The 144,179-nt window shown below is 46.3% G+C and overlaps 3 protein-coding genes across 3 annotated transcripts; 2 read left to right on the top strand and 1 right to left on the bottom strand.

Moving 5' to 3' along the window:
- Positions 1–37,202: 37,202 nt before the first annotated feature.
- On the bottom strand, positions 37,203–47,026 carry LOC119659991 (protein takeout-like). The gene is made up of 4 exons (XM_038068362.1): positions 46,799–47,026; positions 38,037–38,126; positions 37,831–37,981; positions 37,203–37,731 (listed from the first exon to the last, which is right to left on the bottom strand). Exons 1-4 carry the CDS (start codon positions 46,866–46,868, stop codon positions 37,296–37,298), a joined length of 747 nt encoding a protein of 248 aa, XP_037924290.1. The 5' UTR covers positions 46,869–47,026; the 3' UTR covers positions 37,203–37,295.
- A 12,582-nt stretch (positions 47,027–59,608) lies between these two features.
- On the top strand, positions 59,609–66,388 carry LOC119659117. The gene is made up of 2 exons (XM_038067041.1): positions 59,609–60,040; positions 66,368–66,388. The coding sequence occupies exons 1-2, from the start codon at positions 59,609–59,611 to the stop codon at positions 66,386–66,388; spliced, it is 453 nt and encodes a 150-aa protein (XP_037922969.1).
- Positions 66,389–76,690: 10,302 nt separating this feature from the next.
- LOC119659307 (protein takeout) lies at positions 76,691–128,109 on the top strand. Its single transcript, XM_038067320.1, has 4 exons — positions 76,691–77,032; positions 97,210–97,302; positions 127,205–127,358; positions 127,415–128,109. The coding sequence occupies exons 1-4, from the start codon at positions 76,969–76,971 to the stop codon at positions 127,866–127,868; spliced, it is 765 nt and encodes a 254-aa protein (XP_037923248.1). The 5' UTR covers positions 76,691–76,968; the 3' UTR covers positions 127,869–128,109.
- The last annotated feature ends 16,070 nt before the right edge of the window (positions 128,110–144,179 follow it).

Here is a 144,179-nt window from a genome sequence, read left to right as displayed (position 1 = left end):
TGAGTCAACTGGTATCCGCCGTCAAATCACGATATAAATTCGACTGTCACCAGAGAAATTTGAACCGCGACCTTCCGTACGACAGCCTCGTGCTCTAACCACTGAGCTATCCGGACAATTGATTAATTGGTTCGGCTTTTTCCGGAGGAAGAGGACCACCATGGGGAACGCGGTAGGAGGCCTGGTAGCGAAGCCCTTCTTCTTTTTTTTCAGCCTTTGTTCCGTTCACAAATGTCTGATCTGGATGGAATCTCGAGGCTTTTAAATCTCCATCCAGCGTATCGTGCCACCGTTATTTCGGACGGCTTTTTTGATCGTTTCCCATTCACTTTGATGATCAGACCAATCTTGGCAAGTGAACTCTCGTCAGCGCGAATTGCGTCACCATTGAAGACGCACCTCTCGCAGTTTGTCCACGATCGGTGCAACCCCATATCGATCACGGATATCCTCATTTCGGATGTGATCAAAACGTGTCACACCACTAGTCCAACACAACATCTTCGTTCATTGTCTTTTATAGTCGGCCAACGCTCAGAACCATAGAGAGCGACAGGGCCGACGACAATGCGGTTAATTTTAGATTTGAAACGTTGGTTGATACGTCGATCACAAAAAACACCAGTTGTGGAATGCCACTGCATCCAGGTTGCGCTAATGCGTGAAACAATTTCATAGTGCAGTTCTCCATTGGGTGATAGCGTTGACCCGGGATATTTAAATCGCTCAGTTCTGGGCAGGTCACTGCCGCTGACAGTGATTGTGCCTGTTTCATGGGGATCGGTTGTCAAAAATGCAGTTTTGTTGCGATTCAATCTGAGACCGTATTGCGTGAGGCGATCATTCCATTTTTGGAAACCTTAGTTGATAGCAGTAATAGCTGTGGAGCTCAAAAACGTCTGCGAGCACGAGCTGTATGGAAACCACCAGGAGGATTACTGACTTACGTAGCTTTAGCACTAATTTTTCTTCCCTCTGAATCAAGCTCATGATCAACAGATCCAGTGTTAGATAATAAGATAGTGGATATTGACGAGGTTCAGGTTAAGGTGTCTGATTTGAAGTTCACTATCGCCACTTCAATGAATTTAATGGTCGACTTACAAGCTATCTCGCAGGATATGAAAGAGTTTGGGAAGATTTGCGATTGGCAAAGTGTGTTAGAGTGTTGTCATAATCTGAGGACCGCTACTGGCCAGCAGGTAATCGAAGTTAGCCAGAACCTGAAAGCCGCCTATAGGATAAGCCGAAATAGATGTTCCGCTCCGGTGATTTCGCTTAGCGTCAAGTAGGGGGTAAAGCTGGGGATCATGTAGCTTTCAGCTGTACTTAGCGAAGGTGCAGTGGTATCCAGTGGTACCGAGATGTTGTAGTCAGCAAGCATCAGCAAGCTTGGATAGCCACTCTAGTGCTGAACATCACGGACCTGGAATATCATCACGTAGAGGGTTAAATTAATACCGTTGTAGAGCAACAGCAAACGGCAATGCTCAAGCAAGAGGTTCCAGAGAGGAGTTATTGGAGTATATCAGAAGGCTATCAAAGGAGGTTGCAGGGTTCAAAAGGCCCGATAGTGTTTTTGAAGTTTATCCAGCGTCATCCTGGGAGAAGGATGATCTTACAAACATTGAATTTCTCATTAGCATACAGCACTCATTGCCGCCCCGGATCATAGGAAGGTCAACTTTGATTTAGAATCGCTAGTTCCGTTCCGGGGAGTGTTTATAGGACCTGGGAAGAAAAAATTTACCTCGATTTTCCGAGAATGAAATTATTCAAAGCTTACGTACGTTATCATCATCACCGAAGGCGCAACAACCGGTAACCGGTCCAGTATCCGGTCTAAACATCCATGTTTTGCGTCGAAATCCGCCAATTTGATATCCCTATAAGCTCTCTGGCTCTGACCTACACCGCTCCATCTGAGGCAGGATCCGACACATCTTCTTTTTCTACCGTACATATTGCCGAAGATTTTCCGGGCTAGATCATCCTAATCCATACCGATTTTGTAATCCACCCACTGCAACCTATTCAGCCGGATTTCAACAACAACCTGACGGAATGGTCCATCCTCATGTAACGGACCAACAATTCTTCGGAGGATTCTTCTCTCGAACGTGGCCAAGTGTTAGCAATTTTTCTGCCTAAGAACCCAGGTCTCCGGGGAATACATAAGGACTGGCGAGATCATTGTCTTGTATAATAAGACTCTGTTGGCTGCCAACAACCGCGTATGGATTTCATCGGCATAGCTGTTATCGGTTGTGATTTTTTCAAACCTAGATAGGAGAAATTTTCAACGGTCTCAAAGTTGTAGTCTCCTATCTTTATTGCCCTCGTTTGACCAGTGCGATCTGATGTTGTTGGTTCATTGGTTTTTGCTGCAGACGTTACCAAAATACACTTCGTCTTGCCTTCGTTAATGTGCAGCCCAAGATTTCGCGTCGCCCGGATGAAAGTACTTTATACATCGCGGGTTGTTCCTCCCATAATGGCGATATCGTCAGTATAGGTCAATAGTTGGGTGCAGTTAGCATCGCGAATCACTTATTCCAGGGCCAGGCTAAGTAGGGTGCACTATAGGCCATTTCCTTCTCTTAGACCATTGTTGATGTCGAATGGTGTCGAGAATGGTCCTGGTGCTTTTATCTGGCCTCGCCCATTGGTGAGGGTCAGCTTAATCAGTGTTATCAATTTCGTCGGAATACCGAATTTTCTCATGACCGGCTATCCTATCAAAGGCGTCCTTGAAGTCGATGAAGAGATGGTGCAACTCACGGCCATATACCAATAGGTTTTCCATCGCTTGCCGCACAGAGAAAATCTCATCTGCTGCTGACTTGCCTCAAGTAAAACCTCTTTAGTATGGACCAATGATGTCCTGGGCGGATGCAGTTTTCCGACCTAGTAAGATAGCGGAAACCATCCTATAGATGATACTCATATACATGATACCTCTGTAATTGCTGCACTGCGTGATATCTCCCTTTTTATTTATGAGACAGATAATGCCGCGTTCGCAGTCGTTACCACTTACTCGCTGTCCCATACCTTATGCATAAGTTGGTGAACCGCTTGGTGCTGTTGGTCGCCTCCATACTTAAACAGTCCGGATGTGATTCCATCTGCTCCTGGCGACTCATGGTTTTTAATCCGATGAGTTGCACGGACATTTTTTCCTGTGCCTCTTGGTGGCAGTATATATCCATCGTATTCATTTGGCGGGACCTCCAACTCGCCGATATTCTAGTTGTTGAGTAGTTCATCAAAACACTCAACCTATCATTCCAATCTACCCATTCTGTCGGAAATCAGATTGCCCTCTTTGTCTCGGCAGGATGAGCATCGAGGTGTATAAGGCTTCGTCCTGCTGACTTTACGATAAAACTTGCGAGCCTGGTGCGGTTGCTCCCTGTACTCCCGAGTTCACAGACCAGTAGGTTCTTTTGGGCTTCCTTTTTCCTTCTGTGAAATCGCTTCTCCACTTTACGGAGTTCGTAATATGCCTCCGTGCGTGTTCTTTAAGAGTTCGCCGGTATGCGGCATTCTTCCGTTTCGCTGCTAGCTTGTATTCATAGTCAAGCCAGTCATTCCGCCTTTTCTTGCTACTGGAGCCAGGTCTCTTTGTAACCGTATCAATGACGATGCTGTCCAGGTGGTTGTGAAGACCATTTGTTGATGCTTCATTTCCAGGACATCTGCTAGCTGCAGTTAAGGGCTTTGATTGTCAGAGGGCGGTGTTGTAACTCGAGCCTAATGCGCTATGCCAACAAGATAGTGATCAGAGTTTATGTTGCCCCCTCCCCCTTTACGTTCTGACATTCATCTAGGCTGGGAGGTGGAGGAGTTTGATCAACACGTAGTCAATTTCGTTGCAAATGGTCTCGTCTGGTGACGTCGATGTATGTTTGTGTATCACTTTCGGGGCAAATTAGGTACTTCCAACAACCATTTCGTGTGATACTGCTAACTGATCCGATAGTTCGCAATTTGTTATCATTGGCATTCTTATGTAAGCTATGGGAGCCGACATATCGCCTGAATGCGGGCTCTGTCCCCTCCCCTGTTACAATCTTCAAGTACGATGTGATAACTGGGACAGGCTTCGAGGGTCCGCTCAACTCAACAGTATAAAATATGGTATAGTGGCTCTTCTCCAGGAAACCGGTCCGTGTCCAAAGTTTCTTTTACAATGCTGTTACATCGGCCTTATGTTGGGACAAGGTATCGGCTAGCTGCTGTGCAACATTCCCTTTGTACAGGGACCGCACGTTCCACGCGAGAAAACCGTGTTCATTGCCATCCAGTCCGATGCTCCTTTCGTGGTTTCGTAATGTCGGTATTCCGTGTTGGGTTGTCAGCCCTACCCAACTCTCAACCTGGAGGACCGATTTACACAACTGACCGATTGGCCTGTTTTTCGGCGCGGAAGACTAGTCTTTATCCTTTTCCGTCTGCAGTTTTTCATTAAGAAAGAACTCCCAGCGATCAGCACGTGGAGATGGAGAGAGGGTTTGGTAGTAGAGCTGTTGGTGTTGGTTCAGCAGGCGTTTCCCCGGTTTTATGCTCCATTGTGGGTACCAATCCTCGTTCCGCCCTGGGACCTATGCTACCCTTTGATTGCCCTTTACAGAATAATGGTAATAATAATACATATTGCGGTATTTTCACTCAAAATATGAAGCGTACCTATAAAATCATCACATCACATAACAACTGAAATTTTCCGGCAAAGCTTACAGCCGACGCTAGTGTTATCCCTAACAGCGTCAATTTCCATATTAGCCTAGAAAACATTCACGTATTGTGACTTCACCACTCCACGAGAAGAATAAAGTAGCCATTACGGTGCAAAAAACACCAAAGGGAGTACAAGCAAATTGTGGGAAAGCTGTTCGACAATTACGTAAACAGAATAAACACTGCAACTTTTCCTTCAGGCCATTTGCAGGTATTTATCACTGCACAGTTTATAGCCATTCTTCCCACATGCCTAGTGGAATGTTCTAAACTCGAACCGGATGTTACCAACCCTTAGAATGGAAGATACATCCACTTCACTGTACTGACTGATGAAGTGGAAGTCTGGCAAAGAAACAAAAATATCGGAGATATTTCAAAAAGGATTCTTAAGGAAAGGAATTATGGTTGCAGTGACGCGTTATCAGTTCGCCCCTATCCAGAGGGGAATTCTCGACCCTCATCTTGGTTTTCATAAGCAAGACTCACTTAGAAGATAAAAACGTATCTTACAGAATATACCCAGGATCAAATTCCAACCCCTCGGATCTGAAAACCGATCCTGAGCAACCCCAACTCATCCATAAGCAAATGCAAAATCGTCCGTTTCAAAAGCCATAACCACACTATATGTCTGCACCCGCAAAACCCCGCGTCAATTTGCTCTTTTTTCCTTACAAGAGGAAAACTGAAAGTATTACGATCCGGTGGTTGGAATTGATTCTATTTAGCAGTTAAGATACGGATAGGGATAATGTCGGCCCTTGCCTCGGCAATTATTGGAAGTGAAGCGGTGTTCATGCACTACACTGGCGAACGTTGGTATTCACGTTATTTATGAATATCAAGATGAAGACACCCCACTATCGGGGGCTAATACGTTCATGGTAATTAAACGCAAATTTAAAGTTACCCTTATCTTTGCAGACCATTTGTGCACTGTCGGTTTTTGCGGTATCGGAAACTCGAGAATTGCGGAAAATTGTGGAATTGATAGTTGCGAGCTAGTTGCAAATTGTATCTCGTTTCCTGGAGTGGATAATTCGAACAGAATCTACTACCTTCGGAGTAATTTTCATTGCGAAACGGGTTTTTGTAACACTCGATAAACGGTTCTTTTTCCAGGGGTTTTTGTTTTTCGGATTTAGCTCTAGCCAGGATATTTCTTCTTCTTTGTTCACTAGAGAGATACAATCTTAGCGTATTATAATTTTGTCAATAATAGTGGGATCTCTACTAAACTTTCCACGTGTCGCCACATCACTCCGTCCTTAACGGAAACCATGCGGATTCAAGGATGAAATTCCGCGACGTCGCTACAACCCAGTGCACTTAGCGAAACGGATGCGTTGTGCTGCCGGTACCACCTGTTGCCCCGTCTCGATAAGGAGAATCACTTGCGCACTTGCGAATGCTTCTCTTCAGGACTTTGAAGGGGCCCTCGTATGGGACCTGCAGCGGTCCTCGAGCAGTGTCCACTCTGATGAGGACCTGTGAGTACGTCCCGTGATCCCTGGAGCGACCCTTGGAATTCAAGGGTCGCTTGAGTGGATTCGGTCGCGATTCCGGAACTGCGTCCCTAAGCAGGTGCAGCCCACCAGTGTCGCTTAAACTTGACTCGGTGTCGAACACAGGGTCGGTGAGTAACATTAAATTCTCCCGTACACCATTTCCTCCAAATGAAAGAGTTTGGTCGACCGAAGGAATACACCTACTTCTTTCCTTACATGCTTTATAACCTTGCACTTCTGACACACCATGCACTGTCTAGCCCAAGAACTGATGTCCTTGTTCATAAAGGGCCAGAAGTATTATACTTTCCTGTTACTAGCCGGTTCGTTGTCCGGATACCAAGGTGCACGTGATCATGGATAGCGTGAAATGCCTCCTTGCAAAAAGCAGCCAGAATGAATGGCCTTTGTCTCTTTTCCGAGTTTTCACAAGTGAAAGTTTGATTCACCCGCTGCTGAAGAGGAACGCCTACCGCTGTATCTGAGGCATTGTCCAACACGGCTAGAGGTGCATCTGCTTGAGGAAATACCAAAACCAGCTGTTATTTGACGGCTTCATATGCCTGGACGACCTCTGTAGACCACGCAATGACGCGAGAGTCTTCCGTTTTTGGGCCAGACAGGTAAGCATTGAGGTGATCGGCTCTGGGCAAGAAACGACGACAGAAGTTTGACATGCCCAGAAACCTTCGCAGATCTTCCACGGCTTTGGTGAACGTGAAGCTTGAAATGGCGTGTGGCTTGTCTGCGTCTGGATGGATTCCATTAGGGGTAATAGAATGGCTCCTGGAACAGGTTGCGCCACACTGAAGGGTGCTCCTGGGGATGGCGGCGCTGCAGTCGACACTGTCGGAAATTCAGTTATGAACCCAATAACGACGGCCTGTGCAGCCTTCACGCTCAAGAAGGCATCGAGACGTAGCAAACCTTCTATGTATTGTTGGACGGTGGAAACTGCAGAGCTCCAGAAGCAGCATCGCAGACTCCGCCAGACCAACTGCGCGGCACATTCAACGCTTACCTAAAAGAGGGCATTTCCCCTTCTCGTTGGAAAGTGGCGAGACCTGCGCTGATCAGCAAAGGGAAAGGCAGCCCTAACCCCTCACAGCGTGGGTAACCCAGGGATCCATCCATATATATGAGGAGTTGTCTCTCAAACTCAACATAAAATGACGCCACTTGCTATACGTAGAGGGTTTCACAGATTACACCTTCTCACCAAATTGCATGACAATTGGTTCAGACGTTTTCGAATAAATGGGATGTGACACACAGATAGATAGACCGATCTGTGCGGAGTTGCCCATTGTCCCATCGTGCGGATAAGGGAATGCTCGGCGGATGCACATGTACACATTTGGAGATGTGCGTGCATGCGCCTGTTTATGCGTAGGTCTGGTAGGTGGGAGAAAAACACCCACCGGTGGACAAAACTGGGTATGGGAAGGACACCCAGAACCAGAAACCAATGTGGAAGAAGAAAGGAGAGAAAAATTTACGGTGCAGGGACTCGGAACCCCAGCACCAGCGATTTTTGGGAGTGGCAAGCAGGCTCCCAGCCGTCGATATCCCTTGACTGCGGTGCCTCGATGGTGAATAACTTGGCCGTCGTTGCATCGAATACTACAAGTAGCCTAGCGAAAAAGGTATTAGAAAAGAGTACATCATTCCCAAGAATGCCTGTTCAAAAAGAACGGAAAGACGCCTCACAAACTGGTCATTAATTAGCCCATAGTAGGGTGGCTACATCTGGTCGGGACATGTTGTTCGACTTAATATTTGATCCATTTAGGAGAAGCTCGACAATCCTGCGATCTCATCCGAAATCAACGTCGATAAAGGAAGAAAATCAGGGAAGCAAAAATCATTGTTTGCCTCATCAAGGACAAACACAATTTGCGCAAGGCCATGAAAGACATGGTATGAGCTATTCGTGTACTGTATAATAGTGCCGAGGACGAAATCAAGCGTCACCCAGCTAACACAAGAGACCCTCCCTTAAAATCCAAAGGGCGGTAAGCTTGCAAAGAGGAGTAGAGAACGCGCGAGGGATTCTTTCGGATCCTTGCATGACGCGAAAGGGCAAAAAGGTCTCTCACCGGCAAAGAGAAAGACAAACAAGTGTGTGCAACGCCGGCTCCAATCGACCCAAGGGAAGTAAAGTCCAAAGAAGGAACCAAGGAAGCATGGACCCCCACCCGCCAAGATTACGGCCCGAATTGATTATCATCTCGAAAAAAGGTGATATGACTTATGGCGATAACCTCACGAAGGTCCAATCTGATCCTGACCTGATGGAAAGGTCAGCCAAATCAGACGCTCCCAAAAAGGAGATTTGATTCAGGAGCTGGCTGAAAATTTCATCAGGAAGGCGGAGAAGTTCTTAGGAGAAGAAGCACTAGTACGGGTCAGAAAGCAGGAGACTGTGATACAATTTAAGGACATTTATGAAGTCACGAGCAAATGAGGATATCTGCGACGCCTTAGAAAAGCGGTTCGGAGCACTTAGCTTACAAGATTGCGCAATCAGAGGACTGAGGCAGGCATACGAAGGCACGCAAACAGCAACTATAAGCTTACCAGCTGAAAAAATAGGTTGGGTTGGGTGACTATGACTGGTCAAAAAAATTCAGAAAATGTGGGGGAGAACGCCATATGTTCAAGGAGTGTTGATACAAATCAACCTCAAGCACTATGAGGCAGCGCAAGACCTTCTCTCGTAGACCATCTATGAGAAAGGAATCGAAGCTGCCATAATCAGCGAGCCTTATCGCAATAATAAGAGCGGTTCCTGAACTACAGATGTAACTAGCAAGGCGGCGATATGGGCGTGTGGAAATTAAGTCGTTCAAGAAGTGATGGAATTTCCAGAAATTGGATTTATCAGGGCTGGCATCTACATATATAGTTGCTATGCTACACAAAGCGCGAGGATACCAGCATTCGAAGGAATGGTAGGTATGCTGACTTCGGATGCAAGAAATCGAAACCCCAAGATCATATCGGGTGATTTCAGGGGTGTTAGGGCCGCCGCATTACAAACACCAAGAACCGTATTCTGCTCGAAGGATTCGGACAGCTAGGCTTGGTACGGCAAATACGGAAAACATTTCCACTTTTCGTGGGACAATAGTCGATTTGACATATGTGAATGCCATTTGGCGAGGAGGATGACATGGTTTGTCAGTGAGCATTATACTCATAGCGACGATCAGGTAATTTTCTTCCAGATCAAATATGGGCCATGCGGCGATATGCGCTCCCGCGAAGCTGGAAGTTATGGCTGGTCCGTGGAAGGGTTTGAAGAGTATGCGTTCAGCGTGCGATGCCACTATGCCGTGGCGACGAGTCTTCGCAAATAGGCAGTCAAACTATTGTTGGACTCAAGAGGTTGCGGAGTTGCAGGATGCATTTTTCGAGCTAGAAAGATCTGCCACCGATCTAGAGAAAGACCGGACTTCGACGAGAAACGCCAAGTATTTGTGAACCTTCGAGGTAGGCTTAAGCAGGCTATACTTCATGGAACTTTGCGCAGAAGCAGACCAAAGGGCCTGAAGAACAGCGTACAGGGTGGTTATGAAGAAGATGGGAGAACACCACAACTGTCCTGCCGCATCTTCTGCTCGATATTGTGATGGTGCTCTTCCCCCGGATAGAAGGGAGCTCAGAAACTACAAGCAAGCATTGGACATCTACACTATACTTGCAGTAACTGAGAAGGAACTTGTGCAAACTGGCCGAGAATTGGTGATAATAAAGCTCCGCTGTACCCAATAGAGTTCTTAAACTCGCTACTAAGACCAGACCCGACTGGTTAATCAGCGTATTTGAAACCTGCATGGTAGAAGGAGTTTTCCCCGATCCGTGGAAGAGGTACAAACTAGTTTTTCTCCCGAAGCCGAATAAGCACCCAGGACATTCACCATCATACCGCCCGATTTGCCTCATCAATACGGTAGGAAAGACGCTCGAAGACGAGGCCATCTACAATAGACTGCTCCTTGTCACTGAATATAAGGATGCACGATTAACGCCGTACACGTTGTTTCGAAGCTGGCTTGAGACGCGATGTCGTCTAATAAATGCTGTGCTGTAGTGACGTTGGATGTCAAAAATGTGTTCAATTCCGCTAGCTGGGAGTGGATAAAAAGTTCACTGGCTAAAATGGGTGTCCCTAGTTATTTGACTAAGCTCCTCGAAAGGAATGAGGAATCCAAGCAGTACACCGTCACACCGTGGAATGTGATATACAATGAGGTCCTTGTTCTTCCCGTGCTAGAAGAGGCCACCGTAATCGGTTTCGCAGATGATCTAGCCGAAACAACCAAAAGACGTTGAACGAAACCATTAGTGGTATAAAAGCGTGGCTAGAGATGGTTTAACTTGACCCTGCGGAAGAAAAGACGCAGACGGTCTTGATTACCAATCGTAGGAAGAGGAACACGGATAATATTCGTGTTGATGGTGACATTATCACTTCGAAACGGGTTATCAAACATGGAGGCGATGACTGATGCTAAAATGAATCTGATCGGACACCTGAACTATGCCGTGAGAAAACGGCAACGATCAGCGTGTCATTAACGCGTATGATTCCTAACATTGGAGGTCCAAGATATTAGTCGCAGATTACTTGTAAGCGGAGTGGTTTATTCCACACTATTATACGCGGCACCAGTTTGGGAGGAAGCACTAACGTTGAGAGTAATCGGAAGAGGGTAAACATGATTTACAACTTAGTGGGTTTAAGGGCGTGCAACACATTCAGAAAAATATCAGACGAGGCAGCGTGTGTTTTTGGAGGAATGATCCCGATGGGAAAAGAAGAACGAATCCACCTGAAAAGGACACAGAATACCAAAAGGCGGCAAGTCGAGAGTCGTTGGCAAAGTGGCAGCAACGGTGGGATGACTTGCAGAGTGGTCGCTGGACCCACATTTCGTCTCCCGTATTGAGGAGTGGATCAATCGACGGTACGGCGAGATCAGCTACCATCTAACCCAATTCTTCCATGTGACATGGTGGTTATAGGAAGCATCTGTACTAATTCAGGCTGCATGATTCTCGCTTTTGTCCTGAATGTGAAGAACCTGGAGCACGTTATGTTCCACTGTCCACGATTTTACTGAGAGATGAGGAGCCTGGAAGACTCTCTGGAAATCAACATAAGTCCGCAGAACATCACCATCATCATCAACGGCCTTAATAAGGAACTCCAGATATCCCGGGTTTGCGCCGAGGTCCACCAATTCAATATCCCTAAAAGCCGTCTGGCGTTCTGACCTACGCCATCGCTCCATCTTAGGCAGGGTCTGCCTCGTCTTCTTTTTCTACCATAAATATTGCCCTTACAGACTTTCCGGGTGGGATCATTCTCATCCATACGGATTAAGTGACCCGCCCACCGTAACTTATTGAGCCGGATTTTATCCACAACCGGACAGTCATGGTATCGCTCATAGATTTTGTCTTTATATGGGCTACGGAATCGTCCATCCTCATGTAGGGGGCCAAAAATTCTTCGAAGGATTCTTCTCTGAAACGTGGCCAAGAGTTCGCAACTCCTCTTGCTAAGAAGCCGAGCCTCCGAGGAATACATGAGGACTGGCAAGATCATTGTCTGGTTGGTTTTCGATGCTGACGTTGCCACCATATACTTTGTCTTGCCTTCATTGATATGCAGCCCAAGATCTCGCGCCGCCTGCTCGATCTGGATGAAGGCAGTTTGTACGTCTCGGGTGGTTCTTCCCATGATGTCGATATCGTCAGCATAGGCCAGTAGTTTGGTGGACTTAAAGAGGATCGTACCTCTTGCATTTACCTCAGCATCACGGATCACTTTCTCAAGAGCCAGGTTAAAGAGGACGCATGATAGGGCATTCCCTTGTCGTAGACCGTTGTTGATGTCGAATGGTCTTCAGAGTGATCCTGCTACTTTTATCTGGCCTCGCACATTGGTCAGGGTCAGCCTGGTCAGTCTTATTAATTACGTCCGTAATTACGTTCTCTCATGGCCGTGTACAGTTTTACCCTGGCTATGCTATCATAGGCGGCTTTCAAGTCGATGAATAGATGGTGCGGCTGTTGTCCATATTCCAACAGTTTTCCATCGCTTGCCGCAGAAAGAAAATCTGATCTGTTGCTGATTTGGCTGGAGTGAAGCCTCTTTGGAATGGGCCAATGATATTCTGGGCGTATGGAGCCATCCGGCCTAGCAAGATAGTAGAGAATATCTTATAGATGGTACTCAGCAACGTGATACCTCTATAATTGCTGCACTGTGTGATATCTCCCTTTTTATGTATGAGACAGATAATGCCTTGTTGACAATCGTCAGGCATTGATTCGCTGTCCCAAACCTTGAGCACAAGTTGATAAACCACTTCGTGTAACTGGTCGCCTCCATCTTTAACCGACGAATTGCACGGACTGTTTCTCCTAAACTTATTGGTGGCAGTATTTGTCCGTCGTCTTCAGTTGGCGGGACCTCCAACTCGCCGATGTTCTGGTTGTTCAGTAGCTCATCAAAGTACTCAACCCATCGCTCTAATATGCCCATTCTGTCGGAAATCAGATTTCCCTCTTTGTCTCGGCAGGATGGGCAAGGTTTCATCCTGCTGACTTGTTGATAAAACTTCCGCGCCTGGTGCCGTTGCTCCCTGTACTTTTCGAGTTCACAGACTTCTTGGTTCTCCCAGGCTTCCTTTTTCCGTCTGTGAAGTCGCTTCTCCGCTCGTCGGAATTCGTGGTAAGTCTCTGCCCGTGGCCGCGTTCCTTGCGAATGCAAAATTACTCGGTATACAGCATTCTTCCGTTCCGTTACTAACTTACATTCATCGTCAAACCAGCGGTTCCGGCTTTTTTTACGGCTGGGGCCAAGTACCTTTGTGGTCGTATCAATGATAACGTTCTTCAGGTGGTTGTGAAGATCGTTTGTTGATGCTTTATCTCCAGGACCTCTGTTGACTGCGGTTATTGCGGCATCCATTTCCCTCTTATTGGTGTTGCGGCGGGCTGTGTTGTGGATGGCTTCAGTATTCACTCTCACCTGATTGTCAGAGGGTAGGTGATTGTAGGTGCTGTCGTAATTCGAGCTCGGCGCACCATGTCACCGAGATAGTGGTCCGAGTCTATATTGGCCCCGTGTATGTTCTGACATTCATCAAGGGTGAGAGGTGGCGGAGTTCAATCAGTACGTGGTCAATTTGGTTGAAAATTGTGCCGTCTGGAGGGGCCCACGTGTGTTTGTGAACCGCTTTCCGCGCAAACGAAGTACTTCAACAACCATTTCGTGTGACCCTGCTAACTGGATAATCCGCAATCCGTTATCATTGGTATCCTTATGTAAGCTATGGGAGCCAACGTATCGCCTGAACACGGGCTCCTTCCCTACTTGGCTATTAAGATCACCAAGTATGATTTTGATGTCATATCTGGGACAGGCTTCGAGGGTTCGTTCTACTGCCTCGTGGAAGGTATCCTTCTCTGACCCTGCAATCTACTCTGTAGGGGCGTGAATGTAATGAGGCTTATATTTCTAAACTTGCCTCGCAAGCGCGGAGTGCATAGCCGTTCGCTTATGTTTTCAAAACCGATACTAGCAGGTTTCATTTTTTGGCTGACTAAGAAACCTACTCCGAGCATATGGTTTACGGGGTGGCCACTATAATATATGGTGTAGTGGCTCTTCTCCAGGAAACCAGTCCCTGTCCAACCCATCTTTTGTAACGCTGTTATATCAGCCCTATATTTAGACAGGGTATCGGCTAGCTGTTCAGCAGCCTTCGGTCTATACAGGGAGCGCACATTCCATGAGAAAATGCGCAAATCGTTAATCCGTTGTAGTTACCGGGTTCGTCGTTGTAAGATCCATGCTGTCCTAGGCACCTTTCGTGGCTTCGTAACAAGTTGTTTTCCGTGTAGGGTTGTCAGCCCTACCCAACCCCCAACCTGGACGACCAATTGTCCCGTTTTTAGGCGCGGGAGACTCACCTTCATCCTTCTCCGTCCACAGTTTTTCACAAAGAAAGAACTCCCAGCGATCACCACGTGGAGGTGGATATTGGGTTTGGTAGTAGAGCTGTTGGTGTTGGTACAGCAGGCGTTTTGCAGGTTTTATGCTCCATCGTGGGTACCAATCCACGTTTCGCCCTGAGACCTATACTACCCTTTGACCCCAGAACATCGTCGGGGAAATGCTGAAGTCGGAGGGAAATTGGTGTACGGTGCGCTCCGCAATCAACAGTATGCAAGGGGAACTTGGAAAAGTGGAGGACGCGAAGAACGGAAAATTTGCTCGCTTAAAGCGCAGTCCTCCCCGCGAAATAATGCTTTGCGCCGGGGCGGGGACGGAGAAAGGAGAAAGTAGGGGTGGTTTTAGTGGGTGAGAATTCCTCGCATTACTGCAACCTAGCGCGGCAGTGGCTTTGTAAGATTTCCACCCCCATCGATAAAAAGAAAAAAACACTGTTCACTCTCCCCTCTCGGCTTTGGACCGTCATAAACAGGACCCGATCAGGATTTCATACAAAGGAGGTAAGTCCTGGAAGCCGAACACCAATTTCATTTGACCCTAAACAAGGAAAATATGTACCTTATTTACATGTCATCATGTCCTCCTAAGAAAACTCACCATCACTGCATCGAAAATTAATTGAATACCAAATTGCAGCACTTGATCCAGTAAACAATGTTGATCAGAATCTCTTTTTTGGAAGCTGTCTCAAACAATTAATTCCCACTAGCACGGAATTAAACTGATCTGGGACAATCATCACGCCCGAGTCCTTCGAAATTACTTGCAACACTTTCAACTTAAATGCTAGACCCCCAAAATCACTAAAGGATGTTATTTAAAACCTCGCCTGACCTACATTACAAGGATCTCCGCACAATGCACATGTATCTTTTCTTCCTGAAATCGGAGAGCAAACAATTTATCTCGTCCCCGTGAATTCCCGTCACTACGTCCCTCCCTCTGAGTAGATAAAGCATAGAATAATGCCATACAAATTAAAGTTCACTTTGTCTAACCATTTATTTCTTGGTCCTTGTGAATGAAAATCAGAGCCCTTACTTGGTACCATTCAAGGAAAATGCTTTCACGTCATATTAATCCCGGAAAAAGCTGTTTCTGCCGTTTGGAGAAGGAACTGAGCGTTCGTTGAGCATTTTCTTTTGTCTTATCTTAATCCCATTGGTAAGTAGCCAATTTAGAGAAAAAATCTCGGAAGGAGGACGTGTCGTGCAGGACCAAAGTTTCAGGCGACTGTGGAGTGGGCATAGCTTAGGGATTTTTATAGAATATTAGATGTTTTCTTGCTACTACAGTTTTATTTTTTGCTACGGTTTCGTTTACCAATGACCATCGCATAAGCATTTCAGTTTCAGAAGGATATTACCAAGCCATCAGCGTTTTTCCTTTATATGCAGCTTTTTATTGATACGGCTGAGGATTAGTTTGCGTTACGTATGAAATATCAATCAGGCTAATGAGCAGGATAAGTTCAGTTTGTGTATGAGAACCAAGTGAAGGAGCTCAAAAGGAGTTTGAACAGTGTCCTGGAAACGTGGACGAAAGCACTGAATAGCCCTTTTAATGATGCTTCCTAAGAACACGCTTTTGACAGGGTCGAGCTGAGGACATTTTGTTCTGTTTGCGATTCATATATTCCTTCCTGGTAGCTACCTGTCGCTTCCGTGGTACCTTCGGTGAAAACACCTAAAACAATTTCATCTGCTTTCCAATCTCTCTGGAAACAGGACAACGACCAAGAATCACAGTTCCCGGCAATTGAATTTATTTCACGTAATTCAAAGAACATTTTCACTTTGAAACGAAGGACGTGCTAATGACTCTCTTCTACTCTATTTTCAGGGTTTAAAGTGAGAAACCATTTTATATGCCGATTACTGGTAAGTAGGTTATTACACGAATTACTTGAACTGTAAATGGAATGAACACAAAAGCAGGCGAACTGAAAACACCAACAGTTCACCAACATGTTCTGAGAGGTGAACTTGAAGAAATAGCATTTCCAGAGAATTCCGTCTATTATTCGAGTCATTCAAGCGGAATCGAGGTGGAACCTTTGGTACTGAGTATATTTCCCGCTTTTCGCCGCACATTGCAATGGTGGTAACTGTCGTAGCGGAAGTCAATTAAACTAAATACAACACGGTGATACTATGCCAAAGGCCGACAAAACACCATAGCCGAGAAAAATAAGAAGGAACTCTTGATTCAGCACTTTCTTCAACATCGTTCTGAAAGAGGGTTACCAAGCGCACAATTTAGAGTGCATAAGGATAACAAGGATAAATAATATACACAAGCATTTGAATCCGGAGAACACTAGTAGGCAACCCAACACTCATCACCTGCCAGCGCTAAGGACGCTGAACAGAGCTCCCGCGCCATGCACCTCTCTTCTCCGGGACCTGAGTTCCGGGGAGAAAAGGCTTTAGCCTGGACACGGAAATGTTCTTGGGCCTGCCGTCGACGTCAAGCTTAAAGCAGTGCACCCTTTCGTTTGGGGGGGGGGGGCGAGGGGGTTAACTTTCATCGAAGAATGTCAGGATGGCAGGGATGATTTTAACTTGGCCACAACGTTCCGCAACAAGCACTAAAGCCAAGTGGTGGAAAGGGCTGACCTAGTATTGAGTAATGGGTCGCGTACGATACGTGGAGTGGCTTCCCCGAGGTGCCAGGTTGCCTGCGTCCTAGGTTGTAACTTCGAGAAAACCTCCCGGTGAAGAGCGAACTGCTAATGATCGATACACGCTGGTACAGACTGTGAGTCCCCGGAGCCGTTGATGGGGTTTTGTGAGCCTAGCTCTGCCAAGGTGGTAGTTGTCGCATGTATCAGGAGCCAGTCCCTTCGAGGCCCTGGTCGGACAATGTCATTCAAAAGGTATTAGCAGACTGCGTTGCTCTGCATGGGCCTTGATCCGTCCGTGAGTTCCGAGATCAGCTAATCGTAGGTCAGTCCCCAGCGAACTGGGGTAGGGGCTTTCTTTCTGACTATTGTGGCCCGCTCCCTTGCAAACGATGCGCTGGTAAAAAACTAGAAGACAGTGGGAACAGAGAGTGAAGAGAGAAGGACGCGCCAAGGGCTGAGACACCCGACGAGATATCGGAATCCGCAGATGGAGAGGAATACTCGCAAAGTGATGCAATGGAGACGAGAACCTAGGCAGTACCACGTAGCACTATAGTTGCGGAAAGAAGCACAGTGGAAACTGCCGAAAATAACCAAATGGTTTCAAACATAAGCCCTGTGGAAGCGCTGTGACTACTCTGGCTAAAGCTGAAGGGGAAAGGCTTGTTAAGAAATGCGCGGCAGTTGTGAAGCGCATGCGATCTGCGATATTCCTCCAAAAAAACGTCAACAAAGGGGTGAACAACGGGCTGATGGAGCAGAAGGAGCTCCTGGACAGAATTTCATATTATAAGCGAACATGGAGAGTAAAAAAAAATCCGCGTTAAGTAGAAACAACCGCGCCTCCCGATGACAACACTACAAGCGCCAAACGGATCGCAGACAGCCCATTGCAGAGCGAACTGGAAAAAAAAACGAAAAGAAGAAGGAGCATCTGAAGGAGACTTCACTCAGGTTCTCTTCAGAGTTCAAAAGAACCAGGCGAAGGGGACGAGAGACAACAAAACGCCACACCCTCAGAAAACCCTTTGCTTAAAATTAAAACAAAGAGTGGTGGAGTCCTAGTCAAACTAAGCATGAAAACTACAAATAAAGTTACGTTCAATCAAGGGCCTTCTTGGAGAGAGACTTTGATTTTTAGCCTGGAATCTACGTGTTCTCTAGAAATCCGAGATCTTAACCGATTCACAGAAAAGAACAAGGTAGAAGAAGCTATCAAACGCGAATGTCCGGAGATAACCAATGTCAGGATTGGTATCACCTCACCGAACTCCCGAGGCCAAAAACTCGCTGTGGTGGAAGTTGCCGAGCAATACGCGAGAAAACTTCTAAACAGCGGGCAAATCAGAATTGGTTGGATAGTGTGTAGGATAAGAATCCGGGCCACCCCAACCAAATGTTACAGATGTTTGGATTATGGGCGCACGTCTGCAACCTGTTGGGAACCTGACAGAAGGGCAATATGCCGTAAATGCGCTTAGTCAAACCATATGACGACACATGCAACGGAAAGGAAAACTGCGTCCTATGCAATAACTGTGGCGCGTCTGATGAGAAAGTTGCGCCTACTGCGGGCTCGGGGCGGTGTCCAGTCTTCAGAGCAGAATGAGAAAAATCTAGGACGCGGTCAACATGACTCGCATCCTACGAATCAATAGCATCGCAGTTGAACCGCACACAGGTGGCTAGCACAGTTAGCGGCGGAGACCAAAGCTGATCTAGTGGTCATCATTGAGCAGTACCGAAGCAAGGACCCAGTTTCATGCCACCCCGACATATCAAGTGCCGTGGCCATATGGGTTCGGGACGCCCGCTCCTTAGGGTTCCTAGCCAAAGCCGAGGGGATGGTTTGGTCTAGTTTCGGTTTTCAGAAATAACGCTTCCTGACTGTCCATCTTCGAATGAGACGATGCCGGAGGTTACCCAGACTCCAGAGGGAAACGAATTCTCGAAATGCCGGCGAGAACAGGACTTGTAGTTTTAAATACCGGATCCACCCGACCGTACCGGCGCCCAGGCTGCGAGGGAAGCCTTCCAGACGTAGGCTTTGCGTGGGAGTCACTGACGAGGCTAGTGGACGGTTGGCGAATTCTAAAAGACTTCGCGGCAAGCGACCATAAATGTATTGCCTTCGAAGCGGTGGACACAAACTCTCGGGGTGTACCACCCCCGCGCTCGTTCTGTGCATGGAACGTCGCAATGGAGATCACCGGGAGGTTCACCAAAACTCTTGGAACAGGTGGGGCCGCAATGGACGATACGGGTGGTGGCGATGCAGCTGACCCTGTAGTAAATTCAGCTATGAACCTGATGACAATGGCCTTCGAAGCTTCCATGCCCGGGAGGGTATCGAGACGTGGCAAACTTTCTATGTATTAGTGTGCGGCCGAAATTGCAGAGTCCCGGAAGTAGTGTCACTGGCCCCGCCGCTTAACACAACGTCTAAACGACTGGGAACCATAATGACGGAGTACAGATCAACCAAAAGGATACTCCGCAACGCAATAAGCAGGAGCGAGGCTCATTGCTGGCAGGATCTGGTCGACAAGTTGATTGGGAACTCGAAAAATGGGGGCTCTGCGGAATCCCGGTTCACTTAAGGCCGAGAAGATGGACCACATTGTACGGGCACTATTCTCTGTGCACTCTGTACGGGATGGGGACTGTCCACTTTTCTCTATAAAAGAATTGGAACAGACAGTCCTCTCTATGAAAGGCAAGCAGGCACCAGGACCCGATCCTATTCCAGTAGAGGTATACAAACTGGTATTCCTGCTCTGCTCGGAGCATTCAACGTTTGCCTCAAAGAGGCCATTTCCCCTGCTCGTTTGAAGGTAACCATGAGTTTCCGTCTTTATACCGCCCACTTTATATGCTCGAGACTGCTGGGAAAGTGCTCGAAAAGCTCATCAGAAGTAAAGCGATATGCGCTATCGGAGACTTATCCACGGCAGTGCGGTTTTAGAGCAAGGAGCTGATGTCGCGGCGCATGTTGCTGGACGCACTGTCAAACAGGCGCAATGCAGGCTCGGCCTACGACGAGTAAGCGGCTGGGTTGACTACCCGTGGTTTCAACCTTCCACAGGTAAAGACCAAAGTAGTCATCTTGACTAAAAAGAGAATTCCGGCCCTGCGTCCCATATCGGCCGGCGAGTCGATAATTGAGTCAAAACGAGTGGAAAAGTACCTCGGGCTGACTCTTGACTTGAGATGAGCTTTTCTGAGGAAATCAAAGCAGCAGTGAACATGGCGAATCGACGGTAATGCCTCGGTGACGGACAGCTCGGCAACCGTGGCATCTAATTCAACAAGCAGCTTAGACAAGGAGGTATTTAAACCGAGCAAATCGCTCCCTGGAACACCAATAACAAACGCACAGAACGATGTGCCCAAGGAAGAAGAGTGGTCATCAAAAGCCGCAGTGAAACCAACCGCATCCAAGCGTAAAGAGTTAGGGGAGGCTCCCCAGTATCGAGTGCCGGATCCGTTTAGGAGAACCTCAACGATTATGAGATCTCCTCCAATATTCAAGGCGAAAAAGGACCTGATCAAAAGAACCCCGTTAATGCCAGAAAATGTGCGGAAAGAAAAAAGGGAACCTTTGGAAGTCCGAGCTGGAAAAGTCATCTTTCATTTTGCTTGGAGTGAAAATTGTTGAGCTGTCGGAATTCATCAAAGATAAAGAAAACCAAAGATTTGAAGGGGAGCCCTAAAATTACTCCTTCGAGAATGACCCAGTTAATGCCCAATCGTATACCCTCGAATGGCAACAGGAAAAAGAGGGTTCGAGAAAAGGAAGACGAACACCCCGGAAATCAGGAGGTCCCCAAAAAACAGAAAGGCGTATCACCCACTTTGAAGAAGTGGCCTAAAACCTCGGTAGATGGGAAAATAGTGCCTAAAATACTAGCGCCACTAAAGGAGCCGATGTCCCAACAGGTACACTACGGTTGTACTAAGGTTAGTCCAAACAAGCCAAAAAAGATTAAGGAAAGAATGAGGACCCGTCCCGAGGCGATCATCATTTCAAGCACGGGTAGTATGTCCTATGCAGATATACTAAGAAGAGTGAAAGCTGACCCTGATCTCAAAGACTTGGGGGGAAATGTAAGCAGGATCCGGAGGAACCAAAAAGGAGATCTCATACTGGAGCTTAAAAGGTCCGAAGAGAGCAAAGCCAAGTCAAAAATTCACTTAAGGGAAGTGCAGCCGTGCGTGCTCAAAAGCATACAGTGCAAGGACTTAGATGAAGCCACTTCTAAGGCTCTGCCTTAGCGAAGCAGTTCAAGCTGCACGATTTGCAGGAGGCATCCATTGCAACCAACGGCTGCCAGCAAAAGCAACCACCCGGCTACCCGCAGAAGCAGCGCGCAGAACAATTTTATTCAACATATTCACATTTATTAGATTTAATCTGATCATTTTCCGGTTGGTTGCCTTCATTTTTGGCGGCGGAATCCAGAAGCATGGTTCCTCCAGTTAGAGGCAAAATTTACGCTGGTGGACGTCACGACAAACGCCAATGAATTCAATCACCCGTTGCACTCATCACCGATGTACTGAGTGGGTGCTTCTACGCCCGATTGAAGGACCAGCTCATGAGGTGCCTGACAACCAGGCTAAATCAGTTGCTGACAAATTTAACGCTTGGCGACCCCATACCCAGCCATTTGCTTCTTTTTCCCGGTTAGGACAAGGTCGGTGTGGAGCTCCTAAAGTCCTTGTGGTTTCAACGACTGCTAGAAGGCACGCATCCTAGTGAATGTAGAGGACGGTTCTCTTGAGGTGTTGGCTGCGACTGCGTCTCGCGAATTCGTCGACGTGACGGAACTTCGGAGAAAATTGGCCGCGCTTACGAATAATGTGGGCACACTGACGGCGGCGGTAGATGCTTTGCTTTCGAGAGAGCATTTGCGAACTCGTTCAACGGGCGCTTCGTGTAGCCGCAAGCCGCGGTCCGTATTGAAATCCCGCATGTGCTGATAACACCGTAGGCTTGCGGATCAAACCACGAAATGTACCACTCCAAGCCCTTTAATCGCGATTTAAAAAAACTGAGTTCATTAAGGGGCACGCCGACATCTACCCGAAGTACAGCAATACGTTGCCTTACAGTATACGCCCCCTTAGTAGGTGCAATTATCGAGTAGACACAGGCGCAGAAGTCTCGGCACCAAACTCCACTTTCATCGAAACTTACAGCTACAGGAAAGTAGACGTGAGTCTTGGCTTGCGTAGAACCTTTTCTTGGTGCTTCATTCTGGCTGACATCAATGTCCCTACATTAGCCTAAGACTTCCTGTGTCACTATAGGCTGTTGGTAGATATGCAGCATAGGTCCCTGTTAGCCCCCATCACCTCTCTTCGATCATCAGGGAAAATTCGCGCACTCCTCCAAAGGAGGAGCCAGTTAAGCATGATGTCCAGCACATGAACACTACTGGTTTCCCAAAACATCAACACTATTGGTTGCCCAATCTTCTCGAAGGTGCACTGTCTACCACCCCAGAAGCCCGCTGTTGCGGAAAAAGAGTTTGAACAACTGCTTAAGGAGGGTATATGCATACCTTCCGTCAACAGTTGGTCATCTGCCTTCCATTTGGCCCCCAAGCCCATTGGCGAATTGCGACCTTGTGGATACTATAGCATTCATTCCACTCATCGAAGACTTTCCGCATTATTTGACAAACTGTCGTGTTTTCTCGACCTTGGATCTTGCCAAGGCCTATCATCAACTCCCTAGAGCTCCCGAAGACATACCATGGCGAATTTGGGGTGCTCTATATCTACTAGAAGATGTCTGCTTGTGGAGCTGCTCGATAGCGCGGAGATTTGGGCTGATTCCCTTGGCAAGGAGGTACATCGTACACGCCTTGCTCAAGTATAGAGACGGGAGACGGCTTTGGGAGTGGCGTCTGTTTATCGTGCGGGACTAATCGCCATTGCCCTCCTTGCCAAGGAGCGTGAAGCTATTTACCGCCGTAAGGGCAAAAACTTACCGCTGCCCGTGACGAACTTCAACGCACCCTGATCGAGTGGCAACTCTCTTGGCAAAATGAGTCAAGGGGCTAATGGACTGCGCAGCTTATGAACAATTTAAAACCGTGACTGACCCAAACGCACGGTGAAATTGATTACTTCCTTACCCAGCTTCTAAACGGGCATAGGGGTTTTCGAAGACGTGATCTCCTGATTATGTATTCTGCAATGGAGTGACGGACGACGGTGAACACACCTTTTTGTCTTGCGAAAGGTGGACGGCTTTCGTCGGCAGCTTTATGCAGATAAAGGGGCAAAATTGTCAGAGAGATGCTGAGGAGTGCTGGCAGAGAGGGTCGTGATGCTCATTATGTTCGGACTCTTCTTATTGCCAAGAAGATTAAACTTGTTCGGCGAAGGGACCCGATGGCGAGGGGTTTCCTGAACTAACAACTCCCCTCTCATTAATGAAACGGATTCCGACAACGTACTGGTGCGGGAGTTCCACAGTCTGTCCTTAAACGCATTCACCTACCCTACTCGCAAAAAAATAAAAAAGCTGTAAAAGCACGGAAATTAGCGAGGTTGTGGGGGGTATGCGGTAGCGATCTGGAATGGTCTCAGCATTCAGGCGTCTGTAATCCCTACTTGGTATCTATTCGCCCTTGGACTTTGGGACCATGTGCAGTGGAGCAGACCAGCAGTTATTTGATAGTCTGCAAATACCCTCCTTTAAAAATATATCAAATTCTTTCGTAGCAACAGCGAGCTTCGCGGGGGGTAGTAGCGGATGCACTTTCGAGAAGATATGGGAACCAGTAGTGCGGATGTGTTGCTGTACATTATGCTTGGCTGGTTGCTAGAGACTACTTTCGGTAGTTATCATCATCACCATCAACGGCGGAACAACCGGTATCCGTTCCAGGCCTAGGTCTAGGAACTCCAGACATCCCGGTTTTGCGCCGAGGTCCACCAATTCGATATCCCTAAAAACTGTCTGGCGTCGGTAGTTGTGCTGCTGTAATTTTGAAGAAACGCGCTAATGCAAGGGTCGGATACTTCTTCCAAAATGATAGAAAGACTGACAGTTGAGCAGGTGGTAAGTTTTCCCGAAGACCCGAGCGAGGCGTTATGGAATACCCAAGCAACGGTGTCAGCTTCTTGGTTCGACATTAGAAACGTTTCGGCCAGCGAGATAATCTGGATACCTGGATGAGAAAGGCTATGGATTGAGTTGAAGGTTTCTCGTCTGAAAGCTGGAGGCACGTATGGTCGAGTACCGAGTTCCCGGGTAACAGCATCGACCAAGCGTTGGCATGTCTGGCCAAACGGTGTCATGATGGCTGTCTTTTCAATGTCTTCCTCTGATGAATGTTAGTGCATGGAATGGCGTAGATGTTGGCTCGTGTATCGATAACGAATTCTCACCTCGTCTCCTTATAGGTAACAAAAAGGCAGCGGGTCGGATTGCCCGAGTTGGACGCCGCGCTTACTACTCGACCTTTGCGGTTACACGCGCCACCCTTACACTTCCTCGCCTTGGAACCATAAACGTGGTTGTACCAGCACATATATGCTGGTGGCTCATTGCTAAATCGCGAGTGAGATCGAGGTCTGGAACGACTTCGGCAGTGATAGCTGCTCTGTTGACGGTCGCGCAGAGAGTTTATCTCTTGCCAAATGGAGCAAACCTCGTGCTGCAAGCAAAGACTTACCTGCGCGAATTTCACTGCCCTAGACAGCTCTGGACTCGCACTAACTTACACTTAGCTTACGTTCACATCAAGCCGTGTTGCTTCTACAATAGTATTGGCGAGTTCTGCTATTCTATCAAATGCCGCGTCCTTCTGCGTCGCAAGGATTACTTGCACTGATTGTGGCAGACGTCCGATCCCCAGCGTGCACAGAAGTACGTCGTTTACTTCTGCTCTCGCGAGATCACGTAGGAAACGTGAAAACTGTAATGTCTACGGTCTCTTCCGAGAAGCTGCTGAGTACTGGCCTCTTGCGATGAGCCAAGATGCTTAACAATCTCTTCCTTGAGCTTCTTGAATGGCATGGTTCTCGGTAGTCATGTCCGTCCGCTTCGTCTGTCGATGTATCGTTGATTCCCGTACCAGGGCGACGATATTCGGGACGGTTTTCTGTGTCCTCGCTCTTTCGTATGGGCAAATGATGTTGTGGGCTACGGGGCTATCCGGCCAAGTAAGGTAGCGGAGAATATCTCATAGATAGTACTCAGGAACGTCATACCTTTATAATTGCTGCACTGAGTGATATCTCCCTAATTGTCGGCTCCATTTTTGACCAGTTCAGCTGTAGTTGCATCGGATCCTAGCGACTTATGATTTTTAAGCCGATGAATTGCACGGACTGTTTCTTCAACACTTGGTGGTGGCGGTATTTGCCGGTCGCCTTCAGTTAGCGGGACCTCCAACGATGTTCTGGTTGTTCAGTAGTTCATCAAAGTACTCAACCCATCGCTCCAATATGCCCATTCTGTCGGAAATCAGATTTCCCTCTTTGTCTCGGCAGCAGGAACATCGAGGTGTACAAGGCTTCATTCTGCTGACTAGTTGGTAAAATTTGCGCGCCTGGTGCGGTTGCTCCCTGTACTTTTCGAGCTCACAGACTCGTTGGTTCTCCCACGCTTCCTTTTTCGGTCTGTGAAGTCGCTTCTCCGCTCGATAGAGTTCGTGATAAGTCTCTGCGCCTCTGCAGTCTCCTCTGTAGGGGCATGAACGTTATTTCTAAATTTGCCTCGCAAGCGCAGAGTGCATAGCCGTTCGCTTATATTTTCAAAGTGATAACAACAGGTTTAATTTTTTGGCTGACTAGGAAACCTACTCCGAGCGCATGGTTTACTGGATGGCCACTAGAATATATGGTGGTGAGACTCTTCTCCAGGAAACCGGTCCCTGTCTAACGTATCTCTTGTAACGCTGTTACATCAGCCCTATATTGGGACAGGGTATCGGCTAGCTGCTTGGTAGCTTCATCTCTGTGCAGGGAGCGCAAGTTCCATGAGAAAATGCGCTAGTCGTTATTTCGTTGTCGTTTCCGGGTTCGTGGTTGTATTATCCGTCCAGTCCGAGGCTCCTATTCGGGCTTCGTAACTTCGGTTTTCAGTGTAGGGTTGTCAGTCCTACCCAACCCCTAACTTGAAGGACCAGCTGGTACAATTTGTCCCGTTTTTAGGCGCGGGAGACTCGCCTTCATCCTTCTCCATCTGCAGCTTTTCATTAAGAAAGAGCTCCCAACGGTCACCACGTAGAGTTGGAGATTGGGTTTGGTAGTAGAGCTGTTGGTGTTGGTTCAGCAGGCGTTTCCCAGGTTTTATGCTCCACCGTGGGTACCAATCCACGTTTTGCCCTGGGACATATACTGTCCTTTCAGGATCTACTCGCGCAAACAATCCGCGAGAAAAACATCGATGTGGCCATACTAAGTGAACCATACCGAAACCGCGGTGGTAGCGTTTGGGTCAAAGACCAAACGGGCCAAGCAGCGCTGTGGACTTGTGGAGAACAAGCCTTCCAGGAAATAATGGAGCACCCGGAGGAGGGCTTCATCAGCGCGAAGGTGAAGGGCATCCACATCTACAGCTGCTATGCTCCACCCAGCGTTACACTCGTCGAGTATGAGCGGATGCTTGCTGCTCTTGTTTCGTATGCAAGAGGACGTTGGCCGATCATAATAGAAGGCGATTTCAATGCTTGGGCTCTTGAATGGGGCAGCCGGATAACTAATGTCAGGGGACGTGTTCTCCTCGAAGCATTCGCGGAGCTGGACGTGGTACTGGCGAATGTTGGGTCTTCGTACACTTTCCGGGGAAGGGGCCTGGGGTCTATAGTGGACCTGACATACGTGAGTGCCAGTTTAGCCAGTAGAATCACTTGGCATGTCAGTGAGGACTATACTCTGCATAAAGATCAAGGGCGGATCGAGCTCGAAAAAGAGTTTTCGCAGAATGCTGGGTGGTATGCTTGGCTGCACAGTGAGAGCTTTCGAGGGGGACACGTTTTCCGCGGTGCTCAAATCCGACATATCCCTGAATGGTACGGCTGGAGAGAAAGCCACCCAGATCACTCGATGGGTGGCGGAAGCATGCGATGCTACTATGCCCAGAAGGCGATTGCTCCCCAGTAGGCAACACAACTACGGGTGGAACAACGAAATCGCAAGTTTGCGAGCCGCATGTTTTCGGGCAAGGAGGCTTTGCCAGAGGCTCAGGAGAAAACCCAGTGGCGACGGTCGAGAGGAGGCACACAAGCAATTGCGTGGCCGCCTAAAGGAAGCCATTCGGAGGAGCAAAAAGAACTGCTTCAGACAGCTGTGCGACCATGCCGACATAAACCCTTGGGGCGAGGCTTACAGAGTGGTGATGAAAAGGCTGCGGAAATCACCCCAGGTGACCTGTCCGCTCTTCCTGAAACAGATTGTTACCACCCTGTTCCTTCACCACGAAAATAGGGGAAGGCAAATTTTTGTCCAGCTAAATAACGGCATAATACCGCCTGTAACTGTGGAGGAGCTGCGGGAAATATGTGGTAGGTTCGGTGACAACAAGGCCCCAGGTTTGGATGGCATCCCCAGCCGAGCTTTGAAACTGGCAGTGAAGACTAGGCCCGAACTTTTCGCCAACACCTTCGAGGCGTGCCTAAAAGAATGAATATTCCCTGCCCAGTGAAAAAAGCAAAAGTTGGTGTTGCTTCCGAAGCCTGACAAGCCACCCGGAAACCCAGCGTCGTATCGTCCTATCTGCCTGTTGGATACAATGGGGAAGATGATGGAGAGAGTCATCTACAACAGACTCCTGCCCATCGTCGAAGCCAGCAATGGTTTGTCGGAACGCCAGTTTGGTTTCCGACGCACCCACTCTACGGTGGACGCAATTGGCATGGTGGTAAACCTGGCAAAAAGTGCACTGATTTCTGGCGGCTGCTGTGCCGTGGTGGCGTTGGATGTCAAAAACGCATTCAACTCGGCCAACTGGAATAGAATTAAACGGGCGTTGGCTGACATAGGTGTCCCCGGATACTTAGCGAATTTGGTGGAAAACTACCTCTCAGAGAGGACTCTCTGGTACGGGACGGATGAGGGCCCCAAAGAGTACATTGTTACAGCCGGAGTACCACAGGGATGGGTACTTGGTCCCCTGTTGTGGAATATCATGTATAATGGGGTGCTTGCTCTTCCCGTCCCAGAGGGTACTACGATTGTCGGCTTTACTGATGACCTAGCTGTGGTTGCTGCAGTAAAACATCCAGAAGATGTCGAAGTTTACGCAACAGAAACAGTGAGAGCGGTAAAGTCCTGGCTAGAAAAGGCCGGGCTGACCTTGGCGGACGCGGAAACGGAAGCGGTCTTAATAACGAAACGCAGGAAAAATACCACTGTAAAAGTGGAGGTCGGTGGACATACGGTCGTATCAAAGCCGGGTATCAAATACCTGGGAGTAATAATTGACACCAAATTGAGTTTTAGGGAACACCTAGAGTATGCATGCCAAAAGGCAGCCAGTGCCACCACGGCACTTGCAAAAATGTTGCCAAATATTGGTGGACCGAAACATTGCCGGAGGTTGGTGCTAGCCGGAGTGGTGCGCTCCATCCTGCTCTACTCGTCGCCTGTGTGGGCAGAGGCGCTTGCAAACTCTCAGAGACGGAAGCAGGTGAACTCGGTTTACCGGCGGATGGCTTTGAGGGTTTGCAGTGCTTTTAGAACCACATCAGATGGGGCAGTATTGGTGGTGGCAGGCATGATCCCGGTTGACATTCTGGCCAAAGAAATGAGTGTCCTGTACAATGCAAGACATATGGAGGGGCATGCACAGCGTAGAAATGCGGCAAGGTCAGAGTCGCTTGATCTCTGGCAACGCAGATGGGACGAGTCTGCGAAAGGTCGGTGGATGCACAGGCTCATTCCCAACATTAGGGTGTGGCTTGAGCAAAAACATGGGGAGACCAACTACCACATTACCCAGTTCCTCACGGGACACGGTGGTTGCTACAGGCAGTATCTGCACCGCTTTGGGTTGGATGATTTTCCGAACTGTCCCAGATGCGATGGCATACCGGAGGATCCAGAGCATGTGATGTTTCACTGCCCACGATTTGCGATGGAGAGAAGGAGCTTAAACCAGGTGCTGGGCAGGAGCGGGACCCCGGAGAGCTCCGCAATCATCCAAATGCAGGAGGAGTTGCTGAAGGAACACAGAAGGAGGAAAGCTGCAAATAGGAGAAGGATGAGTGCCTAAGAGCAAACCTACCCCGCGAAGTAATACCTCAATGCTGGTCCCGCGGGGCTGGGGCTGGAGAGACCGGGGGTGGTTTTTAGTGGGTGTGAATCCCACACGCGCCCGCTGTAGTTCCGCCGTTCGGGCGGCGGAGCTGCGGCGGACGTGTCTTTCTAAGATTTTCCACCTCCGTGTACGCACAAAAAAAAAAAAAATATACTGTCCTTTGACCACCTTTTATGGGAATGACTTTAGAGATTGAATACTTTCGGCTCAGACAATAAAGAATGGATACCCTGGGTTCCAGACCATGTTCGATTGTAGGGCAATGAGGCAGCCGACAAGATTGCCAAGATGGAAGCAGGGCAGCGCAAGCGCACCCTGAAAAGAGCAGGCCAGGTTGCTTATTGGTGGATACGAACCTATATTTATATTAATGGTCCAATAGACTCTGGGCTGCAATAGAGAACATCCGCTTAATTTGACTCTGAAACACCTTCCGGTACTGGTGGTTTAACATTGGTATGGAACTGTAATAGTTGTTGGTGAAATACTGGATTGTCCCCACGCTGACCCTGGTGACCGCCGACTCACTGGAAGTATTTCAGAGGTTTCCACATTACTGGATCTTTGCTCAAATTGGAGGAGATGCGCTGAATTTCCTTTTAAGTGGTCTTCTGACGAGGAACTATTATACATATGATAAAGTTAACGGAAGAATATGACGGTTTTAAGTGCCCTGTCATTGGCCAATGTTTAGCACAAACGCCTTGAATACCTAACCCTTAATGCATTTGTGCGGCTTTCAAACGCCGTCCATATCTGCAGCTACAAGTATCGACAAGAGCCAGATTTTGAACACCTACCAAAGGTGAACAAACGTGTCAGTGTCCTTAAAAATGATCAAAAGGACGTTGCTTGAGGGTTTTGAAACAACTAATCCCAAGGAAACTGGTTCAGAAACTATTGTATCGTTATGTCCTGTGAATGTATGGCCCAATAGTTGTACCTATTCCAAAACAATTCAACTATTTCTGAACTCTGAATAAAACTTTAGGCAAGAAGGAATGAAGATTGGAAATCACGGATTTAATGACAGCATCTGCAGTATGTCACCGCTAGGACAACTTCGATAGAGTACAGGAAATTTCTCAACTTCTATATTTTCGTATTAATTTCAACATCAAAGTTTCTCTGATAGCAACTCTGCCCTGGTAACCAACATAGAGTCTCCGTCTCCTCCTCCAGATTAAAGGAAGACATAGAAGGACCATCTTGAAGAACTGTTTATAGTGGCGTCCACATTGCCATGCCACGACTATTCCGGGGCTTCTTATTCCTGCAATTCGAAAAGCAAGTAATGGGTTTTACGACGTCAGCTTTTTGCCCGCACGTATAATAGAAAAGTCATGTCGTTGCCGCTCCTGCCTAAGAAAAGTTTCCACTCTTCCTCCGAGTATCAGGACAGTTTCGACACAATACCAAGGGGGGAAGTCTGGCCAAAGCTTAAGATCCAAATGCGAAGTCGAATATTGCACAAGTTGGTAAATCGAATTTCCTCGAGTTCCTGGATTTCACTTCCTAAATCAAAGGACTCTGCCCAATCCGCAACGTACTGCGACTATAATGGAGCTGGAGAAACTCAAATACATTTCAAGTCCTGTGAAATTTTCAAAACTATTTCCGTATCTTCTATTATTTGGTGCAGATGTTTAGTGGATTTTTCTGGTTTCTTCTCCTTTTTAGCTTCAGTCACTCTTTCTTTTTCTTGATTTTCTCGCTATTCTGGGAGCAACTTGTGTGTTGCCATAGAACGTGAGAAGACAAAGTGAAAGTCAGTTACTGCAATTGGACCCCGGAGTGGAGACTTTTTGGAACTGAATCAAGAAAAGGAAACGTTAGGGTAATATTTATTTCATTAATATTCCTTGTAGCGGCAGGAAGTAGGACAATGTCTCTAAATTAGATTTCCATGTAAAATATTTGTATTGCATTATGAATTTCTTGAGGCGAAATGGAGACAGAAAAGTTCGTTCTCGAACGGCGTCACAAAAAAAATGGCAGATTTTAAATGTTTAACTTAAAGCAGTACTGGATTTCTAAAGAAGTCAGATATGGTACCCCACTTCAATAAGACATTGGATCAATCAAAGTTTGAAATTAATGCAAATGCAAAAAGTTTGTTATTTTTGCAAACTTTGCCTCAAACACCTTCAGTCCGAGATAAACCGAAAGTGGTCCAGATCAACCATGAAAACCATGGAAAAAAGAAAGTACTAAAAATCTTGTTTACAAAGTAAGCTTTGGTACCCCAAACTCCTAAGACCACGGCTGCTGTGACAAGAGTGAGGGGAACAGAATCCATCAGGCTCAGATCTTCGGAGCCTGCCCGAAGCATTCTCAAAGGATAGCTGCTCTCCCACCCTGCAACTAGAGATCTCCTTGAAGTATCCGCATGTGGCTCTATTTAGGGCTAGACAATCGCAAAGGGAGTCCCTCAAAACGTCCCTATTCTCGCCGCAGGGGCAATGCGAATTGTAGGGTATGCCAAGCCTGGTCGCACCGTAAAGACCGCCGTAATCTTGTATATATTTACACGTGTCTTGACCGAAATTCTGACAATCAGGTTTGGTTATAAGTGAGCCAGTTTCTCTTTGAATTCGGAACTCCAATCACCGAAGGCTGCCAATTGCAGTGCCTCGACTGGCCAGTTCATCAGCTTGCTCACTCCCCTCTACATTCCTATAACCGGGAACTCAGAGAGACTGTTCAGCGCGTTTCTACACTGCTCTACTAGCCCGGATGATATCGTCGCTGAGTAGATAACCTTAATGGCCGCTTGGCTGTCGGTCAGAATAACTATGTCATGCTTGGGACCCGGATGACGCCCTAGCCACAGGCTTTCAGTATCGCCAGTACTTCCGCTTTTAAGACACTGGCGAAACTTGGGAGACCGTACGACTCGGATGCACTATGTGTATTCGATAAAGCCCCGGCAGCGACTCCACAGACCACCTTTAATTCGTCGGTCAAAAATACTGTGTCATAGCCTTGCAACACGCCGCCGGTCTTCCACTCTACCCTGGTTAGAAAGTTCACAGCAAATTTTCTCGCGAAATTCAGTTTGCGTGCGCCGTCGTCCATAGGGAATGCCCAAGTTTCTCGAGGTCCTTCGTCTGGGATGTAACTATGGCCGCATGGCTTCGCTCTCCAGCATCCGGACTTACGTACATAGTCTGGCGCCACTGGATGCTACAACATATTTAATGTGGAGATCTAGTGGGAGGAGATGCAGGAATACATTAAGACAGTCTGCCGAGCAGGACTGCAGAGCCCTGATAGCACCTGCACACGCGTTCTTTTTTAATCCTACTAAGTTTCGTTCTGCTGTATTTTTTGCTCAAAGCCTGCCACCATACAATAGAGCCGTACAACGGTGAACATCCTCGGCCTGAGACTCTATTTCTTTGCAAAAGTTCTCTTGCAGGCATAGAAGGCTATACAGGCCTTCTTAACCCGAAGTTCTATGTTCAATCTCCAATTTAGTTTTAGATCCAGGAGTACACCCAGATGCTGCACCAATCTTCATTCAGCCGCGGTAGCGGAATTCAGGTACCCTTGGCTTGGTGGTGACTAACATCGAATCCGTTTTGGTTGGATTTATTTCGAGTCCGTATTTTGGGTCCACAGACACACCATTCCCAACGCTCATTCCATGATGGTACTCATAATGCAGGGAAAGATCCCTACCACCAATATCACTAAGTCGTCGGCATACGACACCACCTTCAGCCTGCTGTTGTTTCGTCCATCACTATTAACCACAGCATCGGAGAAATGGCCTCACCCTGGGGCATGCCTCCCAGCTCCGACAGAATTATCCTGGTTGTTAGCATGTATATTATCCAATGCGCGAGATACCCCTCGAATCCTTGATGACGTTGGTACTAACATTGTTGAATGCCCCCTCTATATCCAAGAAGTTAGGGTATACTGCTTGTGCTCCAATAACCGCTCAACCGTGCCAATTACCTCGTAGAGAATGGTTTCTGTGAATTCGCTTTTGAGGTGTAGGTGTGCTGAGACTTAGAGAAAGGCATTCTCTCCATAATCGGCCTTAACTGGATATTCAGAACACCCTCAAGGGTCTTCAACACGAAAGAGGTCGGGCTGATTGGTCAAAAGTCCTCCGCGGACTCATGGCCCCACCTGCCCGCTTTTCCGAATGAAAACCATTGGTGTGCGTCTCCAAGACTGACTACGTATCCCAAAGATATACAGCTCCGGTAAATCTCGGCAAGCCACGACACAACCCTTTCCTGATTTTTCTGTAGCACGACTAGCAATATAGTTACTATCTGGACCCGTAGATTGATATGCGTGGAAACTGCTTATAGCCAAGCCGATTTTCTCCTCGGTAATTACCGATTTAATAGTTTCACACGGCTGGAGCGTCTGCATACCCTCCGGCAAAGTGCGTCTGAACCAGCGGCTTCAACATTTTATCAGAAATTGACTAACTGACTTTTTAGGAAAGCATGGGCTCCTATGTTCCTTGGACAAAATCTTACTCACTCTTGCGGATTCACTAGTGGTTTCAACGTTCTGAGAATAGTCCAAACAAGACCGGCTCTTAGCAGTCTTTATGACCGACTTGTACTTCATCAGGCAGTCCTTGTATGACTGCCACTATTTATGCCTGCAGCAAATTTTGAAGATCTCCTTAGTCAGCTTCGTACCAATATTCGCAACTTGCGCCCGGAGAGTTCGTTCTTGATAACTTGACGAAACTTCCTCAAGTCGATGCTCATGGGGTCTCTGAAAGGTTTGGGGACCTTTGCGGCGAAATCTAGACTGAAAAGTATCCAACTTTAATCTAGGAAGGATCTCTGGTCAGACACCCTCCAGTAATCTACCCTAATGATCCCATTGTCAGTTGGTGGGGTGATATCAAGGACTTCCTCCCAACCGTCACAGTTCTCCGAGCTGGGAAAATGGAAGGTTGGTGTTCAGCCCCGGTTACACACCGATAGATTTGTATTAATAACAAAATCAATGAGTAACTCACCGCATTCGTTGATTTCCGCTGCTCTCAAGCGTAAGCCTTGCATTGGTGTCGTAGCCTATCAACAGGTTGGCCTTCTTTATTGCTATTTGACGACCACCAGTAAAATGTTGCAGTTCTTCTGGCGAAGTTGTCGATCAAGCTTTCAAGATGTTCTTTGATGCGTTCCGGAATTATTTTAGCTACGAGTATTATCTTTGTGACGGCAGGAAAGCAGGCTGGTTTCTGCTTTCGATCCTGCTGCATTGACCACGTCAACACCCCACGGATCATTTTGTAACAGTGTGCAAAATTTAGATTTTTGCTGCACCTGCGATTCGATTTCAAGAAAGCTTTCGATAGCGTGAACAGGGAGTATATCTGGAGTGCGCTATGTAGGAGAGGCAGGAAGAAACTAATAGCTATAATTAGAACGGTATATGATAGCGCAAAATGTCACATGCTGCACCGTGGTTAAATCCCAGAGTATTTTGAGGTACAAAGCTTGATTGCATCCTGTCACCGATGTTATTTTTTCTTGTTATCGACATCTTTCCTCAAACACCTCAACTACACTGATAACATGATGTTTGTTCTCTTACCGCTCTCTGCAAGTCATAGACCTTACCAAATAGCTCTGGATTCGGAAAGAGAGGCGAGTAGAGCTCGACTGAAGATAAAGACCAACAAAACCAAGGTTCTCAGTCGGAAGGGTCATCGTACTCTCCCTATCTGCATTAACAGGGAGAGCAACGAAAGCATCGATCAATTTGTATACCAAAGGAAGCATGGTTTCTGCCGACAGCGGCACCGGACTAGTTATTTTCCGACGCATTAACAGCGCTAGATCCGCTTTCGCTGCCCTGCCCTGTCTCAAATCAGGAAGTGCAGTTATCTCAACACTAAGATCCAGTTGAGGTTCCTCTGTGCTAGTGTTCTCTTTATGGGAATGGAAATGGAACTCCATTGCCACTTAAAACCTCCAAGCTCTCCTCAATACCTGTCTACGTCATACCATCGGAGTACGCTGGCCTGACACTGTCTCAAACAAACAAGTTGGTCGGCGCACAGCCTTGGCACGCGTATGTGATGTTGTAGAAGGACAAAAGTGGCAGTTGATAGGTCACACATTAAGGAGGGGGGACAATTGCATTGCGGCTATGCTATGCAGTAGAATCCACTCACCCAAGATGGCCGACGAAAGAGTCACCCCAAGAGCACTTGGTGCAGAACACCAGAGTCTCAGTAGGTCGTGGAGGTAGCTGAAGCGCATTTCAGGTAACCGCGAGCGGTGGCGCGTACGTGTGGTTGTTGCGCTATACCCCAATAAGAGGTGAAAAACAACCATATATATTCTGGTGGAGTTGATTGGTCGTGATCCAGGTAAGCCCAAGAAATATACATGTTCTCTGACCCACACTGTTCCTCGCGAGGATGCATGCTCCCGATCAGCGTCTCCTGTGCTGTGAAATAAATTATAGTATTTGCTTTCCAAGGCTCCTTTGCTAGTGCAATGACGATGTTTTCCTCTAGGATGAAGGCAAGCAGATCAGCCGGGGCGCACTTCGAGTGTTGCAGATTTATCTGATTTATCCTTAACATGGTCGGCTTGCGTGATAGATACTTGTCGGACCGTTGATCCTCAGTTCTTCTAGTAACTCGTTGGTGGCGTCGATTGGATCCAAATGCCTCCAGGAACTTTCCGTTTAAACGGAATAATAAAGGTTTGCTTATCGTTCCTCCTCCTTGATAACTACCCAGTCGTCCATGGGAGTCCTAGCGATTTGAAGCCAGAAGGATTGGGCGAGCTTGCCCTTATCCATGCGGATCTTCGGCAACTGAATGCGAGCGACCGGTCTCCTGACAATCCCGCCGAAGGGCATAACTTTTAATTTTACGGAGAAATCAAAGCAGGACATTGATCCTGGCAGCCTGGCTTTAACGCTGGTGAACATCGCTAGTATCCCCCTTGCGGAATTGTCATCCGGGAGCGCCACAGGTACACTCCTCCCACGCCGTTGAAGGGTTTCGTTGTTCGTGGCTTTTCAACTCGCTGTTGCTGCTTACTTTTCTCCAAAGGTTGCTTATTGTCCAAGCTGTTGCACTCTCTGCTTCGCTTGTGGTTTTGTTCGAACTCGACTTTATTACACTTGAGAGTGGCGGATTTCAACTTCTGTTCGTCCGCCGGACTTTTGCTGTTATATTCCTCAACAATCGTCTGGTATTTAGCGAGGTCCTTTTCATCCCACTCGACAGTACCGGCCTCTTTGTTCTTACGAATCCTATTGAGAATATGCATGGCCTTCTGGTGCTGGCTCTTGAGTAGGACTCCAGTGGACCTTTGCTTCTGTGTTGAATTCCGGTAACCCGCGTTCTGGTCGGTCTTCGCTTTTGCGGGGCCCCCGGCGTCGACGGTTTCGTGTTAGGAGTGCTATGCTGATACAGTGGATTCTAAGATAGAAACAACTAGTTTGGTTGCCGCTTCGCTCCGGGAGGTCCCTGCGGTTGGTTTCAGCACAGTGGGGCTACGGCTGGCACCAATTGTGCTGCTCTCGACGGGTACTGTCTTCTGACTGGATGATATGAGCTCGTCCTCTGATGATTCGCCGCGCATCACCATCTCTTCTTCTCTCGTCAGTTTATTTTGTTTTTTGATAATTGTCTTGGTCCCACGAGTAGTCCGGGAAGAAAATCTGCTGCGGCTAGCTCCTCAATCAGGGTAAGAGTTTTATTTGAAACTGAAGGTGCCCAAGGTATTCAGAGTTCGCATACTGAAGACCAAGCTCCCCATTGGCCACGCAGCCCTCGACGTATGCTGTTCAACCTTGGCTTGGGATCCTATTAGTACCTTCTTCAGTGCAGGGGAAACGACCCTCGGACTGTTGCTCATCCCCCCGCCAAATCCACGTGGCCCTAACACATGACCAACAATCAAACAGATCCTCGTCAGTTGGAGGAGTCTACTCCCAGCATGGCCCCTTATACTCTTGGCCTGTCTGAAGAATAAAAGCATCCATAATCACATCCTTGGTTCAATTATCCACAATTTCATTTGTTTAAAATTTAAACAGAATATTTACAAATAACAATAGCACTTAAACCACAACAATTTCGGGCTCTTACGGTATATATACTTTGTTAATCGGGAACTGACCATAGAACTTATTAACAAGTTTCAAACAAATGCCACTAAAGAATTTTGAATAATCCGGTTCCAGCTCAGTGAAGATATCCTTCCAGTTCTCATTCAAAAACTGATTGGTCGAATCTCCGAGCGCCTTGTCTCCATTGAATAGATTTTCAAAATGCATTTCCATTTTCTTTGGCTTCATGAATGTTTCGACGGACGTGTAATGCAAATACATCTCGCCATCCTTCATAACCTCCTCAAATTTCATATTGAATCGAAGGGACAGGCCAGTGTATTTGACTTTGAATTTTCCTTTACCCTGAACGGGTAAGACAAGGACCCGACCGGTGATTTCATAGTCTCCTTCCATGTGCATCTCTTCCTTGTAGATGTCTAGCATAGCTTCATGATTTTTCAAATCGAATCTGAAAATGTAAGTAAACTGTTAGAATGTTCTAAGGATTCTGGACAGGATAATTGTCAAAATCACGCATATCAAATTCCAAAAAATGTCGTTTACTTACTTCAAGTCAGTCACAACAGTATTGGATATAAAATCTGGCATTACGAGATTTGTGAATTCTTGCTTCATGTTCACTGGCCCCCCACTACTTTCAAAAGTGAATTTGGGGATGTGGAACGGTTCGAGCTGCTGAAGTCCCAACTCCTTATAATCTGCCAAAATAGAATGTAAAATCAAAGTGTTCACCCAAGTGGTATCTAAACAAACCAGTTATCAACTTGGGAAGCGCATCGTTGATTGCATCCTTCAAGCAGCTGGAAATATTGTCATCAAGTTTGCATCTTTTGAAGGTTTCGGCTAAAAATAAAAAGCAATTTATAAACGAATGCAGCTTGACAAACAATAGGCCTCTAGAAAGGACGTAACACGTGGGTAAGTGTTTCTGAATTCACTACAAGCTTCAGCAGCTTTAGCTTAATTCGACTACCCTACGGCTACCCTACCCTAACTCGTTTATCTAGATCTTCAACTTGCCTAACATGCTTGAAGTACATAATCAACCAGATCCCTGATACCTCCGTCAAAAAGAGGTAATACTCCCCCTCAGTCAAGCCGTCATACGTACCACGATGATATTAGTTATCAGCTCCGCAAGGATATAATCAAGTCTTCCAACCTTGATTTGTAATATTCTGGATGGATAGAAGTATCATGATCAATTTAGATGCTGCATCGAGATAAATTCTAGAAGGAATTTGAAATTCAATGAAGAGTCAGTCAAGGATTCCGGCGCGTCAATCGGTAGACGTGAAGGGCTACAATAGACTACGCCATTTTTCATCAAACATCTCAAATACGCTGATCACATTTGCTTATTACCTCAGCGAATTGTTAATTTTTTCCTAACCGCTCCGGATTCAAAAGAGGAGGCAAACGGATCAGAGCTGCAGATAATTACCAACAAAGCCGTAGCTCACGATCAATCGGGTATTTGCACTTATCCCATTTACAGTAACTGGGAATGCATTGAACCCAAACCCGTTTGTGTGTAACAGGCGCAGTACACCAACTTCCACTTCAGAGGAAGGAATTGTGTCAGTTGAAAGAAGGTCCTTGAACTTTACTAAATGGCAAAGTGACTTTCAGGGTGGAGAACTGCAGAGTATCTTAAAAGAGATCCCTTTCTGAACACAGTTGGATACTTTTCAGTCTAAATCTCGTTGTTGAGGTATCCTGACCATTCAGGAGGATCAACTGGAGGAAGTTTGGTCAGGTTATCAAAAGTAAACCCTTTTATAACATTGGCACAACAGATGAACCGGATTGAAATGCCGAGGTTCTGAAAAAAACCCTTCGAAACTGCTTTCAGTGACCTGCAAAGTACAACAATACTCCATTGCCACCGCGGTAGCATAAAGTTGTGTCTAACCACAGGAAATGGGACAGGAAGCGCTTCAATACACCACTACAGCACAATTACTGATAGCGGTACAATGCCTGTCTAAAGAGATGCAAATCGACCATAAAGACTACCAGGAAGATTTGAACTATCGTCAGAACATCGAAAGCACCAGCGGTTCGGAGAGCTAATTGAGGTTTTCGCCAAGAAACATATTAGCCCATCTTTTCTTTAAAAGCCAGTAAGCTCATATATTGAATCTTCCGGTGAGACCTCGTAGCTGCTAGTCGATACGCACTTCCACACAGCGAGGAAGATTGAGAGCCAGAATCTTCCTTAGCAGGCATTCACCCCAAACCGTGTGAGATAGGCTATAAATAACTTCTCCACATATAAATATCTGGGCTAAGGTTTCATAAGCTATACAGATTGATCCAATCATGCTTCAGAAACAGTAAGAAATGATTGTGCCATAGCTTCTAGAGATTTACCGAATCTGCTTTTCGTTCCGATACATACCGAAGTCCTGGAGCCATGCGCGGTCGGTTTTCACACCGCAAGCGAGCAGGCGAGGCCTTGAGAGTACGATGGACTTTCAGCCAACCAGACTCCGTTCCTTCGTGTTGAAAATCCTGGAACACGTCTTGGACGTTCAGTTAAGGACGATCATGGAGAGGGCACCCTTCTGTAGCATGCTTACCTTAAAAGCGAGGTAATCAACACGGTTGAGCGGTTGCTACACTACAGGAAATATACTATGGATGCCTTCCTGGACACAGCGGAGCATTCAACAACGGGAGCATGAAACCCATCAAGGAGGCTCTAAGCAGAATAGGATTGGAAGGGTATCTTACTCATTGGATAGTATCTAGACTAACAACCATAATAATCGAATCTGATCTCTACGATGGTAATTTGAACAGAGCTGTAAGAAAAGAGACGCCCTAGGGTCTCACCATATTTCTTGTCTTCTAGTTGATGGTGATAGATGAAATTCAATGATATTCGACAAAAGCGGGGCTGAGATTTTAGCATAAAGGGCTCTAACACACTTCAAGGCCCTGATCCAATATAAATTGTTGTGAGCTACAATATGCGGACCCAACATTAGTCCAACGACGCAACAAGCGGTATCCGGTCTAGACCTGCCTTAATAAAGAATTCCAGACATTTCACTTCTGCACAGAGATCCACCAATTCGGTATCCCCGAAAACTTATAGGGACTCATAGACTTTCTGGGCTGGATCGACTGACCACCCCGATATTGTCCACAACTAGACGGTTATGGTATCGCTCATATAGTTCGCCGTAATCTAGGGTACCGAATCGTCCATTCTGTTGTAGGAGGCGAAAAAATCGTCTTCTCTCGAACGCGACCAATATTTTACAATTTTTCTTTCTAAGAACCCAGATCTCCATGGAAAACAGGAGGACTGGTGAGATCATTATCGTGTACACCAAGAGCTTTAACCCTATGTTAGGCGTTTCGAGCGTAACAGCTTTTGGAAACTGAAATAGGGTCTGTTGGCAACCAACAACTGTGCCTGGATTTCATCGTCGTAATTGCGGCAGATAATATCCCCTTGCCAGTCATCAGGCATTGATTCGCCAAAAACGGACTTCATCATCGTAGCTGTTATAGGTTTTGATTTTCGAACCTACATAGGAGAAATTATCAACGGTCTGAAAGTTGTAGTCTCCTATCTTCATGGTTCTTACTTGACCAACGCTTTTGTGCAGTCCAAGATTTCGCGCCGCCTGCTCAACCTGGATAAAAACAGACTGTACATCTCGTGCTGTTGTTCCCCAGATGTAGATATTGGGTGGACGTAAACAGGACGATGCCTTAGCATCACGGATCACTTTTTCAAGGGCCTGGTAAAAAGGGAGTACGATCGGGCATCTCCCTCTCATAGACCGTTGTTGATGTTAAATGGTCTCCTGTGATCCTGCTGCATTCATCTGCCCTCGCATATTAGTCAGCATCAGTCTAATCAGTTTTATCAGTTTCGTTTTGATACCGAATTTTCCCATGACCATGTAGAATTCTACCCTAGCTGTGCCAACTGTTCCAACAGTTTTTCCATCGATTGTCGCAGACAGAAAATCTGATCTGTTGCTGATTTTCCTGGATTGAAGCATCTTTGGTATGGGCCAATGATGTTCTGAGCATATAGCGCTATTTAACCTAGCCAGATATCGGAAAATGTCTTATAGATGGTACTCAGCAATGCAATACCTCTGATTGCTCCACTGCTTGATATCTCCCTTTTTATGTATGGGACAGATAACGCATCCTGGGGGGTCAGATAATGCATCCTGGGTATGGGTCAGAAATGCTAAAAGAAGGGGACTCTTTCGGCTCATCCGTTAATTTATTTATTTATTTATTTTTATTTATTTAATGGACAACAAACAGAGTAAACTCCAATTAATTATTTCCCTCAGATCCTATGCTTAAGAGAAGTTGTGCGTTCAAATTTCGGCAAAGCCCAGGAATGGGGGAATTGAAGTAGGCGTCGAGCTCTGGGAAGGGCACGCTGAAAATGTCTGTGTTACGCATGTTATAAGATGATGTCGTTAGCGTTGCAGTCGTCCTTCGGACCCGAGAAAAGTTTAAAAAACGTGCATAAATCACTTTTGTGAATGGGGATGATGAGAACCTCTTTTCACAAACCGGAGAAAGTGATTCTCTTCGACGCTTTTAGGGACTGGGTCCCACTTGAATAAGTGCCGAATCGGAATCTAGACGAAGGTTCTCCATCTAAGAGCTCAGGGTTTGATCGTCATGATAAAATGGCTGTTGATTTTCTTCGTTTCATTTTGTTTTGTTTTTTAAGTTTTTAGTTACTTCATAGTTGGCTGCCATGACCTTTGTTTAACAAAGCCCCTTTTTGTCGAGACAAGGCTAGTTGAACCAGGGGATCGCCTGGTCCCCAGAGTTCACCGTTCACGGCCACATCTTAAGCCCTGTGACTATTCAACCCTCGGCACGGTAATCACACCTTGGCTCTCCCCCTCAAACGCCACCTCGTCGTAATGGGAGAGCTTGCGGTAGTTTACTACTACTCTAAGAGTGTCCGAAACCACATGAAGATGGAAACGAACTCTCCAAGTGGTAAAAAGTCACAGACTTCGAACCCACCTGCGACTCTGAGAAATCAGGTCGTGGCCGAGGCACGGATTTTGGAGGCCTCATCTAATTCATGTTCCCCCACGAGAAACCTGTGGAAGACAGGCTCTTCATTTTCACAGTATCTGTGGTATTGGATCAGTCAAGAAGACCAGGATCTTCTTCAATGGAAGATCCTCGAGACCGAGGGCATATGTCCTGATATCAAAATTGTTAGAGGCAACCGTGCTGAGACAATTCTGTTCGCAGGAACTTGTTGCAGTCAACTTACGATACCAGGTTAATGGTAAGAGGGGAAACGTTATAGTTGCCTCTTTTTATTTACCCTATGATTCTTTGTGCCCTCCGCCGACGCAAGAAGTAAGGGATCTGATAGTCTATACAGAATGAAGTGGCCTTGAACTTTTAATAGGTTATGATGTGAACGCTCAGCATATTTGTTGGGGTTGTAGCACATGCAATCCTAGAGGAAAGAAGCTGTTTGATTTTATCGCTTCAGCTGGTCTGATTACAGCGAACGTAGGGTGCGCCGCTACGTTCGTGGGGCCAAGATGAAGTGAAGTAATTGACCAAACAATCTGCACTTCAGAGTTCTTAGAGTTGATTAGAAACTCGCGAGTACTAGATGAAATCTCACTCTCAGATGACCCTTACTTTGAATTTAGTCTAACTATTGCAGGCGAACAGCCTGTAATACGAGGACGGAATCCCAGGAAAACGGATTGGACGAAGTTCAATGAATTTCTTGGCGGCAAAGTTGAGCTCCCTAGGCGATTAAGGACCCCTTTGGTGATAGAAGATCTTTAAAAACTTTGAATCGCACAATTTTAGAGTGCTTTGAAGAGGCTTGTCCTACTTCATTAGGCCGATGTTCGCTTATGCATTCGTAGTGTGGTGGGTTGAGGTGGAACAGAAGAATTTTCGCTATAAACTAGCCGCACTGTGTGGGTACCATCGGTGCCATGGGCAGCTCATCCGGCGCAGCTGGGAATGCAGCCTTTGGATTTGTTTATTCAGAGCAGTGCAATGGTGGCAGCTCATAGATTAATTCGATTGGATCTATGGGAAAACAGTGGGCGTGGGGGGTCTAGTCTAGTTTTCGCAATAGTTTCCAATTCTCAGATCGCCATACATCTGTTTGGTCGAAGATATGGTGTTATCTTGAAACAGAGAGAAAACTGAGAGGAACCAGAAGAATGCGGGTCAGGATATGCTGACGTTTTCTACACCGATGGCTCAAAGACAGAAAATGGTTCTGGAGTAGGAATTTACCTCTCGTATAAAAACGAGAAGTGGGATTTTTCTTTAGGACAACACACAACGGTCTTTCAGGATGAAGTGTATGCGATCCTAAAGACTGCAAACTGTATGATTGACGAGCGGTTGAAGGTCAGTCGCATCACAATCTGTAGCGATAGTTAAGCTGCATTGAGGGCGTCGAGTAGTACTTTGATAACTTCAAAAATCGTTCAGGAATGTGAAAACCGATTGAATTATGTTTCCAGATTCAATATGGTGGATTTACTCTGGGTACCTGGTCACTGCGTTGTAGAGGGAAATGAAATCTCGGATGCCTTAGCAAAAGAGGCTTGAACTTTTCCCATGCCCGGACCGGATCCAGCAATTGGAGTGTCAGTAGCACTGGCTGATGCTGCTATCAAAAACTGGGAAAAAGCTTCCCATAATGACAGGTGACGGAGCCTTAATACTGCTAGATAGACACAAACTCTTCCTGTCAGAACCCAACAAACATACTGCAAAATTTATCCTGCCAGTTTATCGACTTTAAAGCCGCCTATGATAGCATAGCCAGGGTAAAACTGTACACGGCCATGAGAGAATTCGATATCCCGACGAAATTAATAAGACTGACTAGGCTGACCCTGACCAATGTGCGAGGCCAGATAAAAGCAGCAGGATCACTCTCAAGACCATTCGACATCAACAACGGTCTACGACAAGGGGATGCGTTATCATGCGTCCTCTTTAACCTGGCCCTCGAGAAAGTGATCCGTGATGCCGAGGTAAATGCAAGAGGTACGATCCCCTTCAAGTCCACCCAACTACTGGCCTATGCTGACGATATCGACATCATGGGAAGAACCACCCGAGATGTACAAACTGCCTTCATCCAGATCGAGCAGGCGGTGCGAGATCTTGGGCTGCACATCAATGAAGGCAAGACCAAATATATGGTGGCAACGTCAGCACCGAAGACGAATCAACCAACAACATCAAACCGCACTGGTCAAACACAAACACGAACAAGAATAAGGATAGGAGAATACAACTTTGAGACCGTTGACAATTTCTCCTATCTAGGGTCGAAAATCACAACCGATAACAACTACGATGATGAAATCCGCGCACGGTTGTTGTCAGCCAACAGAGCCTATTTCAGCTTACAAAGACTGTTCCGCTCGAAACGTCTCACCATAGGGTCAAAGCTCTTACTGTACAAGACTATGATCTTGCCAGTTCTCATCTATTCCTCGGAAACTTGGGTTCTTAGCAAGAAAAATTGCGAACTCTTGGCCGCGTTCGAGAGAAGAATCCTCTGAAGCATTTTTGGCCCCCTACATGAGGATGGACGATTGCGTAGCCTACACAATGACGAAATCTATGAGCGATACCATGACCGTCCGGTTGTGGATAAAATCCGGCTCAATAGGTTACGGTGAGCGGGTCACTTAATCCGTATGGATGAAGATGATTGAGCCCGGAAAGTCTATAAGGGGAATATCTATGCTAGAAAAAGAAGACGAGGTAGACCCTGCCTAATATGGAGCGATGGCGTGGGTCAGGACGCCAGACAGCTTTTAGGGATATCGAATTGGTGGACCTCGGCGCAAAACCGGGATGTCTGGAGTTCCTTATTAAGGCAGGCCTAGACCGGATACCGGTTGTTGCGCCGTTGATGATGAAAAGCAGGAAGACTTACCCAAGTATTGTGGGCATTCTGACTGGCCATAATTCACTAGCTGGGCATATCTTCAGAATAGCAATTATCCAAGATAATACGTGTTCATCCTGTAATGAGGAAGCGGAGTCCACGGAAGGTTTGAATGCTCAGAGGCTTTGCCTCTCCCCAATCTCAAACACACACACACACTTTGGCTTGAGGCTTTGATTACCGCATAGCTTCAGGTGCCACCCCTGGTTTCCTAGAGGATCCTCCTTACTTAGCTTCCTCACCACGACAAGGTAGGTAACCGTCGAAGGACCCTTGTTCGGAACCAATGTCAAAATTAACGACTGTTTCAAATAGTTCTAATTAGGACCTTTTATTCGATACTATTTATATTCGTACACCCTCTTTGAATGGGACAACCCAACTTAATATCAATGCGTGTCGAAATAAGCCAAAGTTTTATACGAAACCTTAAAAAATCTCGCTTTATGAATACAATATATAGAAGTTGCCGGCAATCGTAAAACCTGTATGCAACCTTAATTTGAATCATTCCATCTTTTTTCCGCTATAATATAAATCAATGAAATATATCTCGTCCGATATTAGAACTATCCATACTCAATCGCTTCCGTCAACTGCCATTTCATCTTTTCAAAACTAGTTCAAAATAAAAGAATTATCTGATCAAGTTTCAGTTTATAGCCTGATTCTGGGATGCAGAGGGGAAATAAAGTTTTTTTTTATTGTTGGTGTGTAAACGGCCGAGCGGTTGTTATATAATGCAGATTTCGTATTGCTTTCAAGAGATACTATTGAGTCTTTTACTGTTCTTAACCTTGATAAGCTCGATCTGGACTGTGGATTTCCTAGTGCAGATGTACACTATCATTTCAAAAGCCAGATTGGATGGGGTCTACTATATATTTAATAACTAGATAATGATAAAAGTTCAAGTTTAATTGAAACCTGCGAGTATCTTTACTAAGTGTAAACAATCACGAAAAACTAGTTTGAGTTTCAATTTCCGCTACCTGGAAAGTGAAAATGTTGCTAAACATGTCTTGAAACATTCAACACGAACATACCTAAAAACGAACCATGATAAGACCAGAATAAAAAAGTTGACCGTTGAACGAGCATTATATTCTCCGGGGTTAAATAAAGATACTTTGCTCCCTGGGTTAAGTCACTTAGAAAAAAATAGTTTCCTTGGAGGTGGAAGTATAACCAAGCATCAAATTTCAAAATCAAAGTTTGGAGATAAGTCCTAGTATCTTTTTAAGTAACGTAAGATACACATTTTAGATCTTGAAATTAAACTAGTTAGATTTCCATGTATCGAAACCCACTCATTCTTCGTAGTTTAAATATGTTAAACACTTCCTAAAAACGAGAATGCAGTGATGTCCTTGGCAAGAATGGTAATTTCCTTGCAAGTATCTGAAGTATTCAAAATATCCAACAAGGCTACCTGGTTTTGATCACCCATCACTGATTTCACTTGCAAATTTAATCTTAATAGATCCAATAACTATTCCATGAAAATCAACGAAAACTTAAAATCCCATAAACGAAAACTTACGTAAATCCTTTGAGCCAGAGATTCCAGCAATAAAGATAGCTAAACAGCCAAAAAGGAACAACACTTTCATTTTAGATTTTACGATTTGTTAACCCGAAATTAAGTTCTTAGGAATCACCGCACTAGAAACTTCCGCGAAGAAACTATCTAAAATCTCACTGAAACCAGTATTTTGAATTCAGAGAACGTTTACTGGCTAAGAATTTTGCTGGAACTGAAGATAGCCCGTCTTCAAAATGCGGTTTTATAGAAACTTCTCCAATTACGTCATTGTCTTAAGGTTTCAAAGTCAAATCAAGTCAAGATAGATGCGAACTGGTGAGAGAAGAACATGCAGCACCTGCTTGTGCACTCAACAATTAATTAATTAATTAAAACTATCTTGACTACTTTAATAATTTGTTTGAAAATAATATGAGAGATTCTTTGCATATTAATTAATTGAGAGTTGTTATTGATGTATGAGGAAATGCACAGCAATCCAATTCGAGTAGCCTTCCATTAGCATATCACCTTACACCTTGGTTTCCATCATTGCAATTAAAAATCACATCATCAATGAAGAGCATAAAATCGCATCATGATGTGATGATTTTAATTGCAGCTTGCATAATTAATATGGTTACATATACACTCAAAGTCTTCCCTGCTTGACGTAAGAGGCGAAAAAAGGGATAGAAATTTGTCGGCCGGAAACCTGCAAATTTTGAACTTTATTGCTACCGAAATGTCAACAGCGCCTGGCATAACGACTGACCTCACGACAACGACCTTTGCCTATCAAAAACGAATTATGATCGGTTTCTGGTATGTAGACAAGCTCCTCGACAACCAGGGACCCCAGAATGCTAGCTTTCTTCAACTTGAGCGGGAATTCCAACCGATATCCTAGACCTAAACGAAGTAAGATGGCGACTTCTCCCTCTTGCAGAGTAAGTCATGGGACTACCAACCGCATCGTCGGAGAGCTAGCCTGGAACCGTTTGTCACATTACTTCGGGCTAGTACTCGAACTGTTCCGACTTGCAAATCGCGGAATTCCTTTCACCAACTGGAGGGTAGAGGAGGATGAGAACTGTCAGCTCCATCTTCTTTGCAACGAGAAATCCCCGAACGTAATACACAACAAGACTCCACCTATTAGCACTCCTCAGCATCTCCTCGGCAATATTGTCTGGGGAGAGATCCTCAGTGTCTGAATAGAGCTGCTTTGGAATCCCATTCTACCTTCCACAAGAAAAAAAGAGTGTGGTGGGCGTGGTCCACAACTCCATTGCAAAACATACAATCCGGAGATCGTGACTTTCCAACCTTGTAAAGGCAAGGCTGAAAACCTCCATGCCCACTTAGAATTAGCTACAGAAATGGCCAGTGCCACCATGCTACCGATTCAGCCACGCACCTAAGTTGCTGACTACCATCCCGGCCGGTTCAGAGACAGTGCGGTACGCAGACGCCATCCGCAAAACTCCCCGTCCCTCTACTTGCGCGAGACGCTTATGATATACGTCCTTACCAAGAGCGTCAGCCCATACTTCTGCGCCGTAGAACTATGTTCAACAAACCAGGAGACGTAGGACCCCCCTTCTAGCTGCAGCCTTATTCGCTTTCGCTTTGATTTGCTCGCAAAAGCTCTTCTTTGAGTCAAGAGTCAACCCGAGGTACCGGTACCACTCGACGAATTCGGCGGCTATGTAACTCCGCTCGTCGAACGGCATCCGCGACTTGCATGATAGCATTAAATGTAGATCTCCCAGCTCTAAAACCAAACTGCCGTGGAGGTAAGTCTCCGGCAGCACGTATCGCTTCAGCAAGTTTACTCTTGGCGAGCTTTTCGAGCACATTGCGAGCAGTGTTAAGCATATAAAGTGGGCGGTATTAAGACGGTAACTCGGGATCGCCTTTCCCTTTGTAGATCAGCATAGGCTTCGCCATTTCCAACGAGCAAGGAAAATGCTCTCTTTCAAGCAAGCATTGAATGCACTGTGCAGTAGGTCTGGTCGGCGTAGGAACATCAGTTTGTATTCCTCTGCTGGAATACCATCGCTTCCTGGCGGCTTCTTGCTTTTTATAGAGAAGACTGCCTACTCTAACACTTTTACAGAGAAATGTGGACTGTCATCACACCGATTTTTTGGGTTACCAATTTGTAACCGAGTGTCCACGGGTCCCCATTCACCTCGTCAACCAGATCCTGCCAGAGGCGAGATTTACTCTTGTTCATTGCGCTGCGGAGTCTCCTTTTGCCTGATCTGTACTCTGTCATTATGGTGCATGCCTCCTCCCGGTCGCTTAGTCGTTGCGTTAAGCGGCGGACCCTGTGACATTCCTTCGGGAGTTCTGCAATTTCCACCGTCCACCAATACGTAGAAGGTTTGCCACCACCCCCAGGAGAACACTCCAGCATGGCCCCATCTGTTCCAAGAGTTTCCACAAACCTCCCAGTGTTCACGTTCGCAAAGTTCCATGTGCAGAAAGAGCGAAGGGGTGGCGCACACCAGGAGTTTGTGTGTCAACCACTTCGAAGGCAATGTATTAATGGTTGCTTGCCGAGAAGTCTTCCAGAACTCGCCACCCATCCACTCCGACGTGAAGGTTACGTCTGGAATGCTTTCCTCGCAGCCTGGGCGCCGGAACGTTAGGGTGGATCCGGTGTTTAGAACTACCAGTCCTGTTATCGTCGCCATTTCGAGAATTTGTTTCCCTCTAGAGTCTGTGTGAGGCATGCCCCATTCAGGTGCCCTAGCACTGAGGTCACCCCCGATCAGAATCCGCCCACCTGTGCCCAAGATAATGTTCTCCAAAGCACCAAGCACCAGACAAAGCCATCCCCTCGTCCCTGGGTAAGAACCCTAAGGAGGATGCCGTTCCGAACCCATATGCCAAGCGGTACCTGGTATGTCAGGATGGCATGAAACTGGGTCCTTGTTTCGGTATCGCTCACTGATAAGCATTAAGTCAGCTTTGGTCTAAATCAGCGAACTGCGCCAGCAACTCGTGAGCGGTTGCACTGCGTTGCATATTGATTTGTAAGATGCGAATCATGTTGACCGCGTCCTAGCTCTTTCCAGTTCTGCTCTGAAGACTGGACACCGCCCCGAGTACGCAGTGTGCGCAACGTTCTTATCAGACACGCCACGGCCCCTGCAGAGGACGCAGCTTTCCTTTTCATTGCAGGAGTTCCTTCGTGGCCTATAATCCAAACATATATAACATTTGGTTGGGGTGGCCCGAATTCGTATCCTACAAACTACTCCACCAATTCCCGCGTATTGCTCGGCAACTTGCACTACAGCGAGTTTTTGGCCTCGGGAGTTCGCAGAGGTGATACCAATCCGGACATTAGTTACCTCCGGACATTTGAGTTTGATGGCCTCTTCTACCTCGTTCTATTCTGTAAGGCAGTCAAGGTCTTGGAATCCCAGAGAACACGTGGGTTCGATGCTGGAAACCAAAGCTTTCTCTCCCAGCAACCCCTTGACTGCTTCAGGGAACGCAGCTTTATTTGTTGTCCTCGGGCCTAGTTCGACTAGGACTCCACCAGGCTTCGTTTTACGAATGGAAGACACATCAGCTCCGCTATCTTTGGGTTTGATTTTGTCACTGATTCCACTGAGGACTTCCGCAAAATTCTCGCCTTCCGTCGGTTTAATAAGTTAGTCTTCCTTCGTCTCCTCGCCTTTTCTTTCGGTGCCCCGCCCTTCATATCTGCCTTGGTTTTAAGCAGAGATTTTTCTGATGACGCAGCGTGTTGTTGTCTCTTGTCCTTCTTCGCCTTCTTCTTTTGAGCCCTGGAGAGTGCCTGAATGAAATCTCTTCAGATGCCCCTTCCTCCTTCCGTTTTTTCCCCAGTTCGCTCTTCAATGGGCTGTCGGCGATCCGTTTGGCACTCGCTCATCGTGAGGAGTGGTTGTTTCTGCTCCCCCCCACTCTCTTACTCTCCATGACCGCCTATAACATGAAATTCAGTCCAGGAGCTCCTTCAGCTCCATCAGCCCGTTTTTCACCCCTTTGCTGACGTTTTTCTGGAGAAACGTGGCAGATCGCATGCACTTCACACCTGCCGCGCATTTCTTAATAATCCTTTCCTGTTCAGCTTACGCCAGAGTAATCGGCAGCGCTCCCGCTCGGCTTATAATCGAAACCATTGGGTTAGTTTCGACAGTTTCCACTGTACCTCTTTCCACAGCTATAACACTGCGTGGTACTGTCAGGATTTCCGTCTCCATTGCAGGTGCCGCAACACTTTGCGAGTCTTACTCTCCATCCGCACATACCGATGTCTCGTCAGGTACTTCATCCCTTGCTGCGTCCACTTCCACTATCCACTATACACTATCCGTCCATTTCCACCATCTCCCCGTTCGTTTTCTTGTGTGTGTTCGCCGGGGCTGGCTCCTGCCGCCACAACTACCACCTTGGCAGAACTATTCTCACATCACCCCATCGGCTCCGGGGACAATGCGTTCTTAATCGACGGTGACTTCAATTGTGGACCACAGAATAAGGAAGCTCATTGACTAACTTAAAAGAGCGTTCTCGTTTGGAAGCTTCCGTGCAGTTAGCCATCATATTGGCTACTGATGACCAGATTAATATTTATCGAAAAGGGACGTCCGGTTAGGTTACGGATCTAACTTTTGTTAGTCCTCCACTAGCTTACGATATGTCCTGGAACGTCAGTGATCATTACGCCCGCAATAATCCCCAGGCAATAGTCTTTGACCTGAAAAGCACCTGGAGACCTCTTCATCTGAGAATGAGGAGAACGTCAGGAAGTTTTGCGAAAGGAATTGACGAACAAATAGTCCTATGGTTGGATCAGGATACTATACCAGACACACCCTCGGAAAGTGTTCTTTATATCACGGAGTGTATCACGAAGGCATGCAAGTCATCGATGCCGAAACATTATACTTTCCCCGATAGAAGAAAGAACAGTGTATTACCTGACCTTCGGTCGACAATCATCGGGTCAGACGAACAGCCCGGAGACCAACGGGTAAGACTGACCAGGAGGCGAAGCAGTGTGTTTACAAGGTAGCTAGAAGAAACCGGAAGAGACTGCTCCAAACAACTCTGCGCTGAGGCAGATATTGACCCATGGCGATGCGGATATAGACCCATGGCGAAGCGCCTAAAAGGTTGTAATGAAGAGATCCAAACGTCGGACAACTCCGCAAATTACATGTTCCGACCTTCTGCTGAAAATTATTCAGGGCTCGTTTCTTCAGGGGAGCAGGAGAGATTACAATCTGCGGACACCTCCAAATGTGGCTTAAATACAGACATATTTGCTGAGTTGTTGTGACATGAAAAAGACAAAGACTAGTTTTGCAGCCTAAACCTGGTAATCCTCCTGGGGACCATCTTCCTATCGACCTATATGTATATTGGACATACAACAGATCGGAAGTCTCTGGTGGCGATTGGTGTAGCCAGTTACACAACTGTGCTTGCCACAATTTAACAGGTAAAATGTCCTGATACGACACAGACAATGGACCCAGATGAATACATTATCTCGACGGGTGTGCCATATTGATCTGCTCTGGGGCCCCCATTGCGGGACATAATATACAATCATGTCCTCAACATCCTAGTTGCTAGCGAGGCCACAATAATTGGTTACGCTGATGACATAGCGGTGATTGTTGTTGCAATCCCTGCATATAAGGAAGTAGCCGAAAAATGCTGGTCTTGCATTCGCGGAGGATAAAGCAGAGGCGGTGCTTATCACGAAGTGAAATAAGGAAACCACACGTATCAGAAAGGGGAATCCTATCATCACTTCAAAATCAGCAATTAAATACCTTGGAATGATGACAGATGCTAGGCAGCATTTCAAGGAACACGTATATTATGTTTATGCCAAGGCGTCCAATATTAGCATGGCCCTTGCAAGGGTTGCTAAATGTGGGAAGCCTGCGACGTACTCGTACGCTGCCTATAGCTAGAGTGGTGAACTCAACACTGCCCTACCCGGTGCCAATTTGGGCAACTGCATTGCATACCAAATGCAACGCTCAAAAAACGAGCACGGTTTGTACAAAGGCCGCCTTAAGAGTGTGCTGTGGTTTTAGAACCACCAGACGAAGCATCCTACGCGGTAGCCGGAATGATGCCGATGACATTTTCGCCGATAAGATGATCACATCTATGATGGACCCGAATCTTCTTCTGATCGGCAAGTGGAAAACACCGAATGGGCGAGAAAGGGTCGATGGAGCCACAGATTGATTCCCAGCATCAAGGTATGGACACAGAGAACGCATGGTGGGATAAACTATGATCTCACCTCTGTGGGTTTAAATTGAAAAGCTTGCCCAACTGTCCCAGTTGCGACGGTATTTCGAAGGACCCGGAGCATGCTTTTTGCCCTTGTCCTAGATTCGCGGAAGAAAGAATTTCAGTTAAGGACATAATCGGACGGACTCAGACCAGATTGCGAGAGGCAGGCAATCGATGGGCAACGGGAGAGGCTAGAGCCATGTTCACCCAGGGACGAAATACGCTGCAGTATTTCTGTGGGGAAGAGGACAGGAACTACGGGGTGGTTTTAGTGGGCAAAGATCCTACATGCCGGCTTAGATGTACCAGTGTCTTTGGAAGATTTCCACCTCCGGAAACAAAAAAAAACAGACAGACAGACTGTAAACTGATTTTAATAAGGTTTTATTTTTCACGAGAACCACACACACTTTCTTCCCAGCAAAAAGATGAAATACATGCTCAGCGTAATTTCTGTCGAGCTCCATTTTTGAAGATACTATTGGGCCAATTACTCGTACCTGTATATGGGCGGATAGTTAGTAATCATTAGCTCTCGAAGTACCTTGAAACCTTCCGCCACATAAATTCACAAGCACTCAGCGCCTCACGTGCATAAAGTAGAAAATATATCTCTACAATTTACAATTTATTTTATTTTTTTTTAATAATTTCCTACATAATTCATTTCAACGCGAATAATTCAAATGCTGGACCTGCCATCCGTCTCCCACCCCTAAACAACCTTTTATCGGATCACCCTGAATGTTGCAACTTTCCTTGATCTCATTCAACAACGTGACTCTCATTCAGATTGTTGCAAAATTATTCATTTCTCCAGTTTGCTGTCTGGAGAATGTAGATAAAACCAAGATGCAAGTAAAGCTACAAATTGTTAGCACATTATCTGAAAGTATTCTCAACACAATCCTGGACTGGCGTTTGTTATAATAGCATCCGTCATTCAGATAAGCAGCAGCTTTAACAACTGATGATTTACTTGAAATTGAACTTGAATAAATAAATTGAGATATTTATCTCTTTATGTGAAAACTATCGTGCAGTCACTTAATTGCCTCACCTGAGCACGAGGATTATTATTAAAGTATTCCTCAAATACGATTGTCATTAAAAACAGTTTCAATCGATCTCGATGCTTTACTTAGACACAATGTTTCATATTTAATTATTAAATACTATTTGGAATATGTGAAGCAAGAAGACTGTATACAAGGGATTTATCTCGCAACATATTGTTCGAAATTTAATCATTGCGCATCTTCGACCGTGACGGTAATTGCGGGGAAAATTCCGCGCTAAAAGTCTGGTGTTAGTGTCATGAATACGATGGCATGTGGCATTGCGCAGCCGTTTATGGCTTTATGGGATTGAGAAACACACACAAGAAAATTATCTAAGCGCCATCGACACACCGGCATCCCAATACGTTACCCATATGGGTCACGGGCTAGCTTTCTCGTTCCTACCCCAAAGATACGCAATGAAATGTTATGCTCCTTTTCCGGAGCTTGTTCACTCCTCCTGTATATAGTCTTCCTGGTTTAAAGTAACTAAAAATACCAATGATTAGTAACAAGGCCTCAAAAGTGAATTTTTTGTTGAGAATGCAGGGAGTCCTCGCATCCACTTAATCACGGACCGGACTACTTGAAAACCAACTTACTTCCTCTCTTGTGGTCCACGAACCCTTCTTTTTTCAGGTAAACTGCCAAGTTAATCAAAAAGTTTGACTGGGGGTTTCGTTTAGGGCAGAGGCAACTCATCAGACGCTACCTCACCTCTGCCCTCGGAGCAGCATGACTGAAAGTGGCGACAGGTGGTATTCGTTCCATTTATATATAATGACAAAACGCGGCATGAGCGTGAACTATATTGAAGTGAAATCCGTCGAATGTTCATCCCTTTCGGTCAAATTGCTTCCAGGGCAGAGGTGAGGCAGCATCTGATGAGTTGCCACTAGCCTGGACGAAATCGTCAGTCAACTTTTTGATAAACTAGATATTGCAAAGAAAAGAGGGAGACCCTGCGAAAATTGCAGGCATCTGAATGCTCAGGCAATTACCGAGTGATACCATATCCTACTCATTGATGACGTCGCGCATTACTTAACAAACTGCCGTGTTTTCACAAACTTGGATCTGGGCAAAGCGTATCATGAAATCCCTGTAGTTCCGAAAACACGGGAAACGGCCATTTGCAAATCTTTCAGACTCGTCAATATTTGGCTTGTTCAGTGCAGTACAGGCATTCCAGAGATTCATACACTCTCTCCTACGAAACTTGAACTTCTGTATGTAGACGAACATGGATGATGTTTTGATCGTCTCTTCTTCCGCCATGTTAAACCTCTATCGTCATTTCCTGCCCAAAGCCGCTCACCATCAGGTGATTCTTACTATTGCTATTACCCTACTTATTTTGCGAGGCTTCGGAAAAGCATCTAGGCCATTTATTTCGGCCGATTTTTGCAAGGAAGTGCTCCACGCAGAACAGGATTTTGCGCACCCAGGCATCAGGACGGCGACCCGGTTAGTCACCGGAAAATACTTCTAGTCGTCCATGCACAAGGAAGTAAACTCTTGGGCAAAACAGTGCAACGCGTGGCGGAAGTATAAGATCAACAAACATGTAAAAAAGGAAGTAGGTGTATTCCCTCGGTCAACTAACTGCTTCCACACCATCCACCTCGACATCATTGATCCTTTGCGAAACTCGCACGGATGCAAGTATTGCTTCATAATCAGCAACAGGGTTACGCGGTAGCCTGAAGCAATACCTCTGACTGACATTATGGCACAGTCTGAAGTCCTCTGTCAAGAATAGATTCTCCGCTTTGGTGTACCAATCGTAATCATTACGCACCACGGAATGCAATTAGGGACTAACACTTTCTCGGGACTAGGCAAACCTCTGGGTTTCAAATGCCGCAGGACCACTGCGTACCATCCGCAGAACAATGGTATGCTGGAAAACAATCCGGCGTGGTTGCAGTTCTTGCCTTTCGTCCTCCGCGGCCTTCCCAAAGCCCACTGGAAGGAATTTGCGACCAGCTCCGCAGAAATGGTGTCCGACGAGAATCTGTATCTCCCAACGTCACTGCCCTAGACACGAGATCAAGTGACTTGAACATGCGGCGTCGACTCAGGAATGCATTTTTGAAACTGCGATCGACTCCAAATTTCCGACTTACGACCCCGGAGGTCAACTCCTCCAGGGACCTCGAGACACGCTCGCATGCCCTCATTAGGGTAGATCCTTCTGGGAAGCATTAAATTCACTACTAATGTTAAAACTAGTATCAGCTCCGAAAAGTGTTAATCGATGCCTTTCGTTTCATATCCCACATGACTGTATTTGCAACAAATACATTCTCTTTTTCATATATAGGAACCCCCTTAAACTTTACGTAGAACCTAGTTACTCCCTGCATGCATTGTTATTGTCAACGGTTTCTGATAAGAAAGCTTGTGACAGACATACAGGCTGACTGACTGAAAGACAGACGATGAACCGATTTTGAAGTTGAAAACAGACGATAGATGAATAAGAGGTTCTCATGCAGACGCATCATTGAAGGAGGAATTCCAGGCATGCAACCAGGAAATTATAGCCGTCGGCGGCAGTGCAGTCACAGTATAGGTATTTGTAACACCGCTAAGCAGTGACCTCCGGGACCAAGGGGCCAGAGGAGCCTGGGGTTTTCACCTTGGAAACCACTGTTGCAGAACCGAGTGTAGTGAGTAGCAACCATAGTACTCCTAATCCAAAACCGTTCACGTAGGGGGTCCTCCAAAAGCAAAGCCAGCAAAGAAGCAGAGATCCACTGCACCGCCAATACCAGAAGGCGGACACTTCCGACGGGCGGAGTGAAAAGGACTCTGCTAAATACCACGCGATCGTCGTTGAATACGACAACCCACTCTTGGGAAACCAAGAGAAGAAAAAGTCCGTTGCCGTATTGAAGATCGGTCCTATCATAGAAAGCTGACCAGGAAAGCTTTTCACGTCTGCGAAAACCACAAGGACTGGCAGTCATATAAAGACTGACTGAAGAAATATAAATAGGCCATCAAGATCAGGAAATGAGCCTGGCTGGAAGCATCAACGGGAAATATAGGATCCCATCCTTTCATAAAAATTTTAAAGGATCCTGGACGGAATCTTCTGAAAAGGCCCTAGAGCTGCTAGTACGTACGCTATCCTCACGCCCCTCCAACCGGCGAGAGCACTGTGTTTAGAAGTACCGGTAATTACCTAAGATAAAATCAGAAAGTGCCCGAATTTGAATCTCAGTACTCAGATAGGATAGTGAAAGACATGCTAGAAAAACACCAAGAAACGGTTATGTCGTGGCTTTTAAGTATTTACGGTAGGTGCATTTCATTCGGATGTGTACCGCTTTGCTGATACTGGAGACGTGCGCCTGTGATTAGAAAAAAGGTGGTTAATCAACTTCGTCATTTTAGTCTTGAAGACTCTAGAGCGCTTAAGGACAATCTTGGTGACAAAGTGATTCTCCAAATCTCAGCACGCCTACCGCAAAAGGAAATTCACGGGAACTGCTTTTCACAAGAAAATTTGAACGGTTAGCAGCGTCAGAATCAGATTGGAGAGTAATCCAACCTGACCTGGGAGGCAACCACTTGACGGGAAATTTGAGCAAAGAGCCAAGGTTGTACCATTTCTCCGGCGCTCAGGTTGACAGTGATGGATCGTGGGTGGATGGATATGGGTGAGAGGAGGGATGAAGGTGATGTTATATGCCCATGACTTAGTGATATTAGTATCTGGGATTGAGTCTACAAATAGAAGTGTGTTAAAAGGGCCTGTGTTACTCCTGCAAGAGGATCTTTGAATGGAATGGAAATGGGGTGTTCGGCCGAGGATGGTTTTTTGGATGTACACAGCCCTGATTAATCGCATACTAAAATACTGTTCTATAATGTCGTAGCCAGCGCTGAGCAAGAAACACAACAGGGCCAAGTTTAATAGAATTCAAAAAATTGCGGGTGCAGGTCCTTTTAAGGCTTTGCAGTCTGCCTGGCAGAGGCCTCTAATGCACTCCTGCACCTCCTTGTCCTGAACTACGACATTAAATACACTACGGCGTGCAGTGCTGTCTAGCTACGTGAATCTGAATGTTAGACAGCGAAACCCTTACTATAATAACCTCGTAGGCATTATACCGCGGTAATTCAAAACGAATTACGCCCCAAGCAAGTGGAGCTTTACGAAGAATTTTGCTCCTCTGAGTTCCCAATCAGAGAAATGTACACCTGGAAGAATGGCTGACAGACTGGATACACGGGGTTCTGCCCTTGGTAATCCCTTGGTAGACGCAATCGGCTTCCACTGGCAACTGGCAACAGCCGACTTCAGATGGCAAATTCTCACCTCTCTCTCCTATAACAAAACTCGATTGCTAGAGCTTTTCGGCCAGATGCGAGCAAATGCAAGCAAGGTTACGGCAGACGTGCTGCCAGTCTTGGCATACCCTACATTTCACTTTGTCAAACTTGGGGAAAGGAGGGAGAAACTCCCGCGCACTTTCTTTGCGATTGCTCACCTCTAACTAGAGCCAGGCTCCTATGGTCCCTTTCGGGGCCAATGTTAGCAGCTCTTTGATTTGATTAGATGTTCGTAGCTCGTCACTCAAAAACCCAACTGACTTTGTGGCAGACTCTGTGCTCAAACAGTGTATCGCCAATCACGAGGCGATGAAACTTGCAGAAATCAACACTTACATCTGCTTCCAAAATATCAGAAATTTTCGTTGGTGCACCACCAAGTAATGATACATCTTAACCTGTGCTATAATCTTGCAGTCGAAATCCTGCCATGAACTGGCCCCAAGTCAGGAGAGTTTGCCTTACCGTAGCTGTCAGCCACAGTACGATCCCGGATTCGCATTTGCCACCAATTGGGTTTCCATAGTACAAAAGGATAGTACGACAAGCGACAGAGGGTCCCACCATTGCACTTCCCCTATCCCCAGAATTTTCAGATTATATTACCAGAATTCATGCTAAAGTTGAAGAAAACAAGTATTCTGACGCCTTCAATACCCTTGCCGAGGAACTTGTGCAAATTCCTCTAACGAATCGTATACTGTTTCCGATAGACCAAGATTACACCGACGCGGGGCATTCTTGAGGTATTGCTAGAAAAATGCATAATTTTCAGGTTGCGTAACACACAGATATAATGAACTAAAGGGGGATTGCGAGTCAGTCTCAAGCGTCCGAGACGATCGGACGTGTGCTCACGAAAGTGCCGAGTGAAAAATCCAAAGTGCGGAGTGAAAAACAAAACAAAACACAATCGCGACCGTAGTGTTTTCGATCAAACATTCAGTGGCGAGGCGCTATGTCAAAGCGCCCGGTTGAGGACAGGTCACTGTCGCCCCAGGGGATGGATCCTGAGCCCAAGAGGATTCACCCCCTTGGGGACAGCGAAAGCGAGGCTCCATCAAGTCCCGAAGCCAGTCGGGAACCCGCCCGAGAAGATAGCGAGTCGGACATGGCTCGCGAAACGTCAGACGACGATCAAGACGATGTCGCCGCCCTGCGGAGACAGGTACAAGAACTGAGAACCTCCCTGAAGGAGATGACAAGCCGGTACGACCGGCTCTCTGCGTTGTTCAGCTCTTCATTAGTGGAATCTACCATCGCCCTCAACAAGTCATCTCAGCAACCCAATACAGCAACTACATCAATTCATGAGAACCAAGAAGAACGGTCGATGGCAGAAATGGAAATTCCCACACCGAAGCCACAACAAAAAATAGCCTCAGCAATAGCATCTACACCCTCACCCCATCTAACGACAACAACAACAAATGTCACCGAACATCCAGCCCGACAACTACAACAACCAACCACACACACCCCGATAACAACCACCACAACCACGCAGCAAGCCGCTCAACCAGCCAAATCCACCCCACCAAGGGTAAGTCAGGAAAAATTCCCGCCGCTAATTATCCGCGCTGACCCCACAACCACTAAAGATATCACTAACAAAATTCTGTCCACAATCCCCAACAATATATCCCTTAAAAAAACATCAATACGCTCAACCCACGTCCTCGCCACCTCCCAGGCAGATTACGATTCTGCAAAAAACCTACTTAAAGAAGGAAACCACCCCTTCTTCACGTATACTCCGTCACACCTGAAACCAATCAACCTAGTCCTCCGAGGACTAGATTATACATACTCTCCCGATGAAATCCTCAAGGAGCTACACCGCCTCGGCATCTCCGAAGCCATCAGCGTTCGTCAATACGAGACTAGCTCCTCCCGACGAAACGCGAAACCCCTCCACCTATTCCTTGTAACGTTTTCCCCCAAATTCCAGCAGGCCACTCTCACGAAAGCCAGGGCGATGTTTCACTGCATCGTGAAGTTCGAAGCCGTCCAGCTACACGAAATCACCCAATGCCGGAACTGCCAGCGCATTGGGCATGCAGCGTCAAATTGCAATCTGGCTTACCGTTGCGTTAAATGCAACACCCCTCACGGGCCACGACAATGCCCAAAGAAGCAGGAAGAAAATCCATCCTGCATCAACTGCGGAGCCAACACTCATCCGGCTAGTTATCGCAACTGCCCGATGTTCGTGCAAGCCCGCGCCCACCAAACACAACAATCACCCTCCACAAAGCATAACCCTGCTCCACTAACCAAACCCGGTCCCCAACCAAAACCCGTTCAGGTCCCCGCCCCGTACAACCCTACGTCCCCACCACTCTCTTACGCTGCGATGGCCAGGAACGCCTCGCGCCCAGTCCCCACCTTTGACCTCGACTCCGAGATCCACTCCCTCTTCAACACCTCCACCACCCAACTAGCCTCCCAACTCACCTCATTCCTCCCCACATACAACTCCCTTTCCTCGCCGATGGAGAAGAGACTCGCTCTCCTCTCCTTCCTCTGCCAAGTGTCCCCCAGTAATGTCCACTAAAGTGGTATTACTGAACGTAAATTCGGTGGTCAGTCGACAAAAACGTCACGATCTAACTAATTTCTTGTCCGTCCACAAACCTAACCTACTCCTCCTCACAGAATCCAAACTGCACCCAAGGCATAAGCTGCACATCCCCAACTATACCACCTTCCGCTCCGACCGTGTTGACCGCCCAGGCGGAGGCACAGCCATACTAGTGGCAAATCCCCTAGACGCTCAACGGGTCTACATCCCAAACACTATTGCCCCATCCATGGAGCTAACCATTGTCTTCATTGCCACACCTTCCTCCATCACATTCCTAGGTAGCCTCTACTGCCCCGACCAAACCCTCAATCCCGCTGACATCTCCAACCTTACACAACACCTCAAAGCCCTCCCAGTCAGCCGAAACAAGCGTTTCTCCCTTGTACTAGGGGGCGACCTAAATGCCAAACATAACACCTGGTATAACACCACTATAAATGCCAATGGCAATAGGTTAGCCAACTGGTACTCACAACACTCCCACCCTCTACAGCTCACCCTCCTCCCCACCAACCAACCCACCTACCACAGGCAAAATACCCACTCCTTCATCGACCTCTTCCTGGTAAGCAACCACCTTCTCGTACACCCCAGCACGGCTACCTCCCCCCAAGACCTCCCCACCATCCCCGGCTTGAGCGATCATGACGGAGTGGTTCTCCACTTCAATATCACCGACCGCCTCCCCAAATCCCAGCCTAAATTCCTTCCCAACTACGCTGCCACTAACTGGCAACGCCTCAACTACAACCTAGCCGACAAACTCTCCACCATCCGCCTCCCGTCCAATCCGTCTCCTACCGAAATCGATTCAGCCGTGGAAAAGCTCACGGAATCCACACAAAAGGCTTGCAACGAAACCATCCCTCTCAGACCACTAAACTACCAGGGCCTAATCACCCTGCCACCACACATCCTAGACCTCATCAAACAAAAATCAACCCTACGACGCCAACTCCACAGGCACAGGTACGCTCTTCAATTTAACTTCCTCAAGTCACAAATCCACTCCCTCACACAACGCATCCAATCCCAGATCCAGACGCTATACGCTGATCACTACGCGGTAAAGCATGCGAACATCTCGCTTAATCAGCAAACATGCAATAAACTCCGGGGTACCTGCCCCCGACTAGCCAAACCCCGCTCAGCCAGCGTCCTCCCACACAACACCTCACCCAAAGCCCACGCCGACCTGATTGCTAACAGCTTTCTAGCCGCCCACCACACCACCCAACATTTGTCCGACCCACCCACAGAAACAGCGGTGCGCCAACACATACACAACATCACTACCACGCCAGTCATCCACACCGAATTCCCGATCCCACCATCCGAATCTACAACACCCTACTGCTTACCAATACAAGCCGTCACACCCCAAACAGTTGAATCCATTATCCTCTCCCGAAATAATAAAAAATCTACCGGACCCGACCACATCCCCATCATCATCCTCAAAAAATGCGCCAAAACCCTAAGCCCCTTTCTCGCCCAACTCTTCAATCAATGCCTCCTCTCTGCACACTTTCCCACCCCATGGAAACGAGCCCACATCGTCCCAATCCTAAAAAAGGACCAGCCTTCAGCTTCCCCGGGCAGCTACCGCCCCATCTCCCTCCTTAACGTGACATCAAAAATTTTTGAACACGTCATCCACGATATCATGCTCCAACACATCACCGACCACGCCATTATCCCCCCCTTCCAGTTTGCCAACAGGCGCGGCCACGGCACCTCACATGCCCTCCTAGTCCTCAAAACCGACATCCTATCCCAACTAAACAACAACACCCCCACCACAGCTTGCCTCCTCGATATCCAGAAAGCCTTCGACGCGGTCTGGCACGACGGCCTCACCTACAAACTCTCCCACACTTTCAAATTCCACCCACAATTATGCAAACTCATCCTTAACTACCTGTCTGATCGCCAATCCTTAGTCCGTATCCACGATACCCTGTCCGACCCTTACTGTCCTCCCGCAGGCATCCCCCAAGGCTCAGTTCTGTCAGCAACCCTCTTCTCCCTATACACCGCCGATATCCCACTCCAGCACCCTACCAACTCCCCCCAAGCAGTCAAAACCATCCAATACGCTGACGACTTGATCCTCTACACCTCTTCCCGGAGAATAAAATCCGCCCAAAACCGCATCAATACTTCAATCCAAACCCTCAACAAATTCCTCCAATCCTGGAAACTCCTACTCAACCCCTGCAAATGCGAAGCCATCGTCTTCCGCGGTAGAGCCACCTTTACCCGCAAGATGCTGGCCGACACCCGCAACCTCACTATCAAGATCGGACCTTCTACCATTCCCTCCGTCAAATCCACTAAATACCTGGGAATAACCCTCAATACCCGCCTATCACCCATACCCCAGGTAAATTCCATCATTTCAAAGACCCTAACAGGACTAAAAACCCTATGGCCCATCCTTAAGAAAGATTCCGCCATCCTCCCTAAAGTGAAACTCTACTGCTATAAGCAGCTAATCCGTCCCTTAATTACATATGGATTCGTCGCATGGTGTGACGTCTCCTCAGCTCAAATGGAGCGCCTTCGGGTACGCGAAAGGAGGTTCTTCCGCCTCTCCCTTTCCCAGTCCAATATCCACTCCAACCAAGCTGTCTACGACGAGGTAAAGTGCTCCCGCATAGACCAGATCCTCCTTACCTCACTAACCAAATTCCTCATCAAATGTCAAGCCCATGAAAACAACCTCATCCAGTTTTACTCCCACATACGAAACCATAACACTAACCCCACATACCGCCACCATCCCCTCCCTTCAGACCTCCTAACCCTTTCCTCCCAAAACAGCAGCTATCGCGGCGGGAAGATGATCATATTCAACCGCCCATACAATCGACATCGCCCTGGCCTCGTCTACTCCACCGCCCAATAACACCACCTTCCCCTATATGTATCCTTCCTCCATCCATTCATGCAACACAATTATCCAACGAACAAACAACAACATAAGAGGGGTTTTTCCTGACTTTCCCCTCTATAACATTAGCCATAGGATAAATTAATACCACCGTAAATTAAGTCTAGTATTAAGCAAAATGTTAATTTCTAGGTAAAGTTAAGCTGTTAGAGATAAGTCTAGTATTAATTTTAGTCATAAACTACCTGTAACAAAATCAAACAAAATAAATTGAATGTGTTAAGAAAAAAAAGGGGGATTGCGATGGTCCATCCTGAGTGGCTGAAGACGACCTAGAGGGAAGAGCTGTCCCAAAAACCTAATAAGTTGGCGAAACTGGCCTTGAAGGTCCGCCCGCAAATACTAAAGCTCCATCGGAGCGCTCGGTCGACACATGCTTGCACGCCTCTGTGCTAGTCAGGCTCGGAAATGTGGGGGGTGAGGTCCTTTGCGTACTACGATCCTTTGCTTCTTAAACTTAAAAACAATAATAAAATTCAGGTATAAGTATATATAAATAAATATATTGTGTCGAGAATGCAACATACGCGAGGAACCAGTGAAGCTTTTTCAGATCACTCAGTGAATCCCAAGAGAGCGTCCAGAAAGTGCAGTTTTCAGTGACGGAACCGACAGAGTATTGGGGTGCACTTTCCGGGTTACCTAAGGCAAGGCACCCTCCATGCCAATATGCCAGACGCCTGCGGATGTTCCCGAAATAGAAGTTCTACGAGCCATAAACAGCTCTGGACCGAATGCAGAACTTCTTGTATAAAAAGTTACCCAGTATACAAGAGGAAAGTTAAGTAAACGGATTTACCTTCAAAAAGGAGAGAAACACCTTCTAAATCCGAAAACAGAATCTGCCGCTTTACGACCCTTGCTTCAGCATGATAAACCGACAATCTGAATTTTCACACCCCGAAATATTCTTCACTCACATTTTTGCGTCAGATCATAAGCGACTCTTCTGTGGCACAAAGATAGCCTCCACAGTCACTCTTTCAAATCCAGTCCTCGGTATCCCGGTACCAAGAGCTGGCCGCAGAGAAAGTGCATCAGGATTTCCCTTCCTTCTCTGCAGCTTTGGCAATGCGAATTGTAGGGTATGCCGAGCCTGGTGGCATGGTCCCCCAAGGACCAGTGCCCCGTGCAGACCCCGGTAATCTTGAATGCATTTGCAAGCATCTGGCACAGGAGCGATCGTGATTGGGCTATGTAATAACCGGGCCAAATTTTCCTTAACTTGGTTCGCCATCTAAGGCCCGCGGTTGCTAGGTAGTACCAGAAGACTGCGCCCCTGGCAGCCGCTAACGAAACACCGACTGTATTCACCGAAGAGCTGCCAACAGCAGAGTCTCACTTGGCCAATCCGTCAGCCCGTTCATTCCCCTCTATGTTCCTATAACCGGGAACCCAGAGGAGAGCGTGCCGTTCATACGGTTTGCGTCTCCTCACTGCCCCACCAGTCTGGAACATGTCGTCGCTGAGTACAACGCCTTGAACTTTCTCCTGTCAATCCTCCTGGGGTATCTGAAGGGTTTGAAGACCTCTGCGGCGAGATCACGGCTGAAAAGTATCCAACTGTGCTCTGAGAAGGATCTCTGGTCGGACACTCTCCAGTTCTCCACACTAAGAATCCCATTGTCGGTTATTAGGGTGATATCAAGGACCTGCTCCCAACCAACACAGTTCTCCGAGCCGGGGAAATGAAAGGTTGGTGTACTGCCCCATGCCTTGGATTGGCGTCGCAGCCTATCAACAGGTTGGCCTTCTCTGTTGCTATGGTGTTCGCCAGATATTGTAATTCTTCTGGCGGAACTGATCGGTCATGAGCCATGTAAGCCGAGGATATATACACGTTTTTTCCCCCCTCTTGCTCCCGTTTGACCATGACTAGATCGCTGGAACTCAGGTCCAAAAAAAGAAAAGCATGCAGATTCTTCCTCGCAAGAATACATGCTCCAGGTCTGTCTTGATCAGCGTCTCCAGTGCTATGGACTAAATTCAAATATTTGCTTTGGAGTCCTTTGATGGTTGGGTCGCCTCTGATCCAGGACACCTGTATTAGTGCGATTTCGATGTCTTCCTCTAGGAGGAAGACAAGCAGATTAGCCGAGGTGCACTCAAAGTGCTGCAGATTTATTTGCGTTACCCTCAGCATAATTTGCTTGCGTAGGGGGCTCGTCAGTCCCCGTCGGACCGTCGATCCTCGTCATCTCCAGTAGCTCGTTGGCGGCGTCGATTGGATCTAGGTCGCCGGCCGGTCTTGCGGAGCGAAACACACTCACCGTTTATTTGAACTCGAAATGATTGTGTGCTTGTCTGAGATTCTTTCTCCTTGATAGCTACCCAGTCTTTCATGGTAATCCTGGCGTTTTGAAAGCGCAGGGATTGCACAAGCTTGTCCTTATCCATGCGGATCTTTGACAATCAGATGCGAGCGATCGGTCTTCTGGGAATCTCGTCGAAGATATAACTTTCAGCTTTACGTCCTCCCAGACATCACTGATTTTAACGACGCACGAACAGGGAATATTCTTAGAGAATTGGTTCTCGCAAGCTATAAAGTAGAACCCACGAACCATCTGAAAGGAATCAAAGCAAGTGATGAATCCCGTGTGTTTGCCTTCGGTGTCCAGAAAATGATCAGTTACCATCTCCGACAGCCTGACCTCAACACTGGTCCACGCTCCGGCGCTAGCTTGCCACTAGCGAAATTACCATCCGCCAGCGCCACAAGTAAGTGACTCCTAGCCACGTCGTGCGAAGGGTTTCGCAGCTCATGGCTCGTCGACTGGCTGTTGCTCCGTACTTTTCTTCAGATGTTGTTTTGCGTCTGAGCCATTGCCCACCCTGCTCTGCTTGTGATCTTGCTTGACCTCGTCTTGAGATCGGTTGCGTTTCAGAGCGATGGGATTCACCTTCTGCTCCTCTGCCAGGCGTTTGATGTTGTATTTCTCAGCAATTGCCTGGTATTTAGCGAGGTCGCTTTCATCCTGCTGGTCCTTATTCTTAGCAATCTTGCTGAGAAGATCCGTGGGCCTCTGGTACTGGCTCTTGAACAGAACACCAGTGGACCTTCGCTTCTTAATCGGTTTCCGGTGACCGACGTTCTTGTCGGTTTTCATTTTTGAAGGATCCCCCGACGTCGATGGTTTCGGGTTAGAAGTACTATGTCTGCTCGGTACACTCACTTTAACGACATTGGATTCTAGGCTGGAAACCACTAGTCCGTCTACGGCCTCGCTTCGGGAGGTCCCAGCGATTGGTTTCAGCACACCGCTGCTACGGCTGGCACCGGGTGTACCACTCTCAAGGGCTATTGTCTCCTGGCTGGATGCCAGCAGCTCGTCCTCAAATGATGCGCCTGACATGACCCCCTCTTCTTCCATCGTCGTTTTTTTATATTTTTGTCCCACGAGCAATCCGGGAAAGAGGGGTTGACCATCACAAGATTTTAGCAGGCCAAGAAAGAGGAATATTTTCCTATCTATGGCAGACCCTGTTTACCTCCTTCCCCTTTGATTGGGGGATGGGGTGGTATTTGGCAAATCAAATTTTACGAGGATGGTATTTTAAAGCTCCACGTTGCCCAAAGGGACCGGAGAGAGGGAGCTTCTCTCTGTGTATCTTCTCCACACCCTTCGGGAGGCGTTAAAAGTGAAACCCTACAGTTTCGCTATTTTGAGGCACCATAACTCGATATCAAGGAGAATTTATACAAACATTGAGTGTTGCATCCGATATTTTTTTTAAATAGAAGCTTTCTCCAAACCAATGGTGATTTCAGATATTATAGCAATCAGGTCAGTGAAGCGTCCTCACCGAATGATAGATGTAAGTGAAGTCGCTGTTTGGACAGATATGCAAGCAGCTACGCTTCGATACATGAAACACATTTCGGACTATTTTGCAACATAGTATTACCACCTCCCCAATTACAGTTGGTACAAATTTGCGGAAGATACATCCATCTAACGAGAAACGCTCATACGTACATACATATTAAGTGACCAAAAGTAGCAACTTCCTATTTTCTTGCAGAAGCATTTTCCTCTAAACTATTTCCCACATTGAGTTCGCATCTGCATTTCGCCTAACGAGATATTCATGCAAGCCCAGGTGAAAAAACCATGAAGCCATGAACCATGAACCAGCCATGAAGAAATGCGTGTTATGCAATAGAAGACCGGCCAGGTATGATCCACTATTAACTCAACCAGTCTTTGAGGTCGATTACTTGGTAAACATACACAGTGGCGAGTATGGGATTGGCATTTCATCTAAAAGCTTTGATTGAAGATGTGTATCTGGATACGCACTCCGACGAGTGCGGCCACTTCTCTATGCATAGCTTTTTAGCCTAGTTTCCGCGCATTAATGAATATTCAAGTATGGTAACGAATTTAAGCTTCGGAACACCTGGAGGCAGGAGTACATGTTTATCATGCAATTCCATTAAAACTCTGCCACTGATAACGCTGCAAGGTAAGATACTCTGTGGAATTTTACCTTGCGGGGTATTCAGTAGTCAATCAATTGTGGGTTCAGGTTGTTGCGGTTGTGCGAAAACACCTTCTCGAAGATTCAACGCATTGCGGGCTTTTCTAATGAGATGTTGGTTGCTATAGTTTTTTCTTCGGAAAATGGAAATTCGGAAATTTCTGGGCGCAGTACGCCTTGGGTGTAACATGCTCGGATTCAAGCCTGTAGTATTGTCGAAATTGGTGGCCCGGTCTGATTATGCTTCAGGTTAAAGTTGCATAATTCGGCAAGTCCTTACACGACCTCCTCGTGGTGGCCGCTGGAAACCGTCTTCGGGCGGGCCAAGAGTGTATAGGGCCGGGCTGTCAGTAGGCTCATCCAACGATGAGGATGAGGATCTGCTTTTCTGCTGGTCATGTGTTAGGGGCAAGTAGATCTGGCAGGGGGATGGACTAAAGCAACAGCCCGGGGATCGTCCTCCCTGCACCGGAGAAGGTGCTAATAGGACCCCAAGCCAAGGTGGAACAGCATTCGCCGAGGGCTGCGTGGCCAATTGGAAGCTTGGTCTTTAATATGCGAACTCTGAATACCGGACGACCACCTAGTTGCAATCGACGCCGCCAACGAGCTGTTGAAGGAGATGACGATCGACAGTCCGACGGGAACTGACGAACCCCCCACGGAAGCAGATCATGCTGAGAGTAACGCAGATAAATCTGCAGCACTCGAGGTACGCCTAGGCTAATCTGCTTGCCCCGTGGTGGAATGAATATCTCTCTAGTCTCAGCAAGCTGACCAGAGAAATTTTCAACATATGCTAGGCACAAATACTGGCAGCCATACAAGGACTGTCTGAAGAAGTACAAGTCGGCCATCAGGACCGCCACAACAACAAGTGAATCCGCGAGGCTCAATAAGATTCTGTCCAAGAAAGGTAAGAGCCCATCCTTTCTTAAAAAGTCGGAAGGTTCCTGGACGGAATCTTCTAGCGAAACCTTGCAGCTGGTTGAAACGCACTTTCCCTCCAGGGAGGAGGACAGTGAGTCAGAACCTTGCTTGGAGGGTTTTCGGCAACCCCAGCTTTGCGAGACTATCAAATCGGTAATTACTGAAGATAGGATCGGCTGGGCTATAAACAGCTTCTTCGCATACAAATCTCCAAGCCCAGATGGCATAATGCCAGTCATGCTACAAAAGCAGCAGGAAAGGGTTGTGGCATGGCTTGTTGAGATTTACCGGAGCTGCATCTTTTCAGTATACTTTCCACAGTCCTGTAGGCGCGCACGAATGGTTTTCATACCGAAAGCGGGCAGGCCCGATCATGCATCCGCGAAGGACTTTCGACTAATCAGCCTGACCTCTTTCGTGCTGAAGACCCTAGAACACGTCCTGGACATCCACTTAAGGACGATTATGGGGAGAAAGCCTTTATCTTGGTCCCAGCATGCTACCTCAAAGGAAAATCCACAGGAACCGCCCTCCACGAGGTAATTGACACGGTTGAGCCGTCACTGCAGTACAAGCAGTATACCTTGCTTGAGGGAGCTTTTAACAACGTCAGTACGAACGCCATCAAGGAAGCCTGGACCGGTATTGGATTGGAGGGGTATCTCACGCATTGAATTATATCCATGCTGAGTACCTGGATACATCAGTAGGATCTGGGAGACAACCACTTGACCTCCTCTAATGTAAAGTATCTGGGTGTAATCCTGAATCCAAAGCTAAATTGGAGATTGAACATAGAACTGAGGGTTAAGAAGGTCTGCATAGCCTTCTATGCCTGCAAGAGAATCTTTGCAAGGAAATGGGGTCTCTGGCTGAGGATGGGTCGCTGGATGTACACCGCTGTAGTGCGTCTGATTCTGACGTACGGCTCTATTGTATGATGGCAGGCTTTGAAGAAAAAATACAATAGGATGAATCTTAATTGGATTCAAAGAACCGCGTGTTCAGGCGCTACTGGGGCTCAGCAGTCCTGCCCGGCAGATGCTCTCAATGTTCTGCATCTCCTTGTTGCCCACATTGTAGGCTCGCGACGATGCCCTGTCTTTAGAGCAGAAGTGGAATGAGCTAGGACGCAGTTAACATGATCTGCATCTGCAGGTCAATATGAACCGGAATGCAGCCAGTTCGCCACGGAGATCAAAGCTGATCTAGTGCTCATCAAGGACCCAGTTTCATGGCATCCTCACATACCAGGTACCGCTGCCATATGGGTTTGGGACGGCATGTACCTTAAGATTCTTACTCAAGGACAAAGGGACGATTTTGCCTGGATTGGAGTGGTCTATCTAACACCGAATGAGACGATGCCGGACCTTCGACGCAAACCTGATGCTTAGGAGAAAGCTCTCTTGGGCACAGAGACATGGATCCTGGTTGAAGACGATTTCAATGCCTGGGCACTTGAATCGGACATGTCTGACTCAGATTCCACTGAATTAATTCTCAATTTGGTAGCGACAACATAACACATAGTTTTAAACAGCATGGAATGTTACGAGTGTGAACACCGAAAGATTTGTAGAAACTCTTCGAATGGTGGCGCTGGTAATGACGGCCGGCGAGTTTCCATTCTCAGGATTCTATGTAATGGTTGAATTACTGATCTGTGGAAGGAGTGTCACAACCATCGCCGATTAACACAACGCTTGAACGAACGGGAGGAGGCATGTACTACAATGATCGAATACCGATCAGCTCAAAAGGAGAATCTGCAGCATAATAAACAGGAGCAAATCTCGCTGCACCTGGTCGATGAGGTTAATATGGACCCGTGGGGACTTGGTTACAAGCTGGTAACCCGAAAAATCAGAGAACTGCGCAAACCATGTTCACTTAAAACCAAGTAATTGGATCGACTTGTACAGACACTATTCCCTGCGCATTCCGTACGGGAGGGGGGGGGGGGGCTCCGAGGGCTGCCCACTTTGCTCTGCAAAAGAGTTCAGTTCAGTTCAGAAGAGTCAGTTCTTTCTTTGACTCTAAAACAAGAAGGCGCCAGGACCCGCAGGTACACCGGCAGAGGTACACAAACTGGTGGTCCAACATCAACTAGACCTAGGGCTCAGCGCGTTCAACGTTTGCCTGAAAAAGGGCGTTTTTCCTTTTCGATGGAAGGTAGCGAGACTTGCCCTGATCAGCAAAGGTAAAGGCGACCTTAAGCTTCCGCCTTCATACCGACCACTTTGCATGCTTGGCACTTCCGGGAAAGTGCTCGAAAAGCTCATCAGATGTAGATTTGCTGAAGCGATACGTGCTGTCGGAGAATGATCACTAAAGAAGTTCGACTTTAAAGCAGGGAGGTCCACAGCTGTCGCGCCAGTCGTGGATGCTTTTCGTCATGCGGAGGCACACAGTCGCCCAGTTCGATGGGTGGTGCCCCTCCTAACACTTGCCGTCTTTAATGTCTTTAATTCCGTATGAAGGAAAGACATTCTATTAGACTTAGATATTAGATATTAAAGGATTATCTGACGAACAGCTCCCTGCTTTATGAAACATAAGAAGGTCAGAGGATGATGCAGATCACATAGAGGGAAGCGCAATGATCCATCTTAACGCCGGACTACTGGAACACTCCTTACGATAGTCTGCTTAGACTCGACATACCAGAAGAGTCACGCCTGGTCAGTTATGCCGAAAAAGCGCAAAGCAGACTTAGCATATTGATGAGAAGGGTAAGGGGATGAATGGCTGCTTATAGTTTCAACCTTGCACTGGAAAAAATCCGAAGTAGTGATTCTGTCTAAAAAGAGAATCCCGACCCTGCGTCCCATATCGATCGGCTTCGTTCCAGACTCTAGCATTTTTTTCCAATGGCATTCCCGGAGGATGGCAAATTGTCCTTCTGCCATTTTACCATCCTTGGAAGAAACTCCCACGGCAGTGGCCAGAGCTAAGGCTGCTGCTTGCGCATACGTCCTCTTCTTTCCTGCCTTGGTGTCCGTATTCCTACGGCAAGGAACAGCTTCATTGAGATCTCTCTCGCTGATTTGATCACCTCCCGGCACACCGGTCATAATCCCCGCGGGACGCGTGGATGTAAGCCCTGGTACGGAGCGCAGTAAAGAGTTGGCCACCACAGATGTGTTGGTCTTACACTTCTTGCGCGTATTACGGCTGACAGAAGAATCTGGTGCGTCCAGTGTGGATCTCACTGGGTTTAACAGCTTATCCCCACCTTCCGCCGAAAATTTTGCTCCCTTGCGTCCGATTTCTCTAGGCATTACCCCGCTTCATCTTCTTCCACAGCTAGCTTGGGGTTTTTCCAGGTTCACGGTGTCCGGGCCGCTTGGACCCACTTCCACATACCAGCGTTAAGCCAGTAGCTTCCACGTCACCAGCTCCCTTTCTTCCGCTTCTCCCGGTAAGGGTGAAGGAGAAATTTCTTACAGGCAGGATTCAGCCTGTAGTCCCCCCACCCCCTTAATGGCCGAAGTTCTCTTCTACCGAACCTTCCTCTTCCGTTTGCGGTAGATTTGGGCTGTAGTACCGCGGACAGGCCGGCCGTAGTCGGAGTACGAGTTTCTCCCAAGTTAAGAGTTTCTGTACTTTTCTTTCTGGGTAGCTTCGCTGTAGGCACTAAATGCAAGCTTTCCACTGAGTCGGAAAGGTATTTCAGAGATGACTGAGAGCTAACAACCTGCGTCCCGATGCAAATTTCAACAGTTTTCTGTTTCCGCCGATTTGTTTTGTGTTCGCAAGGTCCAGCCCGTGGTCTTCAAGCCAAGACTTGATCATCCTTATAGTCTCGTTCGCATATACCTTTACTTCGTCGATTATGTAGGCACTCCTCCACGGGTTTACGTCCGTTTTTGAGCAGAACTCCTTAAAGCATTTCCTCTTGCTTCACTGAATGGCGAGCTTCAGGGTTTTGCGGGCTGCATTATTGATGCTCTCTTGCTGGCCCTAATCGACTTTACATATCGCCCTCTGAGCCACTCTTCTGGATCATTGCAACCTAAGCGGTGGAAAACCAGTAAAGTTTGCAATGATTCCTGTTGGTATAATACATCCACCGAGGAGTATGTATGCACTCCGAGATTGGGAATTCTGCCTCCATTCCTTCATTGTGGCTGTAGTTTTTCCGAGAAAACTTCGTCCAAACCCCTTCCGTGACTGTCAGATCTTTTGCATAAGCACTTTCGGAGCGCTATTCAATGGGATGGATCGAAAACCCTGGAAATATTCTTTAAAAGACATTTTTTCGTTAGCTTCTTTTGAAATCATATTTTACAGTTTTGGGGAGGATATCTTCCTTCACTAAATTCCCTGACCAACTTTTACTCGATGGATTCTTCTGGGATTCCTTCTGCCCATTTGTGCAAATTGAAGTCGCCTGACTGCAACATTTTTTCATATTTCAAACAGAATCGTAACTTCCAGTCTTGTCTCAGCTATACTGAACGGATTGCCAGGATTTAAATCTTTCCTTAGCCTCCCCGCTGCAACCGAGTATCCCCGTCTTTCATCCAGCTCCAATGGATACAAAGTTCAAATGATCAAAAATATAGCAACGATTTCACCAGAAAAGATGCAGTGTTGAAAGATTACTACTGAAAAGGCATAATTGTTTCTGAGAGCTGAAAATCGTGATTTTGTAGCTTTATTCTGATTAATCCGGACAAGTTCTCTATGTCATGTAACTTCCAATTCGTATTTCCTCCAGCTAAACAGTATCTGCAGTAAATCACCCTGCAACTTAGGCTTCGGTACTACTTGTTCCGTATGGCCCAGCTCGAGGCAATCTAGAAATGCCTCAGGATATTTCTGCCGAAGATCTGGACTTTGATTAGGACACCCCCCGAGATAGTTGCCGCAAGCCGATGCCCACCAAGTCGGAATATCTTCCATATAGGTTTGTCGTAAGATACGATTAAAAGGGACAGACATTTGTGGGCTAGCAACCCTCTAATTTTGAATCTTCACTGCTACCGAAATATCAACAGCGCCTTAGATAGGGACTGACATCACGCCGATCACCTTCGAATTTCTACAATGTGCGCAAGCTCCTCGACAAGTGTAACGAGAGTCCCTAGAATGCTCGCTTTCTTCAACTCAACCGAGAATTCCTATGATATAAACCGGACATTCTGATGTGTCCATAGGCGAGGTATTCACATAGGAAGTGCTCCATGGATTCCGCTTCCTCATTACGGGAAGGACACGTATCATCTTGAGTAATTCCTATTCTGAGCATATACCCAGCTAGTGAATTATGGCCTATCATTATGCCCACAATACTCCTGCAAGTCCTCCTGTTTTCTGACAGGATAAACTTTGCGGTATGCATGTTCGGTTCTGGCAGGAAAAGTTTGATGTGTCGAGCAGCATTTAGATTCCGCCACCTGTCATTATGGGAAGCTTGTTCCCAGTTTTTGAAAACAGACTTAGCCAATGCTACTGATACTCAAATTGCTGGTTCCGGTCCCGGCATGGGGGAGATTGACCCCTCTTTCGTTAAGCATCCGAGATTTCATTTTCCTCTACGCCACAGTGACAAGGTACCCAGAGTAGTTCCACCATATTGAATCAAAAGATCAAACGGGTTCTGCACTGCTGAACGATTTTCGAGGTGATCAAAGTGCTACTCAACGCCCTCAATGCAGCTTGACTACCACTGCAGATTGCAATGCGCCTGCTCTCAAACCGCTCGCCAATCACCCAGTTTGCCGCCCTTAGGACTTCGGCTTGAAAAACCGTTGCATAGTATCCCAAAGGAAAAGCCCACTTCTCGTTTTTATTCGAGAAGTAGACTCCGGCTCCCGAAACCTGTATATATCCTGACATGCATTGTTCAGGTTCATCACAGTTTTCTCTGGGTTTCAAGATAACTTCATACCTTTAACCAAACATACGTATAGGGACACTAGAATCGGAAGGCATTATAAGAACCGGATTCAGTACTTTCAGTAGTTCTTCTAGTGCTCTGTGCCCCCCACATCCGTTGTTTCCCCATATATTCTACATGTTCATTCCAAAGAAGTTTTTTATCTAGAGTGACTCCCACTTCTTCGGAGAGTTGAAGGGTTGTACCCCCCATCTCAGGGAAGCAAAGTTCATCTAGTTTTCTCCTTTTTGTGAATAATACCGTTGTGGCTTTATTTGGATTAACTGGAAGGACATGTCTGAGGCACCAACTGTCTATCAAATCAACGGCACGTTGTATATCTCTACACACCGTTCTGAGATCGCGATCAACAGCAAGCAGAGCCACGTCATCAACGTAAGCTTCAACGTGTACCGGCAAATTTTGCAGTTCGCATAGTCGATCAGCATACTCCGCAGAAGTGGCGACAGCAGACCTCCTCTAGGGCAGCCTTTCGTTGCTTCTGCTGTCAGATAGCGATCGACACCCAACTCAGCGCAGAGCAATCTCTGCGTTAGCATAGCATGGACCCACTTAATTAAAGCATCATCAACACCATGCGCTATGGTGGCATCACAAAGTTTTTGAAAAGGCGTCCACGAACACCCCCATCGCGTATTCACCCTTCAGAGTTGCATCTTCTATCTTTGTGACCAAGGAATGAAGAGCAGACTCACAGGACTTTCTGCGGTGGTAAGCATGTTGGTTTTCTTTAAGTGGGTGCAACCTAAGTGCGTTTCTAAGAAGGTGACCCTTCACCAGTCTCTCCAAACCTTTCAGCAAGAACGAAGTCATTGTGATCTGTCATTTGTGGAGTGAGGAATGTGAAAGATAATAAAAGCCTGAATAAGTCATTTTGACTAATCCAATCATATGAACTCTGTTTTTACTTTCAATCTATCTGAGTTAAGGGCTTCATCACCATATTTCGCTGATTGCTCACCTAGCTCATCTGGCTATGACGACTTTAACGTTAGCTATGCCTCATAAAACAGTTCATATATTTATCTTTTACGAGTGGGACTGATAAAACGAGTGAGCTTGAATTGTCCCTCCATGGAAATTCAAAGCTTTTCATGGGTTACATTGAAATAAAACCACAAGACATTGCTGCACATGACTATCTCAACCCCCTTCCCAAAAGCAGTTAAATATGCATTTCAGAGGCACGAACGCCACTTCCAGTAGCATTACTATCTGAAATTGCATCTTTACGTGAATTTCATACTATCAAAGAAGTAATACTGGAAAAGAGGTCGAAGCACTTGTTTTGCCATCTGGGGGTCAACTATAAAATGAATCGATTAGGTAACAGCAACAACAGACCTAATCGAACGTCCATTGCGCGCAAATTCGCTTCAGTATCTGTATCTGTATTTCGGATAATCACGCGTTACATGGGATTAGTTTGGGCAAAAAAAGTTGCTCATAATATTTATGTTTACAATTTGCAGATGATTTAAGCTCTCGTTTTAACTGAATGTGCACGATCTGGAATTTCGTTAGTTTGGTGACTGTGGCCTAAAGTGAAAATAACCGTTGAAAGTGAAAATAGATATTTAGTTCCGTGGATAAAAGTGATAAGAAATGTTGCCTGTAAGACTACCATTATTTACCCTCTTTGTTGTGGCTGCATCTGCACTTGACTTACGTAGGTGCTTCGTTGAATTTTTTGTTAAATAACGAACATTTTTACCCAACCATTTAGTAGGCTAAGAGTCAGTTTCTTAATTGTGTGGGATAACCCTTGCCGAAATCTAGATTTAATTGTCTTCATACGGTTTCTTTTTCCAATGAAATGCTAGTAATGGCTAGAATCTAACAACGGATAGACTCATCCACAATGACATAAGTAATTAGTGCATTAAAGAAGGAACAGGATCCGCAATTTCAGGTTTTGCCACTCATAATGAACCAGGAGTTTGAGGTAGTAAGAGGACCATCGCTAGTAGATTTTTGTCAATCTGTCTCTCTCTAACGCAAAAGGAGAAGTACCAAAAAGTCGCTGTGCTGCAAAGTTAAGCTGCATGCCCTAATTCTAGCTGGTTGATGAGCAGCAATATTCGTGTTGCTGGCCTATTACCAACTGGTATTCAATTGTATGTTATAATTGAGTTATTGCATTTGAGTTTTTGTTGTCGGCAACATGTCAGCAACACGAGTGTTGCTGTCTTTAATTCTCAACATAATAACGTTTTCTTCTCAAAATCAAATAACGCCATCGGGGCTATAGGAAAACCGGTAATGACATGTATTCTTACCTGGCTTGCTTTTAGAGTTAGATGTAATGGAGGTGCTCTCCTTTTCCTTCATTCCCCAGTAATAAGTGCACTAGGGTCGATATGGGCAACGTGGGTCTTTGTTCTCCTTTTGACAGGTGGTGGTTTCTCCGTTGACAGCATCGAACCTGGCTCGCCGGTATGCCAGCATTTCGAACAAATGAATTTACTCTATCATGAAACATAATGTTGCTGATAGTTGGGCTAATTTGTGCAGTGGGTCGCATCAGTGGTCCCAAGATCTGTAATGGCCAGAGACCATAATGGGTGGCTAAAGACAACCAAGAGGGAAGAGTTATTCCAAAAAACCTTAAAAATTGGTGGGTCCGTGGAACACTTCGATCCCTGACATGTCGTTTTATAAAAATTCCTGTGGTCTTTCCGATACGTGAATCCGCACCGGATCCTATAAAACAAACAAACAGGGGGATTCGCGCGAGGCGACCGAAATATCATTGGTCTGAAAACAAAAAAATAAGGGTCAACCGTGCGTGTGAAGCCGACAAGCTCCGGACCCGTACGCCGCGATCAGAAGAGAGAATCCCCGATGGATTACATTCTGGGTAAATCTTCCTCCTACTTCAGATATATAGTGAGGCGCAGCCATCGAGGTTCCCTTGCTAACTTGGCATCTTCAAGTCGTTCTGTAGGCGGTTGCCCCTGATATTGAGGGAACCTCGAAGGCCGCGCCTTGTTTTTGTTTTATTTCCATTGGATTCCATTCCATGGAGACGTGAATTTTTGTAAAATGACACATGAGGGATTGAAGTGCTCGACGGACCCTTCCTCCCCCCTCCCCCGCACACATTCCCGAGCCTGGCTAACACAGAGGCATGCAAGCACGTGTCGACGGAGCACTCCCAAGTAGCTTCAATGTGTGCGGGCGGACCTACACAGTCAATTTCGCCATCTTTTTAGGTTTTTGAAATATCTCTCCCCTCTTAGTCGTCTCGGGCCACTCAGGATGGCCTTTCGACCACCGCAAATCCCATTTTTTCATTGCAGATCGACAAAGAACTTCAATCTAAAGCCAATCATCATCATCAATGGTGCAACAACCGTTATCCTCTCTAGACCTGCCTTATTAAGGAACGGTCGTGGTATCGCTCATAGGACGCAGCCAAGAGTTCGCAATTTTTCTTGCTAAGAACCCAGGAAGGACTGGCAAGATAATACTCTTCTACAATAAGAGCTTTGACCCTATGGTAAGACGTTTCGAGCGGAAGAGTTTTTGTAAGCTGGAAATAGGCTCTGTTGTCGACCAACAACCATGAGCGGATTCCATCGTCGTAGCTGTTATCAGTTGTGATTTCCGACCCTTGATAGGAGAAATTTTCAACAGCCTCAAAGTTGTACTCCTACATCTTCTTTGTTTTTGTTTAACCAGTGCGATTCGATGTTGTTCGTTCTTTGTTTTTTGTCGCTAACGCCATGTATGTCGGCTTACCTTCAATAATGTCCAGCCCGAGATCTCGCGCCGATAACCACCTGCTTGATCTGGATGAAGGCAGTTTGTATGTTTCGGGTCATTCTTCCCATAATGTCAATATCGTCAGCATAGGACAGTACTTGGGTGGAATTAATGAGGATCCTCTCCCTCGCATTTAGCTCAGCATCACGGGTCACTTTTCCCAGGCTTAGGTTAAAGAGGACGCATGATTGGACATCCCCTTTTCTTAGACCGTTGTTGATGTCGAATGGACTCGAGAGTGATCCTGCTGCTTTTATCTGGTCTCACACATTGGTCAGGGTCCGCCTAGTCTCTCTCATGGCCAGTTCTACCCTGACTATACTATCATAGGCGACCTTATAGTCAATGAAAAGATGGTGCATCTGATGTCTATATTCCAACAGTTTTTCCATCGCTTGCCGCAGAGAGAAAATCTGATCTGTTGCTGATTTGCCTGGAGTGAAGCTTCTTTGTTATGGGTCAATGATGTTCTGGGCGTATGGGGCCATCCGGCCTAGCAAGATAGCGGAGAATATCTTATAGATGGTACTCAGCAATGTGATACCTCTATAATTGCTGCACTGTGTGATATCTCCCTTTTTATGTATAAGACAGATAATGCCTCATTGCCAATCGTCAGGCATTGATTCGCTATCGCATACCTTGAGCACAAGTTGATGAACCACTTGGTGTAACTGGTTGCCTCCATAGCTAATTCGGCTGTAATTTCGTCGGCTCCTGGCGACTTATGATTTTTAAGCCGATGAATTGCACGGACTGTTTCTCCTATAAATGGTGGTTGCAGTATTTGTCCGTCGTCTTCAGTTGGCGGGACCTCCAACTCGCCGATATTTCGGTTGTGGAGAAGTTCATCAAAATACTCAACCCATCGCTCCAATATGCCCATTCTATCCGAAATCAGATTTTCTTCTCTCCCTCGGCAGAATGAGGGGGTGTATAAGGCTTCATCCTGCTGACCAGTTGGTATAACTTCCACGTCTGGTGCGGTTGGTCCCTGTACTTTTCTAGTTCGCAGACTCGTTGGTCCTTCCAGGCTTCCTTTTTCCGTCTGCGAAGTCACTTCTCCGCTCGGCGTTCTTAGAGAATGCAAAATTACTCAGTATGCAGCATTCTGCAGTTCCGTTGCTAGCTTACATTCATCGTCATATCAGCCGTTCCTGCTCTTTTCGGGGCTGGGGCCAACTATGTTTGTGGTCGTATCAATGATAACGTTCTTCAGATGGCTGTGAAATTCATTTGTTGATGCTTCATATCAAGGAAATCTGTTAGCTACGGTTATTACGGCATCCATTCCCCTTAAAAGGTGTTACGGAGGGCTGTGTTGTGAATGGCTTCAGTATTCACTCTCACCTGATTGTCAGAGGGGATTGTAGGTGGTACCGTAATTCAAGCTTGGAACGTTTTGCCAACGAGATAGTGGTCTAAGTATATATTCGCCCCCCTGTATGTTCTGACATTCATCAAGACTGAGAGGTGGCGGCGTTCGATCAGCACAAATCGTTATTCCATTGTCGTTGCCGGGTTCATCGTTTTAAAATCCATCCAGTACGAAGCTCCTTCCGTGGCTTTGTAACTTTGATTCTCCGTGTAGGGTTGTCAGCCCTACCCAACCCCCAACCTGGAGGACCAGTTGGTAAATTTTGTCCCATTTTTAGGCGCAGGAGACTCACCTTCATCCTTCTCCGTCTGCAGTGTTTCATGAAGAAAGAACGATTACCACGAGGAGGTGGAGATAGAGTTTGGTAGTAGAGCTGTTGCTGTTGGTTCAGCAGGCATTTCCCAGGTTATCCTCGATCGTGGGAACCAATCCACGTTTCGACTTCAAACCTATACTATCCTTTGACCGCCATATATGCCGGCAATGATAAGAGACCAGGCAAAATGTTTGTCGAGCTTGAGTTATGAAGTAACTACTTTACAGATGCACCCGCGTCGATGAGATAAATCTGGTTGCTAGTTGTGTCATTTGAACCACGCAGACTTTTGATGGTTGAGTTAGAGTTTGGGAACCTTGAACTCTAAAAGAACCCCGCTCCAGAATTTCTACTTTGGTGCATAAGTCTGTTGACTTAGATAAAAAGTTTTTGCAGGGATGAGACCATGCCGACATTACAGTATCATTTCTATTGATCTGTCAATGAATGCGGTTGCCCATTATCGCTAATTGCTGCAGCCTATGGTCATCTGACGTTACCACGAATGAGGGCTGTTTAGTAGGGAATTTCTTAATCTCCTGAATGGCCGCGTCAGTGAGGTTTTGTAATGCCATGCTCTTAATGTCGTCTTTTAGGAGTTGTTTCAATTTGTCCTTTTCAGCCGTCAAAATCCTAGTGATTGCGTTGCATCACCAGTTGTTGCCAAAGCACTAAATTCGTTGTCCACTAATGTGAACCTGCACTTGAGATGCTTTCGATCCAATGGTGGCCGATCGGCTATCGTTTCCCCATAATGTCGAAGAGCTTGCGGGTTGGTAGAACGGTCACTCCAGGGATTCAAAATGCCTTTTGTTTTCTTTTGCTACCAGAATAAATAGATTAACTGGCTCCCTCGATATGCTGACCGTTAACACAAATAGGAAGAGTACGATAATTGGTCAGATTGACTATACTTGCCTCTTTCTCTAGATCCAGAGTGGTTTGATCAAGGTTCATTAATCGATGAGAGAGCAAACAGATGTTATCAATGCTGTCGATCTGTTTGAGGGAAAATATCATGGACCATTGTCCTTCACACCCTCTGAATATGGCAGCTTGAAGAACACCACCGAGGACAAGAAGGAATAATATCAGAGACAGAATACAGCCTTTTCCAACTGCGTTTTCTACTTGTTCGCAATTTTTCTGGAATGCCTCACCTGCATAGGGCATCTCTCTTCCAAAATGATCCACAGGATCCTGATGTGGCCAATACAGGAAATCCGCAATAGGGTAGCGAAATCAATATCTGTGTTTTTAGTTTGCTGTAGGATTCTTAATCACACGGACCCTTTCGTTCATGCTTGGTGCTTATTAGCTAAGATCCAAGGCGGTGTCGTCATTCGAGCACAATATCAACGAGATAGTGACCTGAATCTACATTACTGAGGAAGGGGTTGAAAGTGATCCAATTTGAAGAGAGCCACGTTTTCCTGTGGACCCTTTTCGCGCAAAACAGGTATTTTCAAGAGTCGGCCAGGTCGCTGCATTTACACATCCACGTAATTTATAAGTTTTTTGTACACATCTCTTAAATACAGGTTCCCACCTTACTTCGCTGTTGGAATCTTCCAGTATAATGTTGATACCATATCTGTGGCAGGCTTCAAAGGTGTGTTCCCCTGCCTCGTAGAAGGTATCCTTCTCTGTTCTGCAGTCTCTTCTATAGTGTTTGTGAGGCAGATGCTTCGAAATTGACCTTGCAAGCGTGGAGTGTTTTATGGTTTGCTTTAAAGCTGAAAACAGCTGGTTTAATTTTTGGCAGACTAGACAACGTACTTCGTACTTCGGACACAGGGTTTACTGGGTGGCATCAATAATATATTGTACCTCTGCTCATCAAATGAAAACCAGTCTCTCCATAGTAGGACGGCATTGGTCTTATAGGGGATGTTCAGCACCTCCTATTATATACAAGGAGCTCATTTTCCAAGAGGAAATATGTGAATTCTACCGTTCTGTCCCATTGATGATATTTTCAGCGGTAATGCTCGCAAGAAGTATAAGATCAACACATCTATGGAGGGTGTCGCTTTATGTTATTGTGCGCCATGCTTCCTGTGTAGACTAGTGTGTGTTCCGGGAGATGATCAAATCAGCGCGATCTCAACGAAGCTGGTTCCTCCCATAGGAATACCAACACGAATGCAGGAAAGTAGAGGGCGTATGGGTAAACTGTAGCCTAATTTATGACCGCTTCGTGAGAATTTAATCCAAACATGAAAAATTGTCAGAGGCACAATTTGACATCCTCCGGGACTGCCTGTGGAAAAAATGGTGGAGCATGTAACGAAACTAGGATTTAACAAGCAAGGTTTTCACAATGGGCTCCTCCTTTTGGAGCGCACTGATGATGCTCAAAGTTCGGATAACCTGCTGAAACCACTCTAAGGCTTATTTATAAGAAGCCATAAGGTCGCATCCACAAAATGAAAATCAACATGCTTAGCAATCTAGAAAGTCCTGGGAATCTGCTCTTCATTCTTTCATTTCAAAGATAGAGGAAAGATAAATACGCGATGGTGGTGTCGGGGCCGTTGACCGTACGCCAGAGAGCATGATGGAGATGAGACTCTAGTTGAGTGGAACTACGCTGAGCTGGCACAACATCCTGAAGTGAATGTCGATCACTATCTAACAACAGAGGAAAGGAAAGATGCACCCAAGGAATGTGCTATCGCCACTTCTGTGGAGTATTGTAATCGGCTCATTACCATGATAACTGCAAAATTACAATGCATGCTTACGATGATGGCATAGCTATTGGCTGGGATCTTGGAACAGTGTACGGAAATATAGAGCGTTCCGTTGATTTGATTGATAGCTGGTGCATCAGACGTGGCCCTGCAGTAAATCTAAATAAAACCACAATGGCATTACTTACAAAAAGGACGTAACTGAATGATCTTTGCCTTCCAGAGATGAGGGGTATTGACATATGAAGGTGAATATAAAACGGACTCTTCCAACTTATGGGCTGCGCAGGCTGACCTTTCCCTGAACGAGGGGGTTAACACCACATGTGCACATGTGGAAATGAGAAGTGGGTTTTCCTGACAATATTTAATAGTCGTTTAGGCTGAAGTGTAGACGATCCTAAGTATGACTACCTGGGTGATTGACGAGCAGTAAAAAGGTAGGCGCATCGCTTTCTGAAGAAATAGCCCGCTTGCACTAAATGCGGTGGAACTACTCAGAAAGCTTAGATGCTTTAACGAAAGAAGGTTCAATTTTCCCCATTCCGGGACCGCAACCAGCAATTGAGGTGTCAGTGTAATTGGTTATGGCTGTTTCCAAAAACTGGGAGCAAGCTTTGACAGGTACAGGTCTTACTGCTGCTAGACATACCAGCGTCAACACCTAACAAGCATATTGCAAAGTTTATCTTGTTGAGAAGCAGGAAGACTTCCAGGCGTATTACAAATTCACTGACTGGCCATAAGTTCCGAATAGGAATTGTATAAGATGGTACGTATCCCTCCTGTAATAAGGGGGCGGAATTCACGCAGCGTTTTCTAGATGAATGTCCCGGTGGTCAAAGGGTAGTACAGGTCCCAGGGCGAAACGTGGATTGGTACCCGCGATGGAGCATGAAACCGGGGAAATGCCTGCTAAACCAACACCAACAGTTCTATTACCAAACCCTATCTCCACCTCCAAGTGATGACCGCTGGGAACTCTTTCGTAATGAAAATCTGCAGACGGAGAAGGATGAAGGCGTCTCCCGCGCCTAAAAACGGGACAAACTGTACCAACTCGTCCTCCAGATTGGGGATTGAGTAGGGCTGACAACCCTACACGGAAAACCGATGTTATGGAGCCAAGAAAGGAGCCTCGGACAAGATGGACCTTACAACGACGAACCCGGCAACGACAACGGATTAACGATTTGCGCATTTTCTCATGGAACGTGCGCTCCCTCTACAGAGATAAAGCTGATGAGCAGCTAGCCGATACCCTGTCCCAATATAGGGCTGATATAACAGCGATACAAGAAATGCGATGGACAGGGACCGGTTTCCTGGAGAAGAGCCGCTACACCATATATTATAGCGGTCATCCAGTAAACCATGTGCTCGGAGTAAGTTTCTTAGTCAGCCGAAAAATGAAACCTGCTTTTATCGGCTTTGAAAACATAAGCGAACGACTATGCACTCTGCACTTGCGAGGCAAGTTTAGAAATATAAGCCTCATTAACGTTCATGCACCTACAGAGGAGACTGCAGAGTCGGAGAAGGATTTCTTCCACGAGGCAGTAGAACGAACCATCGAAGCCTGTCTCAGATATTAAAATCATACTTGGGGATTTTAACAGCCAAGTAGGGAAGGAACCCGTATTCAGGCGATACGTTGGCTCCCATAGCTTACACGAAAAAACAGATGATAACGGGCTGCGGATTATTCAGTTAGCAGGGACGCACGAAATTGTTGTTAGAAGTACCTGGTTTGCGCGGAAAGCGGTCCACAAACATACGTGGGCCTCTCCAGACGGGACCACGTGTTGATCGAACGCCGCCACCTCTCAGCCTTGATGAATGTCAGAACATATAGGGGGGCTTAATATAGACTCGGATCACTATCTCGTTGGCATGGTGCTCCGAGCTCGAATAACAATTCCACCTAGAATCCCCTCTGACAATCAGGTGAAAGTTAACACTGAAGCCATCCACAACACATCCTTCCGCGACACCTATAAGAGGGAAATGGATGCCGCAATAACTGCAGTCAACAGAGGACCTGGAGATGAACCGTCTACAAATGATCTTCACAATTACCTGAAGAACGTTATCATGGATACGGCCACAAACTTACTAGGTCCCAGCCGCAAAAGGAGTCGGAACGGCTGATTTGACGATGAATGTAAGCTAGCAACGGAACGGAAGAATGCCACATACCGAGTAATGCTGCATTCCCAAAGAACTCGGGCACGCGCAGAGACTTATCACGAACTCCATCGAGCGGAGCAGCGACTTCACAGACGGAAAAAGGAAGTCTGGGAGAACCAACAAGTCTGTGAACTAGAAAAATACAGGCAGCAACCGCACCAGGCACGGAAATTTTACCAACAAGTCGCAGGATGAAGCCTTATACACCACGATGCTCATCCTGCCGAGACAAAGAGGGAAATCTGATTTCCGACAGAATAGGCATATTAGAATGATGGGTTGAGTACTTTGATGAACTACTGAACAACCAAAACATTGGCGAATTAGAGGTCCCGCCAACTGAAGAGGACGGACAAATACTGCCACCATCAAGTTTAGGAGAAACAGTCCGCGCAATTCATCGGCTAAAAAATCATAAGTCGTCAGGAGCCGATGGAATTACAGCCGAATTGGTTAAATATGGAGGCGACCAGTTACACCAAGTGGTTCATCGACTTGTGCGAATCAATGCCTGACGATTGGCAACGAGACATTATTTGTCTCATACATAAAAAGGGAGATATCACACAGTGCAGCAATTATAGAGGTATCACGTTGCTGAGTACCATCTATTAGATATTCTCCTCTATCTTGCTAGGCCGGATAGCCCCATACGCCCAGAACATCATTGGCCCATACCAAAGAGGCTTCACTCCAGGTAAATCAGCAACAGATCAGATTTTCTCTTTGCTGCAAGCGATGGAAAAACTGTTGGAATATGGACAACAGTTGCACCATCTGTTCATCGACTTTAAAGCCTCCAATCATAGCAAAGCCAGGGTAAAACTGTACACGGCCATGAGAGAATTCGGTATCGCAACGAAATTAATAAGACTGACTAGGCTGACCCTGACCAATGTGCGAGGCCAGATAAAAGCAACATAGCAGGATCACTGTGAAGAACATTCGACATCAACAACGGTGTACGACAAGGGGATGCCCTATCATCCGTCCTCTTTAACCTGGCCCTCGAGGAAGTGATCCGTCATGCTGAGGTAAATGCAAGAGGCACGATCCTCTTCAAGTCCATCCAACTACTGGCCTATGCTGACGATATTCATGGGAAGAACCAACCGAGACGTACAAACTGCCTTCATCCAGATCGAGCAGGCGGCAATGGGAGCGAGATCTTGGGCTGCACATCAATGAAGGCCAGACAAAATATATGGTGGCAACGTCAGCACCGAAGACGAATCAACCAACAACATCAAGCCGCACTGGTCAAACACGAAGAAGAACAAGGATAGGAGAACACAACTTTGAGACCGTTGACAATTTCTCCTATCTAGGGTCGAAAATCACAACCGATAACAGCTACGATGATGAAATCCGCGCACGGTTGTTGTCAGCCAACAGAGCCTATTTCAGCTTACAAAGACTGTTCCGCTCGAAACGTCTTACCATAAGGTCAAAGCTCTTACTGTACAAGACAATGATGTTGCCAGTCCTCATGTATTCCTCGGAAACTTGAGTTCTTAGCAAGAAAAATTGCGAACTCTTGACCGCGTTCGAGAGAAAAATCCTCCAAAGAATTTTTAGCCTCCTACATGAGGATGGACGCTTCCGTAGCCTACACAATGACGAAATCTATGAGCGATATCATGACCGTCCGGTTGTGGATAAAATCCTGCTCGGTTACGGTGGGCGGGTCACTTAATCCGTATGGATGAGGATGATCCCGCCCGGAAAGTCTATAAGGGCAATATCTATGGTAGAAAAAGAAGACGAGGCAGAGCCTGCCTAAGATGGAGCGATGGCGTAGGTCAGGACGCCAGACAGCTTTTAGGGATATCGAATTGGTGGACCCCGGCGCAAAACCGGGATGTCTGGAGTTTCTCATTAAGGCAGGCCTAGACCGGATACCGGTTGTTGCGCCGTTGATGATGATGATGATGAAATGGAATTCCTGCGATACATAAAAGTATCTGGAATATGAATACAGCCTGAGTGCTCAAAGTCTATATCTCTCTCTCACCTCAAATGTACACATTCACCATTCTCAAAGTCCTATTCAATTCACTGATATGAAACATATGAAACGTAATGCATCTTTTCTCAAATATCTTCTCTAGCCGGTAACATTTAAAAATTGCAAAATCCAATTACATCATTTTCATATTGCATTCAACTTACTTGAAAAATTAAACTCGCTTTCAACAAGCAGCCAATCCATCGAATCCATCTTCAGATACTATTATGACATTCCATTTGCAACTTCCCACAAAGTGTTGCGTTATTTTGAAGTAATTTTAACCTTCATTGAAATCGGCACCAAAAGAGAGCCATCTTGGGTTGCATATCAGCCAACTGCATCGTAATTTGAAATTTTCCATTAAGTTAATCACTGGCTGTGTTTTTCATCAACCAACGATTCCAAGATCAAGGTCACTGGCTCATTGATGTTACCTGTACCTGCTTTAATCATGTCGATTGCAATGTCGTACTTTGAACTTAGTCATCTTGTAATGCACGAAAAATTACGCGGTTACGTTTCTGGGACTATTTTTTGCTGATGATAATAAAAAGATGTTTATCTACGCACAGCAATAAACCTGAGATCTGGGAATAAAGCGCAGATTTATAAGATAGTATAAGGTGCGATGGGGTCCAAGTTTAGCTGGATTATTCTGAATTGTCCAGCATTAAAGCTTGGTCTCAACTGAGAGAGATATTATTGAGAGTACTACAATTAAAGTGCATCTTAAAATGATAGATTGCGGAGATGACCCAGCTATCACATAATTATAGTCTGAAGGTTTTGAGTTAGCTCTAGACAGAGGAAATTGAAAGTTACAAAATAGCGCAATAAAAGATATCACACTTAGTGTATCAGGGTTCGTTCATCATTAGGTGAATTAAGAGAAAGAAACAAGTCAAAAACCGGCAGGAGAACTCATCAGACGCTGCCTCACCTCTGCCCTGAGAGCAGCGTAACCGAAGGTGTCAACGGGTGGAAAACCTTCCTTTATATAATCGCAAAACCATAACAAGGATGCGAATTATATCCAAGTTTAAACCGCAAATAGTTTGAGCCTAAGCTAAGCTAAAGCTAGATTATTGTTTGGGATATGAGGGAACCTAAGCCCACATCCACTTGATGTTAGACAGGACAAAGTAGAGAGCAACTAACTACCACGTTTTTTTGGTCCACGGACCCATCGTTTGGGGTAGAGATGGTGACCTTCCAACATAACGTGGATATGGACAAGTGCGGTTGATCGATCTAACCGGTCGCATTACCCGAGAACGTAACAAGGACCCCATATACATATTGTACAAAGAAAAAGTTGGCCTGGTCAGAAGGCAAATTGCCGGAAGCGGCAGGTGTCCTGAGTTGAAAAAGGCAATAAATGCGGTGAGAAAATGAGGTTGAGGGGTCCAAAGCAACCTCAATCACTGTAGAATCGTTTAAGGAGACAAACCACATTAGATGGCGTATTTTCGCAAAATTTTTTGGAATTTTCTTTTAATAGAAATAAATAATTGGAATTCAATCAAATTTGGACATTATCTTCTTCTTTTTCTTCAGCCTTTGTCCCCTTCACAAGCGGGTTTCGCCATTTGGTTCTATTGAATGCCTGATCTGGATGCAATCACAAGGCTTTTAAATCACTATCAAGCGTATCAAGCCACCGTTGTTTCGGCCGGTTTTTTGGTCGCTTACCATCGACTTCGATCTTCATACCATCGAAGACGCCTCTCTCGCAGTTTTTCCACGTTCGGTTCAACTCCATATCGATCGCGAATATCTTCATTTCGAATGTGATCAAAACGTGTGACGCCACTAGTCTAACAAAACGTCTTCGTCTCCATTATTGCAAGACATCGTTCATTGTCTTTCATAGTCGATCAGCACTCAGAACCATAGAGAGCGACACGACAGACAGAGAGGACAGGCGTTAAATCTTAGATTTGAGACGTTCGTTGATACGTCAATCACAAAGAACACCAGTTTTGAAACGCCACTTCGTCCAGACTGCGTTAATGCGTGAAGCAATTTCATTACGCAGTTCTCCATTGGGTGATAGGGTTGACCCGAGATATTTAAATTTGTTAGTTCTAAGCAGGTCACTGCCATTGACAATGATTATGCCTGTTTCATTTGAATCGGTTGTCAAAAATTTAGTTTTATTCAGATTCAATTTGAGACCATGTTGTATGAAGCGATCATTCCACTTTCGAACAAGTTGCTCGAGATCACTCTTGTTATTAGAGGCTAAGAAACAGCATCTGTATAAAGCAGTGTATAGGACGCTGCGTGTGTCCTGTGTGACAAGATCTATAACAAGAACAAAGAGGAGTGGTCAGTGGGCGCTTCCTTGGCGGACACCGACGGAGACACGACACGATGTTGACAAGCCCTGCACAGTTCGAACCTCACTTTTCGGATCGTGGTAGAGTAATTAAAGGTAGTGCACGAGTTCTTCTGGTACTAAGTGTTGTCGTAGCGCATGTCAGATGAGTTCACGCTGCTCCTAGACGAAACCGTCAGTTAGCTTTTTTGATAAACTTAGGTGCTAAGCCCGAAAAAGAGGAGTCCATGGTCCTACAGGAGAGGAAGTAAGTTGCTTCCCAAGTGGTTCGGTCTGTCATCAAATGGATGTGAACTCAGGACTCCGAGCATCCTCAACAAAAAATTCATGTGGCATACGGTCAAACGCTTTCCCCAGATCCATAAAGGCAATGTAAAGAGGGCGATGCTTCTCACGGTTGTTTTCATGAGTAACCGCGCAATGTATATTACGTTAGTAATTCCGCAGTTCTTGACAAATCCGATTTGATTCACGGTCATTTCAACGATTTCGAGTATAAGATTGTCAAGAATGAGTTAAAAAGTCTTCATGGTATGGGACAGCAACCGGATTGGACGGCAATTTGAACATTCTTTTTGACTGCTGTTCTTTTTCTCTATTAGAACTATAGTACTTTCTTGCCAGTTAGATGGTGTTATATCTTCCTGCATAACCCGATTAAAGAATTCACTGAGCCACATTTTTGGGACCAGGTTCTTCGCTTTCCAGCCCAGACGTGATATCCCCAGATCCTGTTACTTTCCCTAATTTTATTCATTTTATTGCTTCCTCGACTTCAGTTGCGCTGACAGGTGTAACTGCTCTAAATGTGGGCAATGATTGTGGAAGTGGGGGATGAACAAATTTTTCCGTAGAAAACTCCTCGAAATATTCTCATCATCTATCCATCGCGGCTCTACGGTCGGTAAGCATTTTCCGGTCTTGTTATTAACGCAAAAGATACGTTATTTTAGCTGAAAGAGGAGCCGCCGCTCCAAGCAGTCAGACCTTTGTTAGACCCATTGTACTGTCCGCGGAGATCGCCGTTGAATAGCCTCTCGCCAAGTCGTTCGCGAGCTTTCGCGAATCTGAAAACATTCTGCAAAGACATGAAACAAAGAATGCACAGACTCTTCATTGAAAAAAACCTTACCAAGGTATCTTCGTCTGAGGTCTAAGGAGACCGGGTAGCTGCATATGAACGGCCATCTCTACCTCCCCACGTGATAGTTTAAAGAGCAATGTCCCGTTAAAAGTGCTATCAGGGTTTTCATATCCCACCTCGTAAGGGTCAACAAAAATGTCCCGGCCAGGGGTTCCTTCACAAAGATTTTCGCCCGCCGGCAGTAGTTCGAATTTCTCTATTCGGCTGCGTGAGTCCTTGCAATTTTCCTCCTCAGAGTAGACTTCACTGTGGATGATCGGGTGCCAAAAACTGGTTCTGGCTCCACCATTATGCACCAATCTGCGTTAGCAGCTTCATTTCATTTTCGTTTTAACGACATTGGATGCATTTTCTTGGTCGGCCTGTCGCGGGAACTGTCATTAAGAGAGATCAGGTAGGATTTAGCATAATGGCATAACCCCTACTATACTTTATTAATCGTTTTCCCTGAACTCAACCGTTTATTTTGGTTTTACTCAGGAGGATTGCCAAGGAAGTTGCATGAAACCTTTCGCCTTTAATTGGGCTTGGGACCAGCATGCTATGTTAATAACATAGTGGAATTAGAAGACTTTCTTTAGTGTAATTGTAATAAATTTATACGCTGCAAGCTACTCTCACTTCTCTTTAACTTTTGTTAGTAATAGTACGATTTTGACCAAACTCCACGTCTTCCACATAAATGACAAAATGAAGAACGGGTCTAGAAAGGAAGACCAACATTCAGAAGACACCAGGTTGCCAAAAATAAAAATATCTTGCCAGTCACTTTGTCGGTAGTCAGGTAACTAGTGCCAACACCACTAGCGTCGCCAAAGAATTCAATGTTTGATCAAGATCATGGGAGACGAAGGGCCGTATGAGGATAATCATTTCAATTATGGATAGTATGTCCTATCCATCGGATCTTCCCTTTTGATGACAGCTATTGTGTCGTCCACATCATATCTTATCAATGGTGAGAGGGGTTTGCCCATTGCTGCCCCAGAGGTTTTTTTTTATAAAATTCATTTCTGGATGTGCAATAGGACTCACCAATGCATGTAAAGGCTTTCTATATTGTTTACAGTTTGGCCCTCTACCTCCATTCGGTTGAGTTTTCATTTGTCATGATCCATTCTTCATCGGCAAGCTTGATAACAGGAAGGACATGTTTGTTGTGTATTTGTGATGCGAGAGCAGCTACAACCTCTGGACACTCAGGGCGTGTTGACCCATTGTACTCGACTAACCGTCTAACAGAATACCCCGGATTCGTTAACGTATCGCAAGATTTCCGTTAGTGGATGTGATGCTACCCGTTGAAACTGGATAACATCCGCACCGAAAATTCGATGTCTGATGCGTCCTTAGGCGGCCATTAACATGGAAAATGCTCCGTGGATTCTTCATTGCTGGAGGAATATGTATCTTCTTGAAACGTCGAAGCATACCACTATTTCATAATTTTGTATCCCCCAGGCCTTGTTGAATCTGGGGATGACTTCCCTGCTGTTTCCCACTATACGTTTTCCTAGTTTTAGGCCTAGCCCTTTGACTTCATTCAGGAGCCACATCGCAATATTTTGGGTCGGTGAATTCGTTACTGTTATTATTTCTCTGACCTCATTGCCTTCTTTATGTGTTTTAAGGAGGCATTTGATTCTAGGCAAAGATGGGTTAGGCATTTTCAGGACGATAGCTATTTTTCAAATCAATCTTTTTCTGTAAAGTTTGGCTAACTAACCACATCCTAATATTGCCGGAAGCGGCAAATGTCCTAAGTTGCAAATGTACTAAATACGGTGGGAAAATGAGGTTGATCCATATCTGGTCCCGCAGACCACTTTCGAATTGGATATGCAAGTGACCATAATAAGCAAACCCTATAGAAACCCTAACAATAATGTATGAGTAGCCGATACCACATCTTTGCGAGCATGTAAAGACCAAATCATACACAAATGTATAAGACACCCCACAAGATGGCATACTCAACTATAGTAGGATCAATTCGAGGACATATTGGACATAATGGTTGCAAAAGAACGGAGACCAATAACATTGCCAGTGACTTCAATGGAAAGGGCACAGAATGGAAAAGTTCAGTGACGAATGCAAAAGTCGTTGCACTTGGAGACTTCATATTGGCTAACGATTGTCAGGTCAATACCTACTGCAAAGGGAGATACGGTTCGATTCTGGATCTGACTTTTGTTAGTCCTTTGCTTGCTCGGTATTTGCCCTAGGACATCAGTGAACACGACACCCACAGTGATAACCAAGCAATCTTATTTGTCGTGAAGAATACGCCAACCGGTTGTAGACTCGTTGGTCAAACTCCCCTCCTTGTTGCTTGCTTGCTTGTAATTAACGAGCAAACATTCGCAGATGTGTATTTAGGGCTGGACCATATACAAAGTACACCCTTGCAGAGAGCCTTCCATATCACGAATTGGCAACGCATGCGACTCATCGTATCAGTATAAAGCTGCTGGGTGAATAAAGAACTGGCTGACATTCATTCGGCGTGCTGTCGGGCCAGATGAACGTCCTAGAGCACAATGGGTAAGGCTGACCAGGAGGTATAGCACCGTGCCTACTGGGAAGCTCAAACAAGTCTGAAACTTTCTATTCAGCGAAGCTAGACGAACTGTTTCAACCAACTCTACGTTGAGGCGGATTCGGACCTATGGAGAAGCATTTAAGGGGTTGTAATGGGTATATTGAAAGGTCAAGCAGCTCAACAAATTACCTGTTCCGATCTTCTGCAAAAAATTGGTCAAGTGTTGTTTCCTCAAAAGAACGCGAGCGGTTACAGCCCGCAGACACCTTTAGATGTAGCTGTAATACCTCAGTGACAACGAAAGAGGAAGGAGCAAAGCACTGGACCTCGACGGTATATCAAACAAAGCCTTTGAGATGGCTATTAAGTCGATACCAGACATTTTTGTAGAGTTGCTCCCGACTGTAGAAAGTCTGGGAGGCTTATCAGATCAACAATTTTTCCGTACGGCCAAATTAATCGTCGGTGCCATCAAACTGGTCACTAGCCTAACTTAAGATGCAATGTACGGAAAGGGTGGCAGTAGCAAGTGTTGTGCAGTGATTAGTCAGATTAGCGAGTTGTAACCTTATATGAAGGCCTTTGGCGTCGATTGATATACCGAGTTACTTAAATGCACTACTCCATAGCTATTTAACTGGTAGAAAGCTCTCAATATTAGGCAATGGACCCAGAGAATACTTTCTCTCCATGGGTATTCCACAGGAATCTGTGCTGGGACCGCTAGTGTGTAACATCATGTAAAATGATGTCCTTAATATACCAGTTGCTAGCGAGGCCACAAATGTGGGCTACGGTGATTGTTTCTACAAACCTCATTGCATACGACATGCAAAGCTCAAAAGATATACACGTTTATGGAAAGACCGCCTTAATTGTGTGCTGTGGCTTTAGGGCCATCGCCTACGCGGCAGCCGGAATGATGCTGATTAACTTTTGGGCCAGCGGAATGATGCGCATCAATGTTGGACCCGATTCTTCCTCTGATCGGTACATGAAAAATGCCGATAAGGAAGAATAGTTATCCGGGTATCAACAACAGTAGAAACAGGTTGAAAATGGTTGATGAACCCACAAATTGATTGCCTGCATCCAGGTTTTAACATAGAGAACGCATGGTAAGATATCTCGACGGGTTTAAACTGTACCAGGTATTCCAGATGACCTGCCATTGTCCTAGCAGAGGGGAGGAAGAGTCTAGAGGAGACATTGAGAGGAACGGTAGCACCGGAAAGCCTAACTGAGGAAAATCTTGCGTGCCTGTACTCGGTGCAGGTTGAGAGAGGCAAAGCAAGCGGGAAAGGCGCGGTTGCGAATACAATCGATGTGCGAAGGGAGAAGCTAGAGGCACTTCCAGTCCGGGACGTAATACGTTGCAGTGGTTCCGTTGGAAAGACGACAGGAGCTAGGGGGTGGTTTTAGCGGGTGAAAATCCCACACGCTAGAACTCGTATATGTCTTTTGAAGATTTCCACCTCCGTTTCAAATCTAAAATTTACCGCAATGTCGACTGTCCTATCGCCCTCTACGGTTTTGAGAGTTAATCGACTAAAAAAGACAATGAACGGTGTCTTGTGCTAATGGAGATGAAGATGTTGCGTTGGACTATTGGCGTGACACGTTTTGATCACATCCGAAATGAGGATATCCACGATCGATATAGGGTTGCACCGATCGTGGAAATTTTGCGAGAGAAGCGTCGTCGATGGTATGGTCACGCAATTGGCGCTAACGAGAATTCACTTGCCAAGATTGGCAGGCCGAAACAACAGTGGCTTGATACGATGGATGGGGATTTAAAAGTCTCCAGTTTGCACCAAGATCAGGCATTCGATAGAGCCAAATGGCGAGACCGATCGCGATGAGCCGATCCCGCTTCTGAATGGGACAAAGACTGAAGAAAAAGAAGATTCAAAATTTGTTGACCAAGAAATAAAGCTTTGACTTCACCTCATCTCAATTTACGGTAATTGCGGTAATTACAGTTGAAGAAAAGGGTGAGATACTACTGCCACACTAGTATTCACTATTTATTATCTATTTTAATTGCTCTGGTTTAATATAGGGCCTACAAATAAGTTCTGTCTGTTTTTTTTTGTTAAATTTGAAGCTTTATTGTGAAAAATTGGTTATACATTCATTGTTCAAAGTATTGCCCATCGCTAGCCACAACTTTCTTCCATCTTTCAGGCAATTCATAGATACCATCGCGCCAAAAATTGGCCGGCTTGGCCGCTATCCACTCATCGAGCCATTTTTTGAGTTCCTCGTAATTGGAGAAGTGCTGGTCAGCCAGGCCATGCTGCAGCGACCGGAACAAATAGTAATCAGATGGAGCAATGTCTGGAGAGTACAGCGGATGGGGTAGGAGTTCCCATTTTAACGTCCCTAGATATGTTTTAACGGGCTGTGCAACATGTGGACGAGCATTGTCATGTTGCAAAATAACTTTATCATGCCTTTGCTGGTATTGCGGCCGTTTTTTCTTGAGTTCGCGGCTCAAACGCATCATTTGACGTCGGTAGAGGTTGCCCGTGACCGTTTCGTTCGGTTTTAGCAGCTCATAGTATACCACACCCAGTTGGTCCCATCATATACACAGCATGATCTTCTCACCATGAATATTCGCTTTGGCCGTCGATGATGAGGCATGGCCGGGGTATCCCCACGTTGCCCGACGCTTGGGATTATCGTAATGGATCCACTTTTCATCGCCAGTAACTATTCGATGCAGAAAACCCTTCCTTTCTTGTCGTTGGAGCAGTTGTTCGCACGTGAAAAAACGGCGTTCGACGTCTCTTGGCTTCAGTTCATACGGAACCCAATTTCCGACCTTTCGGATCATTCCTATTGCTTTTAAACGGTGGGAAATGGCTTGCTGAGTGACTCCAAGTGTTTTTCCAAGTTCTTCTTGCGTTTACGATGGATCTTGGTCGAGCAATGCCTCTAATTCTTCATCTTCAAAAATTGTTGGCCGTCCGGCGCGCTCTTCATCTTCCAAGTCAAAATCGCCACTTTTAAACCGTCCAAACTACCTCTGGCACGTTCGCTCAGATAGAGCATGATCACCATAAACTTCCACCAAAATGCGATGACTTTCGGTTGCTTTTTTCTTCAGAATGAAATAATGAAGTAGAACTCCCCGCAAAAACACACTATTTGGTACAAAATTGGTACAAAATTGGCCATTTTGCCATTTTCGTTGATGAAAAAAGTATTGTTGTTTACACTTCAATTAAATAATTTATACTGACGTTAGTGTCTATTGACAGTAGCTTTCCGATGAATGTTTGGAAATGTGGTTCGATGGAATAAAAAACAAGCTACGCCATCTATTGTGAAAACCGACAGAACTTATTTGTAGACCCTATATAATGTACAAACACCGTAATAATACGTAATTTTACGCATGGTATGATCTAGCTATTAATTTATCTTATATATTATTTATTTTCAGCCTCAAATTTCCAAAAATGCGACCGTAATAAATCTGATTTCGATAAATGTCTCGTGGACGCAGTAAACAAAGCTTTAGTGCTATTAAAAGATGGTGAGTTTAAATTATAAAATTGTTTCGCCGAAAATAACAAATATAAGAAAAAAGTAGTGAAATCAGCGGAAAACTAAGAATTCTTGCCAGTCATTTTCAAAGGGAAAAAGTTATTTCCTTTGAAGATTGGAGGGTAGTATCTGTCTCGTGGATGAGTTAGACACTGCAATTCTTAACGAAAACGTCTAGCAAATCGTACTGTTACCTCCACGTTACAAAGAGACTCAAAAAGCTCAATAGAACGCTATAAGACGGGCTCTCTTGGGGCAACCTCAAAGCTTAAGCGGGTCTTTGTCAAAAAACGTAGCCAGAAGCTGGGTTATCAACGTTTACAGAGCGGAAGATACCCAGCAAACGATGAAGAAACCGCAAACCATTGGTTTGAAGTGCCTGTCCCAGGCAACATCCAAAATTTCATCTCGGGGCCGACAGGTGCATACATTCCTCAACCGAGAGACTGGAATCTGAGCTAGATGTTTCCTTTGGAGCCTTGTCACCGTAATCTTCACCCAATTTTTTGCAGGCTTCACTGGCGTGGTTGTGTTTACCGAAGTAAAAGAGTAAAATTTCGTGAAAATACAGATTTTTAACTTGTCTTTATCCCTAAAACTCAACGAGAGCAATCAACTGTTTTTAAGGAATGAAGCTTAAACTCAATACTGGAAAAACTGTACCAACATGAAGGACGCGATCACCTTTTTGTCAATCCAATATAATTTTTCCTTTTCAGGATGAATGACATTTCTCTTCCCTTAATAAGAACTGATTGACTGGGCTTCATGTTGGAAGTCTCCATATCCCATTTGGTTCGGGTTTGTAAGTTATGGAGGTTAGTTCCAAGTTTATCTTTTCCAGAATACTTGATGCAAAGCCTTTATCTGATGCCATCGCATTGGGTCCTGTCCACTTCTGGCAGGGCATTCAACGGACGCAAAATCAGAAGTGGCCTGGTGTCGAAATCTCCAAATAGTCAGGGTTGGCAGGGGTGGCAAGGGGTACCAAAGGTTTCGAATTTAAGCATGCTTCCACCTGACCCTATACTGGTGTCAACTTTGTCTATGTCATTGGCTAACTTCAACATTCATCGTTTAAAGCTACTATGAAGGCTTCCGTCGTTAAATCGCTCACTAGTTCCAAGTCAGCAGCTTTCGTCACCGTAGGTCTTTTCAATCTTGATAAAAGTAGGGTCACTTATGCTACTATTCTTACGAATTTCGGGAAACTGGAATACCGCTTCAACGGGTCGACTTCATTTGAAATACCTGAGAACCAACCAGCTTCAATTTGATCACCCTGATATGGCAGCCATTCTAGCGCTTTCCACCACTATTTACATCTTCGAAACATTGCTTTGAGCTTGTGCCTTTTGAAGCACAATCAGCGGGCTTCCTCTTTGATTTGACTTATTCCCAAGTCCAGGCCTTTTTATTAATCCCTATAATCTTAGCTGCTGGATTGGTAATGTACTTTTCGAGTTCCTCTAAAGTAGCATAATCGTTGAGTCATCCCAATACACAGGTGCTTCATCCAGCAGGGATGTTGAGATGATCCAGGCCACCATTTTTGCTAATAATAATGCTCCCTTGAGCTCCAGTCCCGGCAAGGTGATCTTCGCTTTAAATGGAGATATTCCAGTTTTACTACAGAGCACCCTCCACTTTGGTAACTTTCTTATATACAACCGCATTATATGCCTCTGCATCAATATCTTTGTAACTATGGTCACTGTTGCCAGGCACTGATGGGAATAGAAAATTTCATCAACATGGGTTGGTGTTTTGTAACCTCTGCTCTCACCATTTTGTAACTCAGGATCCTTATCAAAGGATCCCCAGCTGCTTAAAATAAGCGTCGGTCTGTAACTCGGATCACCTAACTTTGAATAAATTATTTCCCATTCATTTTCAGTTGATGAGTCTTGCGGTGATGGCAATCAAAGAGCGTGCTAGAAATCCACTGTTGCTATGTTCGATAGAAGTGGCACAAATTCCTTTAACTGAGCCAGCCCTTTCATCATCATCAACGTCGCAACAACCGGTCCCCGGTCTAGACCTGCCTTAATAAGGAACTCTAGACATACCGGTTTTGCGCCGAGGTCCACCAATCCCATATCCCTAAAAGCTGTTTGGCGTCCTGGCCTACGTCATCATTCCATTTTAGATAGGGTCTGCCTCGTCTTTTTTTCTACCATTGCCCTTACCTTACCATTGTCCTTATCGACTTTTCGGGCTGGATCATCAGACATCAGAGGTAGAGGCGTGGGGGCGCAACATTATGGCCAAGTTGACACGGTATTCGCTTATTTTCATAGCTAAGAGCAGGTAAGTAGCTTGCGTACAGCAGTTTGTAAGACAGACTGTGCACTGACTCCACTTAACTTGAAGGATCGATCTTTCAATCCTTGGGGTAAAGTCATATCAAGGGCGGATCGATGAATGGAAGTCGAAGGCAATGCAGGGTAAACACGTGAATTATCTTTGGCAACCATTTGTCTATTTGCATTTGTCGAACAGATGGATGTCTGCTGGGGAGCTCTTTGCTGTGACGGAGGGGTTCATGTGTGCCATTCAAGACGGCGTGGTCACCACCCTAGTTTATAAAAATGTCATAATGGAAGAGCGGGTGCAGAACGATCAGTGCAGAATGTGTGGTTCGGCGTTAGAGACTTTGGACCATCTCATTTCTGGCTGCACTGCTATGGCACCGGTGCAATATACGAGCAGGTAAATATTGTATGTAAGGTGATTCATCGAAACCTTGCATACAAGCAAGAGCTGATCACGGGAACATGTACGGTTCTAGCAGTATTAAGGCTTCGCCACGTGTGTCTAGTAGTATTAAGCCGTCGCCCCGTGTCATTATAGAAAGCTTGTTCCCAGTTTTTGATAGCAGCATCAGCCAATGCTACTGACACCCCAATTGCTGGTTCCAGTCCGGGCGTGGGGGAAGTTGAAGACTCTTTTGCTAAGCCATCCGAGATTTCATTTCCCTATACACCACAATGATCAGGTACCCAGAGTAACTCCACCGTATTGAATCTAGAAACAGAGTTCAATCGGTTTCTACATTCCTGAACGATTTTTGAAGTGATCAAAGTACTACTCAACGCCCTCAATGCAGCTTGAATATAGCTACAGATTGCGATGCGTCTGCCCTTGAAACGCTCCTTCATCATCTAGGTTGCCACCCTTACGATCGCATACACTTCAGCCTGAAAGGAAAAGTCCACTTTTTGTTTCGATTCGAGAGCTAGACTCCTGCCCCTGAACCATGTTCTGTTTTTGAGCCATCGGTGTAGAAGACGTCTTCATATCCTGACACGCATTCTTCTGGTACGTCCCAGTTTTCTCTTCGTTTCAAGATAACATCATATCTTCTACCAAACAGATGTATGGGGATCTGAGAATCAGAAGGCATTGCTAAAGCTAGATTCAGTTCTCCCACTGACACTTCCAATGCTCTGTGCCCCCCCCCCTCCATTGTTTTCCCTTAGATCTGATTGAATTAGTCTATAAGCTGCTCTAATTGGAGTGCTATGAATAAAGAAATCCAAGGGCTGCAAATTGAATAATGCATTTAGAGCTGCGCAAAATGTGGTGCTTATGGCACCGGTAATATCCACACAGTCCTTTGTAGTGCGGCTAGTTTATGTTGAAAACCTTTTTGTCTCACCTTAACCCACCACACTACGGACGGAAAAGCAAGCATCGGCCGAATGATAACAACATATATCCAAATAGTAACCTGAGGCTTAACTCTCCATGTCAAGCAAAGGTCCGCCTACTCAGCCCATAAGCTGTAAGCGCTCGTTTCATTTTTATCTCTACATGTCTATTCCAAAGACGCTTCTTGTCTAGAATAATTTCCAGATATTTCACTTCTTCGGAGAGTTGAACGGTTGTACCTCTCATCTCAGGAACGAAAAGATCATTTAGTTTCCTTCTATTTGGATATACCATTGTGGTTTTATTTGGATTTACTGAAAGTCCATGCCTGACACATCATCAACTGTCACTCAAATCAACGGCGCGTTGTGGATTTCTACACACCATTCCAAGATCTCGGCCAACAGCCAGCACAGCCACGTCACCCACATACGCTTGAACGTGTATTGGCAGACTTTGCAGTTCGCATAGTAGTGAGTTGATCAGCATACTCCACAGAAGTGGCGATAGCACACCTCCTTGAGTGCAGCCTTTCGTCGTTTCCGTTGTTAGCGCGATAGCATAGCGTAGGTCCACTTTATTAGAGAATCGTTAACACCATGCTCTCTGGCGGCATCACAGAGCTTTTGGAGCGGCGCACAGTCAAAAGCCACTTGAATATCCACGAACACCCCCAGAGTTGCATCCTCTATCTTTGAAACCAAAGAATGAAGAGCAGATTCACAGGACTTTTCACTTTGGTAAGCATGTTGGTTTTCATTTAGTGGGTGCGACCTAAGCACCTTCTTGCGAATGTGACGCTCAACCAGTCTCTCCAAACATTTCAGCAAAAATGATAATTTACCTGAAGTTCTCTGGATTTGAATAGTCATCTTTCCCAGGTTTTGATATGAAGACTACCGTCACCTTCTGCCAAGAGGAAGGCACGTGTTCCAGAGCATGACATCCTCGAAAAATATTTCTTAGAAGTTGCTCTAAGTGCTGTATACCCTCCTTTAGCATCGTTAGGTAGATACTATCCACGCCAGGTGCTTTGAAGTGTTCAAATGACAGTAATAACAGCTCCATTGCTTCATTGGTAACAACCGCTCTTACAGTGTCCTAATTCCTCTTGCAACACCTTCGTGTTGAAGGGTTTGCAGAAACCGCCAGTTTACTTCTTCCCACTTATTAGACCTGTCCTCCCGGGTGGTGTCTGTATAGACTCAACTCTGGAGTACGTGCAAGTAACATCCCGTTTTCTAAGGGAGTCCAACTTGGTCGACTCATCCTTATTAAGGACTGTGCACAGCCTGGAAGTCTCCCTATCATCTTCCAGTTCCTCACACTATGCTCTAAAAAGTCTCGTTTCGAACGTTTTACGAGCCTCTTATATTCCAAGCCAGTCTTCATTTGTGTTGCTTTTGCAAGCACGATTTATAAGTCGTCTGGTTGATGTCCTGAGTCTTTACAATTCCACCATGGAACCGTTTTACCACGTTGGCATCGGGAAATAGGACAATCCTCTTCAAAGCACTCTAAAAGTGTGCGATTCAGAATTTTCAATTGGTCTTCTATCGCCAAATGAGTCCTTTGTCGCCTAGGGAGCTCAACTTTGTCACCGAGAAGTTCATTGAGCTTTGTCGAATCTATTTTCTTACGATTCCGTCTTTGTTTTACAGACTGTCCGCCTGCAATAGTCAGACTAAATTCTAAGTAACGGCGATCTGAGAGTGAGACTTCATCTAGAACTCACCAGTTTCTAATCAACTCTAACAACTTTGAAGTGCAGATCGTTAGGTCAATTACTCCACTTCTTGCTGGTCCCATGAACGTAGGGGAGCACCCTACGTTCGCGGCCATCAGACCAGCTGAAGAGATAAAATCAAACAGCTTCTCTCCTCTAGGATAGCAGTTGTTACTGCCCCAACAAATATGTTGAGCGTTTACATCACAACCTATTAAAAGTTCAAGGCCACTTGATTCTGCATACACTATCAGATCCCTTAGTTCTTGCGTCGGCGGAGGATACAAAGAATCATAGGGTAAGTAAGCAGAGGCAACTATGACGTTGCTCCTCCTGGTGTTGTAAGTTGACCGCAACAAGATCCTGGGAACAGAATTGTCCCAGCATGGTTTTACGTGAGCGCCTGTCTGGAAGACTTAATCCCATGGTCTTCTTAGGACACGGATTGATTTTGCGACCACAATCAAAGCCCCGCTGAGACAAGCAACAACGGTACCAGTCTATACCAAGTGCATGGCTTAGCATTCATACTGGTGGATGCAAGACATACCTAAATCTCTACCGAACTAAGGAGTATGGCACCCGTGTTGAATCGCAATACCCCGCCGAGGCCCGAAGGTCTCTTGTCGCTTGAACATAACCACAACCTCCACGAAACTCCCACTAGGGGGCCAATTGCAAACAACCGAGCTGTACTCACATACAACGGAAGTTCACCCGAAGTATGAGAGTCCAGGAGCTATCCCGGTTCCCATGGTACCAGTATACCCCTGGTAAGGTTTCGTGACCAATTTGCCACTTCAGATGAGTCCCCGTGCAGACTCGGGTCTGATCACCCAAATTAGGTCTTTGGAGCATTCGCCTACTGCATGACAGCCGGCAAGCCAAAGTGAGTACAGCGTCTCCCGGTGCCACCACTATGGAGGTTCTCCTCGGCCACTTGGTAGCCATAAGTGCAGTCTCATATGAAAACCGCCGCTAACTGAAAAACTTGCTGAGATCAGCGTGGATCTCATCGGGTTACCAGCTTGTCCTTGGCTTCCGCCGAAAGTTCCCCTTTCTTACGTCCGATATCTCAGGATATCGCCTCACTTGGTGATGTAGCAGCGTCCGTTGTCTATTGTCGTCGATTAGGAGTCCTCCAATGTTCACGGTGTCGAGGCTGCGTGGATTTGTTTTGAAATACCGGCGTTAGACCAGTTGCTTTCACATTACTAGCTTCCCTTTCTTCCGCGAAGGTTCTAACAGGCAAGCCGTAGTCTCTTCTCCTTTGTGGCTAAAGTTTCCTTCTCCCAAGCCTTCCTCTCCCGTATTTTAGAAGAATTAGGCAACATTGGCAAAGACAGGCCGGCTGTAGTCAGGTTTCCAGTTCCTCTAATTAAGAGAATTGCTCAGTACTATCCTTTTTAGCTGACCACACCGTAGACACCAGGTGCAGGTTTTCCACTAAGGTGGATAGCCTGTCTTCCACAGGTTTATCCGTGGGGAACATGAATTTGTGCATTTTCTCATGGAACGTGCGCTCCCTGTGCAGAGATGAAGCTGATGAGCAGCTAGCCGATACCCTGTCCGAATATAGGGCTGATATAACAGCGTTGCAAGAGATGCGATGGACAGGGGCCGGTTTCCTGGAGAAGAGCCACTACACCATATATTATAGCGGTCATCCAGTAAACCATGTGCTCGGAGTAGGTTTCTTAGTCAGCCAAAAAATGAAACCTGCTGTTATCGGCTTTGAAAACATAAGCAAACTGCTATGCACTCTCTGCTTGCGAGGCAAGTTTAGAAATATAAGCCTCATTAACGTTCACGCCTCTACAGAGGAGACTCCAGAGTCCGAGAAGGATACCTTCTACGAGGCAGTAGAACGAACCCTCGAAGCCTGTCCCAGATATGATATCAAAATCATACTTGGGGATTTTAACAGCCAAGTAGGGAAGGAGCCCGTATTCAGGCGATACGCTGGCTCCCACAGCTTACACGAAAAACAAATGATAACGGACTGCGAATTTTTCAATTAGCAGGGTCACACGAAATGGTTGTTGGAAGTACCTGGTTTGCACGGAAAGCGGTCCACAAACATACGTGGGCCTCTCCAGACGGGACCACTCTCAACCAAATTGACCACGTATTGATAGAACGCCGCCACCTCTCAGCCTTGATGAAGGTCAGAACATATAGAGGGGCCAATATAGACTCGGATCACTATCTCGTTGGCATGGTGCTCCGAGCTCGAATAACAATACCACCTAGAATCCCCTCTGACAATCAGGTGAGAGTGAACACTGAAGCCATCCACAACACAACCCTCCGCGACACCTATAAGAGGGAAATCGATGCCGCAATAACCGTAGTCAACAGAGGACCTGGAGATGAAGCATCAACAAATGATCTTCAAAATCACCTGAAGAACGTTATCATGGATACGGCCACAAGCATACTTGGCCCCAGCCGCAAAAGGAGTCGGAACGGCTGGTTTGATGATGAATGTAAGCCAGCAACGGAACGGAAGAATGCCGCATACCGACTAATGTTGCATTCTCAAAGAACGCGGGCACCCGCAGAGACTTATCACGAACTCTGTCGAGCGGAGAAGCGACTTCACAGACAGAAAAAGGAAGCCTGGGAGAACCAACAAGTCTGTAAACTAGAAAAGTACAGGGAGCAACCGTACCAGGCGCGGAAGTTTTACCAACAAGTCAGCAGCAGAGCCTTATACACCTCGATGTTTATCCTGCCGAGACAAAGAGGGAAATCTGATTTCCGACAGAATGGGCATATTGGAGCGATGGGTTGAGTACTTTGATGAGCTACTGAACAACCAGAACATCGGCGAATTGGAGGTCCTGCCAACTGAATACGACGGACAAATACTGCCACCACCAAGCTTAGGAGAAACAGCCCGTGCAATTAACAGGTTAAAAAATCATAAATCACCAGGATCCGATGGTATTACAGCCGAATTAGTTAAATATGTGGTTCACCAACTTCTTCTTCTTTTTCTTTAGCCTTTGTCCCGTTCACAAGCGGGGTCGGCTCGTCGTGATCGGCTTCGCCATTTGGGTCTATCGAATGCCTGATCTGGGTGCAATCTCGAGGCTTTCAAATCCCCATCCAGCGTATCAAGCCACCATTGCTTCGGTCTGCCTTTTGGTCGTTTACCATCGACTTCGATGTTCAGACCAATCTTGGCAAGTGAATTCTCGTTTGCACGAATTGCGTGACCATACCATCGAAGACGCCTCTCTCGCAACTTTTCCACGATCGGTGCAATCCCATAACGATCGCGGATATCCTCATTTCGGATGTGATCTAAACGTGTGACGCCACTAGTCCAACGTAACATCTTCGTCTCCATTACCGCAAGACGCCGTTCATTGTCTTTTATGGGTGGTTAACACTCCGAACCATGGAGAGCGACTGGACGGACGACATTGCGGTAAATTTTAGATTTGAGACGTTCGTTGATACGTCGATCACAAAGAACACCAGTTGTGGAACGCCACTTCATCCAGGTTGCGTTAATGCGTGAAGCAATTTCATAACGCAGCTCTCCATTGGCTGATAGTGTTGACCCGAGGTATTTAAATCGCTCAGTTCTGGGCAGATCACTGCCGCTGACAGTGGTTGTGCCTGTTTCATGGGGATCGGTCGTCAAAAACTCAGTTTTGTTTAAATTCAATCTGAGACCGTGTTGCATGAGGCGATCATTCCATTTTTGAACAAGTTGCTCGAGATCATTTTTGCTATCAGATGCTAGGAAAACATCATCTGCATAAAGCAGTGTGTAGGGCGCTGGACGTTGGATATCCCGTGTGACGGTGTCCATAACAAGGACAAAGAGGAGTGGTGAGAGGGCACTTCCTTGATGAACTCCAACAGAGACACGAAGCGGTTTTGATACACCCGCCATACTTCGAACTTTACTTTTCGGATCGTGGTAGAGCAATTGAACCCAGCGCACGAGTTCTTCTGGCACGAAGTGTTGTCGTAAAGCATACCAGATGAGTTCGTGTGGTCCACGGTCAAACGCTTTCTCTAGATCCAGAAAGGCAATGTAAAGAGGGCGAGGCTTCTCACGGTGTTTCTCCATGAGTAGCCGCGCAGCGTGTATTGCGTCAGTAGTTCCGCAGTTCTTGACAAATCCGGCTTGATTCACGGTTATTTCAACGATTTCGCGAATACGGTTGTCAAGAATGCGTTCAAAAATCTTCATGGTATGGGAAAGTAACCATATCGGACGGTAATTTGAACATTCTGCTGGGCTACCTTTCTTTTTCCATATTGGAACAGTGGTACTTTCTTGCCAGTCAGATGGTGTTCTTCCTTCCTGAATAACCCGGTTAAAGAATTCACTGAGCCACAGTGTTGGGTCCCAGCTCTTCGCTTTCCAGAGCTCAGATGCGATGTCGTCAGGTCCTGTTGCTTTCCCCGATTTCATTTGTTTTATTGCCTCCTCGACTTCTGTTACGCTGACTGGTGGAACTGCTCCAAATGTCGGCAATGATTGTGGAAGTGGAGGATGAGCAAATTCTTCAGTTGAAATCTGCTTGAAGTATTCTCGCCATCTATCCGTTGCGGCTCGACGGTTGGTAAGCAAAGTACCGTTCTTGTCATTAACACAACAGAAATGTTCGATATCCTGTGTGCGTTCATCACGGCTTTTAGCAAGTCGATACAGATTTCTCTTGCCATCCCGAGTGTCCAGTTTATCGTAAAGATTTTTGAAATGGTTCGCTCGGGTGACATCGACCGCTTTCTTTGCTTCCCGGTTGGCATTCTTATAAATTTGCCAAATAGCAGGCGTTTTATCGTCGAGAAATTTGTGGTAGAGGCGTTTCTTTTCACGGACCTTCATTTCAACATCATCATTCCAAAGCCAAATATCTCGGTTGATGTACCGCTAACCCGGCTTGGTGACCTCGATGATTATAGAGGCCGCTTTGTGGATCGTGTCTTTCATTTGGTTCCATGATTCTTCCACATTCGTAATGGTTGGCAATCGTATGAGTGAGACCGTTTCTTCTTTTTCCTCACCAAATCGCCACCATTTAATGCGCGGCGGGCCAGTGCGTTCCTCACACCGTTTTATCGGTGGCTTAATTCGCAGGACAGCAACCAACGGCCGATGTTGAGGTGCGATGGTCTCATAGGGAACGACTTTGCAATCAGTGACAGTGGTAAAATGTTGGCGTCTTATGAGAATATAGTCGATTTGCGTTTTATTGTTCCCACTATAAAATGTGGGAAGATGAGACAATCGTTTGATGAACCATGTATTCATAAGTACAAGGTCATGGGTGTCCGCAAAATCGATTATACGCTCGCCACCTTCATTGCGCGCTCCGAACCCCTTTCCCCCATGGCACCTGTTACCGTCTGCCTTTTCACCCACATGACCATTAAGGTCGCCGGCAATGATTATGTAATCGTCAGCAGGCACGTGACAAGTCTTTTCATCGAGAAGTTGCCAGAAGGCATCTTTCTCGGCATCAGGTCGACCTGTTTGTGGTGCATACGCGGTGACGAAGTGAATAGTGCGATCAACTGATATAATGATGAGCTTCATCAGCCGATAATCAAATTTTTCGACTTCTTTAATGGCATCACGGAAACCCTCTGAGATGGCAATGCCAACACCATATTGAGTGTGTGGGTTACCAAAATAGAGAAGTTTGTAGCCATTTTTACCGCGTTCGCGTTCAATGTCGCAGCTTTTGGCACCAGACCATCGGGTTTCTTGCAGAGCGCAGATGTCAATGCACCTTTTCCGAAGGGCTCTTGCGAGTTCCTCCGTCTTTCCAGTTAGGGTACCAACATTTAGCGTGCAGACACGTATTTGTTTTGTTCGTTGTGTGCGGACTAACTTGCTTACGTCCTGACGCCGTCCATGCGTCAAGAACCCTCGCACATTTCTCGACAGGACCGGGGCCCGTCCTGCCGCGTCGACTGAGGTGGACGCCCTAGCATTTCTCCGAGGTTTGTGACTCAATCCGATCATCATGTTTGTAACGACATTCTATGCATTTTCTTGGTCGACCTGTCGCGGGGCCTGTCACCAAGAGAGATCAGGTAGGATTTAGCATAGTAGAATAACTCCAACTATTCTCTATTTATCTCTATCCCTGATCTCAGCATTTTATTTTTATTTTACTGAGGATAGTACAGAGTACGTGGCCTCAAACCCTCCTCCTTTACCTGGGCTTGGGAGCAGCATACTATGTTAATAGCTTGTGCTCAAGGTATGGGACAGCGAATCTATGCCAGACGATTGACAACGAGGCATTATCTGTCTCATACATAAAAATGGAGATATCACACAGTGCAGCAATTATAGAGGTATCACGTTGCTGAGTACCATATATAAGATATTCTCCACTATCTTGCTAGGCCGGATAGCCCCATACGCTCAGAACATCATTGGCCCATACCAAAGAGGCTTGACTCCAGGCAAATCAGCAACAGATCAGATTTTCTCTCTCCGGCAAGCGATGGAAAAACTGTTGGAATATGGAAACAGTTGTACCATCTGTTCATCGACTTTAAAGCCTCCAATGATAGCATAGCCAGGGTAAAACTGTACAGGGCCATGAGAGAATTCGGTATCCCAACGAAATTAATAAGACTGACTAAGCTAGCCCTGACCAATGTGCGAGGCCAGATAAAAGCAGCACAGCAGGATCACTGTCAAGAACATTCGGCATCAACAACGGTGTACGACAAGGGGATGCGCTATCATGGGTCCTCTTTAACCTGGCCCTCGAGAAAGTGATCCGTGATGCTGAGGTAAATGCAAGAGGTACGATCCTCTTCAAGTCTACCTAACTACTGGCCTATGCTGACGATATCGACATCATGGGAAGAACCCCCCAAGACGTACAAACTGCCTTCATCCAGATCGAGCAGGCGGTAGTTGGCGCGAGATCTTGGGCTGCACATCAATGAAGGCAAGACAAAATATATGGTGGGAACGTCAGCATCGAAAACCAACCAGCCAACAACATCAAACCGCACTGGTCAAACACGAAGAAAAATAAGGATAGGAGAATACAACTTTGAGACCGTTGACAATTTCTCCTATCTAGGGTCGAAAATCACAACCGATAACAGCTACGATGATGAAATCCGCGTACGGTTGTTGTCAGCCAACAGAGCCTATTTCAGCTTACAAAGACTGTTTCGCTCGAAACGTCTCACCATAGGGTCACAACTCTTACTGTACAAGACTATGATTTTGCCAGTCCTCATGTATTCCTCGGAAACTTGGGTTCTTAGCAAGAAAAATTGCGAAGTCTTGGCCGCGTTCGAGAGAAAAATCCTCCGAAGAATTTTTGGCCGCCTACATGAGGATGGACGCTTCCGTAGCCTACACAATAACGAAATCTATGAGCGATGTCATGACCGTCCGGTTGTGGACAAAATCCGGCTCAATAGGTTACGGTGGGCGGGTCACTTAATCCGTATGGATGAGGATGATCCCACCCGGAAAGATCTATGAGGTCAATATCTATGGTAGAAAGAGAAGACGAGGCAGACCCTATCTAAGATGGAGCGATGGCGTAGGTCAGGACGCCAGACAGCTTTTAGAGATATCGAATTGGTGGACCTCGGCGCAAAACCGGGATGTTTGGAGTTCCTTATTAAGGCAGGCCTAGACCGGATACCGGTTGTTGCGCCGTTGATAATGATGATGATGATAATGAACATGAATTTGGTGAGGCCTCCAAAATGTGTGCCTCGACCACGACCTGATTTCTAAAACCCGTGCGTGGATTCGAAGTCTGTTACTTCTTACCACTTGTAGAGTTACAATTTTTTGTTTCCATCTTCATGTGTTTTTGGACACCCTTAGCGTAGTAGTAAACTACCAGAACCCCCCCACCACGACACGGTTGTGTCCAAGGAGGAGAAAGTGGTATTGTGCCTAAACCCTTCAAGGCTTGGCTTGATGTCCAGGGATTTTCGCACAGTCTTGTTCAAGCCATGCAGAAGTACACCATTCTGCATATGCGCTCGATGTTGCGGAGAGTTCTCGACGGATTACGTTACCGCAGCATTCAATTGAAATATTTTGAAGTGCTGCGGTTGCTACTTTAATTCCAACATTCATCTTTGCTGCAATTCTACTATTTTTCAGGCAGTTTCAGATTTCAGGTAGACTTTATACATATTACAGATACAGTCAATTAAATGCAAATGCCTTGTGGCTGCCTGTTCTGCGAATTCCAACATCTGAATGAAGACAATAGGCATTCCAACACACCACATCCATTTTCCGAAAATCCATTATTTACCCAAAAAATTTATGCATTTCCGCTTAATGATGTCTGATATGTGAATGCATTATTAATCACATACCATTTACCGGCCTCGGAAGGGTTATTTATTTTCAATTTTCGCATTTTATTCGGCCAGGGATCATGGTCCCTGGAGTTCAACATTCTTCCCAAGTACTCCATGCCAATCTGGTCGATTTCGACCGCGACCCTGCATCAAGAACTTCCTGATAAGGCCAGCCCATACCCCATTTCGCATATTCAACTCTCGTTCAATGCTGTCTGCCTGATATGCAAATAAATTTCAACTCTTACTTAACTCGGCGACGTCCATTAACAAAGTTAATGTACTTTCTTGCGCACAAGGTGTTTTCAGATATTTAATATATCTGGAATCACCTCAAGAAGCAACGACTCATTGGAACTTTTTATGAAGCGCGTAAAATAGGGAGCGACGTATCGTGAACGTAATGTATCTACAGAAATAGCGCAGATAGAATCTACTCCGAATTGAACAAGTTAGTCGACAATTTGCAGGGGCTCGTTCAAGGTTCATTGCTAAAGTTGTTGTCGAGTTTAAATGGGAGTTAATGAAGTGAATAACAAAAAAGCAATAAACATTAAGTCGACAATTATTGCTTCTTGCCGTCTCGACTTCAGGGTTAAATGAATCGTCAGCGGGACTGTAAATTATGAAGTAAGTTTTAATTTCCCTGGTCCACATTAAAATGAACTCTGGGCACAAATAAAGGCATAATAGGTATTATCCCGCGTTGTTTTGACTTCTCCAGCAAATAAAATATAATTTACGATTTATCGATTCATTGGTTGCAAGGAGAGGGAAGGGAAGGGAGGACAAACACATCCTACGCAACCGATAATTTATATTCGGACGACTGCTTCCATACTACTTCCTTATGCATCATTGGATCCTTGTAATGTTTAAAGAGACCATTTAAATTGGCCCAAGGAGAAAGTTCAGATCACTAAATATCGGGAGTGTTTAAGGATACCCAGCTGGCGACCCTTAAGTTCAGTTTAGTTTAATGGGGGGAGCCACAGCTCCGAGGACTCAGACCTCTGTTAGGCCCATTGTACTATCCCTGAATATCGCCTATTCAATGGTATCCCGCCTATGGCATTCGCAGGCTTTTACGAATATGAGAACATTCTCCAGTCTCCGTCTGACATCTGAAGAGGCGAGCCAGCTGCATATGAAGTGTAGGGCTGCTTTTTCGTCCTCTCCACATTGGCTGCACATAGCCGAAACCATCACCCAAAATTTTCGATATGATAGTTTAAAGAACATTGTCCCGGGACTTTTACCCCCTGCCTACTGCCGACAAGAGTTCACATTTCTCCGCTCGAGTGCATAATTCCTTTCAATTTTACTCTTCAGAGTAGACTTGACAGCAGACAGCCGAATGCCAAAAGCTGGGTCTGACTAAATCATTGGTAAGCCAGTCTGTCTGCCTCTTCGTTACCAGTTATCTTTGAGTTCCCTGGCACCCACATCAGGAATGTTCCGTTCAGTCGGCCAAGTTACCGCAGCAACTGGTTACAACAGCTCACCAACTGGCTTGATATGCTGTTTAGTGCTGATAATTTTTTTTGGGAGTAGGGTGGTTGAATGTTGTACTTCCGCAACAGCATGTCGTCGGTCTACCAAATAAACACCTCCCTGTCATCAGAGAATGAGCCTGAAACCGTTTGACACATTATTTCGGGCTGGCCCTCCCGCTCTTCCGCCTTTGGGAGCTTTCAAGGCAATTCCTTTCACCAATAGGATGGGAAAGGAGCTCCTTGCCACCCAGTTCCTCCGCCGGTCGACTCAAATTTTCTTCGCAATAAGAAGAGGCCAAATATAATGCGCAACATTACCCCATCTGCCAATGTTCCTCAGAATCTCTCTGACAAAGTTGTTTGAAGAGAGATCCCCTGTGCCTGCATAAAACTCCTGACGAAAGGCGTCCACTCCATTGCAGAACACCCAATCAGGAGATCGCACCTTCCCAATCTTGTGCAGGTAAGACCGAAAACCTCTATGCCCCTTAAGAAGTTGGGTAAGGAAGTATTCAAACTTACCGTGCGTTCGATTCAACCATGGATCTAAATTGTCGATGAGCCGCGCAGCTCATCTACCTCATTTTGCTAAGAGAGTTGCCAATCGGTAAGGCCGCGTTGACGTTGTTCACAGGCAACCACCTCCCTCAAGATTTCACTCTTGCGGCTGTAGGTAGCTTTAAGCTCCTTTGCAACGAAGGCAACGGGAATCACTCCTATCAACACCATAACGGCTGGTTCTGAGACAGTGCAATAGACGAACGCTACTCACAAAGTTCTCCGTCTAGGCGCTTGAGCAAGGCTCCTATGAAGCATGTCTTTATCAAGGCCATCGGCCTGCATCTCAGCGCCATAAAGCAGAACGGATTGCGTTGCTCCCATTAGAATACGTATCCTAGTAAATATAGGGCCCTCAACATTCACCATTGGTCAACTCAAGGCCGAGGCTCCAGTTGCAGTCCTGTCCGCTCCTGCTCTGATTTGCTCGAAGAAGCTCATCTTCCAGTCGAACATTAGACCAAGGTATTTAACCACAGGTTTTAACTCTATAGTCAACTCGCCGAACGATATGTAACGCAGGGTGGTGATTCTCTTTCTGGTTAAGATAAGTACTTCGGGTTTTTTTCCAGCGCAAGGCTGAAACCGTGAGCAGTCATCCATCAACTTACCCGTCGCATCAATATGCCAAGTCTGCCTTGCGCCTGTTCAGCAGTGGGTCCGGCAATAAGTGCCGCAACATCGTTTGCATAACCGACCAGGAGCGACTCTTCAGGCATATCGAGTCCCAGCAGACTATCGTAGGAAACGTTCCAGAAGTCCTGCACCAGGATGGATCCCTGTGCTACTCCCGACGTGATTTCCACCCTACTCTGGCCCTCTACCGTCTCATAGAGCAGGGAGCGGTCTTTCAGATAATCCCTCATTATCCGCAAGAGATAGCTTGGCACGTGAAATGAGTTTTCTTGTGTGCTTAGTATATCTGTCCATCTTACGAAATCGAAGGCATTTCTGACATTAAGCGTTATGACGAGGACTGTCCGTCGAGATCGGCGGCTGTGTGCCTCGGCTGGATGAACCACGTCCACGACCTCCATAATAGCATCCACCGTGGATATCCCTGTTTCGAACCCGAACTGCCTTGGTTATAAGTTCCTGGCAGCGCCGATTACTTTAGCGTATCTACTCCTGATGAACTTTTCGAGCACTTTCCCAGCCGTGCCAAGCATACAAAGCAGTCGTATGCGGATGGCAGATCCGCGTTTCCTATTCCCTTGCAGATCAACTCGAGTCTCGACACCGTCCGGTAACAAGGAAAAATGCCTCCTTCAAGCAACCGTTGAATACCCTGAGCAGCATGCCTGGCCGTTGGCATAAAACCAGCTTGTAAACCTCCGCCGGAATACCGTCAGGACCTGTTTTTCATGGTGAGAACCGCTTCTTCGAGCGCCCGCACCGTAAAAAGATCCTCAATGCTGTCCTCATTCACCTCAAAAACAAGATTCTGCCAGCCGCGAGCTTTGCTTTGATTTATCGCACCATAGAGTCTCCTTTTTGCTGATCTATACTGTGCCTTTATGGCACATGCCTCCTTGCTAGCGTGTAAACGTTGTGCCAAACGGTGGAGCTTATGACAAGTAGGTCGGCAATTTGTGCCGTCCACCAGCATTTAGAAGGCTTGTCACTGTTGGAGCCCCTCCAAGTCCTGAAACGCCACGCTGCCCTTATCAGATTCATCATTCAGTTTACGACAGTGTCAGCTGTAACGCTTCACCTCCAAAGCACCCTCCAGCGCGACTCTTCCTATTCCAAGAACTTGGACGAACTACCCAATGTTCACCCTCACGACTTTCCACCCGCAGGGGGAGCGTCGGGTTAGTGCGCATCAGCAAGTAGCGATGTAGTCGTGATCACTTTCCGAGACGTCTCCCGGGACTCGCCACCCGTTCACCGATGGTGGCGGAGATTTCGAAGCAAAAGTGATGTCAGGAATGCTTCCTCCGCAGCCTGCGCGCCTATGACTATAAGCCTGGTTCTCGCTGCCATTTGCAGAATCCGTTTGCCTCTGAAGTCTGGCTGAGGTATGCCCCATTCGCTAGCCCTAGCATTAAAATCATCCGTGCAATAAACGGCATCCTCCAGAGCATCAAGTCTGCGCAGAAAGTTCGTCATCTTCTCATTCGGCGTCAGCTAAACGCAGGACAAACCCATTCGCCTCGCCTTAGACAAGAAGACGAAGACCAAATGTTATCCTGAACCTAGATGGCAACAGTACCCGATAAGTCGAAATGCTATGAAGCGCGGTCCCTGTTCTGGTATTGCACGCTGATTGACATTGACAGATCAGCCTTTACCTCCGCAGTAAACCACGCTAGCAGCCGGTCAGCGGTTGCATTTCAGTGCATGGTAATTTATAAAATGCGATCATGTTAATCGTACCCTAGCCCCTTCTAGTTCCACTTTAAAGATTGAATACCATTCCGAGCCCACAGTTTGTGCGACGTTCTGACCAGACACGTCACGATCCCTGTAGAGAACGCAATTTTCGCTTTCATTGCGGATCTCTGCGTGGTGACCTACCTGAGCCCATCTGCGGCATGCTGTCCTCCTATCCGGTCCCTTGCAAGTTGCGGACGTGTGTTCATAGTCCAGCACTTGTAGTACTTGATGGCGATTATCCGTATTCGCACTCTGAATACTACCCATCCAATTCGGATTTTCCCGCTGGTAAGAAGTTTTCCCGCATATTGCTCGAGGACTTCCACTACAGGGAATTTCGGCCTCGAACATTTAGAGAGGTGATACTTATTCGGGCATTAGTTACCTCTGATCATTCGCGTTTTATGATGGCCTTCTTTACTTCAACCTTTTCTGTGAGGCAGTCGGGATCTCCAATTTCTAGAGAGAACATAGGCTCTCAACTAGAGCTTTCACCCCCAGTAACACCTTGACCACTTCGCAGAACGTACTCTTGCTAGTCGTTCTCGAGTCCAGTTCGACGAGGACTCCGCCACCTTTCGTTTTCGTAGGCAGTTGTTTCCTTTCATCTTTCTTTCCCTTCTTTTTTGGACCCTGGAAGCTACTTTGATAAAGTCTCATTCAGGCACGTCGTCCATTTTTCACTTTTCTCCCAGTTCACTTTGCAGGCTATCTGCAATTCGTTTATCGCTAGCAGTGTGCTCAGCGGGAAGCGCGGTTGTTTCTGCTTTCCGCGCCTCTTTTGCTGCTCTCGACATTCGCCTGTAAAAGGAGATGCGGTCCAGTAGTTCCGCTAGTTTTATCAGCCCGTTTTTGAAGCCTTTGCTAAAGTTCCTCTGAAGGAACGTTCCCGACCGTATACGTTTCACCACTGCTGCGCATTCCTGATGAGCCTATCCTCTTCCGGTCTAGCTAGGACGGTAGACTGCACTGCATTCATGTCCAAATCCACCTGCTCAAGGCTAATGGTTCTGGGTGGACTTTTTTTCAAAACAGGGATACTACAGGGTATTGGAGTTGCCATCCCCGCACTGCCACTCGCGTTGCTTGGTAAGACCGCGTATTTCAGCTCTCGCTGCTTCTTTCGCTGGTCGCTGAAGTGAACGACGCCCAAATGCAGTCAGCTCTTCCTCTTTCTCTGATATTTCGTCAATTTTTTTGCACATTTTTTACACAAATTATATTTATTCTCCATGAAAATTTCACCAGCCCATCGTGTGCACGGAAGCGGGCCGCAATAGTCAGGAACGGCTCGGAAGGGGCTGGCTCCTGATACACGGCATAACAACCACCTTGGCAGAGCCAGTGTCACATCATCCCATCGGCGTAGATTGAGAGCTGTGACGGTCCCTAGCCCGTAGATTCAGTAGCTCCTTTGCTTCCAAACCTCCTTAATCTCCAATTCGTGAACGCCGAAAGTAAAGAAAATTTGCGGCGTACTGGCTCTCTTACCTGCTTTGTTGTCTAGCAGTATCTAGATGGAGGTGTTGGGGTTGTTATGGATGCTAAGTTGTTCTAAAGCTTCAGTATCATTACGCTCTTCTTCTGCAAGCCAGACGAAGCACTTTTTGAACGATGGCATCTAGGAGACTTTTCAGAGCTAGTCGTGCACCTGTGAGAGGGTGCACCATTGCTGAGCAAGGAGTAGCACTGCCTGGGCCACCCGTTCTTGTTTCCTTCGGCAAAGTTTATCCATAACATTTTACGGTATACACCTACCGATTCAAAGCGAAGCTTAATGGCTTGTGAGGCTGCCTTACAGCTAGAAGGAATTTCCTTCTAAGCTGTTCGCACTGCTTGGTATAGTAACCCGATGGATTGGCGTCGTCATTCAAGACCCATCCCTCAACTTTGATTGCCTTGTCAGCAAATGATAGCTCAGGCGCTCTTTGCTGCCTTTTGTGTCGAAGAGTTGGGATCGTCCGAAGACTGCTGCCGCTTTGATTTGTCGTTGGCCGCAGGTACCCCGGGTATTCCTTTCCCCTCAACCTGGGCACAGCTCGTGGGTTGTAATTTGCCTGGAGATGATTTACCCAGAGACCATTTGCCTGAAAGCGGTTTATCTGAACGAGATTTGCCCAAAAGGAGTTCGCCCAGAGGTGATTGAACATAAGGCTGTTTGCGGTTTGTCCGAGGGCACATATGCTAACATCACCAAGACTTTAGTTTCAGCAGGTTGCGCCGATTGGAGCCCAGGGCCAGGGGTGCTGACAGAAAGGGTCAGCTTCGGCTCATTCGTTAAGAACTGGGTCCCGATCAGATTCGTTTCCACTTAAGTAAGTGAAGTTTAGAGATGCCCTTCACTCGTGGTTGGATCGTCACGATCGAGATTTAATTTTAGTTTTTTTTAAAGGTTTTTGTTTTTTAGTTTTTCATAATTGGCTGCCGTGGCCTCAGTTTTATCGGGGAAAGTAAGTCGATCTCGGCCCCGTTTTGCCGAATCAAGGCTAGTTGGAACTGGGGGTCGCCTAGTACCCACAGTTTACCGTTCACAGCTAGATCGTAACTCCTGTCACCTCTTATTCCCTAAAGGATCTTCCTTACTGAGCTCCCTTAGCACGATAAGGTAAGTAATCGTGATGGAAATTCGACCATTACTGTGTATACGCGTGTAGCATTTAATTCACGAGTACATATCGCGTAAATTAAATGCTGCACGACCAAAACTTTCTCACCTCCAGATTTCTGGATTATAATGAATGACGGAAGGTTTAGACTAATTACTGTAACCGAACTATAATCATCGGTCAGTTGGTTCTCCAGAAGCAGACATACTAACGAAATATGAGACGCAACGAATAGGAACTAGACTATCCGCAAAGAAGGAATGATTGAGAAAACTGATTATAAAGGTTCACGTAAAACTTTTCTTTTCAAGTCGGAAAAACCCTACAAGTAATTGGGCCAAATCCAAGGTAATCATTCCCGCAATGACATACGAATTCATCCTTCCCCGGTTCATATCGTTGTTCAATGCCCCCGCCCAGATTGAAACCGCGTATACCAGGTTGGATTTCACCACCCCAGCTATAAGCAGCCCGCGACTATTGGCCCTCCAACATTAGATATCCTCTTAGCTAGGGGCGAACTAACCTATCCGGTCTTTTGTCAGGCATTGGCCCAGGTGCCCCTTCAATCTCAACTTGGCATCGATCATTACCGCCAGGTATTTAATGAGGTCATACATTATGTCCCACAGCGGGGGCCCCAATACGCACCCTTGAGGAACACCTGCTCTCAAAGCATATTTTTTCCTGCTGTCATCCGTCTCGTACCCAAGAAGACTTTCCGCGAGGTCACTCTCAATCTGTTTTTAATCCAACATCAGTTGATCGAGTTAAAGAAATTCCTGACATCCACTGTAACCAACGCACAGCGCACACCAGCGACCGGCATCTTCCGGGCTTCAACCGTTGCTTTTGGATCGACCGTAAAACGGGCTCGCCAATACCCATCTGCACTCCCATAGAACAGAAACATCCTTTTGTATATCACCCTCCTAAACATTTTCCCTATAGTTTCTAAAAGACAGATCATCATCATCAACGGCGCAACAATCAGTATCCGGTCTAGGCCTGCCCTAATAGGGAACTCCAGACATCCTGGTTTTGCACCGAGGCCCACCAATTCGATATTCGTGAAAGCTGCCTAGCGTCCTGACCTACGCCATCGCTCCACCTTAAGTAGGGTCTACCTCGTCTTCTCTTTCTACCATAGATATTGATCTTATTGACTTTCCGGGCTGGATCATCCTCATCTATACGGATTAAGTGACCCGTCCACCGTAACCTATTGAGCCGGATTTTATCCACAACCGGACGGTCATGGTATCACTCATAGATTTCGTCATTATGTAGGCTACGGAATCGTCCATCCTCATGTAGGGGGCCAAAAATTCTTCGGAGGAACCTTCTCTCGAACGCGGCCAAGAGTTCGCAATTCTTCTTACTAAGAACCCAAGTCTCCGAGGAATACATGAGGACTGGCAAGATCATTGTCTTGTACAGTAAGAGCTTTGCCCTATGATGAGACGTTTCGAGCGAAACAGTTTTTGTAAGCTAAAATAGCGTGATAGGTGATACCTCTATAATTGCTGCACTGTGTGATATCTCCCTTTTTATGTATGAGACGGATAATGTCTCGTTGCCAGTCGTCAGGCATTGATTCGCGGCCCCATACCTTGAGCACAAGTTGATAAACCACTTGGTGGAACTGGTCGCCTCCATATCTAACAATTTCGGCTGTAATTCCATCGGCTCCTGGCGGCTTATGATTTTTTAGCCGATGAATTCCGCGGACTATTTCTCCTATACTTGGTGGTGGTAGTATTTGTCCGTCGTCTTCTGTTGGGGGCCTCCAACTTGCCGATGTTCTGGTTGTTGAATAGCTCATCAAAGTACTCAACCCATCGCTCCAGTATGCCCATTCTGTTGGAAATCAGATTGCCCTCTTTGCCTCGGCAGGATGAGCATCGATGTGTATAAGGCTTCATCCTGCTGACTTGTTGGTAAAACTTCTGCGCCTGGTGCAGTTGCTCCCTGTACTTTTCAAGCTCACAGACTTGTTGGTTCTCCCATCTGCTTCATCTCCAGGACCTCTGTTGACTGCGGTTATGCGGCATCCATTTCCCTCTTATAGGTGTCGCGGAGGGCTGTGCTGTGGGTGGCTTCAGCGTTAACTCTCACCTGATTGTCACAGGGGATTCTACGTGGTGTTGTTATTTGAGCTCGGAGCACCATACCAACGAGAAAGCCGTTCCGCCTTTTGTTGCGGCTGGGGCCAATTATCTTTGTTACCGTATCAATGATAACGTTCTTTAAGTGTTTGTGAAGATCATTTGTTCATGCTTCATTTCTAGGATCTCTGTTGACTGCAGCTATTGTGGCTTCAGTATTCACTCTCACCTGATTGTCAGAGGGAATTGTAGCTGGTGTCGTAATTCGAGCTTGGAGCGCTATGCCAACGAGGTATTGATCAAAGTCTATATTGCCCCCTCCCCTATACGTTCTGACATTCATCAAGGCTGAGAGGTGGCGGCGTTCGATCAACATGTGGTCAGTTTGGTTGAAAGTGATCCCGTCTGGAGAGGCCCATGTGTGCTTGTGGACCGCTTTCCGCTCAAACCAGGTACTTCCAACAACCATTTCGTGTAACACTGCTAATTGAATAATCCTTCTCCGACTCTGCAGTCTCCTCTGTAGGGGCGTGAACGTTGATGAGGCTTATATTTCTAAACTTGCCTTGCAAACGCAGAATGCATAACCATTCGGTTTCATCTTTTGGCTGACTAAAAAACCTACTCCGAGCACATGGTTTACTGGATGGCCACTGTTATATATGGTGTAGCGACTCTTCTCCAGGAAACCGGTCCCTGTCCAACGCATCTCCCGTAACGCTGTTACATCTACTCGATATTGGGACAGCGCATCGGCTAGCTACTCAGCAGCTTCATCTCTGTACAGGGAGAACACGTTCCGTGAGAAAATGCGCAAATCGTTATTCCTTTGTTGTTGTTCGTCATTGTGAAATCCGTCCAGTGTGAGGCTCCTGTTATGGCTTCGTAACGAGTTGTTTTCCGTGTAGGGTTGTCAGCCCTACCCAACCCCCAACCTGGAGGACTAGTTCGTACAATTCGTCCAATTTTTAGGCACGGGAGACTCGCCTTCATTCTTTCCCATCTGCACCTTTTCGTTAAGAAAGAGGTCCCAGCGGTCACCACCTGGAGGTGGGGATAGCGTTTGGTAATATAGCTGTTGATGGTGGTTCATCAGGCGTTTCCCAGGTTTTATGCTCCATCGTGGATACCAGTCCACGTTTCGCCCTGGGACCTATACTACCCTTTGACCAAAAGAAAGATAGGCCCGTATAAAGAGAGTAGTGGCCTGTTTGTTTTTCAGGCTCTGGTAGCTGAACGAACGTTTACCTCTCCCACTGGGCAAGAAACGTTCCTACCACCATGGCCGAGTCAAAAGCGTAATTTGTCCTTATGTAAGTTGATCAGCCATTGTTGATTATACCATGCTTCCGGAACTCTAAACGATCAAGAATGTTGCCCGACCACAACCCGGCTAGAACCTGAGGAGCAACTTCCGGAATTAATTCAGCATAAAATCCGCGGCTCCACAACAATGCCTGCGATTATGTCCTTGGTAACGAATCGCCTTCCCGACGCTCCTAGCGGGGCTTACAGCGTTGCACAGGTTAATGAGGAAGTCCCGCTGGTAAAACGGTCGAGGCTCCCTTATTAACGAGCCTCTGGTTGAGATCATCACCGGTTGTATGCGGATCTATGCCCTTTGCAGGCGCTAGTGAACGTCGCGGAGCTAAATGCTTCGTAGACGAGCGCTTTTGTCCCTGACAGTTACCTCAATTCGCCATGGACTAGTCCCTATCGCGAGCTGGATACAAAGCAACCGCAGGCGCCTAGGAGGTTTCACTCTCAGCCAACCTGACGTGGCTGAAGCTTTCCAAATTCGACGTAAATTCGTCCTTTGCTGTAACGGCCGTAATTAATTAAAATTGTTGCTTATTGTTCGGTACCTTTTTTTTCCCGTATTCAACTGTCCCTTTAGAAGAAAACTGTTCTTTCCGAACGTCCCAACGAGATCACCACTTTGAACTTAGCCATATCACACTTTTGTTTTAATATCACGACTTTTACTGAGCTCTAATAATTTACTTTGTTATAATGCACTTATACTCTTTTCTCTTCTCGGGGCTTTTCTCTGGGCGGTGGTCTCACCTCTTTGTTGTCTACCTCAAGCGGTCAGCTGTTTTCCACGGCCATCGGATGCAGTGGTGGAGGCGAATCTTCAATGGCGCCCAGGTTCGTGCCTCCGATGCACGGCCACAAACCTATTATTTTCCTCATTCGGGATTGGGATTCTTACCTATTATTATTATTCTGTTAAGGGAAAGTCGCACCGCGTCCTTGAAGAACTATTGTGCCCCTTTTACTGGTTATAGTGTACCTGTTGATCATAGTATCTCAAGCAGGCCTGTAACCGTTAGGAACTTTAGTATGTTCCCCACTTCCAGAAGTTTCAGCTTTGCATCTGGTATTAAGAGTTCTCCCAGATGTATCGACCTACTTTGCACAAGTGCCGGACACTGTCCCAGGACGTGCATAGAGGTTTCGTCCTCCTCCTCACAGAACCTGCAGGCAGTGTCCGTAGATATCCCTAGCTTCTCTAGGTGATAGTTTAGCCGACAATGACCAGTGAGAATTCCCACTATGATTCGGAGGTTCTTTTTGGTGAGGTTTAAGCAATCCTTTGTACGCATGGGTTCGTATCCCCCAATAAGCACCCTGGACTGCTCCATCCCTGGTAGGCCCGCCCAATATAGTTCCATCAAACGTTTCTCTTCGTTTCTTAGATTCATAGCCACGAAACCGTTTCCGATTCCACAGAAGGGTTCTGGCCCGTGTAAAGGCATCCCTGCTCCCTTCTTGGTTAGTTCATCCGCTGCCTCATTGCCTTCCAACCCAGCATGGCCTGGAACCCAAAGTATCCAGACCTTGTTGGACGAGCCGAGTGTATTCAGTCTCTCAAGGCATTCCCATACCAGTTTAGAGTTCACCTGGTTGGACCTAAGTGCCTTGATCGCTGCTTGGCTATCGGTGAGAATAGCTATGTTCTGCCCCCTGTAGTTCCTTTGCAGATTAAAGGAGGCACATTTGTCTATGGCGTAAATTTCCGCCTGGAATATGCTTGTGTACCTGCCCATTGGCTCAAAGTACATTTTCCTTGGACCAATGACACCGGCACCCGCTCCCTCTGCTGTGAGGGATCCGTCAGTGTACCAAGTAATCAGTTGCTGGTTTAAGCCGCGACATACGGCCACGCTCTCCCAGTTTGCCTTGTTACTCCAACGTGTTTCAAACTACTTATCGAAGTGAAACCTCGTTGTCATGTTGTCCCTCGGTATCAGTAATTCGGGATACCGCCTAGAGAGGATATCAATCTACCTTCGATTTAGGCAGCTCCCCGCCTCACTCATACTACCGGCCATCCTGAATATTGATCTCCTTGCCTGCATCTGTATGTGCAGATGGAGAGGGGTTAATCCCAGAAGGGCCTCCAGGGATGTCGTTGGGCATGTCCTCATTGCCCCACTGATACACACGCAAGCAAGCCTTTGGAGCTTATGTAATTCCTTCCTAGGCTTGTGTGCTGAGTTGGGTTCTTTCTGCCCAGATTACCGCTCCATAGGTAATCATTGGTCTTACTATTGCAGTATATATCCAAAGTAGTATCTTCGGGCTGCAATCCCATTTTTTTCCTGCTATGGATCTGCAAGTCATCAGAACCCTCGTGGCTTTTCGACAAGTGTTTCCGACATGTGTCTTCCAGAGTAATTTTTGGTCTGGCGTGATTCCCAAATATTTGACCTCTGTTTCTCGTTTCAGCTCCATATCATGTAATGTTATGGCTTTCAGGTGATCCAGCTTACGCCTCCTAGTGAATGGCACTATGGTGGTTTTGGTTGGGTTGATCCGCAGTCCCACCTTCCTGCACCAGGCACTAGTAACCCTTGAACCCGTTTGGATTCTATCACATAGGGTATCTTCATATTTGCCCCTACAGATCAGAACAATGTCGTCCGCGTAGCCCTGGACTTGTATTCCAGTATTAGTTAACACGTCCAGGAGTTCATCCACTACCATACTCCACATCAGCGGCGATAGTACTCCACCCTGTGGACAGCCTTGAGTGGTGTTCATGATAATAGAATTTGTACCTGTTTGTACCTCTGTTTGTCTGCTTTCTAGCATTTTGCCCATCCAGAGTGCCAGGGTGTTTCCCACTCCTTTGCGGCTCAGGGCATCCTGTATCTCTGTGTGCGATGTGTTGTCGAATGCTCCTTCGATATCCAAAAACGCGCACAGTGCAATTTCTTTTATTTCTATGGCATCCCGTAGTACCTCTGTCAGCTGATACAGAGCAGTTTCAGTTGACCTTCCTGCCCGGTAGGCGTGGTGACAGTGATGTAAGGGATTACGCTTTAGAACGTTAGTTCTAATATAGTTGTCTATGACCTTCTCCACCGTTTTGAGTACGAACGATGTTAGGCAGATTGGTCTGAAAGACTTAGGGTGAAAAGGATCCTTTTTACCCGCCTTCGGAATAAAGACCACTTTTGCCCGTCTCCATGCCCTTGGTATGTAACCCAGTGCTATGCTCCCCCTTACCACCCTCAGAAGAGACTCTAAGATAATTCCTAGGCCTCTCTGGATAAGTGCTGGGAAAATGCCATCTGCTCCGGGAGATTTCATTGGTTGAAAGGTTCCCACTGCCCATCTTAGCCTAGCTTCTGAGCATACCTCTTTTGCTAGTTTCCAGCTCTCTTTCCTTCCCCTTTTATCCGTTGTTGGGGTGTCAGGCAGATTATTGTCGCCTGCCGCCGAGGGGTAGGACCCCGGGAAGTGAGTTCTGAGAAGCAGGTGTACCCTGTCCTCCTCATTCTCGGTGAATGTCCAATCTTCCTTTTTCAAGCCGACAGAGGATATTCCCCCGACTTTGGCTACAGCCTTGTACAGCCTGGTTACTTCTGTGATCTGTTCAATCCCATCACAGGATTCCCTAAAGCTGTTCCGTTTCGCTTCCCTGATGGCGTTGCCATACGCAGTCAGTGCATTTTATACCTCTGCCAGTCCCCGGTTCATTTTGCGTTTTCGTACCTCCGTTCTCATTCTGGCTAAGTTCCTGTTCCACCATGGTACATCCCTTGATGACTTGACTATCTTGGCCGGACAGCTGGCCTCATATGCGTCAATGACGATTGTGTTGAGGTCTTCCACCACCGTTTCTAATTCCAATTCGCTCCTGATGTCACCGCCCCCTTGAAGGTGGACAATGTTGTTGCTCAGGTGCATTGTATAGGATTCCCAATCCGTTCTCTTGGGATTCCTTATTATTCTTTTTATTTCGGAGTTACCCTCAATGTCGAATCTGATTATCCTGTGATCAGACGTTGAGGGTTCATCCGACACCCTCCAATTCCTAACCATCCCGTTCATTAGGGTATTTCCTAGAGTTATATCTAGTACCTCTTGTTGGTGCTGGTCACAAATGTTAGAGTGTTTGTTCCCTAAGTTATATGTTTCTAACTTATTACTAAGAATAAATTCGAGAAGGTACTCACCTCTACGATTAGTGTCGCTGCTTCCCCACACTTCGTGGTGGGCGTTGGCATCGCAGCCGAGAAGAAGTGGTAGCGCCCTCTCCTCGCAATACTCTGTCAGCTTTGCGACTTGTTCCGGTGGAGCCCGGCTCTCGTCTCCTGGGAAGTATCCCGATGCTACAACTACCTCTCGAGTGCTCCTCCCGGCTTCCAATGAGACTTGGATAGCCACAAGTTCCCCGGTTAAGAACTCTGAAAGACATATGTATTTTAGATTACGTTTGAGAATTATGCAAGCTCTTGGTTTTTCACAAGAGGAGTCCCAAATTACCTGCATGTCTCCTCCTTGCAGACCGCGAATCTGCCCCCGGTACACCCAGGGCTCCTGAGCGAGCACTATTCCAATGTTCTCCTTGGAATTTGCCCTTGCAATCACTGCAGATGCAGCTCTCGCATGGTGGAGGTTTATTGGCTTCGTTATTGTTTGGAGCTCTTCTCCACTGTCGGAGTGTCAGCCTCCTCCTCCGACATGGCGCTTTCCTGCGCGTCGCTGTCCACCCCGAGCCCTAGGAGTCCTAGGTCTAGGTCGTCCAGCTTCTGCTCTTCACTGGGCAGCAGGTCTATTTCCCTGGTTGATCCAGTTCTTTCCGCCTCTATGGCTTCCGTGACTTCTTCAGGGACCTCGGTAAGTTTTCCACCCGATGCCTCCTCCGAAGTCTCTTTCCTTGGCTTTCCCTTGTGCACATGCACGGGTATGTTGCCAAATCGGTAGTTGATATGACAACTCCGACGTTTAATTGCATCTAGGGATTGGTCATCTACCCCAATTGTGAGGAGTTTACCCTTTCCCTCCACCTTGCTTCTGAAGACTCTCCATAGTCGAGTATGGAGATCTTCGTTCTGAGCAATTAGGAGTCTCATAAGGTCTTCTGTTACTATTGCCGCGCCCTTTGGCAGAAAAACTGTCACCATGTGGGCTTCTGGTATATCATCTCCAGCACATGTTGACAGTTCCACCCCTTCCCAGCCTGGCAATCTAGGAATTATGGTTCTAACCCATTCTGCGGTACCTTCCGTCGCGCAGTCCACCAGTATAAGGCCTGGTCGGAAGCGTATCCCGGTGAACACCAGTTTCGACGTCCAACCCTTGATCATCTGCTTGACGACAAGCTCCTCAATGATTTCCTGTTCCTCCCGAGTGAGTATTTGCTCGGGAAACCTTTTTGGCAGTATGGCCAGTCGAAAGCGCCTCCTAGAGTTCAGGGCTAGCTCCTTCTCGACCGCTGTGGCTTGGTTTACAGTTTACCCGTTACGACCACTAGCTCTGATTCGAAGTAAGACCCGGTGCTCTAGGTGGGGCGATACATTGAATACGCCCATCCTTCTCTGAGGACGAACACATTCATTCATTCATTCTCTTTCATAAGAAGGGTTCACTTTATATCCCCTCCTCCATCCAGAAAAAACGTTGTTCTTTAATTTAACTTTTACTGGACTAACTAGTTGTCACCCTGCTTGCTACTTGCTGAAAATAGGATTTCACTCATAAGACAAATTTGCTCACTTTTTAGGTAACAAAGAGTTCGGAATGAGCCGACTGGAGCCTTTGCACGTAAAGTCAATGGTAATCGATACAGGGTCGGGATCGCCGATTAATCTCCGTCAAACATTCAAAGAAGTGGATGTACATGACTTGATTTCAGGAAGCCGTGTCGTAAGATACAGGTGAGTCAAAATTCCTTTGACAAACCAAAAATTGGTTACTCTCTTATTTCTTTCAGAACTGACCTCAACAAACACCTCATCATCTGCGACAGTAAAAGCGATCGCATCAGGGTTCTCGGTGATTATGAAATGTCAGGACGAATCCTCTTATTACCAATTGTTGGCAAGGGGAAAACTAACATTACACTGGTTGATACTCACATTGAACACCAACTGATCGGTGAGCCTTACGAAAAAAATGGCGTAAAGTATATGAAACTTCGCGAATACAAAGTCGATTTCAAACCGAAGCGTGTTTATATGCATTTCGAGAATTTATTCAACGATAAAGTCCTTTCAGAAGGGATGAATCGATTCATTGATGAAAATTGGGAAGCTGTTTTCAGTGGACTTAAGGAAGGATACTCAAAAGGATTCGGAAGCATATTTAGAGACTTAAGTAATAGAATTTTTACAAAAGTTCCCATGGATCAGATATTTTTAAGGAATTCTATTGAAGGAAGCAAATAACATTTTTTGTGAATCTCAACACATCTATGTAGGTATTAATTAGGCACATAGAACTGTTATCATTATCCTTATTTTATCAAAATGCAGATAGTGCAATTTGCAATAGATGCAGCGTTTAATGCACTTTTTTTAACATTTCTTTAAGAAGGAATATTAACACGATAGGATAAGTACGTATTGTAATTAAAACCTTCTATTTTCCGGAAGACATACTTTAATAAACCTAGAAGTACCGATTTTACATAGAAAGTTAATGCGAAATTATTGTCGTCTATGAATGTAAGTAGAATGTTTACCGATGAACCAACAAAACAAAAGAGTCAAGCGAGTAACTTGATTTTAACAAATAAAGCTAATCCAATTTGCTATATCTTATCAATGTCGGCGGTTGAGATAAATCTTAACAGGCTGCGGGGTAAGCGTTTGCTGTAGTATATTCGTCTGAAGTCCTGGCCAAATTTCGTAACTGATCTAATGGCATCTCTCCGTCTGAATGATTTGAATTCCTAGGCACCGACCTTGGCGATTGACCTGAAGGTGTCGGAAATCTAACCTCAGGGGTAAGTGAATTAAATAACTGGTCGCCCATCTTGGAGATTGGAGTAGAACGTAGCCGGGTAACATTCGTGTGGCTTATTGTCAAGTTCACAGTTCCACTACCCTCCTTGTTTCCAACACTGTTGATCGGAGGACCATGCTGTTCGCGTAGATAATACAGCCATTGTTAGTATGCACTATCCCCACGTCGTTCAGAGCCACCTCGGGCCTCTGCCCGTTGCAACTTATTGAACATATTGTAGAACCGCTGGTGACATACAGTCAGCTGTTCGCCGCCATTCACTCCTTCCAGATCGTGCCGTTGTTCATGACCTCCTGCAAGTAACCATTTGGTTTATTTGGGTGTTCGTAGATTGCATCTAGTGCACAGTTTAGCATGTCGTCCATATTGTTTGTTACTTTTGATGCGCATAAGAAGATTTGGTGGTCAAAGGATAGTATAGACTCCCGGGGTAGTACCGGTCCCAGGACGTAAAGTGGATTTGTACCCACGATGGAGCATAAAACCTGGGAAACGCCCGCTGAACCAACACCAACAGCTCTACTACCAAACCCTACCTCCACCTCCACGTGGTGACCGCTGGGGGCTCTTTCTTAACGGAAAGCTGCAGACGGAGAAGGATGAAGGGGAGTCTCCCGCGCCTAAAAACGCGACAAAATATACAAACTGGTCCTCGAGATTGGGGGTTGGGCAGGACTGACATGCCCAACATGCAAAACAAAAGTTACGAACCTACGGAAGGAGCCTCGGACAGGATGGATCTTACAACGACGAACCCGGCAACGACAACGGAATAACGATTTCCGCATTATCTCATGGAATGTGCGCTCCCTGTACAGACCGAATGCTGCTGAGCTAGCCGATACCCTGTCCCAATGTAAGGCTGATGTAACAGCGTTGCAAAAGATGCGATGGACAGGGACCGGTTTCCTAGAGAAGAGTTACTACACCATATATTTTAGCGGCCATCCAGTAAACCATGTGCTCGGAGTAGGTTTGTTAATAATAATAATAATCGTTGGCGCAACAATCCATGTTGGATCAGGGCCTTGAAGTGTGTTAGACCACTTCATTCAAGACCGTAACGGTACACTACAGTAGACTGTAGGAGACAATGTGGTCAGCATTGCGCTCGCCCGAGATTAGTACCCTGATTTGACTCAGGTACTCATTCACAGCTGAGTCGACTGATATCCGACGTCAAATCACGATACAAATTCCACTGTCACCAGTGAGATTTGAACCGTGTTCTTCCGTACGACAGCCTTGCGTTTGTTAGTCAGCCAAAAAATGAAACCTGCTGCTATCGGCTTTGAAAATATAAGCGAAAGACTATGCACTCTGAATTAGCGAGGCAAGTTTAGAAATGTAAGCCTCATAAACGTTCACGCCCCTACAGAGGAGACTGCAGAGTCGGAAAAGGATACCTTCTACGAGGCAGTTGAGCGGACCCTCGAAGCCTGTCTCAGATATGATATCAAAATCATACTTGGAGATTTCAATAGCCAACTAGGGGAGGAGCCCGTATTTAGGCTATACGTTGGCTCCCATTGCTTACATAGGGATACCAATGATAACGAACTGCGGATTATTCAGTTAGCAGTATCGCACGAAATGGTTGTTGGAAGTACCTGATTTGCGCGGAAAGCGGTCCACAAACAAACATGGACCTCTCCAGATGGGACCACTTCCAGCCAAATTGACCACGTGCTGATTCAACAGTGCCAACTCTCAGCCTTGATGAACGTCAGAACATATAGGACGGCCTATATACACTCGCATCACTATCACGTTGGCATGGCACTCCGAGCTCGAATTACGACACCACCTATAATCTCCTCTGACAATCAGGTGGGAGTGAATACTGAAGCCATCCACAACACAGCCCTCCACGACACCTATAAGAGGGAAATGGATGCCGCCATAACCGCAGTCAACAAAGATCCTGGAGATGAAGCATCAACAAATGATTTTCACAACCACTTGAAGAATGTTATCATTGATACGGCCGGAAAGATTCTTGGCCCCAGCCGCAAAAAAAGTCAGAACCGCTGGTTTGACGATGAACCTAGCTTCGGAACGGTAGAATGGCGCATACCGAGTAATGTTGCATTCTCAAAGAACGTGAGTACCCGCGGAGACTTAGCACGAACTCCCGCTAGCGGAGAAGCGACTTCACAGACGGAAAAAGGAAGCCTGGGAGAAACAAGAACTCTGTAAACTAGAAAAGTACAGGGAGCAACCGCACCAGGCGCGGAAGTTTTACTAACAAGTCAGCAGGGTGAAGCCTTGTACACTTCAATGGTCATCCTGCCGAGACAAAGAGGGAAATCTGATTTCCGACAGAATGGAATATTGGAGCAATGGGTTGAGTACTTTGATGAGCTACTGAACAACCAGAACATTGACGAGTTAGAGGTCCCGCCAACTGAAGATGACGGACAAATACTACCACCACCAAGTATAGGAGAAACAGTCCGAGCAATTCATCATAAGTCGCCAGGAGCCTATGCAATTACAGCCGAATTAGTTAAATACGGAGGCGACCAGTTACACCAATTGGTTCGTCAACTTGTGCTCAAGGTATGGAACAGCAAATCATTGCCTAACGACTGGCAGCGAGGCATTATCTGTCTCTTACATAGAAAGGGAGATATCACATAGTGTAGTAATTATAGAGATATCACGTTGCTGAATGCCATCTATAAGATATTCTCCGCTATCTTGCGAGGCCGGATAGCCCCATTCGCCCAAAACATCATTGGCCCATACCAAAAAGGCTTCACTCCAAACAAATCAGCAACAGATCAGATTTCCTCTCTGCGGGAAGCGATGGAAAAACTGTTGGAATATGGACATCTTTCCATCGACTTTAAAGCCGCCTATTATAGTGCAGCCAGGCTAAAACTGTACACGGCCATGAGAGAATTCGGTATACCGACAAAATTGATAAGACTGACTAGGCTGACCCTGACCAATGTGTGAGGCCAGATAAAAGCAGCAGGATCACTCTCAAGACCATTCGACATCAGCAACGGTCCACGACAAGGGGATGCCCTATCATGCGTCCTCTTTAACCTGGCCCTCGAAAAAGTGGTCAGTGATGCTGAGGTAAATGCGAGGGGTACGATCCTCTTTAAGTCTACCCACAATTACTAGCTACTGGCCTATGCTGACGATGTCGACATCATGGGAAGAACCACCCGAGACATATAAGCTGCCTTCAGATCGAGTAGGCGGCGCTAAATCTTCGGCTGCACATCAATGAAGGCAAGACAAAATATATGGTGGCAACGTCAGCACCGAAGACGAACCAACCGACAAGTTAAGTTCGAAGTAGTTGCCTTGATTGAAGCCCACTGCGAGGGTGCTGATGTCGAATTGAGGCACCAGATACCGGCCTTCTCCTATGGCCCGAGGGACGGCTGTTACGTGTAGTAGATCATATTCGTGTTTGCAGATTATGCAAAAAGACCCGAACACTCGAATTTGTTCTTCGTTCTTTAATAACGACATTCGTTTTTGTGGAATCCTTTGGATTTTATAAAACAGGCCAATCTTGGTCAGGACATCCGTTATCGTGGTTGTCAGTTCATCTCTGTCGACGAGACCCAATAATTCTCCCCGTAGAATGCGGACACGATTCGACTATATTTCGTCTCTAACTCTTTGAAGTAGTCCATGACTGTCAAGCACGTGGATACAATCTGAACATTCAGATTGCCCGCATCCGTTTTGGCAAACCAGCTGTTAATTTTGTTCATTGATTCTGTAGTTCAATTTATGGGTGATTTCTCTGAATCGGTGAGATACTGCGGTGATGTAAGCTTCTACCCGCGCGTTTATCAAAACGTTCTGCTGGGTCATTGACTGCAACATGGTAAGTTGTCCTTGGCGGAGGTCCTCGATGTCATTGTAAACCTCCTTGTTGACTCCAAATACATAGTAGACCTCTCCTTCTTATTTTGGGGGCTGTGAGCTCGAGCAACTCATCGATCTTGCGGGTAGTATTCTTGCATTTAAAATTTAGATACCTTTTCAACACTTCACAATGGGTCGTGGTTTCTATCTCCGTGGCTTTCCTGCACATTGCGTTCGACTGGCTCAAGACATCATTCATATTCTGACGATGCCTTATCATTTCTCGATTCCAAAAGTGCACCTCGATTCTTAACTCTCCTCGAATGTGCCGAGAGCGGGCTAGCTTCTCGACGTGGTATCCAGCGTCCGACTCCCATATCTCATAGTCCTCGATTGAAATGTTCTTTGCGAACAGCATCCCGAATGATAGGAATAATGTCGTTATGTTGAGTAATGATCGTGTCCAGGTACATGGTGCCAATCGCCATTTCTTGGTACGCTTTACCACTTCTGGACGTACGTCGTTGTCGCAGTTTTTTGGTCTCACGAGGTTCGTGGCCGGTGTCATTTGTCTCCCTTTCTCAAAGGTGCCTGATGAGCAGATTCTTCAGTCGGGCATAGCAGCACTCGCTCAGCACGTCGTTGGTGAGCGCGACTGAGCCCTCATTCAGGCCGACCAAAGTATGGTCAAATTAAGTGGCAAGTGCAAGTGGAGGGAGTTCTGTGCTAATGTGCTTTCCGTGGTATTATATCGAAGTAACACAAGGAAAGTGGCAGCCACTGTTAGTCAGAAGCTGTAAGCCTTCATGAACACTTGTCTGGGTCGTGTTATCGAGGTACTGTGGCCTGATACTATTTCGAACGAAGAACATAGTCAACAAACCGTCAAGTTCCCCGTGGATGAGTCTATGAGAAGGCAGAATTAGCAGTAGATAGGTCACACATTAAACAGGAGCAACAATTACATTGCTCACTAGGGCAGCCAAAAGGACGTGGCGCAATACAGAGGAGGGAGAGTGTAGAGTCCTCGGAAAGCCCTGGCAAAGTTGACACGCATTCCACAGTGTAAAGCGTGTAGGTGTGGTTGATACACTATCCACCTAAAAAGAATAAATGGCAAACGTATACCGTTTCCAAAAATTCTGTATAATAGACAGGCTAAACCTCAATAAACAATTGGAAAGCGAAAGCACTTGGTTACTTTTTATATTTAAAATAACTGAAAAGTCCACGTCCTTGTGCACTAATATTGCCTTACATGCGTCTAATTATTTCTGCTGTTTTTACCGTTGAAAATGATATTGATACCTTTTGAATGTCGCAGAAGAACTGGAGATATCAATTAATCTGAAATCTCGAACTCATTATTTGAACTGCATAAAAATATAGCAGACTGAGCGTCTGAGGTAACAGGATGCTAATGAAGCTCGATGGAAGAATGGAATTTCGCTTTTTCCGATAATTGACATATAAAAAAGATATTAAGTTTATTGAATTTGCAGACAGGCATGGAAATATCATATTTCCTAGCAAGAAACACCAAAATTAGATCATCACCATCAACGACGCAAAAACCTGTATGCGGTCTAGGCCTGCCTTAATAAGGAACTCCAGACACTCCGGTTTTGGACGAGGTCCCCCAATTCGTTATCCCCAAAAGCAGTCTGGCATCCTAACCTACACCATCGTTCCATCTCGGGCAGGGTCTTCCTCGTCTTCTCTTTTTCTACCATAGACATTTTCGTGCAGACGTTCCGGGCTGGATCATCCTCATCGATGCGGATTAAGTGACCCGCCCACCGCAGTCTGTTGAGTCAGATTTTATCCACAACCACAAGATGGTTGTGGTATCGCTCATAGATTTCGTCGTTATGTAGGCTACGGGATCGTATATGCCCATGTAGGGGCCAAAAATCCTTCGGAGGCGCGGCCAAAAGATTTCGCAACGATCTCAAAGTTGTAGTCTTCCCATCTGACCAGTGCAGTTTGATGTTGTTGGTTGGTTGGTTTTTGGTGCTGATGTTGCCATCATATATTTTCCTTGGCTTCAATGATGTGCAGCCCGAGATTTATAGGCAGTTTGTACATCTCGGGTTGTTCTTTACATGATGTCGATCTCGTCAGCATAGGTCAGTAGTTGGGTGGACTTAAAGAGGATCATACCCTTCGCAATTACTTCAGCATCACGGATCACTTCTTCCAGGGCCAGGTTAAAGAAGACGCATAACGGGGCATCCCCTTGTCTTAGACCGTTGTTTATGTCGAATGGTCTTGACAGATAATGTCCCGTTGACGGGCATTGATTCCCTATCCCACACCTTACGCATAAACTGATGAACCACTTGGTGCAACTGGTCGCCTCCATATTTAACCAATTTGGCTGTAATTCCATCGGCTCCTGGCGACTTAGGATTTTTAAGCCGCTGAATTCCACCGACCGTTTCTTCTTACTTGGTGGTGACAGTATTTGTCCGTCGTCTTCAATTGGTGGACCTCCTACTCGCCAATATTCTGGTTGTTCCGCAGTTCATCAAAGTACTGAACCCATCGCTCCAATATTCCGTGAGTCCATTGCGGAGGCACCAGCTGTAGATTACATGCAAAGTTGCATTCAAGCGGTCACACACTGTGTCCGCAAACTTGCCGGTAATTATTACGGCTAGGTCCTCCGCAAATGCTTGTGCGAAGACTTTTTTGTCCTCCAGGAGCCACAGCAGGGTATCCGTTACTAAGAGCCATAACAGTTCAGAGAGAACCCCTCCCTCTGGGCTGCCCCTGAGAAATCCTGCTTCAATAAACTTCTGGCCGACCGATATGTGGATTTTTCTCCAATCTAGCATGTGAAGGATCCAACTGATTAGCAGCGATTCGATTCCATGCTGTCTTGCCGCATCACAAATTGCCGCGACTGAGGCATAATTGAAGGCACCTTCGATGTCCATAAATGCGCCTAAGTCGTATTCTTTTTCGGACATCACCTTTTCAAGTTTTGCCGTAAGTTCATGAAGTGCTGTCTCCGTGGATTTGCCTTTCTTGTAAGCGTCTTGCCTATGGTGAAGTGGCCACTTAGGGATGTGTGTATCCCTTATATATCGATCTACTAGTCTTTCTAGTCCTTTTAGCAGAAAGGACGTTAGGCTGATCGGTCGAAAGCTTTTTGCGTCTGTGTAAGTGGGTTTTCCTGGTTTGGGAATGAACAACACCTTCACATCCCGCCATTTAATTGGAATATAAGCGTGAGCTAGGCATCCACGATATATATTCCGAATATGTAGACCCAGGGCATCTCTCTATTACTAACGCAGGGATGATGCCATCCGGACCTGCAGACTTGTATCTATGGAACGAGTTAAACGCCCATTTCACTCGCTCCAGTGATACTACTTTGCATGTCAGATTCCAGTCTCTCCGTTGAGGGTTGTATGCACCGGTTGGCCCCGAGATTAGATTTTGGATGCTGCCTGGGAAGTGCACTTCAAGCAAATGGTTTGTTTCTTCATCGCTGTCTGTGGGCTACCCATTCTGCAAACGTAAATAACCCAGTTTCTGGCTACGTTCTTTGACCAGAATTCGCTTCAACTTTGAGGTTGCCTCAAAAGAGTTTTACCCTTCTTTGGCATCTTGAGTGGACAGTTTTCTTCGAAAGCTTCTCTCATGCTAGTTGTGATCATCTAGGTTGTCTTCTCAATTCCAGCAATGGATTTGATGCGCTTCCCAGGGATCGTGACTCGGGCGCTCAATTCTATTTGATACATCACCTAATCTGTCTTCCTCGGATTCCGAAATGGAGTGGGTGGAGGTGCCCATAACGAAATCAATGCGTCTGTGATCCGAGAGTGTGATATCGTTTGATACTCTCCGATCAGAGCCGCGATGTCAGGAGATGCCACCGTGATGTCGATGACCTCTCGCCTGACAACGTTGAAGAAAGTGAGTTCATTACCCACATTTAAGATCTGCAAATCGGTTCCCACTAGATGCTCCGGTAGTCTCGATCCTCTTGCATTGATGTTCGAACTTCTCCAGCATATGTGGTGAGGGTTGACATCACATCCTGCTATTACCCCCATGCCTCTACTTTTGGCATATTGGATAGCTCTGATGAATGTTCCACTGGGAACGTCTTCTGCGTCGTAGGGAAAATATGCAGAGCACCATAGTATCTCTTTATCTCACTGTTGACTTTTTATGGTTAGCTTAGCCGATATGGTGCTGCATCACATAGGTCGTTAACCAAGTTAGCCTGGAAGTCTTTGGAGACTACCATGCAGGTGCGGGGTCGATGGCTTCCATTGGCATACAATAGGTCAGCATGTTGGAAGTTTAGGCCCCTGACTGCCCCATCAACAACCCACGGTTCTTGTATGAGGTATTATTAGATGATAGTGGTAATCTAATCCATGGAATAAAGTCACAAGTCGACACCCAATATATCGTACATAACCAGTTACTTATGTAGGTATATCTCCACTTACTTGCGTGGTTTCAGTGGAAGGACATCAACGCATACATGCAACAAAGTTTAGGAATGCTCCCTGAACTGATATCATAGCCGCCCTAAATGTATAAAGAAGGGCTGGTACCTTACATCGTCTATTTTCAAAAGACGATCCAAAGCAAAGGAACCCCAACGTTCTCTCAGCAGAAAGTTTACTGAGACTTCTAAGAAACTTAATAGGTCTCCTCCTCGGACACCACCTTATCGTGGTGAGGGAGCCTTTAGTAGTTTACTACTACCATGAGGGTGTCCAAAATATGAATATGGAAACGATGGATATAAACTCTCCAAGTGCTAAGAAGTCACAGACTTCGAATCCATCCGCGACCATGAGCAATCATGTCGCGGCCGAGGCGCGGACTTTGGAGGCCTCACCACATTCATACTCGCCTATAGATCAATCTGTAGAAGGCATGCTTTCCGACTCAGTGGAGAGCTTGCATTTAGTGCCTACGGCGAAGTTAGCCAGAAAGGAAAGTACGAAAACTCTCAAATTGGGAGAAACTGGAAATCCGATTACGGCCGGCCCGTCCTCGGTACTACAGCCCAAATCTACCCGCAAACAGATGAGGAAGGGCCGGCAAAAGGGAACTTCGGCCACTAAGGAGCGGGGACTACAGGCTAAATCCTGCTTGTCAGAACCTACTCCTTCATCCTTACCAGGAAGAGCGAAAGAACGGGAAGCTGGTGACGTGGACGCTACTGATTTAATGCCAGTATGTTGAAATGTATCCAAGCGGTCCGGACACCGTGAACCTGGGAAGGTCCCAAGCCGACGGCAGAAGAGAGCACTGCAAAGGAAGATGAAGCACCTTGGGAATGAGGACATGGACGTGGCTGTACCACTAGGCGCGGTAACGCCCAGAGAAATCGGACGCAAGGAAGCGAAATCTCCGGCGGAATGTGGAGATAAACTGGAAACCCCGGTAAGATCCACACTGGACGCACCAGACTATTCTGTCAGCGGTAATGAGCGCAAGAAGCGTAAGACCAGCACATCTGCTATGGCCAACGCTTTATTGTGCTCCGCACCAAGGCTTATATCCACGCGTCTCGCGGGGATTAGGAACGGTGTGCCGGGAGTTGACCAAATCAGCGAGAGAGATCTCAATGAAGCTGGTCCCTCCCACAGGAATACGAACACGAAGGCGGGAAAGAAGAGCAGGTATGCGCAAGCTGCAGCCTCTGTCTTGACTGCTGCCGTGGGAGTTTCTTCCAGGGATGGCAAAATGTCAGAGGGGCAATTTACCATCCTCCGGGAATGCCTGTGGCAAAAAATGCTGGAGCCTGGAAAGAAGCTACGATTTAACAATCAAGGTTTTCGTGATGGGTTTCTCCATTTGGAGTGCACTGACGAGGCTACCTTAAAGTGGCTCCAGCAGGTAATACCAACTTTGAGTTCCGGCGGTCGGTCCAAGTTCACTATTGTGAACACTGAGCTACGCAGGACAGAACATGTCGGATGTTGGCTACCGGGCCCTCGAAGGAAGGCAGAGGACATCATCCGCATGCTAGGTGAACAGAACCCGGGCATGGACTTTGGACACTGGAGGGTAAAGTTCATGAATATCAGTAAGGACAAATCTACAAACGTGGAGGGTTTCAACTTGGTATTAGAACTGGACCAACAGAGTCTGAATGTGCTCAGGGGAAGTCACCATATGGTGCTCCACTTTTTCCTGTATAGACTGAAATTCAGTCATACCAGGAAACTGTACGGCATCATCTCCATTTTAAGAGCGAAGAACAATGATGGTCTTCGACTCACACAACATAGAGCAAATTGCAGCATCTTCGGTGCGCTCTCCCACAATGGAGCCGCACGCGGAGGATAGTGCATACAGGGGCGGAACCCCCGTATGGGGGCTCGCACTGGGGAAGGGACTACAAAGGGAATCCTACCCTCTAGTAACTTCTCCTACACCTTCCAAGGAACAAGCGGAAGGAAGGGAAATCAGAGCCGTGAACAGAACTGACTTGATGCCAGTTCGAGTGATCGAATCTATGCAACCCGGACACCGCAAACCAATTAAGGTGCTAAGTGGAAAACAGACGAATGCTCTGCGGGATGAGATGAGATCTTTCGTGGATGAGAACATGGGAACTGCGGTACTTCCAAGTACGGCTTTTTTCAATGAAACCAATCACGAGGGGATCGAGTCTCTGGTGGTACGGTGTGGAGGAAACCCAGTCACACGCGGACTGCCGCATATGCTTCTAACTGTTTTCCATAAGACAATATACTAAGTTTATGTCGAAAAACATAAAGATTGGTCAAATCAACCTGCAGAATGCCAAAGCTCCCTCCTATCTGTTGGCAGCGAGAACGACAAAGCTACAGGAGTTCCCCTATATCTTTCTGGTGCAAGAACCGTAGGTTCGATTTAACAGAATCTGTGGCATTGGATCAGTAAAGGGGGCTAGGATCTTCTACGACGAAAGATCCATAAGACCAGGAACTTGGGTCCTGATGCTAAGACGGTTAGAGGCAACTTTGCTGAGACAATATTGTTCCCAGGACTTAACTACGGTCATCATACAATACCAGATAAATGGCGAGAGGAAAAACATCATAGTTGCCTCCGCTTATTTACCCTATGATTCTTTGTATCCTCCACCGACACAAGAGCTTAGGGATCTGGTGGCGTATTCAGAATCAAGTGGTCTCAAGCTCTTAATAGGTTGCGATGCGAATGCTCAACATATTTGTTGGGGCAGTACCAAATGCAATCCAAGAGGGGAGAAGCTATTTGATTTCATCACTTCAGCTGGTCTTATGACTGCAAACGTAGGGTGCGCCCCCCCCCCGCAAATCAGATTTCCCTCTTTATCTCGGCAGGATGAGCATTGAAGTGTGAAAGGCTTCATCCTGCTAATTTGTTGGTAAAGCAGTTGCTTCCTGTACTTCTCGAGTGCGCAGACCTGCTGGTTCCTCCCAGGCTTCCTTTTTCCGTCTGTGAAGCCGTTTCACGGCTCGCCGGAATTCGTGATATGTCTCCGTGCGTGCCCGCTTACATTCATCGTGGGAGCAGCCGTTTTGACTCTTTTTGCGGCTGGGGACAAGTATGTTTTTGGCCGTATTTATGATAACGTTCTTCAGGTGATTGTGAAAATCATTTGTTGATGCTTCATCTCCAGGATCTCTGTTAACTGCGATTATTGTGGCACCCATTTCTCCCTTATAGATGTTGCGGAGGACTGTACTGTGGATCGCTTCAGTATTCACTCTCACCTGATTGTCAGAGAGGATTGTAGGCGGTGTTGTTATTCAAGCCCGGAGCACTATGCCAACGGGATAGTGATCCGAGTCTATATTGGTCCCCCTATGTGTTCTGACATTCATCAAGGCTGAGAGGTGGCAGCGTTCGATTAACAAAGCTTCCGATGGCATGAACTGTGAGTGTATTTGAAGTAATCCGGAGAAACTAATAGCTATTATCATATTTGAGAGGATTTGCAGATCGAAAACGGGATCTGCTAGTGTTGCATCCTGTCACCGATGTTATTACTTCTTGTTATAGTGGCGTTCTGCATGCTGCCTTGTCCGGGGGATGTGCAGGAATTCAATGGACGAAAACATCTTTCCTCAAACACCTCGACTATGATGATAACATCTGCTAGGTCTCTCACCGGGTCATGGACCTTGGGAAAATGGCTTTGGATTTGGAAAAAGAGGCAAGTACAGTAGGACTGAAGATGCTAAGATGTCCTGACACTATCCCAAACTAAGAATTTGGTCGCCATACAGACCTGGCACTCCCTGCCATGCACTATCCCAAGATTGCCAACGATTGGGTCGCCCCAAGGACACTTGGCGCAGAACAGTAGAGGACGAAGTCGAACGTCTCAAGAAATCGTGGAGGAGGCGCACTGCAGGTGACCGCGCATGATGGTGCGCAGGTAGACCAGGCCCAGCGGTGAAGAGTAACCATATCAAGTCTTCGCGAACACTTGTCTGTGTCTTGTGATCAGGGTGCGTGCACAGGCCAGATACTGCTTCGAATGAAGAAAATAGTGAACGAAGAGCCTAGTTCCCCATGGATGAGTTTTTTAGAGGGCAGAAGTGGCAGTGGATAAGATGCTCATGAAGCGATTGCGACAATTGCATTGCTGACTCCGCCTGCCAAGAGCACGTGGCGCAGTACAGAGGAGGAGAAGTGTAGGGTTCTCGAGAAACCCTATGAGGGAGGGGGGTTGAAATGCATTTCATCTGATCGTGTAAAGCGCGTAGGTGTTGTTGACGCGCCTCCACTTGTATTTCAAAAGACGCGTAACCTTTCATGAGTAGACTATCTCAACCTCTATATACAATTGAAAAGTGAAAGCACTTAGCTACTTTCCACGTTCGAAATGTCTGAACAGTTCATGTCCTTGTGAACTGATATTGCATTACATTCGTGTAATTATTTCTACCGTTTTTACCGTCAAACTTGATATTGATACTTTATGAATGTCTCATATCAATCAATCTGAACTTTCGAATTATTCTATTATTTGAACTGCATAAAAATATAGCAGACTGAGCGTCTGAGGTAATAGGATACTAATGAAGCTCAATACAAATATGGAATTTCACTTTTTCCGGTAATTAACTTTTGACATATAAAAAAGATATTAAGTTTATTGAATTTGTAAATTGTCTTTTTCCAGACAGGCATGAAAATATCATATTTCCTGGCAAACTGACACTTTAAGAAATCTCTGCAGTCATGACATCCTGGTGACTCCTTTTTTCTACAACCTATTTAGTAATATCCATCCATTGAGTGACACAGAACCCCTGAATTAAGATCCAGGCCTCGAAAATCTGACATGCTTGCCAAGCTCCACCATTCGGGTCAAATTTTCTACAACAGTTCCTGCTGATAATCGTGGAAAAGACATGTCGTTTGCTTTTTAGGTAGGACTCTAGCCAATGAGTATCCGCTGATATTTTTAACGGGCATTGTGAGCCGGAAGCATCGTTTGGTACTAATCCAAAAACAGGAGTCAATGAATCGAAAAAGTTGGAAAAAAATCTTCTCTAATTGGTCCAATCCTAGAACAAAAATTGATTCTGCTTCGGTTGGTTAGGCCTGAATTACTGGGCAATTATTCGTTTCCATATGATGCGCATTCATTTCGGGTTTATGAATCTGGAGAGGTGTGACCAAATCAGCTCACCGGTGACAAATTCTCCTTTTTATAAGTAGGAAGAAGTTGCTCTCCATTTCGTCTATTGCGGGTCATGGAATGATCTCAGGTTTGCCAACGATTAGACTGCCCTAGAACCGTGGCAATAATCGATACCCTCTTCACATATCTGTCAGCAACTGACCGAACAATGAGTGCATCAGGAAGACATGTCGACGACTGGTCAGAAAAGAGCGCGATCGGCGAAAAGATACCTCAGAGCTTTGTTTTCCGCTATTTCCAGCTGCGCTTTCCTGAATGGCGGTCGTCCTTGCGGTTTATTTCGCTTCGGCTTTGTCTATCCACGGATAAAATGGAAGCAGGTCCTTCAGTAACTGCTGCGACTACCGCTTTGCCGTAGCAACTCGGTAATATGGTACTGCCAGCTCGTGGCCCAATTCGGTCTAGCCGACGTCACAATTGACACCCCAGCTGAAACCAAATGGGGTTTCCGGCGAGGAATCCGACGCATCGCTTGGTTACCGCAAATCAAAATGGACGGCTCGTGCCCCTCCTTTCCTGGCTGCACTTTCTTTCAAAAATAAAGGCTTTAGCCGAGCCAAGGATGCCTTTTTCAATGTACTGCTTAGGTCGAGGCTTAAATGGTGTGGCCCAGACTCGAAAACTCCGGAGGTGCTTTCTCAAGATGGCTGCAGCGGCAGTTTTTCACGTGGTTGACAGGTGGTAGCGCCTTGGGCTTCTGCACCATACCCTTGAACAAATGCATCAATCCGTTGGTGTTAAGCCTGACCTAATGTCGACTACAGGGTCGCTGGGCAGTTTCGCAATGCCCCCGTATACTACCTCCGTAGGACTTGCATTAAATTCTTCGCGAGGGCATGCGACCAAGGAGAGAGAAAGGAACCCGGTGCAAGATTGTGCAGAATTGTTTTTCATATCGATGATTGTGAGATGGATTATGTGCAATGGTATGGTGAACCAAGGAAACATGCCTACCTCTTTCCCGGCATTTTTTGAAGTCTTGCATTTTTGACGTGTCACTGCACTATCTAGCCCAAGAATGATTATCCTTGTTCATGGACCATCAGAAATTGTTTGCGATGAAAATACTTGAAATACTTACTTACGAAAATCACCCATAATATATGGCCTTGGTCCCTTGCTTGATGGTCTCATAGTATACGCTGCAAAATGAGCCAAAGATAGGAAACTCCCTAAATACATACTTTGAGTTGATCCTACAGCTGATGACCATTTGGAAATCTTTTGATGAAATGCAGTACCTACGCCAAAGCCTGAAGCATTGGCGAATATACCTGCAGGTGCATCTTGCTGAGAAAATGCCGGAAGTGTTGCTCTCACCAGCTGCTACTTGATGGTCTCATATGCCTGGACAGCCCCTTACGGCCAAATAATAAAGCCAGACACGTGAGCGTTAAAAATCGATTGATGGTAAGCGACCTTGGACAAGAAATTTATTATGACCAAGAATCTTACATGTTTTTGGAAGCGAGGGTTGATTATTATACCGACCTCAAAAAGACGTCTAGAAATGCACTCGAGGTGCAGAAAATTCTTGGACTCAGAAGAATATGTGAGGAGAACATCATCCAAATAAACGAAACAAAAATGAAAGTTTCACAACAGAGAGAGGACGAATCTTTGAAAGTTTTGCGCACCATTGGCAGCCACCAAAGGTCACCCTTATGAACTCGAACAGTTGGAGCGGTGTGCATATTGCCGTTTTCGAGATATCTTCGGTAGCTATTGGGATTTGGTGATATGCCCTGACTAAATCCAAGGTCGAGAAAATACAACAGTCCGGGATCATCATCATCATCGAAGACCTACGCCGTCGCTCCATTTCAGGCAGGGTCTGCCTCGTCTTCTTTAGATATTGTCCTTACAGACTTTTCGGCCTGGATCATCCTCATCGATGCGGATTAAGTGACCCGCCCACGGCAGCCTGTTGAGCCAAATTTTATCCACAACCAGACGGTCATAGATTTCGTCACTATGTAGGTTACGGAATCTGCCATCCTCATGAAGGGGCCAAAAATTCTTCGGAGGATTCTTCTCCCGAACGCGGCCAAGAGTTCGCAGTTTTTTGCTAAGAATCCAAGAGTAATACATAAGGGCTGGCAAGATCATAGTCTTGTACAGTAAGAGCTTTGACCCTATGGTGAGACGTTTCGAGCGTTTTCAGTTTTCGTAAACTAAAATAGGCTCTGTTGGCTGCCAACAACCGTGCGGGGATTTC

The sequence above is a fragment of the Hermetia illucens genome, chromosome 6, assembly GCF_905115235.1.
Source record: "Hermetia illucens chromosome 6, iHerIll2.2.curated.20191125, whole genome shotgun sequence".
Lineage (NCBI taxonomy): Eukaryota > Metazoa > Arthropoda > Insecta > Diptera > Stratiomyidae > Hermetia > Hermetia illucens.
This window is presented reverse-complemented; position numbering and strand designations above follow the sequence as displayed.

Excerpts from the sequence above, each read along its gene's own strand:
- LOC119659991 (XM_038068362.1), bottom strand. The coding sequence starts at position 46,868 with ATGAAAGTGTTGTTCCTTTTTGGCTGTTTAGCTATCTTTATTGCTGGA. Across the intron at positions 38,127-46,798 it reads CTCTGGCTCAAAGGATTTAC|CCGAAACCTTCAAAAGATGC; the intron begins GTAAGTTTTCGT and ends TTTTATTTTTAG. Across the intron at positions 37,982-38,036 it reads GCTTCCCAAGTTGATAACTG|ATTATAAGGAGTTGGGACTT; the intron begins GTTTGTTTAGAT and ends CTATTTTGGCAG.
- LOC119659117 (XM_038067041.1), top strand. The coding sequence starts at position 59,609 with ATGGCTCGCGAAACGTCAGACGACGATCAAGACGATGTCGCCGCCCTG. Across the intron at positions 60,041-66,367 it reads CCAAATCCACCCCACCAAGG|CTACCCAGTCTTTCATGGTA; the intron begins GTAAGTCAGGAA and ends TCTCCTTGATAG.
- LOC119659307 (XM_038067320.1), top strand. The coding sequence starts at position 76,969 with ATGTTGCCTGTAAGACTACCATTATTTACCCTCTTTGTTGTGGCTGCA. Across the intron at positions 97,303-127,204 it reads TTTAGTGCTATTAAAAGATG|GTAACAAAGAGTTCGGAATG; the intron begins GTGAGTTTAAAT and ends CTCACTTTTTAG. Across the intron at positions 127,359-127,414 it reads AGCCGTGTCGTAAGATACAG|AACTGACCTCAACAAACACC; the intron begins GTGAGTCAAAAT and ends TATTTCTTTCAG.